Raw genomic sequence first — 133,621 nt, 5'->3', positions numbered from 1 at the left:
GGCACCCACTCCTGAGTAGTGATGTCGCGAACACGAAATTTTCGGTTCGCGAACGGGAACTTCCGCGAACCGGGCGAACCGCCAAAGACTTCAATGGGCAGGCGAATTTTAAAACCCACAGGGACTCTTTCTGGCCACAAAAGTGATGGAAAAGTTGTTTCAAGGGGACTAACACCTGGACTGTGGCATGCCGGAGGGGGATCCATGGCAAAACTCCCATGGAAAATTACACAGTTGATGCAGAGTCTGGTTTTAATCCATAAAGGGCATAAATCACCTAACATTCCTAAATCACAATGGATATGGATTGACACCTGACATATGACATATTGACACCTTGACATATAGATTGATACCTGTCCTCAGAGACCCTGATATACACTGACACAGAGCAGAATAGAGACTGTTCCCCCTACATAGGGTCACTTGGCAGGTATGGATTGACACCTGTCCTCAGAGACCACGATACACACTGACACAGAGCAGAATAGAGACTGTTCCTCCTACATAGGGTCACTTGGCAGATATGGATTGACACCTGTCCTCAAAGCCCCTGATACACACTGACACAGAGCAGAATAGAGACTGTTCCCCCTACATAGGGTCACTTGGCAGGTATGGATTGACACCTGTCCTCAGAGACCATGATACGGACTGACACAGAGCAGACTAGAGACTGTTCCCCCTACATAGGGTCACTTGGCAGATATGGATTGACACCTGTTCTCAGAGACCATGATACACACTGACACAGAGCAGAATAGAGACTGTTCCCCCTACATAGGGTCACTTGGCAGATATGGATTGACACCTATCCTAAGGATCCCTGATACACACTGACACCGAGCAGAATAGGGACTGTTCCCCCTACATAGGGTCACTTGACAGATATGGCGAGGTTGTGGGAGTAGGAGGATGACTTTCACCTCTTCCCCTGTTAGATTCCCGTTGTGCTGTGACATCACCCTTATAGGCTGTGTAAAGCATACTTTTTAATTTATTTTGCAAATGCTGCATCCTTTCCGACTTGTAATTCGGTAACATTTCCGCCACTGTCTGCTTATACCGGGGGTCTAGTAGCGTGGCCACCCAGTACAGGTCGTTCTCCTTCAGCCTTTTTATACGAGGGTCCCTCAAGAGGCACGACAGCATGAAAGACCCCATTTGCACAAGCTTGGATGCCGAGCTACTCATTTCCCGTTCCTCCTCCTCACACAGAGCAAAATAGGGACTGTTCCCCCTACATAGGGTCACTTGGCAGATATGGATTGACACCTATCCTAAGGATCCCTGATACACACTGACACAGAGCAGAATAGAGACTGTTCCCCCTACATAGGGTCACTTGGCAGGTATGGATTGACACCTGTCCTCAGAGACCATGATACACACTGACACAGAGCAGAATAGGGACTGTTCCTCCTACATAGGGTCACTTGGCAGATATGGATTGACACCTATACTAAGGATCCCTGATACACACTGACACAGAGCAGAATAGAGACTGTTCCCACTACATAGGGTCACTTGGCAGATATGGATTGACACCTGTCCTCAGAGCCCCTGATACACACTGACACAGAGCAGAATAGGGACTGTTCCTCCTACATAGGGTCACTTGGCATATATGGATTGACACCTATCCTAAGGATCCCTGATACACACTGACACAGAGCAGAATAGGGACTGTTCACCCTACATAGCATCACTTGGCAGATATGGATTGACACCTGTCCTCAAAGCCCCTGATACACACTGACACAGAGCAGAATAGAGACTGTCCCCCCTACATAGGGTCACTTGGCAGATATGGATTGATACCTATCCTAAGGATACCTGCGACACACTGACACAGAGCAGAATAGAGACTGTTCCCCCTACATAGGGTCACTTGGCAGATATGGATTGACACCTATCCTAAGGATCCCTGATACACACTGACACAGAGCAGAATAGAGACTGTTCCCCCTACATAGGGTCACTTGGCAGGTATGGATTGACACCTGTCCTCAGAGACCATGATACACACTGACACAGAGCAGAATAGAGAATGTTACCCCTACATAGGGTCACTTGGCAGATATGGATTGACACCTGTCCTCAGAGTCCATGATACACACTGACACAGAGCAGAATAGGGACTGTTCCCCCTACATAGGGTCACTATGTGCCTTTTTTTGTTGTTTGTTTTTTGAAGCCACAGTGCAGCACTAGAGGGCCGAAAAATTAGGCATGTACACATGCCTGAAAAATTAGGTATTGTTGCAGCCGCTGCTGTAGCAGCGGCCATAAACATTGATGTTTGTTTCCCAGGCAGAAAGTGCCCTAAAACATTGCGGCTTGAACCCTAGTTGGTGGCGGATAAGCCACGCAAGTCAACCGGCATTCAGAGCTAAGAGACAGCAGCGTGTGGAGCATTTTTAGTCCAAGGCAGCTCATCTCATCAGGCCTTTTTTAGTCGAATGTATCACCCAGTGTCAGTCCCTTCGGGATCCATCCCTCATTCATCTTAATAAAGGTGAGGTAATCTAGACTTTTTTGACCTAGGCGACTTCTCTTCTCAGTGACAATACCTCCTGCTGCACTGAAGGTCCTTTCTGACAGGAAACTTGAAGCGGGGCAGGCCAGAAGTTCTATCGCAAATTGGGATAGCTCAGGCCACAGGTCAAGCCTGCACACCCAGTAGTCAAGGGGTTCATCGCTCCTCAGAGTGTCGATATCTGCAGTTAAGGCTAGGTAGTCTGCTACCTGTCGGTCGAGTCGTTCTCTGAGGATGGATCCCGAAGGGCTGTGGCGATGCGTAGGACTTAAAAAGCTCCGCATGTCCTCCATCAACAACACGTCTTTAAAGCGTCCTGTCCTTGCCGGCGTGGTCGTGGGAGGAGGAGGATGACTTCCACCTCTTCCCCTGTTAGATTCCCGTTGTGCTGTGACATCACCCTTATACGCTGTGTAAAGCATACTTTTTAATTTATTTTGCAAATGCTGCATCCTTTCCGACTTGTTGTAATTCGGTAACATTTCCGCCACTTTCTGCTTATACCGGGGGTCTAGTAGTGTGGACACCCAGTACAGGTCGTTCTTCTTCAGCCTTTTTATACGAGGGTCCCTCAACAGGCACGACCGCATGAAAGACCCCATTTGCACAAGGTTGGATGCCGAGCTACTCATTTCCTGTTCCTCCTCCTTAGTGATGTCAATGAAGGTATGTTCTTCCCCCCAGCCACGTACAACACCACGGGTACCAGATAGGTGACAACGAGCACCCTGAGATGCCTGTTGTGGTTGGTCTTCCTCCTCCTCTTCCTCACAATCCTCTTCCAGCGTTGCCGCAGGTCCAGCAAGCGATGCTGATAAGGCTGTTTCTGGTGGTGATGGTGACCACAACTCTTCCTCTTCACGCTCATCTACGGCCTGATCCAGCACTCTTCGCAGGGCACGCTCCAGGAAGAAAACAAATGGTATGATGTCGCTGATGGTGCCTTCGGTGCGACTGACTAGGTTTGTCACCTCCTCAAAAGGACGCATGAGCCTACAGGCATTGCGCATGAGCGTCCAGTAACATGGCAAAAAAATTCCCAGCTCCCCAGAGGCTGTCCTAGCACCCCGGTCATACAAATATTCATTAACGGCTTTTTCTTGTTGGAGCAGGCGGTCGAACATCAGGAGTGTTGAATTCCAACGTGTAGGGCTGTCGCAAATCAAGCGCCTCACTGGCATGTTGTTTCGCCGCTGGATATCGGCAAAGTGCGCCATGGCCGTGTAGGAACGCCTGAAATGGCCACACACCTTCCTGGCCTGCTTCAGGACGTCCTGTAAGCCTGTGTACTTATGCACAAAACGTTGTACGATCAGATTACACACGTGTCATGCACGGCACATGTGTCAACTTGCCCAACTTCAATGCCGCTAACAAATTTTTTCCGTTGTCACAAACCACTTTGCCGATATCCAGTTGCTGCGGAGTCAGCCACTTTTCCACCTGTGCGTTCAGGGCGGACAGGAGTGCTTGTCCGGTGTGACTTTCTGCTTTCAAGCAAGTACTGCCATATCCGGGATGTGGAATAGTACCTGGGGAGCTGGGGGGTGCCGTTGATGTGGAGCAAGACGCAGCAGCAGAAGAGGACTCAGCCGAGGAGGTTATGGAAGAGGATGGAGTAGGAGGAGTAGAGGAGGTGGCAGCAGGCCTGCCTGCAAGTCGTGGCGGTGTCACCAACTCCTCTGCAGAGCCATGCATTCCATGCTTGGCAGCCGTCAGCAGGTTTACCCAATGCGCAGTGTAGGTGATATACCTGCCCTGACCATGCTTTGCAGACCAGGCGTCAGTGGTCAGATGGACCCTTGCCCCAACACTGTGTGCCAGACATGCCATTACTTCCTTTTGCACAATCGAGTACAGGTTGGGGATTGCCTTTTGTGAAAAGAAATTTCGGCCGGGTACCTTCCACTGCGGTGTCCCAATAGCTACAAATTTTTTGAACGCCTCAGACTCCACCAGCTTGTATGGTAAAAGCTGGCGGGCTAATAGTTCGGACAAACCAGCTGTCAGACGCTGGGCAAGGGGGTGACTTTCTGACATTGGCTTCTTACGCTCAAACATGTCCTTGACAGACACCTGACTGTGGGCAGATGAGCGGGAACTGCTCAAGGCGGGAGACGGAGTGGCGGATGGTTGAGAGGGGGCAAGGAGGACAGCAGTGGTTGATGTGGCTGAAGATGCTGGACCAGGAGGAGGATGGCGGCTTAGAGTTTGCATGCTGCTTGTACTCATGTGTTGATCCCATAGGCGTTTGTGATGTGCGATCATGTGCCTACGCAAAGCAGTTGTACCTAGGTGGGTGTTGGACTTCCCACGACTCAGTTTCTTTTGGCACAGGTTGCAAATGGCATCGCTTTTGTCAGAGGCAGACACACAAAAAAAATTCCACACTGCTGAGCTCTGCAATGACGGCATTCTGGTGGTGGACACAGCATGCGTTGATTGGCGTGCTGTCGGGCTGACCCCGGGTGCCGATGCATGCTGTCTGACTGTGCCACTAGCTCCTTGCGACGACCTCCCCCTGCTTCCAACTCGTATCCTCCTCCTCTCTGTCTCCCCATCTGAACTTTCGTCCTATTCTTCTTCTTGCCGAGCGGGCACCCACGTGACATCCATGGACGCATCGTCATCATCAACCGCTTCACTTGTATCTGACAACTCAGCAAAGGAAGCAGCAGCGGGTACAACATCATCATCATCGTCACACCGTACGTCCATGTGTGTAATGCTGCCTGCCTGAGACATATCCCTGTTATCTACATCCTCTGGCAATAATGGTTGCGCATCACTCATTTCTTCAAACGGATGTGTAAATAACTCCTCTGACATACCAAGTGAAGCGGCTGTGGTGCTAGTGTTGGTGGTGGCGGGCAGGTGGGTGATTCTTGAGAGGTGCCCGAAGCTAAGCTGGAGGAGGATGGTGCGTCAAGGTTCCGAGCGGAAGCTGTGGAAGATTAGGTGTCCTGTGTTAGCCAGTCAACTATGTCCTCAGAACTTTTCAAATTCAGGGTACGTGGCCTCTGAAAACTGGGCATTATTCTAGGGCCAAAGGGAATCACAGCACCACGTCCACGATGGCCCCTGCGGGGTGGCCTGCCTCTGCCTGTCATTTGTTTTTGGATTAGTGGTACTTTGCGTGCAAGCTACTGTGAGACCAGATATGAGTGGCAGAGGTTGGCAGAGTACACGCTGTAGGCCTGACACACCCGCTTGAAGACAACTAACTGCTATTCAATCTATAACAGTGAAAAAAGGTTTTTCTATGTAAAGGCACGCTATAGAGACACCAGATATGAGTGGCAAAGTAAACTTGCAGAGGTTGGCAGAGCACACGCTGAAGGCCTGACACCCGCTTAAAGACAACTAACTGCTATACTAACTGCTATTCAATCTATAACAGTGAAAAAAGTTTTTGGGTTTTAAATGTCAAGCTTAAGCTATTGTGACACCATATATGAGTGGTGGCACTGGGCAAGTGGGCACAGTATCCACTGTGAGCCTGACACAGAAGCTGGCAGACAACTAACTGCTATTCAATCTATTACAGTGGAAAAACTTTTTCTTTTTAAAAGCACGCTATTGTCACACCTGATATGAGTGGCAAAGTGCACTTGCTGAGGTTGGCAGAGTACACGCTGAAGGCCTGACACCCAGACGCTTGCAGACAACTAACTGCTATTAGCTTACAGTGAAAAACTTTTTTTGTTTTTAAAGGCACGCTATAGTCACACCAGATATGAGTGGTGGCACTGGGCAAGTGGGCACAGTATCCACTGTGAGCCTGACACAGAAGCTGGCAGACAACTAACTGCTATTCAATCTATTACAGTGGAAAAACTTTTTCTTTTTAAAAGCACGCTATTGTCACACCTGATATGAGTGGCAAAGTGCACTTGCTGAGGTTGGCAGAGTACACGCTGAAGGCCTGACACCCAGACGCTTGCAGACAACTAACTGCTATTAGCTTACAGTGAAAAACTTTTTTTGTTTTTAAAGGCACGCTATAGTCACACCAGATATGAGTGGTGGCACTGGGCAAGTGGGCACAGTATCCACTGTGAGCCTGACACAGAAGCTGGCAGACAACTAACTGCTATTAGCTTACAGTGAAACACTTTTTTTGTTTTTAAGGGCACGCTATAGTCACACCAGATATGAGTGTCAAAGTGCACTTGCTGAGGTTGGCAGAGTACACGCTGCAGGCCTGACACCCAGACACTTGCAGACAACTAACTGCTATTAGCTTACAGTGAAAAACTTTTCTTCTTTTTAAAGGCACGCTATAGTCACACCAGATATGAGTGGCAAAGTGCACTTGCTGAGGTTGGCAGAGTACACGCTGAAGGCCTGACACCCAGACGCTTGCAGACAACTAACTGCTATTAGCTTACAGTGAAAACTTTTTTCTTTGTAAAGGCATGCTATAGAGACACCAGATATGAGTGGCAAAGTACACTTGCAGAGGTTGGCAGAGCACACGCTGAAGGCCTGACACCCGCTTTAAGGACACTGACTGCCATTAGCTTACAGTGAAAAACTTTTTTTGTTTTTAAAGGCACGCTATAGTCACACCAGATATGAGTGGCAAATGCATTTGCTGAGGTTGGCAGAGTACATGCTGCAGGCCTGACACACCCGCTTGAAGACAACTAACTGCTATTCAATCTATAACAGAGAAAAAAGTTTTTTCTTTGTAAAGGCACGCTATAGAGACACCAGATATGAGTGGCAAAGTACACTTGCAGAGGTTGGTAGAGCACACGCTGAAGGCCTGACACCCAGACGCTTGCAGATAACTAACTGCTATTAGCTTACAGTGAAACACTTTTTTTGTTTGTAAAGGCACACTATAGTCACACCAGATATGAGTGGCAAATGCACTTGCTGAGGTTGGCAGAGTACACGCTGAAGGCCTGACACCCAGACGCTTGCAGACAACTAACTGCTATTAGCTTACAGTGAAAACCTTTTTTTGTTTTTAAAGGCACGCTATAGTCACACCAGATATGAGTGGTGGCACTGGGCAAGTGGGCACAGTATCCACTGTGAGCCTGACACAGACGCTGGCAGACAACTAACTGCTATTAGCTTACAGTGAAAAACTTTTTAGTTTTAAAGGGCACGCTATAGTCACACCAGATATGAGTGGCAAAGTGCACTTGCTGAGGTTGGCAGAGTACACGCTGAAAGCCTGACACCCAGACGCTTGCAGACAACTAACTGCTATTAGCTTACAGTGAAAAACTTTTTTGTTTTTAAAGGCACGCTATAGTCACACCAGATATGAGTGGTGGCACTGGGCAAGTGGGCACAGTACCCACTGTGAGCCTGACACAGAAGCTGGCAGACAACTAACTGCTATTAGCTTACAGTGAAAAACTTTTTTTGTTTTTAAAGGCACGCTATAGTCACACCAGATATGAGTGGTGGCACTGGGCAAGTGGGCACAGTATCCACTGTGAGCCTGACACAGAAGCTGGCAGACAACTAACTGCTATTAGCTTACAGTGAAAAACTTTTTTTGTTTTTAAAGGCACACTATAGTCACACCAGATATGAGTGGCAAATGCACTTGCTGAGGTTGGCAGAGTACACTCTGAAGGCCTGACACCAACTTGAAGACAACTGCTATTCAATCTTTAACAGTGAAAAAAGTTTTTTGTTTTTAAATGTCAAGCTTAAGCTATTGTGACACCAGATATGAGTGGTGGCACTGGGCAAGTGGGCACAGTATCCACAGTGAGCCTGACACAGAAGCTGGCAGACAACTAACTGCTATTCAATCTTTTAGAGTGAAAAAAATAATATTTTTAAATGTCAAGCTTAAGCTATTGTGACACCAGATATGAGTGGTGGCACTGGGCAAGTGGGCACAGTATGCACTGTGAGCCTGACACAGAAGCTGGCAGGCAGGCAACTGCAATTACATTACACAGAGAAAAAAGAAAAAGCAGACTGATGTTCTAGCCCTAAAAAGGGCTTTTTGGGGTGCTGTCCTTACAGCAGAGATCAGATGAGTCCTTCAGGACTGTAGTGGACACTGAATACCCTAGCCTAGCTATCAATTTCCCTATCTAATGAGCAGCAGCTACACTTTCCCTCCTCTCACTAAGAATGCAGCTTCAGAATGAATCTAAAATGGATGCTGGGAGGGTCTGGAAGGGAGGGTCTGCTGCTAATTTGCTGGAATGTGTCTGCTGACCGTGAGGCACAGGGTGAAAGTTTGCTCAATGATGACGAATAGTGGGCGGATCGAACCGCGCATGTGTTTGCCCGCCGTGGCGAATGCGAACACGCTATGTTCGCCGGGAACTATTCGCCGGCGAACAGTTTGGTACATCACCACTCCTGAGTGGCGGGTGGGGGCCCTAAATAAAAATGTTACCCTACCAGGTGACACAGGGGCCCCAAACCCCTAGTCACCCTCTCCAAAGGATTCTTTCAATCAACCAATCAGAGTGTTGTTATGAGTCAAATTACACAGCGTGGGAAAAGTCCAAAGAACTTTCCCACGCTATGTAAAATGACACAGAGCACTATGATTGGTTGGATTTCAAGCTAACCAATAAGAGTGCTGTGACAGGTAAATGTAGAGACTTACCTGTCTGAGCACTCTGATTGGATGGCTTAAACCAACCAATCAGAGTGCTCTGAGCCTAAATGCGGAGCTCAGTCTGCGCGGTGCCCTCCATGGGTGAAGATGGATTACTTTTTCAAAGTCGGGGTTTTTTTGTTTTTTTAAAGAGCGACGGTTATTCTGTTTTTTTTATTTGCCCTTTTTGGGGGCTAAAAAAAGAAGATTTTAGAAAAGAGAAGACTTCAAATGGTAAGTTTTAGTTCTTTTACAGGTACTTAGTTATTGTTCCCCCTCACTATTTTTAGGGTGAGTGCGGTAGGTAGAGGTTTATTAATGTTTATGGGGAGGGGGGTGACCAGGGAATTGGGGGCCCTTAGTCGCCAGGGGGGTTACATTTTTATTAAGGCCCTCCCCTTTCCCCCCTTATTTACTTTAGGGCTCCCACCCGCCGCTCAGGGGTGGGGGCCGGGGGGAGAACAATAGGTCCCCCCCTTATTCTGATTTAGACAATAGGTCTGCCCCCTTTGAAGTAATTTAGGGCCCCCACCTGCCGCTAAGGGGTGGGGGCCAGGAGGGGAGGCAATAGGCCCCCTTATTCTTCTTTAGGGCTCCCACCCGCCGCTCTGGGGTGGGGGCCGGGAGAGGACAATAGGTTCCCCCCCTCTTTAAAGTAATTTAGGGCCCCCACCTGCCGCTCAGGGGTGGGGGCCGGGGGGAGGACAATAGGCCCCCCCTTATTTGTCTTTAGGGCCCGCACCCGCCACTCAGAGAGGGGGCCGGGGGGAGGACAATAGGTCTCCCCCTCTTATTCTGATTTAAGGCCCCCACCCACCGCTCAGGCGTGGGGGCCAGAGGGGAGGACAATAGGTCCCCCCCCTTTATTCTTCTTTAGGGCCGCCACTCAGGGGGGAGGGCAATAGGTCCCCCCTTCAGTTTAAAAGCCCCCACTCGCGTGACACTTGTTTTTTCTTTGGGGGGGGTGGGGGGTTTAACAGTGAGAAGCCACAGGCTACTCCCTAATACATGGGGAATTAGGTTACAGCTGAATCCTGGCTATGTTTGTATATTTTTTATTTAAACTGGTATACAGTGTAACATTCTTAATTCTTCCACTTGGTATATTAGTACTTCTGTGCTTCGGCGCTTCGACACTTCGGAAATTTGGCTATTCGGACATTTGGAAGTTTCCAAATGTCTGAATTGCCCGGAATTTGTCTGAATTCACATTCAGAACAAAACAAATTGCACATGTCTAACTATAAGCAATATAACTCAACATAACCGCTACAGCTCACTCACTAATGGTTATCTGTCTGTATCTATATATACCTGTGAGTGCCTATATATGTCTGCTTGGACCTTTATGTGCTTGTCTGTATGTACCTGTCTGTGTCCATGTGCCTATCTGCAGGCGCTTGTGCCTGTCTGTGTGAAACTGTATGTGTGTGCCCTTGCAGACTATTTTTACTTTTAAAATTTTGTTTCATGTTCTTATAAATTGTATTGGAAGCACTTTCTAATAAGCAGTGTGTAAATGGGTTAAGATGATGTTCCAGAGGATCCTTCAACTTAATATCCTGTCTTATTTTTTGATGTGTCTAATTTAACTGGATTCTTGTGAGTGCAATATTATATTAGATTCAGGGCCGCCATCAGGGGGTGACAACCTGGGGGGCCCGGCCTGTCAGGGTATTTATATCGGCAGACATTTTGTGCTATGATAGAAATACAAAGTGTGTATATTCTGAAGTCAATCTAAATAGACCAGACTCCATTTTGTATCTTCAAGTTAACAAAGAGACACAGAATTTCTATCCTTTCTCTAAAACTGACTGCTTTGACCGAGCTGAATGGAATGTGTAAGATAAACAACCAAATAGATAAGAGACTGTCTAGGTACTAATGCAACTATAATAAATTCTATTCCCAGACGTAGGTGACAGAGAGGATTAAATAATTAAATTTTACTTTCGATATTGTACAACGTCCCATTATAGTTTAAGGTGAAACTTAGTTCACAAACTATCAATTTTAGGAATTATAGCAGAATTTGGAGACGCATAGTCTGAAGAAAACTCAAGAAAACTGTGTGATCTGACAGAAGATTTGAGTTAGGGCAAACATAAAGATAACGTAAATGACGTCAAAAATAGCCACCAGGAAAAGTTAACTCTTTCCTGGATAGGTATGTGTAGTGGAACAAGGCTGCCATCTAGAGTCCAAATATTAAAATGATTACCTAGAAGGCAACCACACCCCACATTTGTGATTGGCTATCACTTAGAGGAATTTCCCCTTTAAAAAGTTAAGACAAGGAGAGATTCGGGGATTCAAAGAAAAAGAAAGGAATATTACGACACTCTGGGGATTCAGAGAGATCCAGGCAGAATCGGGCGATCAGAGTAACCAAGAAACTCTTACACTCCATGCAGAGAAAGAGATCCATGACACTTAGCTACCTGAGGATATCTGATGAGAAAATATCTACTTAACTGGTAAATATACAGGCATTTAATTAATTAATTTAAATTAATTAAAATTAATAGCATGATATATGACTGGATAAATCGTGATTAGATTTCATATTTAGAAATCTTAATTATTAAAGGATATATATATATGGTTATAGCATCCCATCTGCAGCTGGGATTAATATAGCCATTAATGTATTTGTGTTATTAATATCACGTTAGCATATCATGACCATTTATCCAGCTGTATTGATTGGCTCTAAAATGAGATAAAATATCTGTTTAGACAAATTAATAAAATATCAGCTAATATAACATAGTAGATTTCTCTCATTGGATAAAATCAAGGAAATGGTTGATGACTGGTTAAATGTTATTTTAATTAAAATCACACAAGAGTAGATCTTAACTACTTAAGAGGTCTAGCCAGCACTGAAAGGGTTACTTCTGCCAGCTGAAAGTTTTACTGCAGCTCTAAGGAATGCTCTGTCTCTCCGTAAAACTTTGTTTCCTTCTCTGTGAAGCCTATCGTAAATCAGTCTTGACAGCTTGTAGATTCAATGCTGTATTAACCAGGAAGTAAATGGCCTATTGTATTGCATATATTGCTTTATACTGAATATTCATTGATTATTGCCATATTGTATTGCATATTGTTATACTCGAATTCAATTGATTATTATCATGCATGTTACTCATCATTATTAACTTAAATTGTTAAAAATAAAAATTATATTTTTATAACAATTTGTGATATTAATTATATGATATAAATTTCATTTAACACGATTAACGTTCTTAGGGATCTGAGAATTGAAATAGTGGGCAATTTCTCATCTGTTTACATTATTATCCCATAAATATCCCCACAGGCCGCACAGGCCCCACATGGCGCGGCGAAACTGCCACAGGTGCATCTTCACCGGGGCCCATCAGGTGGCCCAAGCATTTAGGGCCACCCGATGGGCCCTATATCTTCAGGGGCCCGGTCAGCGCTGCAGCGTGTAATTGCGCGACCGGGCCCTTTAAAAAAAAAATGCGGCTACACCGCAAGTGCTGCTGGGGGGAAGTGATGGCCGGTCACTTCCTCCCAGCTTACTCCGCGTGGGGGGAGATGGAGAGCGGAGCAGAGGAAAGGAGAGGACACCAGAGGCATCCTCTCCCATCATCCCCAGCCACCCTCCTGCAACTTAAAGGTAAGAAGAGGGTAGCTGATAAATTAAATGTGTGTGTATATGTATGTGTCTGCAAGTATGTATGTCTATGTGTGTGTAAATCAGTATGTATATATGCCTCTGTGTCAGGGCCGGATTAAGAGCACACTGGGCCTGGTGTTGACAATTATGATGGGCCTAATTACGGAATCTTATCGACCAAAAACACTAAAACAGTCATTCCTCCCAAGCGTCATGTATCTGATGGAGATGGTGCTGGAGGGAAACTCATAGGCTGCAGCTATAAGAAAACACATACTCTATGCTAATCTCTCTCTAATTTATGCTTTCATCTTTCAAGTAAATCCATAACCCCTAACAGCAGTGTCCATTGAAGCAGGAAGTTAATGGGCAGGGTAAAAGGGTGGGACACTGGTTGCGAATCACGTGACCAGACCTTACAAAAGGGGAGAACATGCCCAAAAAGGAGGCATGTCTGTCCAAAGAATTTGAAGGACAGCCTGGCATGATTGCATGTCAGGCTGCCCGCCAATCATGCAGGCTGTCCAACTAAGGGCATACTATGCAGGCAGCACCCTGAGCTTGACATAAATGCATCTAATGACGCGCTCACTCCATGCTTTCCAAGGACTGTCCCCTAGCATTCGCTGGTCCACTTGTCTCCTTACCTTCTGACTAGCACGCAGAAGTTCCTGGTATATAGTCTGGGACATAGAAAAGGTGTATGTAGTGAGTGTAGAAGAAAGGGGACATGCCACAGTGTTAGAGAGACCAACGTCTGCATTACCTAAACTAATTTTATTGTCAGCCAGTCCACACACGTTTTGTTCCCATACATCCCTCTTAAGCTTCCAAACTTAAAGGGACACTATAGTCACCAGAGCAACTACAACTTGTTGTATTTGTTCTGGTAAGTAGAATCATTCCATTCAGGCCTTTTGCAGTAAACACTGTCTTTTCAGAGTAAATAACTCCACTGGTCACTCCTTAGATGGCTGCTAGGGGTGCTTCCTGGGGCAGTATTGCCTAGTGTGCAGCACTGCCATTCAGTGTCTCCACCCTCTGCATGAAGACACTGAACATTCCTCATAGAGATGCATTGATTCAATTTATCTTTATGAGGAGATGCTGATTGGCCAGGGCTATGTTGGACTTGTGCTGGCTCTGCCCCTGATCTGCCTAGTTGACAGTCTCAGCCAATCCTATGGGGAAGTATTGTAATTTGCTCAGACCACCACTTCTGATGATGTCAGCAGACAGTCAGTTTAGAGGCAGAGCCAGCAGCTGCAGACTTGAATACAAGTTATATTTTACTATACTTAGGGAGGCAAGAAGGGGCCAGGGTGGTGGTTTTAACATAATAGGGTCAGAAATACATGATTGTGTTCCTGACCCTATAGTGCTCTTTTAAGCAAGAGTATGTGAAGAGTAGTTAGGGTTGCCACCTTTCTTGGAAAAAAAATACCAGCCTTAATCATTTGTATAATCAAAATGAGTGAATCAGAGAAAATTCTGTAAAAACACCAACAAACTACTCACAGTTTGATTCTGCTGTATAGATGGGTTGCTCCCAGTGTCTCAGTCTCGCAAGTCACCCAATGTCTCAGTGTCCCTATGTATCACAGTGTCAGTGTCCCCATGTCATCCAGTCCCCTAGTCTCCCAGTGTCTCAGTGTCCCTATTTCTCCCAGTGTCCCAATGTCTCAGTGTCCCCCATGTCACTAGAATACTGGGGACACAGTGAGACATGGGGACACTGAGACATTTAGGGAAACTGGCAGACATGGGGACACTGAAACATTTGGGGACACTAAGACACTGGGAGACAAGGGGACACTGGGAGACTAGGGGACACTGGGAGACTAGGGGACACTGGCTGGGAGACAGACACTTGGGCACACTGGGAGACATGGGGACAGTAGTGGACATAGACATGGGGACACTGGGACATATATGGACACTAGGCACACTGAGACACTAGGAACACAGACACTGGGAGACATGGGGACACAGAAACATTTGGGGACACTAAGACACTAGGGACACAGAGACATGGGAACACAGACACTGGGAGACTAGGGGACACTGGGAGACTTGGGGACACTGGAAGACTAGGGGACACTGGCTGGGAGACAGACACTTGGGGACACTGGTAGACATGGGGACAGTTGTGGACATAGACATGGGGACACTAGGCACACTGAGAGACATGGGACACAGACACTGGGAAACTTGGGGACACTGAGACACTAGCAACACTGGATGGGGGACATGGGGACACTGGGAGAAATGGGGACATAGTGTCTCCGTGTCCCAATGTCTCAGTGTCTCCCAATGTCCCTATGTCTCACAGCATCCCCATGTGTCTCAGCATCCCCATGTGTCCCAGTGTCCCTAGTGTCTCAGTGTTCCCATGTTTTCCAGTGTCCCCATGTTTTCCTGTGTCCCCAAGTGTCTCAGTGTTTCTAGGTCTCCCAGTGTCTGTGTCCCCTGGTGCAGGGCTGGTGCTAGGATTTTTAGTTACACAGGCGAAGATGCATTTTGGCGCCCCCAACCCTCATTAAAAAAAAAATGCATCTTCACCTGTGTGTCTTTCCTCCCAAGCCACAGGCACACAGGCATCATTTTTCAGTCACACAGTCAAAGTCATACAGGTACACTGTCATACAAAGACAGCAATAATCATACAGAGACATACAGACACATACAGTCAGAGACATACAAGCAGAGGCATACATGCATACAGAGACATGCAGGCATACCGTCATACAGACACATACATACAGACAGGCATACAGAAACATACATACAAAGACATACAGGCATGCAGACACATACATACATACATACAGGCATACAAAGACATACACACATACAGATACATGCATGCATACAGAGACATAACGTCATACAGACACATACATACAGACAGGCATACAGAAACATACATACAAAGACATACAGGCATGCAGACACATACATACATACATACAGAAACATGCATACAAAGACATACAGGCATACAGAGACACACAGACACACACATACATACATACAGAAACATGCATACAAAGACATACAGGCATACAGAGACACACAGACACACACATACGTACATACAGAGACATAAAGGCATACAGTTACATACATGCATACAGAGACATATATACAGACATTCAGAGACAAACATACATCCAGTTACATACATGCATACAGAGACATACAGAAACATACGTACAAGACATACAGGCATACGGACACATACATACATACAGAGGCATACCATCATACAGATACATACATACAGACAGGCATACAGAAAAATACATACTCACTCACACACACACACACACACACAAACTCAGACACATACTCGAACACACACACACACACATACTCACATGCGCACACACACACTGACATACTCACACACACCGACAGACACACTCACTCACACACAAACTCATAGACACACTTACACACATACTGACAGACACACATACTGACAGACACACATACTGACAGACACACACACACTCACTCACACACACACACCGACAGACACACTCACTCACACACAAACTCATAGACACACTTACACACGCACTGACAGACACGCACACTGACAGACACACACACACTCACTCACACACATACACACTGACATACACACTCACACACAAACTCATAGACACACTTACACACACACTGACAGACACTCACACTCACATGCACACACACAGTAATTAATAAAGTAATTAATAATAAATTACATTTAAATGTCCCACCCAGCCTCCCTACCTGGAGCGCTGGCGTGGGTCTCTCATTGGTGGTCCAGTGGGGCTGCTGGGAGGCGTGCGGCTGATGTTGATTAGGAGGCGGCGAGGGAGCTCTCTGATCTCTCTGACCGGCTCCCTCGCAGGCTGTGTTCTGATGCCGCGGGAGCCGGAATATGACGTCATATTCCGGCTCCCGCAGCATCAGCAAAAGGCGCGCGAGGGAGCCGGTCAGAGAGATCAGAGAGCTCCCTCGCCGCCTCCTAATCAACTTCAGCCGCACGCCTCCCAGCAGCTCCGGGGATCCACAAGGTGACCAGGCAGGAGGGAGCACTTCCCTCCTGCTGGTCACTGGAATTTTGCGCCCCCAGAGCCGGTGCGCCCTAAGGCGGCCGCCTGTGCCGCCTTATGGACGCGCCGGCCCTGCCCTGGTGTCTGTGTTCCCATGTGTCCCCTAGTGTATGTGTCCCCAAGTGTCTGTGTCACCTAGTGTCTGTGTCCCCATATGTCCCCAGTGTCTCAGTGTCCCCATGTGTCTCAGTGTCCACATGTGTCCCCTAGTGTCTCAGTGTCCCCATGTGTCCCTGCTGCCTTTCCCCCACCCCTCACTTACCTGAGCTGTAGAGCTGCTGTCTGGACTCTCTGTGCTGTGTAGCTGTGCCCCCACAGATCACTGAGTAGTAGAGAGAGGCAGGGATATGCTGTAACTTCCTATCCCTGCCTCTCTCCACACACAGTGACCCCTACTGGCCGGTGCTGATATTGCAGAGTAATCTCCATTTATTCTGCGAAAAATACCTGCATTTGTATTGCCGGTATTACTGCAATACCGGCATGGCCAGGCAACCTCAAATACCGGCCAGTAAAATACCAGTCAGATGGCAAACCTAAGAGTAGTGTGTAAAAAAAAAAAAAAAAATTTTTTTTTTTTTTTTTTTTTTAAATGGGCCTGGGCCTGGAGCTGCAGCTCCATCAGCCCCTATGTTAATCCGGCCCTGCTCTGTGTGTGTGTATGTCTGTATGTCAGTATGTATATATGTCCGTATGTATGCCTGTGTGTGTGTGTATGTCAGTATGTATGTGTGTATGTATGTATATATCTATCTATCAGTATGTATGTCTGTGTGTGTGTATGTCAGTATGTCTGCATGTATCTGTGTATGTATATATGTGTGTGTGTGTGTGTGTGTGTGTATGTATATCAGTATGTATATGTATGCATGCCATCATGTATGTATGTCAGTATGTATTTATGTGTATGTATGTCTGTTTGTATGTCTGTATGTCAGTATGTATGTGTGTGTGTTTATCTGTGTATGTGTCTATATGTGTGTATGTCTGTTTCAGTATTTGTGTCTGTTAGTATGTGTGTATCTTTCTGTCTGTGTGTCTGTGTGTGTGTATTCCTGTGGGCGGGATTTGGAGGTGGGCACCCGGGGGCCCAGACCTTGAGCTGTGTGAGGGGCCCCACAATTTCTGATGGCGGCCTTGATTAGAGTTGGTCATAGTATATACAAGTCAAGGAAAAGAAGAATCCTCCACACATTCATTTGTGTTCTGCCTACTATTCATGGTTGTTATTTAGGAAGGGGTCACCAAGTTATTTTTGGACCAAAGCCCCAGGTGAAAATATTGCTACACCTCATTGGCCACACAATAAACAACTCTTATATACAATACATAGCAATAGAAAAAATGAAATATTCAGTTAATGAGAACACAGGAACCATTTCTGTGGTAGCTATTCAGGTCTATCTGTCTGTCCTAATCTATTTCTCTGCTAGAATTGCAATTTTGCACGACTATAGGTGAGAGACTGTGCTGAGTGTAGTGTCTCACCTTCTACAGAAACGGCAAAAATCAAAGGGAGTAACTTTTGGCTAGCAACAGAATATGGTGCTTGTGACTGGAATCCAGTCATTGGATGGAAGAAAATTGATGAGTCTTGTATTGACGTCACTGATACTACACACGCTCATAGAGAAACTGATGTTCCACAGTTTTAAAAACTTGGGTTTTAATTGAGAAACTGAGACAAGACGATATAACAGGAATAGCTCAGTGTTTCAAGAATGGTCCACCCTTGTATTTGAGCAACACTAAATGGTCCGACAGGCCAGAGGCGTAGCGTGGGGGGTGCAGGGGGGGCCGGCCGCACCGGGCGCAACATCTGGGGGGGCGTGGACTGGCCCACTGGGACACCGGGAAATTTCCCGGTGGGCCGGCACACTAAGGGGCCGGTGCGCGGCCGCCTAGTGTGCACCAGCTCCGGCCGCAATTACAGGGTGACCGGCAGGAGGGGAAGCGCTCCCCTCCTGCCGGTCACAGAATGTAGCGTGGCCGAGCAGGCAGACCGGGTAGGGGAGCTTCTGATCCCCTACCCGGTGTAACAGGAAGCAGTAAGCGAGCCGAGAATGCTCCTCCCGCGAGCAGGCAGGTTGGAGCGTTGCCGTGCGTTACCATGGCAACACTCCGACCTGCCTGCTGTTCTCGCGGGAGGAGAGCGAAGTCAGCCTGCAGCCAGAGGAGCTGCAGGCTGAACAGCACGCGCCACCACTGGACCACCAGGGATTGAATTGAAGCTGTTCCCCCCTCTCCCCTGGGCCCTGACCAAAGGTAAGGGGGGAGGGGAGTAATACAAAAGTTTTTTTTTTGTTTTTGTTTTTTAAATATAAATATATCAATGCTTTAACCCCCTCCTCCCCCTCACCAACAGCACCCCCCCACACACAGAACCCCCCACACACACACAGAACCCCCCCACACACACACAGAACCCCCCCCCACACACACACAGAACCCCCCCCCCACACACAGAAACCCCCACACACACAGAAACCCCCCCACACACAGAACCCCCCCGCACACAGAACCCCCCCCACACACAGAACCCCCCCACGCACACAGAACCCCCCCACGCACACAGAATTCCTCCACGCACACAACCCCTTCATGCACATAGAACCCCCCACACACAGAACCCCTTCACACACACAGAACCCCTTCACGCACAAAGAACCCCTTCACGCACAAAGAACCCCTTCACGCACACAGAACCCCTCCACACATAAACAGAACCCCTCCACACATAAACAGAACCCCTCCACACATAAACAGCACCCCTCCACACACACAGAACCCGTTCGCACACAAAACCCCTCCACGCACACAAACCCCTCCACACATAAACAGCACCCCTCCACACATAAACAGCACCCCTCCACACACACAGAACCCGTCCACGCACACAGAACCCGTCCACGCACACAGAACCCCCCCACGCACACAGAACCCCCCACGCACACAGAATTCCTCCACGCACACAACCCCTTCACGCACACAGAACCCCTTCACGCACACAGAACCCCTTCACGCACACAGAACCCCTCCACACATAAACAGAACCCCTCCACACATAAACAGAACCCCTCCATGCACACAGAACCCCTCCACACATAAACAGCACCCCTCCACACACACAGAACCCCTTCGCACACAAAACCCCTCCACGCACACAAAACCCCTCCACACATAAACAGCGCCCCTCCACACACTCAGAACCCGTCCACGCACACAGAACCCGTCCACGCACACAAAACCCCCCCACACACAGAACCCCTTCACGCACACAGATCCCCTCCACGCACACAGAACCCCCCCACGCACACAGCACCCCTCCATGCACAAACAGCACTCTCTCCACGCACAAACGGCACTCTCTCCACGCACTATGCTAAAATCCACAGGTTAGGGGGCGCAAATTACTTGCCTTGCCCCGGGTGCTGACAACCCACGCTACGCCACTGCGTCAGGCCACAAGTGGTCTTGGGACAAGGACTGAGCACTCCTGATGTAGTGCTTTCCATCACATGACTCTATTTCAGTAAATCACTTATAATAACGAAACATTCTCCATTATGAATCAAATAATGTATTTTTGCTCTGTCCATAGTTTTTGGAGAAGATACAGCTAGGGTGTAATAATAAATTGTGATTAATTCGTTCGGTTAGTAGATCTATTAATTTATCCTGAAGGAGACAATTCGAAGTGCTAACCCATATCTATAAAGAATTGACCAATTCTAGCCCCTCCTATATCTCTTCACAGATCCATAGGTATGCCCCTTCTCGGTCTCTCTACTCTGCCTGTGACCTTCTTCTGTCCGCTGCTCGCACCCGTACGGCCAACTCACGCTTGCAGGACTTCTCGCGGGCGGCTCACTTCCTATGGAATAGCCTGCCTACCTCCATTAGACTCTCCCCTAGTCTTCAATCATTTAAGAAGTGACTTAAAACCCATCTCTTTAGAAAAAGCGTATGGCCTCCCAGAGTAACCTCTACCTTGCATGCCTGTCTTTTGCTCTCTCCTAAAGGGCAGCACTCTACTCTCTCCTCCAGCTCTGTTTCACTCCAACCTATTTTAATTGCTATTTCCTGTCCTATTGTGTTTCATAAAACCCATCTCTTTAATAAAGCTTATGGCCTCCCAGAGTCACCTCTACCTCGCATACCTGTCTACTCTCTGCTTCACTCCCACCTATTTTGATTGTTATTTCTTGTCCTATTGTGTTTTACACACCACCTCCTATAGACTGTAAGCTTGTTTGAGCAGGGTCCTCTTCAACCTATCGTTCCTGTAAGTTTTCTTGTAATTGTCCTATTTATAGTTAAATCTCCTTATTTTACCAGGAAAGGTACATTAAGGCTTGACCAGATCATATTTAGGGGTTTACTTGCTTATTGGTCAACAAAATGATAGGCTGAAAAAGAAAGGGCAGATTCTTAAAAAACTTTCTATTGGCAAAATGAATAGGTGAGTTCATTGATCTGAAATGTAAAAAACACCAATTATTCCACGTTCTCGCACATATGAAACAATTAAGAGTAAGCAGCGGAACTACTTAATGCACTAGGGTCAGCCGCTGGAAAGGCTCATCAGGTGACCCATGCAATTATGGCCATTCAATACATATTGCTACGCTGGAGCCCGATTGGGCACCATGGCCCTTAAGAGCACGACCAGGTCTCTGTAATATCGGTAATGCTGGGAGGAAGTGAGTGCAGGTCACTTCCTTTCCATACAGAAGGAGCTGCATGGGAGGAGAAGATAGAAAGCACAGGCAGCATGGGAGAGGAGAGCAAGGAGAGAGCTACTCTAGTCTGCCTGACTTTCCCATAAGCCTCAGTCAGCAGCAGGACTCCAGGCAAGGCGCCCTCCTGCACATAAAAGGTATGTTAACAGGAGGGTGGTTAAAAACATAAAAATGTATGATATGTATGTGTCATTGTGTGTATCTGTGTATCTGTCACTGTGTGTATCTGTGTGTGTTAAACTTGCATTGAAATGCAAACATTACATATAAAAGCACACCATTCAGTCAAAATCCAAAATTATATACAAATACATCCCTTCATTCAAACACATATTCTAAACACAAATGTAAACCCCCATTTAATAGCCTCTACTACATACAAATACACCCCTGCAATCAAACCCAAATATTAAATACGAAAACATCCCTGCATTAAAATGACAAAGTTATATACAAACACCCAACTATTCAAACAGCAACACTACACACAAAAGTACACCTGCATTTAAATGCAAACATAACATAGAAGTGCTACACTGAATTCACTAAATGGCTATGGTACGTACAAATACACCCCTACATGCACACATATACTCTACACAAAAACATGCTCACAAATACAACTGTTCAAGAATGGGCAAATGGTAAATCCCCAGCTGGCACAGCATAGTGGGAGTTGTATGACAGATGGGGATCTACCTTTTGGCCACCGTTCTGCTAGACAATTACTTGCACAACGGCTCTCTCTACATTAGTTCCACCACTGCTAAAACTAGCAAGTATTTTGCGGATGTGGTGACCAGAAGGAAATAATTTCTTAATGTAGTATTCCCAGGGCCGGTGCAAAGATTTGTGCCTGCCTAGGCAAAAAAAAAGGTTACTGCCTAATACGCTCCACCCACTAATGCAGACTGACACACACGCTGACTCAAGGAGACACACACTGATACATACAGACTGACACACACTGACCCATGTAGACTGACTCACACGCACGCACGCACACTGACCCATGCAGAATGGCTCACACACACACACACACACTGACGCATGCAGAATGGCTCGCTCACACACACACACACTGATCCATGCAGACTGACACACATGGGCCCTAGCACACACACACACACTGATCCATGAAGACACACACACTGACCCATAGAGACAAAAACATACACACAAATGCAGACTAGTGATGTCGCGAACATTAAATGTTCGGTTCGCGAACGGCGAACGCGAACTTCCGCAAACGTTCGCGAACCGGGCGAACCGCCATAGACTTCAATGGGCAGGCGAATTTTAAAACCCACAGGGACTCTTTCTGGCCACAATAGTGATGAAAAAGTTGTTTCAAGGGGACTAACACCTGGACTGTGGCATGCCGGAGGGGGATCCATGGCAAAACTCCCATGGAAAATTACACAGTTGATGCAGAGTCTGGTTTTAATCCATAAAGGGCATAAATCACCTAACATTCCTAAATCACAATGGATATGGATTGACACCTGACATATGACATATTGACACCTTGACATATGGATTGACACCTGTCCTCAGAGACCCTGATACACACTGACACAGAGCAGAATAGGGACTGTTTCCCCTACATAGGGTCACTTGGCAGATATGGATTGACACCTGTCCTGAGGAACCCTGATACACACTGACACAGAGCAGAATAGGGACTGTTCCCCCTACATAGGGTCACTTAGCAGATATGGATTGACACCTGTCCCCTTGACCCTGATACACACTGACACAGAGCAGAATAGGGACTGTTCCCCCTACATAGGGTCACTTAGCAGATATGGATTGACACCTGTCCTCAGAGACCCTGATACACACTGACACAGAGCAGAATAGGGACTGTTCCCCCTACATAGAGTCACTTAGCAGATATGGATTGACACCTGTCCCCTTGACCCTGATACACACTGACACAGAGCAGAATAGGGACTGTTCCCCCTACATAGGGTCACTTAGCAGATATGGATTGACACCTGTCCTCAGAGACCCTGATACACACTGACACAGAGCAGAATAGGGACTGTTCCCCCTACATAGGGTCACTTGGCAGATATGGATTGACACCTGTCCTCAGAGACCCTGATACACACTGACACAGAGCAGAATAGGGACTGTTCCCCCTACATAGGGTCACTTGGCAGATATGGATTGACACCTATCCTAATGATCCCTGATACACACTGACACAGAGCAGAATAGGGACTGTTCCCCCTACATAGGGTCACTTAGCAGATATGGATTAACACCTGTCCTCAGAGACCCTGATACACACTGACACAGAGCAGAATAGGGACTGTTCCCCCTACATAGGGTCACTTGGCAGATATGGATTGACACCTGTCCTCAGAGACCCTGATACACACTGACACAGAGCAGAATATGGACTGTTCCCCCTACATAGGGTCACTTGGCAGATATGGATTGACACCTATCCTAATGATCCCTGATACACACTGACACAGAGCAGAATAGGGACTGTTCCCCCTACATAGGGTCACTTAGCAGATATGGATTAACACCTGTCCTCAGAGACCCTGATACACACTGACACAGAGCAGAATAGGGACTGTTCCCCCTACATAGGGTCACTTGGCAGATATGGATTGACACCTGTCCTCAGAGACCCTGATACACACTGACACAGAGCAGAATATGGACTGTTCCCCCTACATAGGGTCACTTGGCAGATATGGATTGACACCTGTCCTCAGGGACCCTGATACACACTGACACAGAGCAGAATAGGGACTGTTCCTCCTACATAGGGTCACTTGGCAGATATGGATTGACACCTGTCCTCAGGGACCCTGATACACACTGACACTGAGCAGAATAGGGACTGTTCCCCCTACATAGGGTCACTTGGCAGATATGGATTGACACCTGTTCTCAGAGACCCTGATACACACTGACACAGAGCAGAATAGGGACTGTTCCCCCTACATAGGGTCACTTGGTAGATATGGATTGACACCTATCCTAAGGATCCCTGATACACACTGACACAAAGCAGAATAGGGACTGTTCCCCCTACATAGGGTCACTTGGCAGATATGGATTGACACCTGTCCTCAGGGACCCTGATACACACTGACACAGAGCAGAATAGGGACTGTTCCTCCTACATAGGGTCACTTGGCAGATATGGATTGACACCTATCCTCAGGGACCCTGATACACACTGACACAGAGCAGAATAGGGACTGTTCCCCCTACATAGGGTCACTTGGCAGATATCGACTGACACCTGTCCTCAGAGACCCTGATACACACTGACACATAGCAGAATAGGGACTGTTCCCCCTACATAGGATCACTTGGCAGATATGGATTGACACCTGTCCTCAGAGACCCTGATACACACTGACACAGACAGAATAGGGACTGTTCCCCCTACATAGGGTCACTTGGCAGATATGGATTGACACTTGTCCTCAGGGACCCTGATACACACTGACACAGAGCAGAATAGGGACTGTTCCTCCTACATAGGGTCACCATTTTTAGCCCAAGGCAGCTCATATCATCAGGCCTTTTTTAGTCTAATGTATCGCCCACTGTCAGTCCCTTCAGGATCCCTCCCTCATTCATCTTAATAAAGGTGAGGTAATCTAGACTTTTTTGACCTAAGCGACTTCTCTTCTCAGTGACAATACCTCCTGCTGCACTGAAGGTCCTTTCTGACAGGAAACTTGAAGCGGGGCAGGCCAGAAGTTCTATCGCAAATTGGGATAGCTCAGGCCACAGGTCAAGCCTGCACACCCAGTAGTCAAGGGGTTCATCGCTCCTCAGAGTGTCGATATCTGCAGTTAAGGCGAGGTAGTCTGCTACCTGTCGGTCGAGTCGTTCTCTGAGGGTGGATCCCGAAGGGCTGTGGCGATGCGTAGGACTTAAAAAGCTCTGCATGTCCTCCATCAACACATCTTTAAAGCGTCCTGTCCTTGCCGGCGTGATCGTGGGAGGAGGAGGATTACTTTCACCTCTTCCCCTGTTAGATTCCGGTTGTGCTGTGACATCACCCTTATACGCTGTGTAAAGCATACTTTTTAATTTATTTTGCAAATGCTGCATCCTTTCCGACTTGTTGTAATTTGGTAACATTTCAGCCACTTTCTGCTTATACCGGGGGTCTAGTAGCGTGGACACCCAGTACAGGTCGTTCTCCTTCAGCCTTTTTATACGAGGGTCCCTCAACAGGCACGACAGCATGAAAGACCCCATTTGCACAAGGTTGGATGCCGAGCTACTCATTTCCCGTTCCTCCTCCTCAGTGATCTCAATGAAGGTATGTTCTTCCCCCCTGCCACGTACAACACCACGGGTACCAGATAGGTGACAACGAGCACCCTGGGATGCCTGTTGTTGTTGGTCTTCCTCCTCCTCCTCAAAGCCACATTCCTCCTCTGACTCCTCTTCCTCACAATCCTCTTCCAGCGTTGCCGCAGGTCCAGCAAGCGATGCTGATAAGGCTGTTTCTGGTGGTGATGGTGACCACAACTCTTCCTCTTCACGCTCATCTACGGCTTGATCCAGCACTCTTCGCAGGGCACGCTCCAGGAAGAAAACAAATGGTATGTCGCTGATGGTGCCTTCGGTGCGACTGACTAGGTTTGTCACCTCCTCAAAAGGACGCATGAGCCTACAGGCATTGCGCATGAGCGTCCAGTAACATGGCAAAATAATTCCCAGCTCCCCAGAGGCTGTCCTAGCACCCCGGTCATACAAATATTCATTAACGGCTTTTTCTTGTTGGAGCAGGCGGTCGAACATTAGGAGTGTTGAATTCCAATGTGTCGGGCTGTCGCAAATCAAGCGCCTCACTGGCATGTTGTTTCGCCGCTGGATATCTGCAAAGTGCGCCATGGCCGTGTAGGAACGCCTGAAATGGCCACACACCTTCCTGGCCTGCTTCAGGACATCCTGTAAGCCTGTGTACTTATGCACAAAGCTTTGTACGATCAGATTACACACATGTGCCATGAACGGCACATGTGTCAACTTGCCCAACTTCAATGCCGCCAACAAATTTGTTCCGTTGTCACAAACCACTTTGCCGATATCCAGTTGCTGAGGAGTCAGCCACTTTTCCACCTGTGCGTTCAGGGCGGACAGGAGTGCTTGTCCGGTGTGACTCTCTGCTTTCAAGCAAGTCAAACCCAAGACGGCGTGACACTGCCGTATCCGGGATGTGGAATAGTACCTGGGGAGCTGGGGGGGTGCCGTTGATGTGGAGCAAGACGCATCAGCAGAAGAGGACATACCATTTGAAAAGAAGGGAGTGTAGCCTTTAAACTACACTAAGCCGTTTTACTGAGCCATTTTAAAGGCTCCACTCTTGTGAGTATAACAGCTCTATTTATTTGTTGCTATATATCCAAACGGAACTTCACTATATTCTTTGTATCCATTTTCCCGAGATACCAAGGGAGCCTATATATCTATCCATTGGAAAAGGGGAGGGGTCGCCCTAAACAGACTCTCAAGTGCTTCATACCAGAGCTAGGTTTTCATAGCTCTGGAATCTGTGAGTGTTCCCTTGTTATTACTAATATCACATTCATAAGTGTTTAATAGTTTGCACTATGTACACTTTATTTTTGTCTTAAAGGTATCACTAAAACAGAATATATATCCCTGTATAAAAAATAAGTGTTTATTTAAGTGTATCACTGGTATTGCATGTGGTGTACCACAATTATAAATAAGTGCTCCACTGTTCCATTGTATATTGTACTTGATTGTGTGGTGTTTTGGAGATTTGAACAATCAGTGTGGTTGCACCTATAATTGTTAGATTTTATTTAATTTATGAAATAACTTTTCTCTAGAAATATATTTTGAGCTATATGTTTCTTACACATCTATATCTATATTCTGCTCAACATTTGCTTGTCTTTTGATCCCACTATACAACTATATATACTTCTCGATAACTTGGCCAATAAATGCAATCATTCAGATATTTATTTTATGCTAACAGACTGAATCTGCAGCTATTCTGTACATAGCAAGGAATCTGAAAAGCCCCTCTAGGAATTTGAAAGGCCTTATTTAAAAAAACTCACAGCTTTAATTTGGAACAGCTCACCTGTCCAGCTGTAACAAAAACGGAGCATATGAGAAATCTAAGTAGATTGCCCTTCGTTAGTCCCCGCTCAGGTTTTATAAATGCTTTTGTTCACTTGTTCTTTACACAAAGAACCTTTACCAGCCTGATCCCACCAATAAGAGCCGTCTAACCAAAATGCTGGGGAGTCCCCTCTGCACAGAAGAGAGCAACCAGACAATAGTTTCTTCCTTGTTTGGGCTTCGTCAACGAGGTGTAGCTGATACCCCTCTAGGCACAGTGAGCATGAAGTCAACATCTGGATTACCCTTTTAATTTATGGAGAGTCTAAGTAAATGCAGCAACTCTAAGAACCTATCCACCTGTATAAATCTCTTGAATACTTTAGTAAACTTTTGGACCTATAGATTACTCTGATAATTCACTAAATTTAACCTGTTTAATCTATTGATTTTATTTTTTTTAATTACTTCGACAATACACTCGCCCCCCTTTTTTCTATTTATTTTTGCTCCCTCCCTCTCCTATGTCCTTTTCCTATTCTTTTCTACCTACTCCTATTTTTTTTTAAAATGTAATGTCTTCTGCATATAATGGAACTTGTATGGTGTATACTATATATTTGTACATCCACCAGCTAAAGTAGAGATATTATCAAGAACAAGCCAATCATCAATTTATGAAAATAAGCAGCAAACAACAGAAAGTCACAATGGCTTTAAGTGATAATCACAGTGCTGATTTACAGGAAATAGCTTTTTTTTTAAACATTCTATATTTACATAGTAATTTTACAGTTCAGAGGCATCAATGGTGCACAATTCAATGAGAGCTTATTGGCTCCCAACTTTCTAGAATACTGATAAGCTCATAAAAATAGATTTTCCAGATTACGATGTAAACAACTTCTTTAATATGGGTTACTTTCGTATGGGGTATGCTGACTTGCAAAAAAAATAGGCTTTCCTGGTAGCTAGCACAACTATGATAGGTCTTCAAATTGGCAATCAAAATGTAGTGAATAATCAAAGTATTAGTCAGTCAGGATAACAAAGCGTTAACTTGTTTTCTGCCCAAGAGGTTTTCCTTGTCAAATATATAAAAAGGTAGATTTGATTCCAAATTAAAAAGTGATGTGGATGGAACCTCTTGAGTCTTATATTTACTTTGTTTGCAAGATTTTGTTTTCTTTTGTTTTTGTTGGTACTTTCCTTCAGTAGGCTGAAGCATTAGCAGTAGGAGTCAATGTGTAAAGGGAATTTCCACATAGTGGTTAAAGGAAAGAAACTGACTGCATTTCGTTACTTAAAATACAATATCCTTCAATTAATATGAATATATCATTGACAGCATACACTAATGATCCATGATAAGATTAATTTTACACTTATTTGTGAATGTTCCTTTAAGGTCAGACTTGCTTTGTTTCTTCAAGTTGGCCACACCAAATGTCCTAAATTTTATTTCCAAAATGGCCAAAAGGCTAACATAATTAAGTGTAGTATCTTGAATATCGTGCATATGTTTGCTCACATGTATCAATTTACACAACGCTACTCACTCTGTACAAACATACGTTTACTCAACGCGTGTCATATCAATAGGAAAGATTATAGTATTTGGCTAGTGTTTTGCCTAAAGATCTACTGAGGTGACAAGTTAAGTTTACAAGATCCTTGATGGTCACGGTGTATATGGCGGTGGCTTTTCATCTGGTGGCATGTAAGGTGGAGAATAGCGAGGTGGTGCATTGGATGGCCACATCAAGCTGGAAGATGACTGTGTTGAATTTGGGTCATCTGACAAACCAGAGGGAGTAGATGCTGGGAAGACAGTGGAATGCTGTAAAAAAATAACAAAATTCAAGAATGAGCTTAACATCATTACAAGCATGGGTTTCTTGACATCAACCTCTATATCTTTGTCTGCGTGTGTGGGTACTGGGCTTAGAATAACAAGTCCTACGCTACTGCCAGGCTTTAAAACGTACTTGTCACTGTAAATCTTTAGAAGTAAAATACAGCATGGGCCAAAATCCAAAGCAGGGTTTGAGAATAAACTTGTTTAATGAATCGATTTCAATGATATCACATACAACGAATGCTTAAAGTATGGAATTTTGTTTGACTAGATACGGAAGAGGACATTTTTAAATTGAGCTCCATTTGCCACCTTGCAAAGTCGGGCTCTTTCGATTGCATTGTTCATAACGTTTGTTAATGTTCGAAGCTCCAGCACTCAAATATCTGCACAGATATTCTCCATTAGCTGCTCAAATCGTTCATATAGACCCTCTTCTTCAGATATCCCCACAGGAAATAATCATGGGCTGAAAAGGTTGGGCAAACGTGGTTGAAATTATCCGCCAGCTGAACAGTTTTCTCAGGATGTCCATTTTGGCCCTGACTGTATGGGCAGTAGTGAAATCACTTTTTAGGATGATTTTTCACTACAGGACATACAATTTTTCTATCATATTCCGATATCTCACACCAATAAAATTCCACTATTTTTACTCGTTGTTACTTTATGAAATGAATCTCCCAAGGCTCAGTTATAATATGTACCTGCAACAAAAAAAATTATTTATCTGTTAAATCCTACTCCAAATTTTGTCCCACCCTGTATTACAAACCAGGGCTAAATTTTCACTCGCCAGTGGCCAGTGGAAAATTTGAGTCCTGTGTGGGTAGATGTGTACAACCAGGTTATGTTACAAGTTACATATGTGACATAATTCTATCTAGTTTTCTGCCTCTTGTTTTGCTAACATGCACTATGAAATACATGCTGTGATACAGAGTTGCCAGCTCTAGGTTTGTTGTGAGAAATCTGCTCTCTCAGTAAGGATGTCTGCTGAGTAAGACACAAGGAACACATGAAGCAACAGCTGCTGGACTTGTTATTCAGCGGCAGGCACACAACTTCTGCACATGTGGCAATCTGGAGAAAATGATTCCTCATGTGTGAAGACTGGAAGGCATATATACTACATTAAGAATGCAGAGAAATAGTTTTAGTCCCTGCATTAATCAGATCCTTTGTAAAATGTCAGCATTTAAAAGGCACGGAGCAAACGGGGTGGATGGCTCATGTGACTTTTAATCCTCCACAAATATAACGTCCATGGTAATTTAGAAAGAGTAAATGTGATTTATAAAAGTATCAAAACACACCTTTCAATTGTCATTTATCTCATATTCCCAGTAAAGTGACATTTTTTTTTACTACTCATGGCCTTGATTTAACATTTTTGAATAAACTTTACAAATAATTAAATATTTTTGGATAAATGTTTATTTTTCGATTTTTTTTCTAACTATTAAAATATCAAAAGTATAGATAAATATATCAAGATACCAAAAGATGAAAATGTTTTTCAAAATATCAAATCATTTGAAAAGCTTATCCAAAAATATTAAATCGAGGCCAGTATCATCGAGGTAAACATAAACTCATGAACATGGTTAAATTACACAGGCAAGCTGACCAGAAAGAAGCTTCACCAATCTGGAACTTTTAATTCAGGTTTTAGTAATCTGGTCTTCTAGTATAAACCCCTGTCCAGAAGAATTTTATGGGTTTTATAGCTTAGTGCGCATCGTCGGTTCCATTCCTCATATTAGATTAGTGGAATTCCTAAATATGCTGCTAGCAGCCACACAGCACTTACTGTACAGCCACTGCTTAAAAGAGCACTATAGTGCCAGGAAAACAAACTTGTTTTCAGGCCCCCCCCTCCAGCTGGGCTGAAGGGGTTAAAACCCCTTCAGCCACTTACCTTTCTCCAGCGCCGGGCTTCCTCTGTGCTGGAGAACTCTCCACCCCCTGCCGACGTCAGATCCAAATGCGCGTGCGTGGCCAGAGCCGCGCGCACATTCAAACAGCCCGTGATAACTATGTGTTCCACTTGGCTTTAAATGCCTGCACAAAATATTATAAATAAATAGATCAGCTGATATTTTTGCTACTTTTACGTTACATTTTCTATAAAAGTTTAGTCAACAATGCATGAGAGTAAAGCATATTGCGTGCATATAGAAAGACACTTTTTTTTTTTTAGTGGTAATTTTAAAGGGGTAATTTTACATTTTTATTATACCCATATATTGTATTATAGCATGTTCCTGAAAGCCAGCTTGCACTTGTAAACTGTAGTGTGTATTAGGGATCGACCGATATTGATTTTTTAGAGCCGATACCGATACCGATATTCTGTGAACTTTTAGGCCGATAGCCGATATAATTTGCCGATATTCTGTACATTTACCATTTTTGGAAAATAAAAACTATTTCTAAAGGTAAATGCACAAATATACATGCCACGTGTAGTGGATGCAGTGTGTTTAGACAGGGGAGCTGTGTATGTTTGTGTAGTGTGTGTGTAGTGGATGTAGTGTTTGTGTAGTGTGTGTGTGTAGTGGATGCAGTGTGTGTTTGTGTAGTGGATACAGTGTGTATTTGTGTAGTGTGTGTAGTGGATGCAGTGTGTATTTGTCTAGTGTGTATATAATGAAAGCAGAGTGTTTGTGTAGTGTGTAGGTAGTGTGCGTAAAGTGAATGCAGTGTGTGTGTGTAAAGTGAATGCTGTATATACTAAATGCAAAGTGTGCGTGTTTGTGTAGTGTGTATATAAGGAATGCAGAGTGTGTGTATTTGTGTAGTGTGTGTATAGTGAATGTAGTGTGTTTATATAATGCAGAGTGTGTGTGTGTGTGTATAGTGTATGTATATAATGCAGAGTGTGTGTAGTGTGCATTATATAAACACACTACACAAACACACACTGAATTATATAAACACACTACACAAAGACACTGAATTATATAAACACACTACACAAACACACTGTATATAATGCAGTGTTTGTATAGTGTGTGTATAATGCAGTGTGTTTGTATAATGTGTGTGTATATAATGCAGTGTGTGTTTGTATAGTGTGTGTTTGTATAGTGTGTGTGTGTGTGTATATAATGCAGCATGTGTTTGTATAGTGTGTGTGTGTATATAATGCAGTGTGTGTTTGTATAGTGTGTGCGTGTATATAATGCAGTGTGTTTGTATAGTGTGTGTGTGTATCTAATGCAGTGTGTTTGTATCGTGTGTGTGTGTTTATAATGCAGTGTGTTTGTGTAGTGTGCATTATACACACACAGTATACAAACACACACTGCATTATTATACACACACACTATACAAACACACTGAATTATATATACACACACACTACATTATTATACACACACTATACAAACACACTGAATTATATACACAGTGTGTTTGTGTAGTGCATGTGTATAATAAGAGTGTATGTGTGAGGGGGCATTTTTTATTAAATTATTTTTTTTATTTTTATATTAATTTTTTTTATATATATATATTTAATTATTATTATTAGTTTTTTGTTGTCCCCCTCCCTGCTTGTTGCCTTGCCAGGGAGGGGGGATATGTTAATCCCTGGTGGTCCAGTGGCATTGGCTTAGCTGTGGGAGGAGGGGCAGCAAGCGTTTACTCACCTCCCAGCAGCTCCTCCAGCTCCCCAGTGTAAATCTCGCGAGACCAGCGGCCGTCAGAGCTCTGACGGCCGCTGGTCTCGCGAGATTTACACTGGGGAGCTGGAGGAGCTGCTGGGAGGTGAGTAAACGCTTGCTGCCCGCCCCTACCAGGACCGCCGGGCTTGTAATGAGCTTGGCGGTCCTGGGAGGTATTATCGGCAATATCGGTATCCCTATTGGCCGATACCGATATTGCCGAAAATACCGAATATCGGCCGATTATATCGGTAAAACCGATAATCGGTCGATCCCTAGCTGTGTATTATCATTATTATTATTTTTATTGCCATTTATTTAGTGCCAACAGATGCCGTAGCGATTTACAATATTATGAGAGGGGGGATTTAACTATAAATAGGACAATTACAAGAAAACTTACAGGAACGATAGATTGAAGAGAACCCTGCTCAAACAAGCTTACATTCTATAGGAGGTGGGGTATAAAACACAATAGGACAAGCAATAGCAATCAAAATTGCTGGGAGTGAAACAGAGCTGGAGGAGAGAGTAGAGTGCTGCCCTTTAAGAGAGAGCAAAAGACAGGCATGCAAGGTAGAGGTTACTCTGGGAGGCCATAAGCTTTCCTAAAGAGATGGGTTTTAAGGCACTTCTCAAACGATTGAAGACTAGGGGAGAGTCTAATGGCGGTAGGCAGGCTATTCCATAGGATGGGAACCGCCCGCGGGAAGTCCTGCAAGCGTGAGTTGGCCGTACGGGTGGGAGCAACGGACAGGAGAAGATCACGGGCAGAGCGGAGGTGCATTGCGTTACAAGATGAGCATGTATGCATCATAGTCTCCACCTCGTGTGTGTCTCTGTCATTCACTAAACTGTGAGTTATTGGAAAGTGACCAGTGAACTTTATGACAGCCTAGCTGGAAAAATATGAGTTTGGTTTTACCTGGTCAATTACCATAATTTCCAGTTTACTGAACAACTTATACTGCATTATTCAATAAACAGGTTGGAATGGCAATTCTCATATTTACTAAAGCCAAAACCAGGCGGGAATTTGGTTGCTCCGACAAGATTTGCAGCAATTGCCCATATGCATTTAGTGTCCGGATTAAAATCTGTGCTCTCACATCCAAACTCTATTTAATCAGGATTATTCACTAAAGTGAGAATTCAGATGATTCTTCAGTTCAGCTACTCTGGCCTTAACTTTGAAATTCAATTTTAATTCTCTCTTTAATAAATTACCCTGAAAGTATAGGATTCGGAAGATTCACAAAGATTTAACAATATTCTAAACCTAATACATCCAACAAGATGCACATTTAAAAATTATGTTTCACTTGCATTTTGCAAGTCAATGATAATCTGAATTACCATTTGGAGGCAATTATTATGGCGCTTATTAATTTTAAAGCTCCAATCTGCCGCCTATGTATAATGGGCCCCTTTCCCTCACTGAGTTTACTTAAATTATATCTGATGAGATGAGCATACCCACAGGGCAGGAAAAAGGGTTGGATCGACAGTTGAACCATTTTTAAGACTGTGTGTGTGAGCCACACGCACACAGTTTGAAAAGGCTTCCACCTGCACACGTGCTCACAGAGTTGCCTGCACGAGAAGAAGCTGATTGTCTCCATCGCCAGCGCACGGTGCATGCTGAGAACGGATGTAATTTTTTAAGTTTCAGGCTGACTAGCTCACGCTTGCATAAAATTAAAGATTTTTTCTGTATAGGCGGTGTTTCAAGCTGAAATGCTGCACATATAGACTGCTTGCACAATGACCACTTTTAAAAGCAGACGTGGTCATGATGGTTAAAGTAACCTTTTAAATCATTTTGAACCGATACAAGGCTTCTAAGCAGCCAATAAACTGCCGATACACGCTAGAATTTTATTGAGGCTCAAGTAAGTAAAATAGAAAGCAAAATTCTTGCACTGTGACCTCTGTACACTAAGTCCACCGGCGAGAACACATAAAGCTGTACATATAAAGACACTTCTATTTTCTATGTAGCTCCATAATTGAAAACTGAAGAATATGTGTGGATGAGTCCCCTATGGCCCAAAGGAAGTTCATGGAAATTAACTAAACACAATCAGTATCGTATCAGTGAATCTCAAAAATGATAGCAGCCAATTAACATAGAATATTGACCTCTGGGTGCCTGACTGTAAGTCGCTAGAAGTTTTCTGTAATTATTTTATCATACCTGTAAGTCATAGGCAGTGTAAGGTGGAAGATGTGGAGTACTGTGGTAATAAGTATTATAAGAGGGCACTGGTGGTCTTGTGTTGTACTGCACTCTAGGCCGTGGTGTCTCCAATATACATGTAATGGCAGGAATAGTTGGGTTCTGCAAGTACAATAAATGGTCCATTACAGTAAAATGGTCAATTACAAAAGGTAGAATCCTAAGCAACATACACAAATTCCCAATTCTTCATTGACATGTCACTCCAGAAATGTGGTAGAAAATGCAATAGTCATACATATACTACATTGCATCACATTATATTATATGCAGCACATGATATAATTTGTACATGGTGTTAGACAAGTTGCTAGCAGATATTATCTATAGTGTTTGCTAGCTATAGTATGTATTATCGTCTATTAATGTCTTAATACACCCTTAATATCTGAATTCCTACAATAAATACAGGTACATACGGCTATGCCCAGCTCATGTGTTAGAAAGCCAAATCTCCTTTAACCCCTTAAGGACACATGACGTGTGTGACACGTCATGATTCCCTTTTATTCCAAAAGTTTGGTCCTTAAGGGGTTAATGAACTTCAAGCAAATTAATAAATTAGCTAGTAGTATAGGAAATGATCACTCCCGCAAGGTTATTCACTAGAGTGAAAACTGTTGGGAATTGAAAGTGAATTTCAAATTTCAGGCCAAAATGGTTCAATTTTGGCTTCCATGACCTGAAATTTGAAATTTACTTTGAATTCCTGACAATTCTCATTTTAGTGACTTTGCAACATTTTGCGACAATGGAATTGCAAGCTAGTTTTCTAACTTGGCCATTCTGGCCTATAATTTGGAGCCTGTATCAAGGATTAGAAATTACAGAATAGCAAAACTGGATATCCCCAGTTGTTATAGTAGAAATGTATCGCACATGATGCTTGCTACGGCCATAATGCCATATTTTAGAAACCAGAGTGTGGTTGTTTTTTTCAGCAACAACTGTTGTTCTGACTTTTGGGCACCAAAAGGTTAATTGAATGAATAGCCTTTTCCAATAAAAAAATGTTCATATGATCGTGATCTAAAACTACCATATTTTGATAATTAAGTATCGTAATTAGTCATTATACATATTTAAACTTCTCATGTTTACATATTTAAGTCAAATGTTTGGTTGGTATCTCACCATATCCTTGAATCCTCCGAGTACAGCAGCTGTAATGATTCCAAGGAATAGACCCACAATGTTCAGTATAGTTACCGACCAGAGCAAGTGGTAGAGGTGCACAACATCTTGGCAACTTCTGACATCAATATATTCATAATACAAACCTGACACTCCAAGTCTGCAATTACAATAAAAGAAAGTTAAAGAGATTAATTGCAGTTATTTAAGGGTGAAGGTAAGACATTTATTTGACTCAGATTATAATATCTCTATTGTTTTAAACTAGACATTCCACATTCATTCTGTATGTTGTTTTTTTTTGTTTGTTTTTTTAATTACTCCTGCAACACAAGACAAATAAGATAAAAAATAAATAAATAAAAAACACTTTACTTTTCTACTAGGAAATGCAATTTATGATGGAAATCAATAATACAATATGTCTATTGGCCATCTGGCTCTATGATGTCCAACGTTGGTCCTTCAGGTAGTAGACTACATTTCCCATCATTTTTGTTATTCTTTAGTTTAATATTACACACTAAAGATAGTGAAGGGATTTGGATGTAGCTAGTGATAAAAAAAAAAAAAAAATCTTACATGAAGGTGTTTTCTCATATCTCCCATCTGTTCTGGGAAGGGGATACTTGAGAAAAGCCTCCAAACTACACAAGACAAATGTGTCACTAAACATACCTGTTCATAAAACACCTATTTCTTTAGGTCATATAGGCAGTCCTAGCTAAAATGTTTTCTATGTGAAGCAATACCACTATGAAGCATCAATTTCCAAGATAAAACATCCAATCCTTAAATATTTCTAATAAAAGCCTGTACGATCACGGCACATTCTAGTCATCCAGGCGCTGTTTAGTACTCTGATGCAGATCATTTAATAAAGAGTTTCAATTATATCGATGTCATATTTTAGGTTGCAACACTTTTTCTGTTTTTTCAAAGTAATTTTGCTATCTTTATCAGTAACAAATTTTAGTTGTGTATTACAATAGAAGCTTGGATTGCTAGTTTTGGGGATTTTTTTTCTTCTTCTAAATGAATCCCAGTATCTCACTTTAAACTCATTAACCTAGGAGGCATAAAATTATCCTGCATGTGTCACTAACCTCCCACAGTTATATAAGTCACAGCAGTAACATGTGTTGCTTTTTATCTTCAGGAAACAGCCACGGACAGGTTGCTGGCACGTCACCTGCAACAACAAAAAAGGAAGGAAGAACACATACAAAGGAAAATAGGACCCCAATAACCTTAAACCAAGACCCCTATAGATAACCATATGAAATCATTTCCTACTGCAAATATCAGGTAGCATATTCTCTTTCTTACCTGTGTTGTATCATCGCCCTGTGTTGTTGTAAAGTAACTACACTTCCCTGCATAAAGAGGTCTGAGGTCCTTGTTAACAAAGACAAAATAAAAGGCATTAGTACCACGAAATGGAAGGTTTGTATTTTGAACACCAGAAAGAAATGCATTGACAATCCGTCTAGAATTGAATCAACAATATATTTTTTAACCAGCATGACTTTATATAAAATGAAAAGTCAAAGGTCTATACATACATGTGTGAATTCAAATTTTGGAAAAACTAATTCTCTGATTCAGTGCCTTGTTGATCTTCTAAAAATATTTCATGCGTGCATTTATGCTTAAACCCCAAAACTGCAGTATGTTTGATCAATTCAGTTGGTAAACAATGTAGGTGTGTCTCAGACAAAGTATTATTTATCTGACTACAATTAGCGAGGTACATGATAAAATACATGTGGGCAAATTTTGCATCAACTAATAATATCCTGCATTGGGCATCTCTTTCAATAATTGTGTGCTTGACATTAATTCTTTGTATTCTGGTCTTGAAGGTCTGCTCACTGTCTCAATTAGTTATAAGACTATTATATGATTTGACAGCGAAGGATGTTTACTTAAATCTTGCAATTAACCAAAATTGCATAGCCTGAGAGACACACTCAGTGCCTACAGCACATGGTGTATGCAAATAATCCACAGCTTTTCACTAAGAACCACGTCCATCCAAGATATAACGCACAATGAAAATTTGCAGTAGTTTTTATTATATGGTGTTTCATGGTGTTCATTGTAGAATTCAAAGGGTCAACTTGGCTCATCTCGTGTTTACTGTGCTAAAAGCTTCCTTGAGTTGTTCAACTTAAGAACACACTCCATCAACTGTGTTTGGTGAGATCTCCAGGAGATAATCTCTAGACCTGTTCTTCCAATAAAGTTAACAGGCAAACTACTGACCCTACTCTAATCTAATAAATAAATGCCATTGATCACTAGTAGCCTCAGTTTTCAATAATAGTATACAGCCATGTAATCAAATGAATCATATACTACTTTCAGAAGGAAAAGCATGGACTGCAAATTATGTTTTTAAAAATAAAATATATTTTTCTTCAATTTAATACAGAACCACAAGCCAACATGTACAGATGTAACAATCTGTGCTTTGCTGAATTATAATAGGTCAAGAACCTCTCAAACACCTGTAAGACAGTTAAAGGAACACACCAAGAACCATAAACACTACACTAGTGTAATGGTCATGGTGCCACGAGTCCTCTACCCCCTCCCCTTTGTAAGTAGTCAAACAATTTTAGAATGAGCTTAGCTATGGAGGACTAATGGAAGATTCTAACTAGGAACATTCGCCTAGTTCTGAGTTCGGGTAGGCAGGGAGCGGTTCTAGGAGAGAAGTCAAACCGTTCTTCAAAGATTGACTCCTTGCAATGGGGAGGAGGGAGCACCAGTGCACTCCTGGCACCATAACTACTACAGCTCCCTTTAGTGGTTATGCTGCTTGGAGTGTTGCTTTAAGATTTGATAAACATCATCTTACAAGATGTCAGATGAATAACGGCAAATAATTTATCAGTACACTTTATGGTCTACTACAGAATGAACTTTAATCATACTGCGGGTGTTTTGGCTCACCCTGATTTTTATATCCTGCACATCTCTCCCCATTCACTGAGAGGTTTTTGCATTGCATACTTACTAAATGTCTGGCAGCAAAAACACCATCCACAATTGCACAACAAAAAGCTGCAATCACTCCAAAGCTGATAAAAACTATAGATGCAACAAGCTGTAAACAGAAACACAAAGTATATTTGGTCACAGAGGAAACTATGTAACAATAACTGTTACCGCAAAGGAAAGTAAATAATATAAAGAAGAAAAAAAAAAACTGAAATTAATGAAGCTGCTTAAAAAATATCTTAAGAAGGGCGTTCCAAGTAACATAACCACTATAGTGTCATCACCCAAATTTGGGTCTGTTTACAAGCAGTTCGTCAAAAAAATACTGAGTCTATGCTTGGCATTCAGAGACTGTACCCTCTTCAGCCACATTATTAATGTTGATTTTAGTCTTTCATATTACCAATGTTACCAGTGTCAATTCCATCCAACCAGGACAGCAATAATTAGCTGACAGTGCCCAGGGCAGGTTTGCCCAGCACTTCTCACCAATCACCACCATCCTGGTGAGACAGAATTCCCAGTTATAATGCAGACATGTAAATTCTGCATCACGTAAACATTATTTCTCCAAATCTATATGACCATAGGCAATCAAAGGAAGCAAACATGTTGCTAAGCTGTCCTCATCTAAAATAGTTTGTAAAAAAAAAAAAAAAAATGGAAGGCGGTAGCAAAACAGAGTTTGAATCATAATTACTATAATCAGCCATAATAGTTAGTGTAATGATGAAAGAACACAAACTTTGGGTTAGTATTAAAAAACTGTCAAGATACAATCCGCATTTATTTATCTGTTTATTTTGACACACAAGCTTGTTCAGTTTCAAGAGCATCACTTGCGGATCAAAGAAATGTGGTAATGAAGCGGTAGACATGTCATCCGGTGCATTTGTTGAAGGCAGCATCTGTCTACAAGTTAGGTAGCAAAACTGTAGACTTGATGAGATGCTCAATAGTATGGTGGTTTACATTTCATGATTTTACAGAAGGACAGTACCAGGCCAGCTGACATATTGATATATCAGACTCCATTACTGTAGCTATCAGAAAAGTATGTATAACCCCTCCTGTGATCTTAGATAAATAAGTCTGTAAGACTTAGTCTGTAAGAAAATTCTGTTTTCAATCTTCCAATCTGAACAAAGAAGAGGTGACCAAAACAGAGAAGGCAAGTTAACAGCCAGGGGTAAAATAGGCTTTATATGAAGGGAGTGCCTAATATGTGAAGAGCTGTAAATGGGAAGCTTATATGAATAAACTTTGCTTTCTAATATGTTTGCACACTAATTAACTGATTAACAACTTAATTAAAATATCACTTAATATACTATTTTCTTTAACATTAGACGTGCACAGTTACTTACCATCTGCCTCTTGTTTTCTATTAAGTTGGATCCAATTATCCCAAGAATAGATCCAAACCCGAGCTGAAAAAAATAGATAGCATTACTTTCAACCTACTCCCGGAATCAATTTTGCTTCTCTTATGGTGCATTCCATAGTCTCGATGCAACTGCTTTAGTGATGTTCTTTATGTTTCTGTTTTTTTTTCATTTCATTTTTTTCATTTTATTAAAATCCATAAAATTTTAAGTATTAAAATAAAAATACATTCGTAAAATATATTTTGTACATAATTGTACACTCATGGAGATGTGATTTTATTGCAGGGGTGGTGAGGAAGTAGATCCTCAACTAAATATTTAATTCTATTTTGCTATCTTTACAGCTGGTAAAGAAACATGAAAGTTGTATTTCTGAAGATCTACCCATCCACCACCCTTGATTTATATATTCATCTATCAGTAAAGTCTGCAAATTAGGATTTTTGACTGGGTTTCTGCTTCACCTTATAACAAGTTGTAACGGAGTTCCCTGTACCCCTGGCTGGGTAACCTCTGCCAAGGACCGCTTCCTAGCTGGAACAGGGGACAAACCACAGCACTTCTGCCCACAGTCGCCGTGGCTTGACTGGGGCCCTGGAACCGTTCCTTCTTGTAGCCGAATGGTCAATTCGCTCTAGACACCCCCAGGCACTGGACAACACTCAATCCTCGGGGCTCTAGTCCTTACAAGGACTTTCCCCGTTAAATCCCCTGCAAGCTGGAACAGCAGACACAGGGGTTAAATCTTCCTTCCCTCCAATAACAGGAAACACAGTTTTGGATTGCAAGCTGGAATACTTTCATGGCAACCACAACTGGCCTTATATGCATGTCTCCATGCAAGGGGCACTCCCCACTTGACCTTGTGGGGGACTGCAGCACAAAGTCATAGACCAATGACAAAGGTGTTTAAATACATGACACTCCCATATACAAGCATACAATCCCTCCCCTCTGCCTGGGAGATAATTGGATCAGTAACTGTACTAATTCTTATCCAATTATCTCCAAGCACAGGAAAAACATATTTTTTTCAAAACACACCAAACGTACCCTAAAAATAAATAAAACCCCACAAATGTCACATCCCCTGATAGCCCCAAACTGGGTAACCAACATATCCAAAAATCACCAAGTTCAGTTCAGGGGTTCAGGAACTTCCTGGAAGTCATTTATTTGACCGACCGCAGGCATGGTCCCATGCTCAAAACAATTCCAGAGAATCAGGGCTTGCGGTCGGTCTAGTACGGTAGTTTGAAAATGAAGAAACTACTGAACAGAGTCAATAGTCTTACCCAGGGCCAGATTAAGAGCCCAGTGGGCCTGGTGCTGACAATTATGACGGGCCTAATTACAGAATCTTATCGACCAAAAACACAAAAACAGTCATACCTACCAATCGTCATGTATCTGGCGGAAGTGGCGCTGAAGGGAAACTCATAGGATGCAGCTATGAGAAGAAACACTCTATGCTAATCTCCCTCTAATTTATGCTTTCATCTTTCAAGTAAATCCATACCCCTAACAGTGAAGCAGGCAATCAATGGGTGGGGTAAAAGGGTGGGCCACTGACGCAAATTATGTAATCAGAACTGCAGAAAGAGGCGAACATGCCTTAAAAAGGGGGCAAGTCTGCCTAAAGATTTGGAAGGCCAACCTGGCATGAATGCATGTCAGGCTGCCTGCCAATCATGCAAGCTGGGCAACTAAGCACCCTGAGCGTGGCATAAAAGCGTCTAATGATGAGTTCACTCCACACTTTCTAAGGACTGTCCCCAGCACTCACTGGTCCATTCCTCTCCTAACCTCCTTACGAGCAGGCAGAAGCTCCTGGTATACAATCACGGACAGGGAAAAGCTGTATGAAGTGAGTGTAGAAGAATGGGAACATGAGAACATGTGGGAACATAGTGTTAGAGAGACTGAAGCAGCAAGATCATTTGCATTGTGCACAAAGTCAGCTTTACCTTAACTAATTTCATGGTCAGTCAGTTCACACAAGTTTTGTTCCCATACATCCCTCTAAAGTTTCCATACTTAAGCAAGAGTATGTGAAGGATAGTTAGTGTTGCCACCTTTCTTGGAAAAAAAATACCGGCCTTACTAATTTGCATAATTAATTATGTATGCTTGTAAATCACAAGGAGTGACCTGAGAGATAATTCGGTAAAATCACCCAAAAACTACTTACCGTATATACTCGAGTATAAGCCGACCCGAATATAAGCCGAGGCCCCTAATTTTATCCCAAAAAACTGGGAAAACTTATTGACTCGAGTATAAGACTAGGGTGGGAAATGCAGCAGCTACTGGTAAATTTCTAAATAAAATTAGATCCTAAAAAAATATATATTAATTGAATATTTATTTACAGTGTGTGTATAATGAATGCAGTGTGTGCGTATGTGTGTGTGTATGAGTGCAGCGTGTGTGTGCATGAATGCAGTGTGTGTGTGCATGAATGCAGTGTGTGTGTGCATGAATGCAGTGTGTGTGTGCATGAATGCAGTGTGTGAATGCAGTGTGTGCAGGGCCGGTGCAAGGATATTTGCCGCCGTAGGCAAAACATTTTTTGCCGCCCCCTCCCCCCCCATATGTCCTGACTTCCCCTCCTCCTCCCTCAGTGGTCCTTACCTCCCCACCCCCGTGTTCCTTCACTCCCCCCCCCCAGTGGTCCTGACTCACCCCTCCCCTAGTGGTCCTTACCCTCCCCTCCCCTAGTGGTCCTTACTTCCCCCTCCCCTCCCATAGTGGTCCTTATCCCACCCCCTCCCTCTCATAGTGGTCCTTATCCCACCCCCTCCCTCTCATAGTGGTCCTTATCCCCCTTCTCCCTCCCATAGTGTTCCTTATCCCCCCCCATCCCTCCCATAGTGGTCCATATACCCACCCCCTCCCTCCCATAGTGGTCCTTATCCCACCCCCTCCCATAGTGGTCCTTATACCCCCCCTCCCTCCCATAGTGGTCCTTATACCCCCCTCCCTCCAATAGTGGTCCTAATCCCCCCCCCTCCCTCCCATAGTGGTCCTAATCCCCCCCCCCCCTCCCTCCCATAGTGGTCCTTATCCCCCCCCTCCCTCCCATAGCGGTCCTTATACCCCCCTCCCTCCCCTAGTGGTCCTTACTTCCCCCTCCCCTCCCATAGTGGTCCTTATCCCACCCCCTCCCTCTCATAGTGGTCCTTATCCCACCCCCTCCCTCTCATAGTGGTCCTTATCCCCCTTCTCCCTCCCATAGTGTTCCTTATCCCCCCCCATCCCTCCCATAGTGGTCCATATACCCACCCCCTCCCTCCCATAGTGGTCCTTATCCCACCCCCTCCCATAGTGGTCCTTATACCCCCCCTCCCTCCCATAGTGGTCCTTATACCCCCCTCCCTCCAATAGTGGTCCTAATCCCCCCCCCCTCCCTCCCATAGTGGTCCTAATCCCCCCCCCCCTCCCTCCCATAGTGGTCCTTATCCCCCCCCTCCCTCCCATAGCGGTCCTTATACCCCCCTCCCTCCCATAGTGGTCCTTATACCCCTTTTTTTTATTATTATTAATTTTTTTTTTATATATTTTTTTTTTCGTCCCCCCTCCCTGCTTGATATATGGCAGGGAGGGGGGCTCTCCTTCCCTGGTGGTCCAGTGGCAGTTCAGTGGGGGGGAGAGGGGGGCTGGCAGAGCTGTACTTACCTTTCCTGCAGCTCCTGTCAGCTCTCTCCTCCTCCGCGCGGTCTGTGCAGCTCACTCTGTCAGCTCACAGTGTAAGTCTCGCGAGAGCCGCGGCTCTCGCGAGATTTACACTGGGAGCTGACCGAGGTGCTGAACGGACGGCGCAGAGGAGGAGAGAGCTGACAGGAGCTGCAGGAAAGGTAAGTACAGCTCTGCCAGCCCCCCTCTCCCCCCAGTCTGTATTATGGCAATGCAAATTGCCATAATACAGACTCTGACTCGAGTATAAGCCGAGTTGGGGTTTTTCAGCCCAAAAAATGGGCTGAAAAACTCGGCTTATACTCGAGTATATACGGTACATTTATTTTGCTGAATAAAAGAGGGATTGTTCCCGTGTCTTAGTGTCCCCTAGTCTCCTAGTCTTCCAGTAGGAGTGAAATTCGTCAATAAAATTAGATGTTCATAATAGATATTTAATTACAGGAATGGTAGCCTGATTGTGCTCCTATTCCCCACCAACACCAAAAGGTCCCCCAATGCCCTACACTAATGCCATGCCAACTTCATACTTTATTCCTCACCTCCTGTCCATGAGTGAGGGACATTGGGGACCCTTTTACAAAGTTCTATTATATAAAACTATTCCCCCCATGGTTCATCAATCATGCATGGGTAAAGAGCATAGGATGAATCATTTGGCTGCTTCCTCCACCTCCCCCACGCCCCATACGCTTCAGTATTCGACGGGAGCTTGGAGATGGTAGCCTACCACCTCTTATATTGACCTTCATATCCCATGGTGAGAAGAAATAGCACAAGCTACCATTTGCCAGGTTCCATTTGCCAGGTTCCTCTTTTAAACCATGAGATCTATACGGTAGTATTTAAAAGGTGTCCAAATGTTGTGAATGAACAAAATTGTTGTGAATGAACAAAATTTCCAAAGCAAAATTCAGAGGAACCATATTACTAATTTAGTGTAACAAAACTAAGATACAATGGAAGAAAAACCATGAATAGTTCTGGTGAGTCAATTTCTCTTTCTTAAATGCACACGTTTAATTAAAGTAATCTTGCTTATCCATTGTGTTCTGTAAATATGTGCATTAAAAATAACAAAATCAAAGTTTATTAAATAAGTCTGCATAAAATATCTGCCAATAAAACTGGACTTGGTGCCAGCAACATATCTTCTACAAGTTTAAACAGGCTTTTAATATTTGATGATCTTGGCTTTTACATAGCTCAGATAAATTAAATAATGTGCGAGGTGAGAAAGGATATGTCACTAACATATTTATAGCAAGGAGGCTTGCAATACAGAATGGATCAAATTCTCAATTGATGTATTTTAATAGGGATTACAGTTGGATACTGGATTTATCTAAACTAAAAACAAACCTATATTTAATAAAGCAATAAAAAAAACTACATTGATTGGTTCAGATTAGTAGATATACTAAGAATGATTAATAAAGCAATTATTCTGGTGGTTAATTCCATCATCCAGATTACCCCTTTAATATGCTGCTGTTCATGTGATAGGGCAAGTATTTGAACATTTTAAGGGTTTATTTGCTTAAGTGAAAAGTCAAAGTGAATTTAAAAGTGGAAAACTTCTGTATGTCAGTTTTGATTTTAGTTCAGCTACTTTGGCCTTAAAGTGTTACTCCAACCACCATCACCACTTCAGTGATTTGAAGTGGTCGTAGTGGTGGTGGTAGTAGTTGTTACGTGCATTGTTTCTATTTGAAACACTGCACATACAGAGATATTGTTAATTGTGTGCTGGAGGATAGTTGCAGCCCCAGCACATGCGACTTAGGCAGCCCAGAACACTGTTCCTATGAGAAGCCTGTGATTGGACCATGCACGGTCCCAGTGATGTCGGATGGGGGCACAGAAAAACAGTTCCAGGAGCTTCGTCAGGGGAAGGATTCAAGCAAAGTAAAACCTTTTCTTTGGATGTTTTACTGCAAATTGAGAGGGGGGGATGTACCCCATAGTGCTCAGTAGGGCATTTTTTGCCAGAAAGGTTCCACCTTTCAAAAGGGTTATAGTAACCCTTTTAACTTGAAATTCACTTTGAATTCTCACTCAAAGGGACAACTACAGCTTAACGTTGTTGTTCTACTGTCTATAGCATGTCCCTGCAGGCTTTTTAATGCAAACATTGCAATTTCAGAGAAAATGCACTCTTTACATTTCTGCCTAGGAACACCTCTAGAACACCTCTAGTGGCAGTCACTCCTTTTCAGCGTCTCCTCACCCTGCATGGAGGTGCTGAACATTCAGCATAGAGATACACTGATTCAATGCATCTCTATGAGGAGCAGCTGATTGGCGCAGCGCAGCATTTTTGCCGTGCATGCGCAATAGCCTCCCAATGCTTTTTTATGTGAAAGCATTGGATAGGATGAGATCATCAAGTTTGATGATCTCAAACAAGGAGGCGGATTGAGGGTGGGAACAGCCACAACAAGACCCACGTGGAGCTGGAAAATAAGGTGAGTAAAACAACTTTTTAACAGGAGACATGGGGGACCGGCTACCTAAACAGCTCTAATAGAACTACAGTGTCAGGAATACATGTTTGTATTCCTGACACTATAGTGTTCCTTTAAGTAAATAAACCCTTTACTATAATTAACTCAGGCCCAATATATGAGCAAAACTCATCACTTCAGATGGAGCCAATGCCACAGTAAAATACTCTAGCAACTGGGTGCACAAAGAATCTCCTGCAATCAGCAAAAGCTTTTTTCTTCAACTGACTGGAAGAGAAGCCCAGCAACAGTACATTGAAGCTTCACTTGATGTTGATATTAGACAGAGGCTCGGGGGGCGGAGCCAGGCAGCCAAACAGAGCGGACGCACGCTAGCTGAGCTCCGGGACAAAGCAGCCGAAAACGGGGGAATCTTGCCAGAATTTTTCCCGGAAAACCTCGCGGGATACCTCCTCCATCCACAATGGGTCGTAAGACCAAAAAATCCCGGGCAGATAAACCCACGGAAGGTAGGAACATCGAGGAATACCTCCGTCGGGCGCAGGGAGTCGTCGGATCCAAGATGGCCGCCGACACGGACGACTACTCTGACTCCTCTGAGGATATACTACAGAGCAGAGGCGCAGCAGACCTCCTACAGTCACTACAGCCCCTGCGGGCCACACAGAGCATGCAGTCAGCGCCAGTGACAGCGCATACGCTGAAAGAAATGCTCACCGATCTTCAAAGAACGCTACAGGCAGATATGGCCACAATCCGGACGGATCTCGCAGGCATGGCCGGACGGCTGACAACCGTGGAGATGGCATCAGAAACCCACTCAAAATCTATTGAAATACTAGAAGCAGAGGTGCAAACCTTAAAGAAGCAACAAACTGCTTTGGAACAACGCTTTGCGCAAACAGAAGATGCCAGGCGCCGCACTAACTTAAAGGTGCGCGGGCTCTCTGAAGACATACCAACCACGGAACTCCCGCACTTTATGAGAAGGCTGGTGGAGTCCCTCTTGCAACCCAGACAGGCCAAAAGCATCTCGTTTGAGGGGATATTTCGGATCCCGAAGCCTAAAGGGGCCCCGGAACAAGCATCTAGAGATGTGGTGGTACGCTTCCACTCCCTCAGGGACAAAACGCTGATACAAAACGCGCTGCGGGGCACTTCCCCCCATGTCTTTGAGAATATGCAGCTCTCATTTTATGCGGACCTCACAGGAGATACCATGCAGTGGAGGAAGTCATTGCAGCCCTTCACTAGCCAACTCAGAGCTCACGACATCACCTACCGTTGGAGGTCGCCGCGCATACTACAGATACTGCGGGGAGAAGTGGCCTACTCGGTGCAAACCTTGCAACAAGCGGCTGACCTCTTGAACACCCTGGGACTCCCAAACGACTCACTCCCGTTACCCGCAACGAAGAGGATTCCCACGATGCAGCACTCGAAGATACGGTCACAGGCTACGCAAGCGATGACATCCAAGGCCCACTCCTCTAATCCAGCAGTAGCCCCCACATGAAGCACAGAGACAACCTCCTAAGACTTGAACTGTTTAACCGTTACAGCACAGCCCTCCATTAGCAGCTGGCTTCCGGGTGCATGACACTCGGCTACCTGGTTCTATGTTTATGCTTATGTTCATGTTTAGTTTGGTTACCCTAACGAGCTCCCCAAGTTCTACTGAGCTTTTGTCTGCCTGGCATTTCGACTAAATGACGCTAGTTCACTACACGACTGCTCACAACCCCCCGCCTCTATACCACAATAACACCTGTGGGAAACGCTGGAGGCGTATTACTCCTTTGCGACTAAGGGCCCACCGCCACGCATCCCCGTATAGCCCGTGAGTATAATAATCTACCAAGAGCACTGGGACCCTACACATCGTCCACCGACACTATGATGTAATCACATTTTCGGGAAGACCCCACTAAATCCCATCCCACGTGATACCCACTAACTAGAACTGGTCTACTGTCCTCATAGCGGGGACCCCGGACCCGCAGACCAACGCACAGGCGACACAGTATCCCACTAATGGGGATTAAAACCCCGCTTACAGGCCATGGACCATACACAAGACGGAACACCCATATAAGATATCCACGATTTTTTTTTTTCTCCACACCTTAGACACCGCGGCACACCAGCCAGCCATCCACCTCATGCCATTCAAGCCTTGCTCCAACATGCTGGAGTCTTAACGCCTGACGAGACATACTATTAAAAATGTGCGACACATCAGGCCATTACCCAAAATGTATTTGTTTGCTTATGTATACGCTGTTGTGGCACCCTGAATCTGCAATGTACCTACCTGCACAACGTAAAATAAAGAATTTAAAAAAAAAATTAGACAGAGGCTCTTAATCTTTGACAAATTTTATACTTGGCATTAGCTTGGCAACTTCATTTTCAATCATAAAATTAGCTCAGTGACTCATTCTTCAATTGTAATATAATATTTTAACTATTTTAAAATACCTTCATTAAAGATAAACCCTAGCTAACCCTAGCTGGACCTGGCACCCTAGACCACTTCATTAAGCTGAAGTAGTCTGGGTGCCTATAGTGGTCCTTTAAAGTGCAGACATTAAGACGAGTAAGCTACTGTGACAAAGTTTCATCCATCCACCAACAGTGGCCTAACATATCTGCGATGCTACAACATTCTTGATGGAATATCTGCTACGATCCAATAATTACATATTCAAGAGGAACAGGTTGGTTGGTGTGTTAGGTAATTAATTCAATTATGTAATTAATTCAACTATGTAATTAAATCTCAAATAAGAGACACAAGAACAAGAAGTAAAAAGGCACATGCTCTAAAAACGAACTTGCCACCATATCCTCTTAATTTCTGATTCTCAGTAACAGTTCAATTTTGTAAGAAGTGCATGTGTAGGCTCTTTAATTGTAAAGTAATACAATCGGACTGTTAATGCAACACCCATCATATCCATAGTCTTCATATAAAATATAATTTATGTAAAGTTAGTGATGTATGGTCCTGTAAAATGTCCAGCAGTGAAGTAGCACTTGTGCTGTATGCTTTTGTGTACCTTTGTTGCATATGCCTGGAGTAAAACCACGTCATGATTTAGCAAATTACGTTCACTGTAATGAAAGAATACATAACTTAGCATATGGCCTATAAATCAGAGATCTCAAAGAACTGGCAAGTGGGCCAAACTGAAGTCCCCTAAGTACAGTACTGTGGCCCACAGGCCACCTGTACAAAGTAGAAAGGTATGAATGCTTCCTGGACACACCCTCTATGCCCTTGATTGCTGGTGGCCAGGGCTACAATTGAGCTGTGGTTCAGGAAGCTGGCTGACTATAACAGAATATCTCATCTACGTAAGTCAATCTCCCCATTTCTCATTCTCGTTCATCATTCTGATGACAGACAAGATGGACATGCAGTGACTGGATCCATGACTTGCAGAGGTACTGAGGGCAAGGTGTTACACACTGTGAGGCTATGATGCTAAGGGAGCAACCCTCCCTTATACACTGTGGGGTGAATGTGATACCTGGGGGCATTGAGAAACTCTGGGGAGATACCTGGGGAAAAGGGGATCCATGGGTGATGACTTAGATAGCTGGGGCATCGTGATAAGGGAGGTACCTGTGTGTATCTGTATGCGTGAGTGTGTGTATGTAGTGGCAACTCTGGGAACAATATATAGGGGGACATAAGATACCATAATCAAACTGGGTGGCATTAATAATGTTCACTTGGGAGGTTAACCTTATTGCTTTTATTCATATGAACAGATGCTATTGTGTGGGATGGGGTAGAAAATTACTCTTAAGATATATTGACTATATCATAAGTCTTTTGTTCCCACCTTGATCTCAAAGACAGCTATAAAAAATAAATGATTTTCACTATCAGGGTCAAATACTCAGTTTAAGTATATTTACAACTTCATGGTTTGCAGCAGTGTTGGATGCCGCTGCATTTCAGACAATCTATTTTCTCATGATGGAGAAAGTTTCAAATGGACACATGGTGGAAAGTTAGATGATGAATGTTGTACGGGTGTTAAAAGTGTGTTTTTCACTCAGGTGTTGTCTTTGATTGTTTGCTCCTTGCAATGTTGTGTTAAGCTGGGCATTGGGATCCTATATTGCAGGATATGATATTCTATTATTGCTTGGTTGTAGTAATTAGACGTCATTGTGATGAAGACACACAGAGTTTTTTGGATTTGGTTATTGCTGCTAAATGGGTTGATTAAATCTACAAAGTCTTTTTAGATGCTTTAAGTCATGAAAATGACTGGCCTAAATATAGTTCCATAACCTTGTTCCCTACTGTTTCCTTCACATATGCATACATCTGTAAATGTATCAATTATATGTCAATTTATTTAATATGAACCACCATCTTAGTTTCTATGCTTTTCTATGCGAGTTTTCATACTTACATAGGAGGTTCTTTTTCTGGCATAACAGCTTACATACACATTCTGGGACACTTTATTTTCCCAGGAGGCTCTAGTAAATCGACCTGAAAATATTTTAAAACGTGTCACCAATAAATGGTAGTTTTACACAATCTAGGAGATGGCACCCAGGGACAACAATGAGTTAAGGTGGCTATGGTTCTTAGAGTGCCACTTTTAACACAGATTGCCTTTCAAATAGTACAATGGCATGGAATTGATAGCTAGAATATGTAGACAGCAAAGGGTACAGTTTCTTCAATATATAACATCAGCCCTTATTTTGGATGCTTCCTCAAAGAGTAGTTAGAATGTATTTTACTCGGATTTGTAGCATAGGATTTACACAATAAAACTATCACTTTGAAAGTGAAGGTGCAAATCTTGCTTATTGTGACGTTAATGTTAATTAAACAAGAAAGAGACATCAGGGCCTTGATTTAATACTGTTGGATAATTTTAAAATTGATTTAATATTTTTGGATACATTTTAAAAAGATGTAATATTATGAAACATATTTTATTTTTTCAATATTTGATAGTTATTTATATATTATATGTGTTTATATATTTTAATAGTTGGAAAAATTATTTTAAAAGATCATCCAAAAATATTAAATCATTTGAAAAGCTTATCCAGTAATATTAAATCGAGGCCTATGTTGGCTGCATAAATAATAATTTCACCCCTTCAACAGGTCACGTTGCAGTGCTAATGTAGATTTTACACTTCCACATCATCAATTGCCATTTCATCCAATCAGTGGAGAGAGTGTCACGGCCCCAGCTCACTTCTCCACGTGGTCGCACCCGATCAGTGCGACCACGCTGACAGGTTTGAGGAATTACCTGTTCAGCAATGAGCCGGGAGCCGACCCGCTTGGGCATCCATCCCCTTCACACGTGGGATCCAAAATGGTGCCAACCACGAGGTCCCAGCCATTTGTAGCTCCGCCTTTAAAGTTCACGCGACTGTGCGTCGACACGCAAGTTGTGGGATCAGAGGCCAAGCCCTGACCAATCACAGCCCAAGGAGGGATATTTAAACCCCTGAATTTCCCTAGTTCATTGCCCTGTCGTGATTTCTGTTCCTGGTTCCCGAGAGTGCGTTTTCTTGTCCTTGTTATTGATATTCCCGGTATTCTGACCTTGGCTATTCCTGACTGTTCTGATCTCTGGTTTCCCTGACTAGGCTTTCTTATCAATCTTGTATATTTCTGGCTTCCTTGACCATTATCTGTCTTTCAACGTATTAATCCAGCCATTCTAAGGACCGGTTTACGTTCTGTCTATTTTCTGTTCTATGTAGATATTACATAGTTTGGCGTTTTGGATCACATTAGTTGTCGTGACAGAGAGTTAGCCTGTGCTCACAGCCCATCTCTGCTTTCCATGCTCTGTACCTCTTAAAATTACTGTATGCACCAACAATGTACATAAGAATTGCTCACGTATTGTATTGTAAGCAACAGTAACCAATGGTTAAAGAAAACATGAGTTACAATTAATTTCTCCTGAAGCAGCTATGGCTGAGCCTGGCAGTATAAATCAGTTTGCAACACATTACTTTGTTGATTTACCTATAGAGTATAGCCAAATCTGAGATTTGCCTCCATATCAACTGCTTTATACAACACTGAGGAAGATGGTTGCAAACTAACTGCAACACGACCTTGAGCGAAGAGATGCTTTTTGTGATATTTAAAGGGAAAACTGTGGGCCCGTTACAGTTCCAAAAGTACAAGTACAATCCCTTCAAATTGGGTGTTGTCATATTTTTTAGATCTTTGGAAATATATTAAAAACTTAAAGGACAAATAAAGTGCCAGGAAAACAAACTTGTTTTCCTGGCACTATAGGGTCATTAGGTACGCGCGTGTATTCAAACCGCCCATAGGAAAGTATTACTCAATGCATTCCTTTGGACGTCCAGCATCTTCTCAGTGTGATTGTCACAGTGAGAATCGCGGAAGCGCCTCTAGTGGCTGTCAGTGAGACAGCCAATAGAGGCTGGATTAACCCACAGTGAAACATAGCAGTTTCTCTGAAACTGTTATGTTTTCAGCTGCAGGGTTAAAACTAGAGGGAACTGGCACCCAGACCACTTCATTGAGCTGAATTGGTCTGGGTGCCTACAGTGGTCCTTTAACTTGATGGACCGACTCTAGTCTTTTTTAGTCAATATTACTCTGTAACTATGTTACAATGTAATGATAATGACTTACAAAATGAATTATTGCCCGAGCAAAACCTTTAGATAATGCAAAAACTTTAAACTATAGCAGATTCACTGAAAAAGTTCCACATTATTCCTCTCGGGTTTTATCCAGAAAATATGTAAAGGAACTAACATTAGCAAGGTATTTTACAAAACAACATACAGCAGGTGAGAAAAAAATGATAATATTATATTTACACTTACGATGACCCCTGGGTAGTATCCTCCAACTGTGACATTTTCCGTTCTGGTTGTGGCAGCCAGACCCACGGCAAAAATTAATATGGATACAATGAGAAGGGTAACGGTAACAAGAACGGAATTTCGTCTTCTTTTGTTAAATGAACCTGTAATAAAGTAGAATTGTTATTTAAACCAGTAAGATAAAAATAAAAACAAGTCACTGGCCATCAATGTTTTCCTACAGGCCAACTATTCTCTGTTCAGCAGCATCTAGCTGTCAATTTAATATTTTGCTCAGATTTACAAAAAGAAACATCCTCATTCAATGAGGTATACATATTAAACCAGTTCTGGCGCAATCCCTGTGGAAAACAATGGAACCATTTTGTTGATTACATTCAACACTGCAGTAATGATTATCTTCTGAATATTATCATAAAAGCAATATGAGCACTAGTACATCTCAACACTAAATGGATCCAATGTCTTAGAAAAAAAATAAAATGAAACATCAAGTCAACTTTCTTTTCTTTTCTTTTTTAAATACACACAAAAGAAGAAATTAAAAAATAATGAATCCTCTTCCTTTCCCACATTTATAAAGTGTGTTCTGCAAACACAATATTTGCCATTTAATGGCAATTTCTGCCTGTAACTTGCATCTTAATACTTCTGCAGAATGTGGGTTTTGTGCCACAAAATGCACTGTAGTTACCATACAGTTTGACTACGTACATTAGGAGGGGGCACCAGACCACTCCTGGCACCATAACCACTACAGCACGTTGTAGTGGTTATGTTGCTTGGATTTTTCCTGTAACGACTTTGGGAGAGATGCAATGTGCAAATAGCATGTACCATGTCAGCATGAGTTAGATTAATATTCAAGTTGTTGTTTTTTTTTAACCCCTTAAGGACACATGACGTGTGTGACACGTCATGATTCCCTTTTATTCCAGAAGTTTGGTCCTTAAGGGGTTAATGAAGTTTACCTCTGTACTAATAGATGATTGCAAGCTTTAAACAAATTCAAATCTCTATACAGATTAAAATTAAATAGTAAACAGGGCTATTTTCCAAACTCGATGATAAAATGTAAACATAATTTGTTTCAGGTTTCCAAACAAGTAGAAACCATGTAGTTACCTAAAATATTTTTGATTCATCGTGGCATGATACTAAAGATATTGAAAAAACCATGCTGTTGTTTTTTTTTTCTGAAAGTAAAACTCCAAGGACCTCCCACTGTAGTATTCATGGTGCCTTGAGTGCCCTGATTTCCTCCCAGGGTAATTTGTCAAATCATCTTAGAATGTTCCTGCTAGGCACCGGTGCATGCACCCCCATCTTGCAGGAGAAATAGGCAGCTCCACTGAGCTAAGCAGAGCCATGCCCATTGACTGGGATCATTCATTGAGTGAGGTCCTAAACCACTAGGGGATATTTAATTGTACTTTGCAAACTAGAGCTCAACATTGTTTACTCTGCCTTTTTGGAGGACCATAGCAGTTTCTGGCTGACCTTTTAATTATAAGCCAGTGCCTAGTTAACTTTTCCAGGTCAGTTTTCCAGGTTTTTCCTGGCAATTAAACTTGGCTTCTGTTATTTAGATTTGCTTGCCCCAAGGCTTACATTTCCTGTGGATTAGTTTTTTTGTATAACCAATAGATTTTGATACCTTCCTGGCTCCAGACATGCACCAGCTTCTCCAGCCAATTGCTGGCGAGATACCTACTAAAAGGCTGGGCTCTGTTGTATCCCTGGGCCCCAGTCCCTACCAAGATGGCCATGCTTCCAAGTACTGCATGCAAGTTACAAGGTGTAAGATCCCTTCAGCAGTCACTCACATGGGGCATGGGCCTTGACAGAGATGATTTACATAGCATCTATCCAGTGAATTATCCTGGTAACCTGCCTTATTTTTTATCTGGACTCTGTTGTACTCCTGCAATTTTTTACTGTGTGGATTCTGTTCTGTCCCAGGGGTTGTCCTGAATTCTAAAAATGGGTTAATGCCCTTAACCAAACTTTTTAACATTAAAAGATGATAGTAGGTAAGAAGATAACAAGGTCTATTAAATGGTCAATCCACGCATCACAACCACTACGGCCCACTGGTAAGGAGGCAGACCTCTTTGCAAAGGTTTGCCATTTATCTGGTACCTGCCGAGTGCCAAGCCTCCAAGAAAGGAGTTTGAGCCGCATCCGGCTTTTGCAGCTCTGTAGAACCCGGATACCAATATTGCCATTCATTCACCGGCTGAAAGGGAAGAGCAGGCCCCCAAAAGGGAGGTGGAGAGGCATGGAATGAGGGAAAAGAACTGCACAGAAGATGAGGTAAGAGAAGCTGGCATTAAAAAAGGAGAAGTAGGAAGAGAGAGTGTATGGGAAAGGAAAAAAGACTACATGGTATTGAATGATGGTGGGAAAAGAAATGGCATGGGAAAGGAAGCAACAGAGGTCAATAGGGGCAAGTGGGGTGGCCTATACATGAGGGCGTTAAAAAACATATTTCTGTCATGATTATATTTGCAGTTTCCATTCCCTTCCTTTATTGATGACTGGAGATACAGATGGTTTTGAACAGGGAATGGCATATCGTGAGGATAAACGGGTAGTCCAACTAGTCAGGAGGGCATGCCCCACCATCTTTAAACTTCACCAGCCGCCGCTGACAGGAAGGTCGAAATGTTGATATGGAAAGAGGAAGAAATATATTTTATGAAAAGGTACCTAGAGCACTGCAGAGTAGATGGAGATTGTGTAATACACAGTGAATGTGAGCTATATATATATATATGAGACCATCAACGACACTAACACTAAAACAGCAAGTCAACATAGTCAAGAGAAAAGTACTATTGTCACAAATAGACTACGCAAAAGAACATGCATCATTGAACAAGCTTATGAGCCCTGAGGATCAACTTCACAGTTATGACAGTAACCATAACGTCAAGAATAAGGGACATAAGAAGATGGGCAAATACCAAGGACTGAAAGAGGAGCTAGAATGAATGTGGAAAGTGAAGGCAGTAATAGTCCCAGTTGTCATAGGACCACTCAGGGCTGTAAGTAACTCCCTTAAGTCAGGAGGTGGGACATTTGAGATTGTTGTCCAATTCTAGAACCAGCTAATATACTCAGCAGAACCCTCAGACTCCCAGGCCTCTGGTAGAGGACCCGAGAATGAGGAATACACAAAAATAGAAAAGCAATTATAACATACATTTGGTTTTACCAAAAGCATTACTTAACATTATCTGTAAGCAAATATTTTCCGAAATAACCTTTGATGAAAAAAAGAGTGTTTGTGAAAAAATCAGAGGTCCTGAGTACTTGTTAAAATGGCAGTGATATAAGAGAACACATCTGTAGATAGTTTTGCAAGTGAAGGTAAGAAGTTGAAATTGAAGCTCAAAGTACTTTGTGAATTGAAGCAAAAGACAACATGGCCGTAACATGAAAATATGACTGTATCTATCATTGTATACGTTAAATAGCAGCATTTTAGAATTTAAATATTGACTTTCAGTTATTTGAAATAAGGTTAAACAAACTACAGAAGTCATTATGTGTACGTATGTGTGCTGAAAAGCAAGGAGGGGCGATCGTGTGTTGAATAAGTACACAAACATATCATTTTGACATTTTCAGCTGCTTTGGAAATCTTCCTGACACTGATGCCTGGAACACGTATTAAGTTGCAACAGGTGCCTGGAGGTTCGGGCAAAGCTTCAGATATGCAATAAGTTAACATGCACACTCTGTGCTCTGCAACAGTGCAGGAGAGAAAACACTGCAACATCTGCATTACGTGTGACATCATTTTTTGCGTGTGTGGATTTATAACTTTTTGTTTGTTTCAAAAAGAAGTGAGCAGTCAAGTTAAAGGGACACTATAGTCACCATAACAACTACAGCTTAACCCCTTAAGACCGCAGCCAAATGTACAAGTTGTGAACGAAACTAAATGTAAACAAAACCTGGCATTTGCGCTATATGTCTGTCCAACCCTAATTCACCTCTTTCATTTTAAATGCACCCCCCCTTATTATATCATTTTATTCAGGGGAAAAAGGGTTTTCATTTAATATCAAATATTTAGCTATGAAACATAATTTAATATGAAAAAAATGGGAGAAAATAAGATTTTTTTTAATTTTTTTAGTTCTACATGACATTTTAACTGTCAATGTCATAATACTGTTTGCTTTTACTGCAATAAAATATACATATTTGTGTTCAGCAAAGTCTCACGTGTAAAACAGTACCCCCTATGTACAGGTTTTATGGTGTTTTGGGAAGTTACAGGGTCAAATATAGCGTGTTACATTTGAAATTGAAATTCGCCAGATTGGTTACGTTGCCTTTGAGACTGTATAGTAGCCCAGGAAATAAATTTACATCCATAATGGCATACGTATATACGTATATATTTATGTATATAGATATATATATTATTTCGTTCTACGTGTATTTTGATATAAATATATATATATTAATATCACAATACAGTTAGAACGAAATAAAACACATCTATATATTTTTTTATATTTTATTTTTAATTATTTTTTTTATTTTATTTTTTTACGTATTTACATATTAATTTTTTTATATTATATATAAATATATATATATAACAATAATTATATATATATTTAATCAGTATCAGTCTACGTGTAATTTGATATTAATATATATATATAATTCTATATATATTAATATTAAAATACACCTAGACAGTGTATGTGTGTGTGTGTATATGTGTATATATATACTTAGATCATATATATATATAATATATATATATATGATCTAAGTATATATTTATTTATTTTTACACTTATTTTAATTTCTTTTTATTTGATTTCAGCCAGCAGGGGGACTAACTGTCATTACAGTTAGTCCCCCTGCTGGCATTGCTGCAGCCAGCTATCCCGGCCATGTGATTGTGAGGTCCTCGCAAGGACCTCACTCTTACATGGCCCGGGGGGGCTGAAGAGGACGGAGGTGCCGCGGGGGGCTCCCTGGGAGTCCCCCCAACCGCGATCGCCGGCGTGGGATCGGGTAAGTGAAAAAAAACCGGAGGGCGTACATTTACGTCCTGCGGCGTTTAGAGCCGCTTTAAAAAGGACGTAAATGTACGCCCTCCGGACTTAAAGGGTTAATGTAGTTGTTCTGTTGACTAAAGCCTGGCCCTGCAGGCATTTTAATGTCTCAACCTCTAGTGGCAGTCACTCAGATGGCCCATGTGTAGCACTGATGTTTAACGTCTTAATGGTCTGCATTTCTATGAGGAGATGCTGATCCTATGGGAAAGCATTGGATTGGCTGAAATCCTCATAATTGATTATTTCAGCCAAGGAGGCAAAGCGTAGGCGGGGCCAGCCTCTAGGAGACTGGTGCAAGCCAGAAAAAAGGTGCGTAAACTACCTTTTTCAAGGTGGCCGGACACCTAGTGTCAGGAATACAGGTTTGTATTCCTAAAACTATAGTGTTCCTTTAAGTAAGACATGCTGTGTCCTTTAAATGAGAATTACTGTACTAAAATCCATTATTAAATCTTACGGAATACATTATCTATATTCTTTCCCTGATTAGATCTGATAACTCTTCCCTGAATCAAAGCTGGCAACTTAAAGGGAAATTATGAGGTAAAATGAAAATCTATTGTTAAAGGAAAATTATGAGGTAAAATTAAACCCAAATTTAAAGGATTACATAAGTAATGCATTACCAAAATAATGCAAAAAGATTTAAAATAAAAAATAAAATAAAAAAAATGTAAAATATAGAAAGATACATTCAAACTATCTATCACATGCGCTGTTTTGTGGGTCTGTCTGCAGCTAAATACACCAATCAGCAGGTCCACCCTTACAATTTATGGGGAACTGTTATCCTACAAACATTGGTCTCCATTTAAATAGTTTGAATTAGAAATTATTCCCGTCTGTTAGAAAATAAAATTGTCAGATAATTTATTTACAAAATTTCCCATAGACTTTAATCGTGACTTCTACTGATAAGTTTTTTTTCTTACAATATGGAATAATTTCTGATTCAAACGATTTAAACTGAGGCCACGATTAGGAAAACAAACATTACTAGCCACTTGCAAACACCTAATTAGCCACACACGCTTTCAGAATTATCCATGCACACACAATTAATTAGCCACATGTACTCATACAAAATTATCCATGAACTTTTACATACATGCCAATTTTCCCTGCTCACCTCCTGGAACAGAGTTGTGCAGGCAAAAGTGCAAGCTAAACAAAGGGGAGGGTGCGCCCCTTAAAATGGTGGACAGGCTGACTGACAAGTTATTTTGTGTTTGTCCTCTTTTTATTTAAAGCATAATAAAGTTGTTGTTGTTTTTTTTTTTTTTTTTTGCCTCTCACAAGGGATCAACCAATATTGATTTTTTAGAGCCGATACCAATAATCTATGAACTTTCAGGCTGATAGCTGATATCTTAACGATATTATGTACATTTACTATATTTTTATTTAGTTTTTATCTTTATATACATGCCAGTCAGATTTTTCAAGAATATTTATGTGTGTGTGTAGTGGATGCAGTGAGAGTATTTGATTAGTAATGCAGTGTGTGTGTGTATTTGTGTAGTGGATGCAATGTGTTTGTTTGTGTAGTGGATGCAGTGTGTTTGTGTGTAAATATGTGCAGTAGGAACTCCCTTCCTCCCCTTACCTGTCTCTTAGTGGCCCCCTTACCTGTCTCTTAGTGCCCACTCTCCCCCCCCCCCCACATTCCCCTGTTCCTCTCCCTTCTCTTTTAGTGGTCCCCCCTACCCCAGTGTTCCTTTTCCCTTCCCTCCTCTGTACCTTAGTGTCCTCCCTTAAAAGATCACTATAGGGTCAAGAACGCAAACATGTATTCCTGACCATATAGTGTTAAAACCCCCATCTAGCCCCCCTGGGCTCCTAAATTCATAAATATAGCAAAATCTTACTGTATTCAAGCCTGAAGCTGTAACTCTGCATGCTGTTTGCCTCAGAAAATAGTGTTCTACACCCCCCTTTTCCTGTCCCAATGTGTTCTCCCCTCCTCCCCTTACACAGTGTTCCTTTCCATCCCCCTCCCCCATAGTGTTCCGTACCACCCCCCATAGTGTTCCTTACCACCCCCACCCCTGTCCTAAAGTGTTCTACCCCCCCAGTCCCATAGTGATCCTTAACACCCCCCCGTCCCATATTGCCCCCCCCCCATCCCTTAGTGCCCTTCTCTCTCTCCCCTTCTTGGGCCCCGCTCCACAGTGTGTCTCCTGTTAGCATGGCCGAGTGGAGAAGTGCGCACCTCGGTACAGGAAATTCTGTCTCCTGTACCCGGCCTGACTCGCAGGAAGTGCTCTCTCAGTGAGCACTTCCTTTCAGTCCGGCCGGGTACAGGAAAAATAAGTTTCTGTACCGCGGTGCGCACTGCTCCGCTGGGCCACGCTACACAGAGTGCCTGGCAGGAGGGAGTGCTATGTGCCCACCTCCTGCCGCTCAATCCTATCTAGCGCCACCCCGGGCCGGTGCATCCTAAGGCGGCCGCTTGTGTCGCCTTATGGACACACAGGCACACTCATTCATTATCGGTATTGCCGGTGATTATCGGCCAATACCGATACTTACAAAAAATCTGAATATTGGCCGATAATATTGGCAAAATCAATAATCGGTCGATCCCTACCTCTCACACTACATTTGCCTCTCACACTACCAGTCTTAGTATTTTAAATAGTGTCCTGTTGCAGGGTCAGTTACTTTCTCTGTATTTATTTTGTTTCAAGGTAGATAACTGCATTATACACATAAAGGTGCCCTTTATTATATCTACTGCAGCCTGTGATGCGGTTAAGATATGAACGTGACTCTGTAAACTGTCATATCACAGTTAATGTATGATCACATACAATACCATTTCAAGTGATTAAAGAATTATAAAGTACCACAAAAGAACTGTACAGAAAATAAATAATAAATATATTAAAATAAATTATTCACTTGTATCTTGATATAATGGTTATCAAAACAAAGAGACACACATATTTAATTTGGTTATGTGGCATATAGTGAATGAGACACACAGCAAATGAATAATAATTGACATTTAATTCATATCACAGAAAGAGTAATATAAAAGTACAAGTTACATTACAGAGCTTTACATACATGTATTGCAAGTTTACATACATAAAGAGACAACAGAGACATATGCATTCCGAGACGTGACTAACATTGTTGTTTCTGGTGTACACATACAGGCTCTTTGTAAAGCTCAAATATGAAGTGCCTACCTAACACCCAGTATGTTTCATAGGAAGTTACCTAACTGAGAAGTGGTTTCTAACAAGTAACACTTGACCCAGAAGAGATACCCACCTATTATCCTTCTTTACATATATTTCTCTTAATGTCACCATTACTCACATAGTCATTATTAGACTTACTAAACAACCAGTCATAACAAACATACTGATTTATCTCTCTATAGCCTTCTAAAGGACATTATGTGCATACTCTATCTTGATTCTATGATGTGCTGTATGCTAATGGATATATAAATGATATCCTAAAATGAACCACCAGTTGGCTCACTTAATCTTTGCTACATATAGCAGTATCCTTTAAATTTTTAAAACTTTTTTTTTTTTCTGATCTCTTCAATATCATGTTTTAATTGCCTTCACTGTCCCCACTTCCTCTAAACTGTAAGCTTGTTTGAGCAGGGCCCTCAACTACCTATTGTTCCTGTTAAATTTTGTTTTTGTCTCATTTGGTAAATTCCCCTCTTATTGTTAATCGCTGCAGAATAAGCTGGCACTATTTAAATACCAATAATAATAATAATAATCTTAGTCATGTGCCTGTCTAGTCTCAAGTGCACATACAACTTACTTAAAGCCACTAAACACCGCAAGGTCAGTCCATGTTATAGGGGCTAAACATCTGACCTTGGTCCTGGGGTAATCAGTGGAAGCCACCATAGCATTTCAGAATTATCCAATCAAGGATAGATATTCAGCATTTTATTTTCTACCTATGATTATGTAAAAAGCATTGCCAGTAAAACGATTACATTAAAATATTTCCTTAATGTAACAGTAGATACCCCAATAACACTATACCCCAGTACACAGGTGACAGTACAGTTGGTTTGGTTTAAATTAATGCTATCACTTTTTAATGTTTCTCTTTTTCTATGGTGCTTCCCTCCCCCCCCCCTTAATTGCACCAACCAGATCCATCAATGCTCATCTGTGTATTGTCCTCTAGATTCAACAAAACTTTGATATACTAGTATTCACTTTTTGACTTCTCAACATGGCTCCATACATCCAATTATGCTTTTCACTGGATGTTTTTGAAAACCAAACTAGTAGATGCATATATATTTTGTAAGCCATGGATTTGGGGTACGTTAGATTGACACAAACCTGTTGGAAGGAAAGAAGACAGGATGAGTATACTCACTTATAACATCATTAATATAACCAGGCCGTTTTGGGTTATCTTATTCCTATGCCTGATTTGTTCTCCTGCCCAAATAGAACCCATGCTCTTACAGACTATATGAAAGGGTCTTTGTATCCAAATGGACACTATTCCCAATACTGCACTTGGCAAGATTTTACATTTCTGGTGAATAGAACTTTGGTAAACCCTGAATTTACATGCACAGTTGCAGCCTTTGGTGTCACTCAACTTAGTTTATCTGCCAAATAGATTCATCCCTTCTAATACATTCTATAAAATGTATAAATAAGCCTTCCATTCACTTTCTTTTGCTCCTTCAGGTATCTGGTAAAACACTAACTTGTCCTTCTCCAGCTATAAACTGTATTCACTGGTATGGCCAGACTCTCTACTGTGCTGATCAGGCTTTCAATTGAGGAGAATGACCCTATTATAATTTTGTTTTAAATACCTGATTACATTCACTTAATGTCATACTTGGGGGGTACTGTATGAATGTGCATTTTTAGTAGGCAATTTAACAATTTGATCAACACCAAAGCTTGAGAGTGACAACAAATCTGGTAGATCCTCATAGTTTCCCATCAGTCAGCCATTGCTAACTGATCTGTCCACCAAAGTCATTGTCTTTATCTCATGGAAATCAACCAGCTGACATTTCGTTGCTTGACTTATGTGTTTGTTCATAGTATTCGAATGTGCACTGTTTTTTACACAGATTTACAAAACAAAGGAAAAATGAAAACAAAGTATGGGCTATGATCCAAAAGGATCGGTGACCATAAACTAGCCATGGACTGTAGTTCTGACTTTTTGGGTCTCAGCAGCATGGTATATCTAAAATTTGGGATCTTTGGAATCTTCCATCACTGTGTCACAAGGTGGCTTGATCCACCAGTTTCCTGTAACTTGAGATATTAGCTGTTGTACTAAATGTACAGCAGTGCATTGAAAGCAGAACAATTTACTAACCAGGTATTTTTCACTTGGACTTCATTCAGCATTTCATTTGGGGCAAATCGGATTGAGAGGACTACAAACTTGACATGTCATGTACATCAAGCTGTAACAAGGGTGCAAAAATTACTAAACTGGTGAGGAGGTTTGCCATTTCTTTCACTTCATATTCCTCCTCAATCTTGCAGGCATAATTTCTTTATTAGCCGCAATGTCTGTGATCATTATGTCCATTTTTAACAGAGCTACTATAACACTTGGCCTTTGATTTTGTAGAACCATCTTGTTTGTTGCTTCAAAAACTTGTGACACTCCCCATTTATGTCATATTGGAATGACCCACACATTCATAGAAACTTATCTTGGGCATTTGTTTATTTAGTTAAAAGTACATTCTCTGCAGTCATGTGACTCAGAAGTAATGTAATTGCCTATTTCACTTCCATCCTCTGATCTAAAAATGAAATTTTTGATTCATGGTCATGATTTTTTTTTTATGTATTTATTTTTTGTTAAAGGAACACTATGGGGTCAGGAACACACACATGTATTTCTGACCCTATAGTGTTAAAACCATCATCTCTCCCCCCACCCTAGCCTCCCTAAATATAGTTAAATCTTACTTGTATTCAAGTCTGCTGTTGCTGGCTCTGCCCCTGATCTGCCTGTTAGGCTGACATCATCAGAAGTGGTGGTCTGAGCCAATCACAATGCTTCCACTTAGGATTGGCTGAGATTGTCAAGGAGGCAGATCAGGGGCAGAGCCAGCACAAGTCAAACACAGCCCTGGCCAATCTGCCTCTCCTCATAGAGAGTACTTGAATCAATGCATCTCTATGAGGAAAGTTCATTGTTTCCATGCAGAGGGAGGATGGAAGCACCTCTAGCAGCCTGAGGACTGGCCAGTAGAGATATCACTAGGCTGTAATGTAAACACTGCATTTTCTTTGTTTACTGCAAAAGCTTGAAGGGAATGATTCTACTCACCAGAACAAATACAAGAAGCTGTACTTGTTCTGGTGATAATAGTGTGCCTTTAAAGGACCACTATAGTGCCAGGAAAACATACTTGTTTTCCTGGCACTATAGTGCCCTGAGGGTGCCCCCACCCTCAGGGTCCCCCTCCCGCACAGCTCTGGAAAGGGGAAAAGGGGTAAAACTTACCTTTTTCCAGCGCTGGGCGGGGAGCTATCTGCCTCTGATCCTCCTCCGTTCCGCCCCGTCGGCTGAATGCGCAAGAGCTGCGCGCGCATTCAACCGGTCGCATAGGAAAGCATTTACAATGCTTTCCTATGGACGCTTGCGTGCTCTCACTGTGATTTTCACAGAGAGAATCACGCAAGCGCCTCTAGCGGCTGTCAACGAGACAGCCACTAGAGGATTTAGAGGCTGGCTTAACCCTTATATAAACATAGCAGTTTCTCTGAAACTGCTATGTTTATAAAAAAAAAAATGGGTTAACCCTAGCTGGACCTGGCACCCAGACCACTTCATTAAGCTGAAGTGGTCTGGGTGCCTAGAGTGGTCCTTTAACATTCAAACTCTTTCTGGTCATTTGATTGTGTTTAATTTTTTTATACCCTCTTTGGATTCTCTGAACATGATGTCATTGATGTAGTTATACAGAAGGATTTTTTTTACCCATATTACTGACTAAGTGATTGAAAATGCTTATTGTGCTTAATGGGTCTCTTTCGCCACTTCACACATTGGGATGTGTCATTGCGTCCTAACTATAACTACTGGGCTATAACACAGTTAGGATATATTGATAGGTCCTAATGTTTTTGTGTGAGCAGGGTTAAATCCCTGCTCACACCAGGGGGAGCCAGGTATCAGTTGTTACCTAAGGCTCCCCTCAGTCAGTTGGGGCCTATTTAGTGACTCACTCAAAGTGAGTGCTGCAAACAGTCCATTAAATCAATATTTAAATCCCAATTGACTGCAGTACAGTGTGAGCGGGGTTAAATCTCTGTCCAAACCTGGAGACCTAGATATTAATAGATAACTGGGGCACCAAACTGACACATATGCTGTATGAAATACTCATAGTGAGGGCTGCTACAACCATTTTAAAAAGTATTAACATGCCTATTTCTAGAACATGGTGGGAGCAAGGATAAATTCCAGGGAGACCCAGATATCAATCAATACCTGGGACTCCCCATTGTCAGCTGGGGCCATTTAGTGGCCTCAGACTAGCAGATGCGCTCTATGCATCAAGCACTTTGAGTGATGCTAGAACCATTTAAACAGGCGTTTAAATGCCTATTGCTACAACGTGGGGTCAGCAGTATTTAGTATCCCCAGAATGACTGATAAATTGTTTGTCAAATTCAAAGTGAGTGCTCCATACAAGACTGTGATCAGTGCTGGGCTTTGCCTACTGCTCAGCACCGATTACAGTGTAATCCACTGGGAAAGAGTGCTTGATGCCTGCATTACGGGGAAATCTTCCTGTAATACTAAAAACAGCCAGTAGATGGTGGCACCATACTGCTCTAACTTGTTTAAATTAGGAAACCCATCTGCTGATATCAGTACAGTACAGGGAAGTTTCCTTAGGGTTAGCAGTAGAGGAAGGATTAGGGTATGGTTAGGGATTATGTAGGATTAAGGTTAGCGGTACAGTTAACGTAGGTTTATGTTAGCTTTAGTGTAAGCATAGAGTCGGAGGTGAAATTGGTACAGTGTTTGGGAGGGGGTTGGTATACGGTTAGCATTAATGACCAAAGATTCATTTAGATCCTAGACATATAATGCATTAACAGTCTTTTTATTTAGTTGCAATGTGTAAATATTATTATAAGCAAAATTTTTGTTTTCCTATTTTTTACTTTTTTACGTTATTTTGATATACACATCCCTGCATGTGATTTACACAGCCTTCCTAAACACTTCCTGTAAAGAGTCATCTAATGTTTTCACTTCCTTTATTGCAAATACTATTTAATTTACAATTTCTTATCTCTTGCTCTGTTAACAGCATACTAGACTTTGCAGGGGCCTCTTGTATGTAATCAGGGCCGCCACCAGAAATTTTGGGGCCCCTAACTCAGCTCAGGGTCTGGGCCCCCTGGGGCCCGCATCCAAATACCGCCCACTGGGTCCACACACAGACACAAACGCACACTGATATAAAAGGACACAGATACATACTAACAGACACACATACTGAAACAGACATACACGCATACAGGCATACATACTGACACACATACTGAAACAGACATACATGCATACAGGCATACATACTGACACACACAGGCATACATAGTGACAGACATACACATACTAACATACATACGGACACACATGCAAGACACAGGCATACACATACTAACATACATACAGACACACATGCAAGAGGACATAAAGACACATACATACATACATACATACATACATACACACACACACACACACTCATACATACAGACACTGACATCCATACACACATACATTCATAATGGCATACAGACATACACAGACATACATTCATAATGGCATACACACATACATACATACAGACTGACATACATGCATATATACAAACATACTGACAGACATACATGCATACAGACATCCATACACACAGACCTACGTTCATAATGATATGCAGACATACATTCATACTGACATACAGACATACATATATAATGACATACAGACATACATATATAATGACATACAGACATACATATATACAGACATACATGCATACAGACATACACACGTAGACATACATGCATGCAGTCAGACAGACATAGACATACACACAGACATACACACAGACATGCATCCAGACATACATACATACACACAGACATACACACAGACATACATACATACACACAGACATACACACAGACATACATACATACATACACACAGACGTGCATGCATACAGACATACACACATACATAGACATACATGCATGCAGACAGACATACAGACAGACATACATACATACATAGACATACATGCATGCATACAAACAGACATACACAGACAGACAGACATACAGACATACATGCATGCATACAGACATACATGCACGCAGACATACAGACAGACATACATACATACATAGACATACATACATGCATACATACAGACACACACATACAGACAGACAGACACAGACATAAATACATACATACATGCACACACACAGCTCATTTTCCAGCCACCCTCCTGTCTCTTACCTTTTCTTTGCAGGAGGGTGGCTGGGGATGATGGAAGTCGGCGCTGCTCCCTCTTCACTGCCTGGCTCTCCCTCTTCACGGCTGGGCGGACGCGCGCGCTCCTCCCGCGCGGAGTGAGCTGGGAGGACTTCCTCCCAGCAGCACTTGCGACTGCTTTTTTTTTTTTTAAAGGGGCCCGGTAGCACTATACAACGGCCACAGCGCTGACCGGGCCCCTGAAGGAGGGGGCTCATCGGGTGGCCCTAAGTGTGTGGGCCACCCGATGGGCCCCACACGTGGGGCCCGGGCGGCCGGGCCCCCCAGGGCCGCCGGGCCCGTGACAACTGTTATGGTTGTCACCCCCTGATGGCGGCCCTGTATGTAATTACAGTTCAATTTATAGAGCTGGAGATACAAATATTTAAGTAAGTCAACATCTGATTGAAAATAAAACCATTTTGTTTTCATGCAGGCTGTGTGAGTCACAGCCAAGGGAGGTGTGACTAGGGCTGTATGGACAGAAAGAAAAGTGATTTAACTCCTAAATGGCAGAGAAATAAGCAGTAACACTGCAGGGGAATGATCTATACACCCATACTCCCATTCCCGCTCCCACCCATTGTTGGGGGCCTAATTATATTATTTAGAGGGTAGACCTAGAGTGGGCATTGGCTGGGAGCTAAAATTAATTAATTATTATTATTATTATTATGATATTTATATAGCACCATCAGATTCCGCAGCGCTTTACAATGGGTGGACGAACAGACATGTAGTTGTAAGCAGACAAGTTGGACACACAGGAACAGAGGGGTTGAGGGCCCTGCTCAATGAGCTTTCATGCTAATTACATGCTAATTAAAAGGGGGATGGGTGGACATCTGCAGCACAAACACCAGAGAACCCAACACCACCAGACAGCCCTGTAGAAGGGACAGCACAGCCCCAGGCTACAAAAACTAGGTTTGAAGTCTGCAGGCTACAACTCAAGCCATAACCCTAACTGCCAACGCCAACCAGACAATACCACACCCAGCTTAGTTCAACTGTCCTGCATAGCCCCTGGTTTAGTTTCACCTCTATATGTATCACACAGGCCTAGTTATAAACCCTACCCACCTTAGCTGCCCAGAGGCTCCCACCTAGCAGAGTGAAATAGATCACTTACCCTTTGGACGCTAAGCAGCAACAGCAAAAGTAAATATCGCCCTAAAAGTGCTGATGTTTTATATGTTGTATTCTACCACTGTATACATAGTCAAGCAATGTGCTCCTTCCTAATTTTTGATTGCATTTCTTATGCCGTTTTCATATAATGTCATGGATATAAACATGCGTGTTAATATCCAATAAAACACAAATATTAAAAAATATATATATACTGTATGTATGGGTGCATGTAAAGATAAAATGTTACAGTGGAAAGAACATATAGCAAAAGTGTGGAAAAAAAACATGGTCACCAACACACAGAACCCCTTGAAGCCCATCAGTCAAGAAGGAGGTACACACTTCCTTTCACACAGAGACAATACACAAAAGATCTGCAGATAGCAACACTGACCATAAGGAACATTCATACAGCCATGTGAAATCATTTCAGACACTTTGATAATTTTCCATCGCAAACAAACAGTTTCATCCGAATGTTATTTATGTATTTGTATTTTTTATTTTTCCTGTAAACTATGCCTAAATATACCTGCACGTTACCCAACAAACAAACCTGATGAGTGGACCCTACTGTCCTAGAAGCTTGCAAAATATCCATCTTTTGTATCACGTATACATTTTGTGTTATTTTATTCTCAGAGACAAATAAATACAAACATGAAATTACACATAACATATCCAAATTGAAACGTGCTAAAACGCACTACTCAAACATTTAATTTATTATATCACAGTTTTAAAGATCTCAGCAACATCCAGTAGATAAGTGCATAAATATATGAACAGTGTGCACAAGGACAAGCTCTATATATGCCTGCATGGTCCAGGTCATATATTTGCACAGCAGTGGTTTTTTTTTTTTCTAAATTCTGTTTTGGAGGTAAGGGTGAAGAAGAAGCACACTCACTGTGCCTATATTACTACATATAGATGAAAGACCGATAGAGAAAGGACCATGCTCAAATCCTAGACACTACAGGGTGCTTACTGATGTAGGACCAGCAAATCCTTAGTACATGATTTTTCCAAGAGAAGGCTTCAGGCACTCACAGGATTGAAATATAAAGCAGGTTTGTTAGACCAAAATGCAAAAAAACTAAGTTTCGACCTAAACTAATGTCTTTGTCAAGGTCTGTGCCTATAGGCACCTGTGCTGTAAGTCCAGCCCTGAATGGATTCTACTCTCAGCATTGCCATTTAGACAATGTTTATTATAATAGGATTCTTCATTCATGGCAAGTTATAATTATATATGCAAACTGTAAATGGTGTAAGTAGCAAATTTTCAAAGTAAATACAAATTATTTTAAAATAATCTGCTATACAAACTGCAGACAGTTATGTTACCGTCAAAATTACAAAATATATAGTTTATGATTGTGACGAACCGAACCTTGTCATGGGATCCTGGAGGAACCTGCTAGCTAGCCTCCTGCCTCAGGATTATGGGCCATGAAAAATACACTGAAAAATGTCTTGGTTTGTGCAATTTGGTTTATATTGTTCAGGAACTGAAGATCCGCACGAACCAGAGTCCACCCAAGAGCTTGTTAAGCCCAGTTGATACTTTGTAGCCATTTCCACCGCAGTGTTCTAAGTGTTCGTCTGGGGGGCCGCATTTCGTATGACCGACCACAAGGTGGCTGCCATCTTGTTCCCGCGAACGCAGGCAGCGGTGTTTGGGCATAAATCTCATGGAACTAAAATTGGACACAGAAACTCCCGAACACCGCTGGACTTCCATCATTGCATGCGTTCGGTTCTACCCCACTTAGAAAGGCACTGTTTGTTGTAAACGTTCCCACGAACAAGGGGAACAGGCTACACAAATACTCCCGAAAGAGACCGACCGTTAGCCCTGATTTCCTGGAACTGTTTTGGGCATCCCGAACCCCTGAACAAATCTGGGTGATTTTTGGATGTTGGTCACCCAGTTTGAGGCTATCAGGGGATGTGACTTTTGTGGGGTTTTCATGTGTTTTGGGGTTTTTGTTTGATTGTATGTTTTTGTACCTGAGAGATAATTTAATTATATGTTTGTGTGCTCAGGTAATTATCTCTCCAGCACAGGGGAGGCGTGTGTAGAAAGTTTGCTTGTAACTAGTCTCCTCTCAGGTCCAGCAGGTAATGCCCCTGGAATATGTTTAAGGAAACCCCTTGCATGGGGAGTTACAGAAAAGGCTGTGTGTGGCTCCCATTAAACATATTTGTTTTACCCCTTCATGAAGTCTAGGCTCATGTTTGGGGGATTGGAGGGCTCTAATCACTACTCTGTTGGAAACAGGAGAGCGATCATCACTGCAGCACTTGGGATTCGGGAGACTATTAACGGATATACTCAGCCAGAGTATAGGGATCTGTTACAATGATATCTAAACCCGGACTTTCCAACCTAGCCCGCAGGTAGTCAATAACCAACCACAGTGAAAGGCTTTTTCTAACTGCCAATAATGAACTAATTATCACTGTTGTGCATCATTAAGCAAATATTTTGTGTCTGAAACCCTCATGGACTGAAGTTGAGCAACACTGGCCTAGGGAATTGGCAAAGCTTTTACAGAAATTATATTGAGAAGAAAACAGAAATCATGGTTACTTAAAGTGTAATCAGTGCCGCTTCTGTCTGGGAAGCCTTTAATCACATCAGTCAGACACACCCAAGGCCATTTCTGCATTGGGATATAGATAAATGGGAAAACATATCTACAGCACACACAATTTCTTCCTGTACATCATGTAATTAATTTATGAACGAATTATATCATCTCTTATTTATGAAGAAGAAACAGGGCATGCAGTTCAGGAAGATAAATAATAATTATAAATGTCATCTGAACAGTTTGTCTCCTGACCATGTTCCGTTATGAGAATGAATTTTTTTTAAGAAAACCAGAATATTCAATAATATACACATTAATACGTGGGATAACTGTGTGATTGCCATTTTGGAGTAAAGAAGGAATTTTTCCTATTTTGTTGCACAATTAAAAATCACTTCAAATTGGGTTTTGCAGAGTTTTGGGGGAATAAACAGCACAGAGATATATGAAAGCCTTAACTTGATAAACCCGGGTCTTATCCAGTCTATATTACTATGAAGAAATGTATACAACACATTCTGTACACCTGTATCCTACTATACAATCAGTATATAATGTAAGCTCAATTGAGCAGGGTCCTCTTCAACCTATTGTTCCCATAAGTTTATTTGTAATTGTCCTATTTATAGTTAAATCCCCTCTCATAATATTGTAAAGCGCTACAGAATCTGTTGGCGCTATATAAATGGCAATAATAATAATAATCAGTAAGGGTTACACAGCTGCCCTTCTCTATGTAAAATTGTTGATCTTCAAATCAGAGCAATATATATCGCATTTCTGTAAAAAATAAAATAAAAAATAAAATTGAAAAAAATAAATGAAAATAATATTGAAAACTGAAAATGTTAATTATCAGAAGCTGAAGCATATCATCACAAGAATATTATAACCCCCAAAAACACATCATTTCAATTTGGCAAACTGCAATCTTTAAATAAATACAAATATATATTTTCAGACAGTAGCTTCGCAATAAGCTTCCAATCTAAAAGGGGTTAAAAATATAACATCAACAGTAACAGCTTTGCAACTTGAAACAATCAGGGATTCTTCAGAAAACTAAAATAATATACAATCACCAAAGCAATACCTTTAAAAATATAGATTGTATAAATAAAAGTGTATGCAATGCAGAGAGAATGTGCTGGGAGACTTGTTTACCAGTTGAGTTACCCTGCATGGGGACCAATAGGCTCCTGTTAAACATTAGATATGTCTCATCTCAAGGATGTTTGAAGAGCTCAGGTTACTGAAGACTTGGCATTGTATTGAGTGTCACTCACAGCAATTGTGTCCACCTTCCAAAATCCGGAACTGCCACTCACCATGTGCTGGTCAATTAATAACATTTCATATTAATATTTCTACACATTTCTTAAATTCCACTAGTTATCAGAGGATACTGTATTACTAAGCTTATGACTATTAAATCATGATTATTTTTCAACATTTATAAGAATACACAGCTGCTTAGTGAGTGCCTGTTGTTTTTTTTTTTAGCATGATCCACTGAATGAAAGTCCATCAGATTAGAAAATACACTGACACGATGCTAAATCACACCGTTGACAACAAGAGGGCAATTAAGACAAAAACTAAAAAGCCTGCAGAGTTAGCCCATAATTGCACTAGAATTATTGAGTGAGGATAGGGTAGGTCTGCAAGCATCACATCACCTCCTTCCTTTGCACAGCCTTCTACATTGCACAATATTTACTATACCTATACTAGAAGGTGCTGATGACGTCACACCACTGTTAGTGCTACAAATGGCAACACATGACGTGGTGCTTGCTCCTTTAACCTCTGCAGTGACACAGGGGGCATTCCTGCTATGACGTCAGCTATGCCAAGCTGCACTCACTCACCCGTTGAATCTGCAGCTTGGATCTCAGTGCGCTGGGACTGCTGCTGAGTCAGCATGCTGCAGGGGTCAATGTCCTGATGCTTTGCAGCAAAAAATGCAGGTTCTTACAGATGCAGAAATGCAGTGGGGATTCCTGGAGCTCATAGCATCCATACGGGCTGGGGAGAGGGAATCCTGCTTCACTGCCACAGCCTCCTCCCCAGGCATAGTCCTACATTAGCGCTGGCCATGATGACGGCAGGCTTGTGCTCTACCACAGGAGGCGCATGCGCAGAGCCTGTCCCATGTCTGGCAGCTCTGAGCTGGAGTCCCGTGTGTTCCATAGTTAGAATGCAGAGCCTGTGCATTCTGTGTGTTGCATAGTGAGAATGCAGAGCCTGTGCATTCAATGTGTTCCATAGTGAGAATGCAGAGCCTGTGCATTCTGTGTGTTCCATAGTGAGAATGCAGAGCCTGTGCATTCTGTGTGTTCCATAGTGAGAATGCAGAGACTGTGCATTCTGTGTGTTGCATAGTGAGAATGCACAGTCTGTGCATGTTGTGTGTGTAGGATTGTATGTGTGTGTCTGAGGATTGGTGACAGAAGAGTAAATGTGGGATTTGGCAATTTAACTTTAGCTTACCTGGACCCTGCAATAAGTAATGAGACATTTCTTAAATAAAAAACACATACTGGTGTATAGCAAATTAATAAAGAAAATAACTATAGGATAATAATTGTTTACAATTCACACGCACACAAAACAAGCAAAATAGTGCAACAAAATAATAAATCTGTGTATTTTAAAAAACAGCACTAAGCAAAATTAATATATAAGCAAAAATAAGAGGAGAATTTAGAGAGTACTCCAACTTTGGAACTTATCTCAAGGTTAAAACTTGCTTCATCTGTTTTAATTAAAGCATACCCGCTAAGTATCCTTATTTAGGAGGGACAGTCCTTATTTTGGGCGTAAACCTCTCTATATCCTTTTTTCTCTCCCAATTTTCCTCTTTTCTGTTGTTTGTGTGTCTGAGTGTATAACAGAGCTCCACCGCAATTATACTCACAGTAATGTGTCTTTAAATGAAAAATAAATGTGCTTGCAAATCAGTCTGTTAATAAGATATGTTGTGATAAATTACATTTGGTGTACAAATTGTTAGTATTAAGTTACTTAGTGGAGCACCTGTAAGGAATGCAAGGCTGTATTGTCCCTTTGCCTGTGTGACAGTAAATGTGTATTTAAAACGTTCACTAAATAAAACAAAAGTAGTTGCTTAGTTTAAATTAAAAAAAAATAGTGTTTACATTTACATACTATCCATACATCCTATCAAGCGATTCAAAACATAGAAAGCTGCCACCCATTAGCTGCAAGTAGAGGGGTCAAGATTGTGTAGCACTTTTTGCTTTCTTTCACACACTGCTACAAATCTCTGCATCTTTGTCTCTGAGTATTACACACACAATCCCACAAGTTGCTTAATCTTATTGCTACTCCATCCAGCCACACACTCCATCCATACACCTCTGTATAATTCTGGCACACAAATTCACCATCTGAGAGCACCTATGACATTACATATTTACATAGGCTCAGAAAAGAGACATGTGTCCATCAGGTTCAGCCTTTCACACATTTGTTTTTTGCTGTTGATCCAAAAGAAGGCAAAAAAAAAAAAACAGTTTGAAGCACTTCCAATTTTGCAACAAATCAGGAAACAAATTCCCTCTTGACCCTAGAATGGCATATATCCTTGGATCAAGAAGCTATTACCCTACAGTTGAAAAATTATATCATTGAATATTCTGTTTTTGCAAGTATGCATCTAGTTGCTGTTTAAACATCTGTACGGACTCTGATAAAAGAGAATTCCATATTCTTATTGTTCTTGCGGTAAAAAAAACTTTCCTTAGACTAAATCTCCTTTCTTCCAGTCTAAACGCATGATCTCGTGTCCTATGTAAAGTCCTGTTTGTGAATAGATTTCCACACAATGGTTTGTATTGGCCCCAGACATATTTGTATAATGTTATCATATCTCCTCTGAGGCGACGTTTTTCTAAACTAAAGAGGTTTACATTTGTTAACCTTTCTTCATAGCTAAAATTTTCCATTTCTTTTATTAATTTTGTAGCCCGCCTCTGCACTAGGCCTTGCCAACCTAATCTCTGAACTTGGCAGGAGGCTCTGTCCCTGGGACCAAGACTATAAAGTCCTCTCCTGGATCCCAGTGGAAAGCCTAGTCACTGACCCCAGCTAACAGAAGAATAGGCCCTGCCTGTTTATGATTCCAGGGTGGGACAGATCTATCCCTTCTTGGTAACTTTCTCTGTAACATTTACTGTAAGCATATCTTTCTATTAGTGTGTACAAGTATATGTGCATGTAGATATGCATATGTATATGACGATAACAGTGAGTTCAATATGGCAGTGAGAGTCTGTATGCAAGTTTTTTTTATTTATTTTTTTTATTCTTTATTTTTCATGTGCTCAGATTAACATCAAGCACGCAGAGCTACAACAGCTTCTGCACGCATTTTCATAACATTTTGCAGTGTAGACAGCACACATTTTTTTTATAACATGAGGAATACAGGCAGTTAAACATAAAGGTTGTATAGTTTAGCATGCTAGACTGAACGAGGTTTTGACATGGCTAGTCTCGTTATAATTGTAAGTCTTAAGGTACACGTTTTAAAAGATAAAATAATATTCAAGAGACACAGGCTAGCTATTTGTGAGGAACAAAACTGTTGATTCCTGGCTAGCATGACATATTTTCACAGGCTGGTTGCCAGTAAGGCTAGTTAGCCGATCCACTCCAAGGCAACGATTATGACCTTCCTTGCTGCGCATAAACCTGCTAGAAACCTGCTAGATCTTGCTAAGTGAAACTCATTTTATGTCGAGAATAATAAAGTAACGTAGAAAACGGCTGCCTCGAACTATAAAGCAGGATTATCAACGCAGCGCTGATGCATTGTTAATAACCATATTTTTAAACGTTTTGTTACAAGCTATACACAAGGGTACTAAGTAGTATGGTCGAGTAATTAGGCAGGTGAGCGAGTGACCACTGGAAGTGAGCAGACTTCTGTGCTAAAAACAGGCTCTGTGTGAGCGTATGTGGGGAGGGAAGGCAGTAAAGGGTAAATTGGCTGCAGTGTGAAGCTAGGATCTTTACATATCACTAAAACAATTTGCAGAGTGCAGCTTAGCTTTTGAGAACACAGGGTCATGAAAGCAGGGCCGGCGCTACCTGTTAGGCGGACTAGGCAGCCGCCTAGGGGGGCGCTGCCAGGAGCGCCGGCCCCCCTCATGCTGCAGCCGCCCGAGCGCTCTGTAGAGAGCCTCAGGCGGCTGCAGCTTTGCCCGGGCTGGTGCGTCCATGAGGGCGCACCGCCCGGGCGCAGCCAGAGGAGAGGGGCTGACAGGAGGGAAGCGCTCAGCGCTCCCTCCTGTCACTCCCTCACTGTAGCATGGCCGAGCCCTGTATGGTCCACGGGTACAGGGAGCATCTCTCTCCTGTACCCGGCCGGACTAACAGGAAGTGAACACTGAGTGTGCACTTCCTGTTAGTCCGGCCGGGTACAGGAAACAAAATCTCCCTGTACCCGCGGACCATACAGGGCTCGGCCACGCTACAATAGAGGTAGGAGGGAAGGGGGAGGGAGGGGGGGTTAGAAAGTAACTGTCAGCGAGGGATGGGGGGTTAGAAAGTAACTGACAGGGAGGGAGGGGAGAAAGTAACTGACAGGGGTGGGGGGGGGAGAAAGTAACTGACAGGGAGTGGGGGGAAGAAAGTAACTGACAGGGAGGGGGGGAAGAAAGTAACTGACAGGGAGGGGGGAAGAAAGTAACTGACAGGGAAGGAGGGGGGGTTAGAAAGTAACTGACAGGGGTGGGGGGGAGAAAGAAACTGACAGGGAGTGGGAGGAAGAAAGTAACCGACAGGGAGGGGGGGAAGAAAGTAACTGACAGGGAGGGGGGGGAAGAAAGTAACTGACAGGGAGGGAGGGGGGAAGAAAGTAACTGACAGGGAGGGGGGGAGAAAGTAACTGACAGGGGTGGGGGGGAGAAAGTAACTGACAGGGGTGGGGGGAGGAAGTAACTGACAGGGAGTGGGGGGAAGAAAGTAACTGACAGGGAGGGGGGGAAGAAAGTAACTGACGGGGGGAGGGAGAAAGTAACTGACAGGGAGGGGGGAAGAAAGTAACTGACAGGGAGGGAGGGGGGGAGAAATTAACTGACAGGGAGTGGGGGGAAGAAAGTAACTGACAGGGGGGGAAGTAACTGACATGGAGTGGGGGAAGAAAGTAACTGACAGGGAGGGGGGGAGAAAGTAACTGACAGGGTGTGGGGGGAAGAAAGTAACTGACAGGGAGGGGGAAGAAAGTAACTGACAGGGAGTGGGGGGAAGAAAGTAACTGACAGGGAGGGGGGAGAAAGTAACTGACATGGAGTGGGGGGAAGAAAGTAACTGACAGGGAGGGAGGGAGGAGAAAGTAACTGACAGGTAGTGGGGGGAAAGAAAGTAACTGACAGGGAGAGGGGGAGAAAGTAACTGACAGGGAGGGGGGGAAAGACAGAAACTGACAGGGAGGGGGGAAAGACAGAAACTGACAGGGAGGGGGGAGTGACAGGGGAGGGCGGAGGAATGAGAGTGACAAGGGAGGGGTGGAGAAGAGAGTGACAAGGGAGGGAGAGGGGTGAGAAGAGAGTGACAAGGGAGGGGGGAGAGATTGACGTCCATCACACATACACATACACAATGCACCCCTTACACACAAAGACAATGCACCCCTTGCACACAGAAAAACACACAATGCATTACACACACACACAGACAAACACACAAGCAATGCAACCCTTACACACACAGAAACACACAATGCATTCCTTACACACTTAATGCACCCCTTACAGACGCACACACTGCATCCCGTACATACACAGAAACACACCTTGCATCCCTTACACATACAAACACAGATTCACACAATGCATTCCTTACACACAAATCAGGACATCCCCTACACACTTCACCCCCTGTGAACAAACTCATTGGTGGAACATGAAGGTGGACCCTGGGACCCAGACCTTGAGCTGTGTAAAGGGCCCCCAAAAAATGGAGCTGCTTCCCGTTCTCCCAGAACATTGATTTTTGTGACCAAAGTTACAAACAGCCTCCAGAGATCCTGTTCTACACCAGACCTGTGGAGCCAGACTGCAGCTAGAGCCCATCATCATCCTCATCTGGTTGTAAGTAGGCAATCTAGTATATTATTCGTGGCACTAATCTCTAATTTACCTCACATTAAAGAAACACTATAGTCCCCAGAACCACTGCAACTTAATGTAGTGGTTCTGATGTCTATAGCCTGTCCCTGCAGGCCTTTTAATGTAAACACGGTGACACTGCAGCACTAGCGTTAGTTAACATGGCAGATCATATGGGCGGGGCATTGTGATGTCACATTGGGGGGGGCGGCAAACTTTACTTTTGCCTAGTGCGGCAAAAGTCCTTGCACCGGCCCTGCATGAAAGTAAAGCATAACAAGTGTTCATTAGGTACCAGTATGGGGGGATTGAAAAGGCATGGTACCAGAGATTAAGTCCTGGACCCCACTCTTCCTCAGCCGATTCCCTGCGTGGGTTGAGTAAAGTCCCTGTGCTGTAACCTCTGTGGCAGGCTTGTTGGGACTCCAGCGTGGATACGTCTGATCGCTATGCGGCAGTTGCCGAAACCTCGTGTGCAGATTTTGCGATGACTGGACCTGTGTAGGCTGCTATTACTGGGAAACCGGAGTCCCTCTTTCAGTGTATGGGGTCGCCCGAAGCCACAAGTGCCTGCTTGTACCTGCCTCCCGCCAGCGGACAGGCAATAAAGTTCCCCATTCTGGCCCGGGCCTCTGGTCTTTCTTCGTGCTTGTGTTCGTTGTTGCCTGGAGCGCACCAACCGAGAGAGCAGCTTGTGGGCGATGATTCGCCTTCCTCCATAGAGTCTCCCGGGGAGGCAGGAATGAGATGGCTTGGCAGAGGTTATGTGTGGTCGAGCTGCTGCGGCACGCTTTGGTGTTTGAAGATGGGGCCAATAGCGGGGTGGGCATGTCGCCATGTTGAGTTGCGACCCGGCGTCGGATCGATGGGCTGGCACCTCGCTCCCAACCTCGGGTGCAGCAGGTGAGTTACAAAGGGCGGCTCTGCATTCCAGGCGCTGCCAGAACTTCCGGCATACACAATCAAACCGCAACTCGAAGCAGGCTTTCCATGTCTGAGGCTCCGATTTCCCCTGAGACTGTGAAGGTTGTGGTTTGGCGGCCATCTTGTGTTCGGCCTGCCTGTTTTGTTCCGGTAGGACACCCTCATAGGAGGTATGTAAGCTTCCCCAGCGGGGACCGGGATAACCCCCACCGGTCCATTGGCGGGATGCGGGGTGCCAGTAGGGTTGTTGCTCTGAGAGGTCCCCAGGTCGGAAGATCGGCCATCTCTCCCGGCCCTTAGGCCTCCGTCTGTTCTAGGCTGCATGTATACGATGTGGGATAACTTGGTATAAAATCACGAAGCGGGTTTTCACGAGTTCCCACTCGATTCAGCGACGGGCCACAATTGTGTAGAGCCCCAAATTTCACGTTTTTTGTCAGTTATGGCTGATTTTAAGCAGTTTTGTGCCAGAGCTCTCTGTAGACACGTCTGCTTGGTTCAGCAGTCAGGCCCCGCCCCCTGTATGCAAGTTTAATGGTGAATATGAGTATACACGTGTGTATAAGAGTCTGAGTATGTACACTCATTGTGAAGGTGTGAAGGTCACTCTTTGTAAGTATGCATGTGAGGGTGAGTGAATATAACTTTGTGATGGGGTGGGCTTTAGTGTTTGAAGGTATCACAATGTGGAAGACCAGTTAAATTTTGCCACATGACAGGAGGCATCATATTTTGCTTGAATTTCCTTTACTAAACTTCCATAGCAGCAAACCACCTTAAAGGGACACTGTAGGCAACCAGACCACTTCATCTCACTGTGTCTCACATTTTCTTGGCCTGTGCTTCCCTTGTGGATATTATGTGGGCCACTGATTGGTCACGAGTTTCTACCTTCTGTACTTTCTGTTTTCGCCCTTCTTCTCATGCTTCTTTCCCTTTTTTTTTTTTAAAGTATTAAAAAAATATATATAAAGCCTCTTGTCAAGTGGTAGAGTTGCAGATTATCCTAGCTTAAGTGTAGAGATCATTACAATTTTAGTAAGAACAGTAGGCATATATTTTCCCTCCCTTTCACCCAGCCATCTTGATTTCTTTGTATGATTCCTAGGTTTAGGCCTAATCCTGTGTGGTGTAGATGATATGATATTACTTGGGGTTTTTTTTTGTTTATGATAGCACATTAGTTACTTATTTCTATTTAAACTGTTGTTTATATTCTAGGATATTTGCAATTAGTATTTAAGGATGTTTACATGATGGAACTCCATTTGCTCCACTCTTACAAATTTTTACTTTTTTTCAGCGACATGATAGCACTATACCAATATATACATTGTCAGTATAAACTGCTATGTGCTAATTAGTTCATTAGCAGGAATTTAAAACAGACAAGATGTCACCCATTGAGAATGGAAGAAAGGCATTTTCACTTACAGCAGAGGAAAGGGTTCTTTATAGTAAGAACAAGATGTGGAATTCTCTGTTTTAAGAGATTGAGTTATGTGATTCTATAGATAAATTTTAACCCCTTAAGGACCAAACTTCTGGAATAAAATGGAATCATGACATGTCACACATGTCATGTGTCCTTAAGGGGTTAAAAAGGCTTGGATGCTTTTTTAGCATAAACAGAATATTCAAGGATATAATTGATATGTCTGTAAAAAGCTTGTTGGTCCAAGCATAAATATAATTGCCATTATATTCCAAGAAGGTTGTTTTTTGTTCTCCAATTTTTGTGGAAGCATTGGAAATGGCTTCAATTGGGGGGTGGGTTACCTTCTTTTGGATCAACAGCATAAAAGAATGGGCTTCACGGTTGAACTTGATGGACTTAGTATTTTTTCAACCTAGCCAACTATGTAGTATGCTACTATGAAACAAGAAGCTAGTGTAGATATACTGACAGAGGGGTGAGGTAAAAGAAGCTCTGGACATAAGGTAAATTTGCAGAGGCATTATTTACAGACTGTAGATTGGCAATTGGGGTGTTTTTCAGTCCAACAAGCAGAGGATTACAATAATCAATGCAGGAAGCAAAAAGAGAATGGACAAGCCTTTTACTTGCATCTTAAATGAGAAAGGGATAAAGGTGATAGAGATATTTGTAAGGTGAACGCAACAGAATTTGGAGGTAGACTTTTTGTAAGGAGTGAAGTAAAGGTCAGAGTCAAAGAGCACATCACCTGCATTGAGTGGTTATGATAACTATGTAGAACTTAAGGGAAACAGACACAAATGTAGCATTAGAAGGAAGAAAGACAAGAAGTTCAGTCTTAAATAGCTTGAGTTGTAGGAATTGTGAAGTCATGCAGTCAGAAATAGAGGATAGGCAGTTCGATGACACAGGTAGAAAGGTAAGGAGTAAATATATAAATTCACCCCCTGTAAGTATGCTATGGCATGTACCTTTTAAAGCCTAGCTAGGAATCCCTGTGACAATCACTGTTATTCCTTAAAACAATTGCTGATAAGTCTTGGTCTAGAGGGGGCGTGTCCGGCTGCCGAGCGAACAAGATGCGAGTGTGTGGAGCTCCGTATCAGCGCACAATACAGTAAGCACTTACCCGACACCCGGCTCCCAAAATCGGCCACACACACGCCTCCCGACCAGAGACACTAATGGGGCGCAAAAATAAGAAAAGTCGCCAGCCAGAGACACCCAAATTGGCCGATATCTGGCTCTCATTTACAAGGCCTATCCCACAGGCAGCAGCCAAGATGGCGGCCGCAGCTAGCAGTGAAGAGGAGGACTCACAGGACGATAGGGAAAGCCTTACCTCACATACAGAAGAGTCCGAGCCCCCATGTCCTCACACAGAATCAGAGGCAGAATCATCCCCTGTCACGAAAAAAGACATAAGGGATCTCTTAAAAGAAATGAGAGAGGTGTGGAGGGCAGATATATTAAGCACACAGAAAGAGGTGGGGGACATCCAACAAAGGCTCACAGCAATGGAAACTAGGGAAATTGCAAGGGACCACCAGATACAGAACTCCCAAGACACAATGCAGACCCTCTCCTCACAAGTCCAGAAACTAACCCGGACTATCACCACTATGAAAGCTCGACACAGAAGGCGGAACATACGCCTCAGGGGGATTCCGGAAAACGTGGAAGGAGAGGCATTAATACCCTACATCCATCGCCTATTGTCTACAATGGGCCTTAAAGGAGGCACTGACCCCACCACAATACTGTCAGCGTTTCGAATCCGGAAAGCTGCAACGGCTCCGGAAAACGCAACCAGAGACACTATAGTGGTCACAAAGGACATGGCAACCCGCTCCGCTATTATGTCCCGCTCAAGAGACCTGGGCACTGTGCAAATGGAGGGCAGCACGGTGGCCCTTTATGGGGATTTACCATTCCCAGCACTTGCGGAACGGACCAGCTGCCAAACAACTGCGCGGAGCAGGAGTCAGATACCGATGGGGGGCAGACGGGTCCCTGGAGGTACCACGGGGAAACCAGACGCTCACCCTGACCTCTATGGACGACCAAAAGGAGTTCCTCCGCCAGCTGCACCTCCCAGAGCCCGGGGGGCCAGAATCCAAAGAAGATTACATCGTATTGCAGAGTACGCCCAAAAGCAATCTGGGTCCGAAGAAAAACATGTATATAGCGAAAATGCCCAAGAGACACTCACAAGCCTCACCACTAAGTGGCTGCACACACACACTTGGATCCCGCATAGCTGACCAGCTGGGGCGCAAGTAGCGCAAGAACCGTCATCATCTGAAACTTCACCTAAGCGTCACCTACTCTTCAAATCTACCAATTACAGCCCCAACAGACGACTGTTATTAATGTAACCGGACGTTAAGTGTAGACACAGTCAGGTTGATACCTGTTACCAGGGCTCGAGTCCTGCAGGAACGCATGGGAACGGCGTTCCTGCACTTTTTCCAAAGCAGGAACGCCGTTCCCAGTCCTGCAGGACCTGCCCTGCTACCTGCACACAGGGCCCATCACACGCTGAGTTTCCTCTCCAGCTCTAACTCTCGCGAGACCCGCGGCTGTCAGAGCGTTGCCATAGCAACGCTCCGCACAGGCGAGTCTCGCGAGAGTTAGAGCTGGAGAGGAAACACAGCGTGTGATGGGCCCTGTGTGCAGCGGCTGGCTGCCCCCACCGGACCACCAGGCGATCTCCCCCCTCCCTGACAAGGTAAGAAGCTGGGAGGGGGGAATAATAAAAAAAAATGTAGACACATCAAGTTTAAAAAAAAAAAAAAGCTTCTTCCCTATCATCCTGCACACACACATCATCCAGCACACACACACACATCATCCAGCAAACACACACACATCATCCAGCACACACACAAACACACACACATCATCCAGCAAACACACACACATCATCCAGCACACACACACACATCACCCAGCACATACACACACACACACACACACATCATCCAGCGCACACACACACACATCATCCAGCACACACACACACATCATCTAGCACATACACACACACACACACATCATCCAGCACATACACACACACACACACATCATCCAGCGCACACACACAAACACACACACATCATCCAGCAAACACACACACACACATCATCCAGCACACACACACAAACACACACACATCATCCAGCGCACACACACAAACACACATCATCCAGCAAACACACACACACACACATCATCCAGCGCACACACACAAACACACACACATCATCCAGCACACACACACACATCATCCAGCACACACACAAACACACACACATCATCCAGCAAACACACACACACACATCATCCAGCACACACACACACATCATCCAGCACACACACAAACATCATCCAGCACACACACAAACATCATCCAGCACACACACACACACACACACATATCATCCAGCACACACACAAACACACACACACACATCATCCAGCACACACACACACACACACACCTCATCCATCACACACACACACACACACACCTCATCCATCACACACACACATCATCCAGCACACACACACATCATCCAGCACACACACACATCATCCAGCACACACACACACCATTCAACACACACACACACACATCATCCAGCGCGCACACACACACACATCATCCAGCACACACACATCATCCAGCACACACACACACACAAATCATCCAACATACACACACACAAATCATCCAACACACACACACATCATCCAACACACACACATCATCCAACACACACACACACACACAATCCAACACACACACACATCATCCAACACACACACACATCATCCAACACACACACACACATCATCCAACACTCACACACTGCATTCATTATACACAATCTGCACTCATTACAAACACACTACATTCACTATACACACTCTGCACTCACTACAAACACACTACATTCATTATACACACTCTGCACTCACTACAAACGCACTACATTCACTATACACACTCCACTCACTCCACACACTGAATTCACTATACACACTCTGCATTCATTATACACACTCTGCGCTCACTACAAATACACTGCATTCATTATACACACTCTGCACTCACTACAAACACACCACATTCATTATACACACTCTGCACTCACTACAAACACACTGCATTCATTATACACACTCTGCACTCACTACAAACACACTACATTCATTATACTTACTCTGCACTTACTACAAACACACTACATTCATTATACACACTCTGCACTTACTACAAACACACTACACCCTGACACACCCTGACCTCTATGGACGACCAAAACGAGTTCCTCCGCCAGCTGCACCTCCCAGAGCCCGGGGGGCCAGAATCCAAAGAAGATGACATCGTATTGCAGAGTACGCCCAAAAGAAATCTGGGTCCGAAGAAAAACATGTATATAGCGAAAATGCCCAAGAGACACTCACAAGCCTCACCACTAAGTGGCTGCACACACACACTTGGATCCCGCATAGCTGACCAGCTGGGGCGCAAGTAGCGCAAGAACCGTCATCATCTGAAACTTCACCTAAGCGTCACCTACTCTTCAAATCTACCAATTACAGCCCCAACAGACGACTGTTATTAATGTAACCGGACGTTAAGTGTAGACACAGTCAGGTTGATACCTGTTACCAGGGCTCGAGTCCTGCAGGAACGCATGGGAACGGCGTTCCTGCACTTTTTCCAAAGCAGGAACGCCGTTCCCAGTCCTGCAGGACCTGCCCTGCTACCTGCACACAGGGCCCATCACACGCTGTGTTTCCTCTCCAGCTCTAACTCTCGCGAGACCCGCGGCTGTCAGAGCGTTGCCACAGCAACGCTCCGCACAGGCGAGTCTCGCGAGAGTTAGAGCTGGAGAGGAAACACAGCGTGTGATAGGCCCTGTGTGCAGCGGCTGGCTGCCCCCACCGGACCACCAGGCGATCTCCCCCCTCCCTGACAAGGTAAGAAGCTGGGAGGGGGGAATAATAAAAAAAATGTAGACACATCAAGTTTAAAAAAAAAAAAAGCTTCTTCCCTATCATCCTGCACACACACATCATCCAGCACACACACACACACACACACACATCATCCAGCAAACACACACACACACACACATCATCCAGCACACACACACACACATCATCCAGCACACACACACACACATCATCCAGCAAACACACACACATCATCCAGCACACGCACAAACACACACACATCATCCAGCAAACACACACACATCATCCAGCACACACACACACATCACCCAGCACATACACACACACACACACACACACATCATCCAGCACACACACACACATCATCCAGCACACATACACACATCATCTAGCACATACACACACACACACATCATCCAGCACATACACACACACACACACACATCATTCAGCGCGCACACACAAACACACACACATCATCCAGCAAACACACACACACACACATCATCATCCAGCACACACACACAAACTCACACACATCATCCAGCGCACACACACAAACACACACACATCATCCAGCAAACACACACACACATCATCCAGCGCACACACACAAACACACACTTCATCCAGCACACACACAAACACACACACATCATCTAGCAAACACACACACATCATCCAACACACACACACACACATCATCCAGCACACACACACATCATCCAGCACACACACACACATCATCCAGCACACACACACACACACATCATCCAGCACACACACAAACATCATCCAGCACACACACAAACATCATCCAGCACACACACACACACACCTCATCCATCACACACACACACACACACATCATCCAGCGCACACACACACACACACCTCATCCATCTCACACACACATCATCCAGCACACACACACATCATCCAGCACACACACACACACCATTCAACACACACACACACACACATACACACACACATCATCCAGCACACACACATCATCCAGCACACATACATCATCCAGCACACACACACACACAAATCATCCAACACACACACACACACACACAAATCATCCAACACACACACACATCATCCAACACACACACATCATCCAACACACACACACACAATCCCACACACACACACATCATCCAACACACACACACATCATCCAACACACACACACACATCATCCAACACTCACACACTGCATTCATTATACACAATCTGCACTTATTACAAACACACTACATTCACTATACACACTCTGCACTCACTACAAACACACTACATTCATTATACACACTCTGCACTCACTACAAACGCACTACATTCACTATACACACTCCACTCACTACACACACTGAATTCACTATACACACTCTGCATTCATTATACACACTCTGCGCTCACTACAAATACACTGCATTCATTATACACACTCTGCACTCACTACAAACACACCACATTCATTATACACACTCTGCACTCACTACAAACACACTGCATTCATTATACACACTCTGCACTCACTACAAACACACTACATTCATTATACTTACTCTGCACTTACTACAAACACACTACATTCATTATACACACTCTGCACTTACTACAAACACACTACATTCAGTATACACACTTTGCACTCACTACAAACACACTACATTCGTTATACACATTGCACCTACTACACACACTACATTCATTATACACATTCTGCACTCACTACAAAAACACTGCACTCACTACAAATACACTACATTTATTATACACACTCTGCACTCACTACAAACACACTGCACTCACTACAAATACACTACATTCATTATACACATTCTGCACTCACTACAAACACACTACATTTATTATACACAATCTGCACTCACTACAAACACACTGCATTCATTATACACAATCTGCACTCACTACAAACACACTGCATTCATTATACACACTGCACTCACTACAAACACACTGCATTCATTATACACACACTGCATTCATTATACACACACTGCACTCATTATACACACACTGCATTCATTATACACAATCTGCACTCACTACAAACACACTACATTTATTATACACAATCTGCACTCACTACAAACACACTGCATTCATTATACACATTCTGCACTCACTACAAACACACTACATTTATTATACACAATCTGCACTCACTACAAACACACTGCATTCATTATGCACAATCTGCACTCACTACAAACACACTACATTTATTATACACAATCTGCACTCACTACAAACACACTGCATTCATTATACACAATCCGCACTCACTACAAACACACTGCATTCATTATACACACTGCACTCACTACAAACACACTGCATTCATTATACACACACTGCATTCATTATACACACACTGCACTCATTATACACACACTGCATTCATTATCCACACTCTGCACTCGTTACAAACACACTGCATTCATTATACACACACTGTACTCATTATACACACACTGCATTCATTATCCACACTCTGCACTCACTACAAACACACTGCATTCATTATACACACACTGCATTCATTATACACACACTGCACTCATTATACACACTGCATTCATTATCCACACTCTGCACTCGTTACAAACACACTGCATTCATTATACACACACTGCACTCACAACAAACACACTACATTCATTATCCACACTCTGCACTCACTACAAACACACTGCATTCATTATACACACACTGCACTCATTATACACACACTGCATTCATTATACACACACTGCATTCATTACCCACACTCTGCACTCACTACAAACACATTGCATTCATTATACACACACTGCACTCGTTACAAACACACTGCATTCATTATACACACACTGCACTCATTATACACACACTGCATTCATTATCCACACTCTGCACTCACTACAAACACATTGCATTCATTATACACACACTGCACTCATTATACACACACTGCATTCATTATTCACACTCTGCACTCACTACAAACACACTGCACTCATTATACACACACTGCACTCATTATACACACACTGCATTCATTATCCACACTCTGCACTCGTTACAAACACACTGCATTCATTATACACACACTGCACTCACAACAAACACACTACATTCATTATCCACACTCTGCACTCACTACAAACACACTGCATTCATTATACACACACTGCACTCATTATACACACACTGCATTCATTATACACACACTGCATTCATTACCCACACTCTGCACTCGTTACAAACACACTGCATTCATTATACACACACTGCACTCATTATACACACACTGCATTCATTATCCACACTCTGCACTCATTACAAACACACTGCATTCATTATACACACACTGCACTCATTATACACACACTGCATTCATTACCCACACTCTGCACTCGTTACAAACACACTGCATTCATTATACACACATTGCACTCATTATACACACACTGCATTCATTATCCACACTCTGCACTCACTACAAACACACTGCACTCATTATACACACACTGCACTCATTATACACACACTGCATTCATTATACACACTCTGCACTCGTTACAAACACACTGCATTCATCATACACACACTGCACTCACAACAAACACACTACATTCATTATACACACACTGCACTCACAACAAACACACTACATTCATTATACACACTCTGCACTCACTACAAACACACTACATTTATTACACACAGCACTCACTACAAACACACTACATTTATTATTCATACTCTGCATTCACTACAAACACACTACATTCATTATACACACCCTGCACTGCACTATATGCATAGGAGTGTAAAAAAAATTTTTTAAGGGGGAGGGGTGGGAATCTTGGGTGAGTTCCCACACTTTTTTCCCCAGGACTTGACCCCTGCCTGTTACACTACAGCAAAGTGAACTCTGAGACATCGCTATAATCTTGTGTTACCTAATTCTTGATATTGTTATAATCTTGTGTTACCTAATTCTTGGTATTACTTTCATATTATGACAAAGTCATATTATGAGTATTCAAACTCTAATAAAAACATAAATTGAAAAAAAAAACAATTGCTCATATAGGCTGCTTCAACTATTTTTTGTCTAAAATATGAAACATCCCGGGGGGCGGGGCCGGACCGCCGAGCTGGCTGGTCGCACGCAAGACCAGCTCCTGCAACCTAAGATGGAACTATATAAAAACCTTATGATTTTTGCCTCAAAACAGACCGGCAACGGCGGCCCCCACCGGGCGGAGTACCCTGGAACCAGGGTGAGGCTGGCCTGATAGGCTTCAGTCCCCTGGAAGAGAAAGCCGATCTGACTCCATTGCGGCCTATCCTGGAGGCGAGCGGGGCGGACGGCCGCTGCCCTGCCGCACGCCGTCCAGCACTCAGAGTCACACCCACGGGGACACCGGCCCCGTACCCTTCCCCCTATGGACCGGGGGGTGATCCCGGTCTACACCCTCGGGACCCGACCACTGACAGGTACAACTGGCGAAACAGCAAGGCCATTAAAACCCGCGCTACAGTCACAGACACTAAGATGGCGGAGGCCACGTGGGATGGAGTCCTGATCAGTACCTTCCCAAGCTGCTCATCCACAGTGGCAGCTCATAAGGCTGAACTTGACCGTCCACATTGCCGCTGTCAGAGAGATTTTCACAAGCAGATCGGGCACAGCGGAGGTCTCGCCCAGCATTACAGCCATCCGAAGAAGGACTTGTGATAAATGAAAGACTTACCTTTCGCCACCTTTCCCTCAGGAACTCTGTACCATCAAGGCCTGAGATATGATGCCTGGTGCTATACCCCATCACTAAGCCTGCCTATGGACCACGCCGTAATTAACACCCAGCTTGTAGATCTCACCAGCTTGTCTCTAACTGACTGTCACTAATTGCAATCACAAATGCATGTTTAAACGCTGTTTAACCCGATAAATGACAAATGCAGGATATGAATAGGCACACTTGATTTATCTAGGTAACGCGACTTAACTAGAGACAGGCACAATAATCGACACATGACCCACCCGTTTCTTTACTTTAAGACTAGACTGGTCGGACCGCCTGTCATTGCTCACTATCACGTGGAACATACACGCCATACTAGAGCACAGTTAAGCGAGAAAAGTAAAACTACACTTAGGGCCCGAGGTTAAAGCGACGACATTCAACACATCTATTAACCTTAAGCTACTGTAACTAAACGACTGAAATATTCATTATTGCTAACCAGCTTGCACCCAGCTTGATTCTGTTATTATTATTTTATGCTTTGCTTCCCTTTTGTACCATAGTCTACTTAGAAAGGCATTACTGACGGAATAGCATGTTCATAACATATTTCAAAAATGTGCAGAAACCCTCATGCCATAAATGTAAAACTACTGTGTTTATGCCTTTAAAAATGCTGTTGTGGCACTGATAAATGCTATGTTATTCCTTGCACAAAGAAAATAAAGAATTTAAAAAGAAAAAGAAAATATGAAACATCCCTCCAGTTCTCCACTAATTCCAGATTTAATGAATAGCTCTTGTTTATAACATCCCTGTTTTTTTTCATACTGTTCCTGAAGGGTTTGACAAAACTCTTGAGGACTATTAGCAATATACTCACTACTGTGAGCTATAGTTATTATATTACTTGGTTGCCCCTTTATCATTAACAAATCTCCTGTTTGGCCTTAATGGGGTGCAAGCTGTGCGATCACACAGAGTACTCACAGAGAGGGGGAGCTGACACACTATCAGCAGTAGGCAGGCTGTGAACTCAACAAAATCACATGCAGAATATGGCATAGCCAGGTGTCCACCTCCTCCCCTCTGGCTGACAATGGGTGTTGTTACAACATGGCCAAGAATTGAATGCCCAGGGCACTTGCACCTTCATTCTCACCTTTGTACTCTGCACAACTGGTGGCAGTATAGAGATATGGGAGTAGACAGAGATTATTGGTTGGACTAAGGAGCAATAACTAGTAAGCTTGACTGGGGTCTTTCAGGAGCTCTTCTTCCAGGCAGGTATTGTCCCATCTGTCTATTCCGCTGCAGCCCTTCTTCCAGACAGGTATTGTCCCGTCTGCTTGTTCCGCTGCAGTCCTCCTTCAAGGCAGGTAACAGCCCATAAGCCTGTTCAGCTGCAGTCCTCCTTCCACGCAGGTTTCGTCCCCTCTGCCTTTTCTTCTGCAGCAGGCATCCACCTCAGCCTGACATGTTATTTCTACTGCCTTTACAAAGGCACTTGCGGCTCTCAGGCCTAGCTCTTTTGATTTATCCCAGGGCTAAAGAGATCATGCAGCCAACAAACAGGTCGGAAGAGTCTTTTACTAGGACCCCTAAAAATCCACACAGGACACAAGTTCCAAATGGAACTAACATACAATACTTTATTTTAACTCAGGACTAGCCCACAGCTTGTTGTGACAAACATAATAAAATTCAGATAACCAAAACATATCACACAATATACAGGAAATTATAATAGCATAATAACAGATTTTAAAAAAGTGATGGGAAGACAATAACCAGCACAAGATATCTCTCCTGCCTGCAGAATTAGCAATATGCAAATCTACCTGAATATGCAAATTGATAAGCCTTACTATTCAGGTAGTGCATATTGCTGTTGCTACCAACAGGTAGCGCTGTACAGGTTCCACAGCTAAATCGACCTACTTGGTAGCAAGCATCAGCAGGACAGGAGAGCACATAAAACATATAACAATAAAACAATAATACACAACATAGACCTAAAGTGAGTACAGGATGACGTAGACATAGGCGTAGTAGCAGGAACCAAATAAAGTGTCCGTATGAAACCTCAGGTGATGGAGACTACTGTCATATTGGGTGGACTAGAGAGAAGTGACCGTGGGGTGGGCTAGGAAGAAATAATTGGGTAGGTGGCAGCGAAACGTTATTGTGGGGAGGAACACAAGATATTTAACTGCATCTTAGGCTACAGAGACAACGGGGTATAGTAAGAGATGACTAAGGAAGAGGTAGAGGGAACTTCAGAGGGTTTATAAAAAAAATGTTACAATTTACATAATGCTTAGCCAACTAAAATGCCTAGTTGGACATCATGGGAATTGGCCTTTACAAACATCAAGACATAAAGACATATAGAGATTGCACATATACACATGAATACCAACATATACAGACAATGCAAAAGGAATTCGAACACAGACATAGACACAGCTGTGCATACACAGGAGCACTGCGAGATATGCACTGCGAGATATGCACTTACAGTGTGCACACAGAAACTATGATACACACAGACACTGTCCACACAATGCATAATGGCATTACACATTCACGTTGGTTGTACAAACTAAACCTTTAGATGCACTAATAATGCACAAACCATATATTAATTTATGTATTAAAAATCATTGTTAATATTACACAGCCCATCTCTTACTTATACATGTATTTATTATTGTGTGCTACCATTAACGTAATAAGGGGCTTTTACATCTACAGTACTTACATTAAATTATGACAATCAATAATGATGGGTGGATGGGCTCTAAAGGAGGGCACTCGTACGTTTTGCACAAGGTGTCTGAAGACTTATAACTGGCCATGCAAATCTCCCTCCTAATTTGCCAAACCAAATAGAAAAATTACCTCAAATTATTACATTATATCTGGTGTGAGTGGCTCTCATTTAATTTCAACTTTTGAAGTAGGTTTAAGTGGAAGAGTTCTAACTAATGTGTCTAAATTTTATCCAGCAAAATAATACATAGCAACATTTCACTTAACAAACAGTGAAATGTATTATCCTTTCATAATACTGGACCAGCTACTATATCAACATCTCAGCATCATGGTCAATGTCAAGCCATCACCCTAATGTGTGTTTTACAGGTTCATACTAATGTTTGTTTTTTGTTATATGGGTTAATGTTATATTATAACAGACTTAGGCCAATGTATATATCAAACGTTACTTACCAGTTGGCTGCAGGGCATCAAATATTCCAGTGGGGTTGGTGACTGCCTTTGCATTGAGTGAATCCCGATTAAGGGTCTGCTATTCATTGAATAACATTCGGTGGGATGGACTGTCACCATTGCAACTCATGTATTTCTATAATTTATACATTTTAACTTGAACTGTATACGATATAGTATGTAAAATTATAGAATCCCATAACAAAATCCAGATCAACTTCACTAGATTTAAATTTCTTTAAAAGCATCTCTCAAAATAAATCCCACCGGTACAATTGACACACATACAGAAATCAAGCATTGGTGATGGGGACTTGTTTCTGGATAAGCAATAAATTGTAGTAAATCAATTATAAGTAACAATCACCTATGTAGACTTTCGGTGAATAAACCCATGTCAGACTTAATTACCATAAAGGTGATTTGTTAAAAAAAAATAAACTATCTTTGTGAAATCACTAGCAGTTAACTTTATAATGGGGTGTGAATAATTTTTGGCTTTGCAGCTTCTTATTCCCTTGGGATTCATTTCAGTTGCAACACAAAATAAACGGGTATAAATAGGTTGAACGTCTTTAGGAATAGTGCTCTGGATTTCTTCAATGGAAGCGAGAGCCCATGACATTGAAGGTTGCAAACCAGAGGAAACAAAGACAAAAATTATTATTGGATTTAACGTAAGTTCAGAAATAGCATTCCAGTGAAAGAGTCAAAGATTAAGACTCAAAGATTAAGACGTTCGATAAACAGGCACTAGGGTGTAGTAAATATTGCATGCTTTTAATGGAACTAAAATGCCTCTTGTTGATCAATTATTCTGGATGAGATTGATTGCTATTACTTCAATACATATTCCATCATTCTCCTGCATAGTTCATATGAATGCATTAAGTGCAAAGATCACATTCAGGGAGAAGAAAGGGAAGGTCCTGCCCCCTAGTGTTCACAGTGCATTCAATATTTCAGAAATGTTTGTTTAGATAGCGAGATTACAGGAAAAGGATCAGAAAATCCATGCGTGTTATAGATCTGAGATTAAATGGGTCACTGGGTATTATTTTTCAAATATAGAGAAAGAAAATGATCATGTAGTAGAATAGATCAAATAAAATGTTATTCGGACTAAAAAAAAAAAAAAGTGCAAACAGATCTAGGGGTCATATCATTGCTATGCAAAATTATTTCTTTTTTTTTCTATCACCAGAAACTTTGCCCCTCATCTTTTCCCTGTCCTAATAAGACAGTTCTACAGATATTTTTTTTACTATGTATATCAGTGTCCTAAAAGTTATATGGTTAATTTTTCAGTTAACCAACAAAAGGCATATTTGATTAATTTTGATATTTCATTTTGACATTTTTTACCTTAAAAAAAATCATACCAGTTAGACCAATTAGACAACTAAACAGGCAATTAGATGGGCTAAACTAGAACATAAAAAGCCCCAAAAAATCAAGATCAACCCCAAAAAGTTTTTTAACCCCTTAAGGACACATGACATGTGTGACATGTCATGATTCCCTTTTATTCTTGAAGTTTGGTCCTTAAGGGGTTAATGCCAAAAAAGGGTCAGTACAAACTGCTGTGTGCTAACCTGTTCATCAGCAGGAATATACAACAGACAGTGTCGTTGTCTGTGTACAGCAGCCCTGAAGTCTTAACAGTTTTTTTAGAAACTGCAATGTTTCATTGCAGGGTTAACAAACACTGGATTGACTTGATGATGTAAGCCAAGTCGGCGGAATGGCAGGATGAAGACTAGTGTAGCGAGTGCTGAAACTTAAGTAAAACTCAGCATTCAAACACTCACAGGCAGGGTGAGGACCTAAATAGTTATACTAAAAACTATAGGGTTAGGAGTGCTATATATCCAAATAAAAAAATGTAAAAAACAATATTTTTTACCAACTCCAGGTACATATACATTGTAAAAAAATAAAACCTGAAATATAGTAGAGATTGATGAGTTAAAACTGTTGTAAAATATATATCGGAGTATTCACCAAGAAATGGCACGATCATAATATACACTGCTCAAAAAAATAAAGGGAACAAAAAAATAACATATCCTAGATCTGAATGAATTAAATATTCTTCTGAAATACTTTGTTCTTTACATTGTTGAATGTGCTGACAACAAAATCACACAAAAATTTCAAAATGGAAATCAAATTTTTCAACCCATGGAAGTCTGGATTTGGAGTCACACTCAAAATTAAAGTGGAAAAACACACTACAGGCTGATCCAACCTTGATGTAATGTCCATAAAACAAGTCAAAATGAGGCTCAGTAGTGAATGGGGCCTCCACGTGCCTGTATGACCTCCCTACAACGCCTGTGCATGCTCCTGATGAGGTGGCAGATGGTCTCCTGAGGGATCTCCTCCCAGACCTGGACTAAAGCATCTGCCAACTCCTGGACAGTCTGTGGTGCAATGTTGGTGGATGGAGCGAGACATGATGTCCCAGATGAGTTCAATTGGATTCAGGTCTGGGAAACGGGCGGGCCGGTCCATAGCATCAATGCCTTCGTCTTGCAGGAACTGCTGACACACTCCAGCCACATGAGGTCTAGCATTGTCTTGCATTAGGAGGAACCCAGGGCCAACTGCACCAGCATATGGTCTCACAAGGGCTCTGAGGATCTCATCTCGGTGCCTAATGGCAGTCAGGCTACCTCTGGCGAGCACATGGAGGGCTGTGTGGCCCCCCAAAGAAATGCCACCCCACACCATTACTGACCCACTGCCAAACCGGTCATGCTGGAGGATGTTGCAGGCAGCAGAACGTTCTCCATGGCGTCTCCAGACTCTGTCACATCTGTCACATGTGTTCAGTGTGAACCTGCTTTCATCTGTGAAGAGCACAAGGCGCCAGTGGCGAATTTGCCAATCTTGATGTTCTCTGGCAAATGCCAAACATCCTGCACGGTGTTGGGCTTTAAGCACAACCCCCAACTGTGGACGTCGGGCCCTCATACCACCCTCATGGAGTCTGTTTCTAACTGTTTGAGCAGACACAATTGTGGCCTGCTGGAGGTCATTTTGCAGGGCTCTGGCAGTGCTCCTCCTGTTCCTCCTTGCACAAAGGCAGAGGTAGCGGTCCTGCTGCTGGGTTGTTGCCCTCCTATGGCCTCCTTCACGTCTCCTGATGTACTGGCCTGTCTCCTGGTAGCGCATCCATGCTCTGGATACTACGCTGACAGACAAAGCAAACCTTCTTGCCACAGCTCGCATTGATGTGCCATTCTGGATGAGCTGCACTACTTGAGCCACTTGTGTGGGTTTTAGACTCCATCTCATGCTACCACTAGAGTGAAAGCACCGCCAGCATTCAAAGTTACCAAAACATCAGCCAGGAAGCATAGGAACTGAGAAGTGGTCTGTGGTCAGCACCTGCAGAACCACTCCTTTATTGTGGGTGTCTTGCTAATTGCCTATAATTTCCACCTGTTGTCTATTCCATTTGCACAACAGCATGTGAAATTGATTGTCACTCAGTGTTGCTTCCTAAGTGGACAGTTTGATTTCACAGAAGTGTGATTGACTTGGAGTTACATTGTGTTGTTTAAGTATTCCCTTTATTTTTTTGAGCAGTGTATATTAAAGGGACACTTTAAGCACCAACACAGCTTTAGTTTAATGACGTCATTTTGGTAAATAGATTATGCCCCTGCAGTCTCACTGCTCAATTCTCTACCATTTAGGAGTTAAATCACTTTGTTTATGCAGTCTAAGCTACACCTGATTGAGACTCACACAGCCACCCTACATACGTCCTGAAAAGAGGGATCTATTTTTTAAACTTCATTTATTGCACAGTGTGAGCCAGGAGATCAGAACTGTTGAAGTAAAACACACTGTGCTGCAAGATCTGATTGATAATTGAACTATTTTTTGGACATATTGGTTGTGTGAGTCACAGGCAGGGGAGGCGTAGCTACAGTAGCATAAACAGAAATAGAAGTGATTTAACTCCTAAATTGTAGTGAATTGAGCAGTGAGACGGCAGGGGCATTATCTATCCACCAAAACTGCCTCATTAAGCTAAAGTTGTTATGGTATTTAGAATGTTCCTTTAAATTGTACTGAAGGTGCTTGTGTGGATATCACTTATACATGAAAAGAACATGCAACACACTTGAGAAAGTCCATTTGCAAAGTATTAATCATGTTAAACTTAATTTATTTTCTGCTTATTGTGTTGTGTTGTTTTATTTGATTGCGGTTTGTAACTTCTGAACTTTGTTGAGATGCTGAATGTCCATGCATAACCATTGCACTTTGTAGACAGGTTCAAAGCAGACAGCGGTTTATCTTTTAATGGAGAGGTGATATCCACATAAACATAATGCTAATTTAATTGCTATGAGAAACATTTTTTTGCAGAATTACAACATTTCAAAAAACATCATTTTTTATTTAAGAGAATACTTTTTATACGGAAACAAATGCCTTTTCTAATTGTTTCTGTGTACATTTGGACCAATGCAGAACACTCAAATATTCAATATTTGTGCACTTGACATATGTATACAATCCATTGCTTTCTGGAATGAGGGAATACAAGTAAGCCATGCCATCTACCCCCTTTTATCAATAAAAATATCAACACTATTATACAGCAACCAAGTGGCACACCATATATCAAGGGTTGGTGATTAAATATGGTTTTATTACATAGTTTATAAAAGTATGGCTTATAAAAGGCTTGTATAATTGTATGCAGTGTAGGTGCAATGCATTTCATTGCCAAATTTGATGATTGCACAATTCTGATGCATGTGTAAAGCATCTGTGATTTGTTTGTCATGTGTGTTTCCTTAAGCAAGCGAACAGCAAGCATTAAATTACCAAGCATCGATGAAGTTGATTGTAAGGATACCATATGTAGGTACTATAGAGTACAATTACACTGTTACATAAGGCGATTTACACATTAACGTATAACTGCACAAAGCACTACTCAAATTTTTACATTCGTATGGTTAGTGTAGAACAAATGGGTAAACTTGTGGGATGGGGCAATCAGTAGTTAAGGAGGGTTATTTAATATAGATGAGAAGGGTAAATGATCAGTCGAGATCAGAGTATGTGGTGTCAAACATATCCACTGCATCTGTCTGGTTTCAGCTAGCTGTGCTTAAGTGTTTTTCTATTTCTGTGTCCCCACCTTTGTGCCTTGTTTATGTCTGGCAAACCTCTAAGATATGAAATACTAAAAAATAATATACCCTTAATCTCTAGCTGTGGTATCTGTTAATACATTTATGCAAATAAGACTATCATTACAGGATAGTCAAACAGTGATATACCATGAATAACAGTTTGAGAGCACAGATAAATAGCAAATATCAGCAAAGTAACATCTCAGCTGCTGATCCCGGACGCCGTGAGCAATATAAGGTCTGCACCTAGTATGCACTTTATGAATCAGCTTACAGACACATGTTAATGTGTTATAAGTCATTTATTTGGAGTTTTTTATCTGAGCTTTTTACATATTGATTTTTATTTGAGAGCCAAGACTTTATTTTTTTACAAACTTGGATTGCTTCTTATGTATTATACTGATACAAAAATCCACTAATTTGGTTTTCTCTATGCCTTTTCATATACTCACCTCTACTATGGGGTGGCATTATCCAAGAGAATACCTGGAATAAAGCGATTTGCACAGACCAATATTGGACTTTATTTAGTCTGTTGCATTTGATATATGATATTTGCTATTTATCTGTGCTCTCAAACTGTTATTCATGGTACAATAAAGAAAAAATTCCCAAGAGTCAGAGTTCTTGGAAGGGAGAGCAAGAGTCCAGCTTCCAGCAAACGCTAACAAAGGGTGTGCCCATACATAAGGGTAAATAACATAAGTGCCATGGTATGAAGAAATGTCAATAAAATAATAAATCTTTAATAGAAAAATATTAAAAATCGGTATACTACAACCCAAATAAGTGAAAAAAAAGTGCTAAACACACTGGGTCTGAATCTTAGGTGAGGTCTGTCTTGTGAATCTCAAGTATGACACTATCACGGCCCGTAGGGGTAAGAACTTCCTATAGAATGTAAGCTCGTTTGAGCAGGGTCCTCTTCAACCTATTGTTCCTGTAAGTTTATTTGTAATTGTCCTATTTATAGTTAAATCCCCCTCTCATAATATTGTAAAGCGCTACGGAATCTGTTGGCGCTATATAAATGGCAATAATAAATAAATAAATAAATAAATAAACTTACGAGACCTGTTAGCTCCCAGCCATTTGAAAATTGGACCTCCCCCCACAACATGGCTCCAGACCCCTTTAGTTGGAACCTATGGTTGTGGGAGATGTATTTCGTGTACATTTATTAAAAGGGACTCTAAAAAAGTGAAAGACAGTTTAGAGAAGGAGGAATTTGCTATAACCTCCTTCTTTAACTGTAATACGGCAGGTATTGTTTACCTATTTACTTGTGGATGTAACAAAAAGTATGTGGGCAAAACATTCCGCCCCTTTAAGAAACGGATACAGGAACATATTAGATCTTGTAAAAATTTGACTGAAAACCCTATCTCAAGACACCTCCGCGAATACCATGACAGCGACCCAAAGGGATTACGCTTCTGTGGTTTGGAACTAGTCAAGAAGAATCCAAGGCGAGGGGACTATGATAAATTTCTTAGACAAAGAGAATGTTTTTGTATCTACCAACTTAAAACCTTGAGCCCAAAGGGTCTCAATGAAGGATTCTCATTCTCTCATTCTCCCCCTTCTTATAAACATTTAGACCACAGTGTATGGATACTTGGATTTCTTGATAACCATCAAATGTACCTATACTTTCAAGTTTTTTCATTTACACATTTTATTTGGTCATTTCTAACTTATTTAAATTCCTCATGGTTTTAAATACCTACTATTCAGTAAGTTCTAAATTTCGTTTACAGCCTATTTATGATGATGTTAGATCTCTAATAAATTTATCTGTACTGAACTATTTGTTTTATATCTCTAATAAATAATAGGCTGACAAGACACTACAGTGATATAGTTGCTTTATGAATTACCCTAATAGCCATATATTGCTATGGCTTTAATGAAGAGACCGCGGGATTACATGGGATATGCTAACATTATGAACCTATACATGTTTCTCCCCGGTCGGCTATCCTTTTCTGATTAAGCAACAATTGGCCCTTCCCCTCTCGCGATGTGGCGATACAGGATTGGCCACATGACGTGGTTGGATGGGCGGGCTTTCATCCTTTAAAAGTCACGGCGGGCTCGGAGTATTTTCACCGCTCTTGACAAAGGCGCCACATAGCGCCGAAACGCGTGTCGAGTAAGACGCCAGGCTTAGGCTTTTTAAATCACTATGGGTTTTTTCTTTCGTGGGAGTCGTGTGATTTATATTCTCTGAGATGTCTATAAGTTAGTAAGGGCTCAGCGACCGCACTGCCTGGGTAGCACTCCTATCAGAACTAGGCAGGAGATGTATATATATTTTTGTCTTTGTTGCATTTTGTTTAGAATTAACCTCAATAGCTATCAGAGACTGTTCTATATTTTGCTTCTTCATTGCAACAGAGTATCCTTATTTTGAATCATTTAGTATCTGGATACTTAAGCTATTTAAGGGGGATAGAGACATACTTTCTAACTGCTCCTATGATTTATATACTGGAGTTGGTGATTACTCTTTGCAGGTGGAGATATTTGGCAGTTTAGATCTACAGTGGGAGGATTTACAAATATATATTTAAGATATCTATACCTCTATTCACAATGCACTGATATATTTTTGTCGACCTTTTTGGTATATCTACTATTAGCAGTATTTGACTATTCATTTATAGAGCAATGCCTAATGGGAAGGCAATTTATACAATTTTACTGCCTTACTCTATATCTAGTTAGCCTGTGATTGAGTTTATATCTAGTCCAGAAGGGGATTCTGTTTTATTTATATCTTCCCCATAGTATAGGCTCTGAACCATAATAATACATGCAGTTCTTTTTTTAAATAAGTGCCTTCTACTCCTATCTTCTTTATGCCCGTATTCATACTCCCAGGCAGATACATGGTCTAAACTGCCCTAAATATTCCTCATACTTGAGATTCACAAGACAAACCTCACCTAAGATTCAGACCCAGTGTGTTTAGCACTTTTTTTCACTTATTTGGGTTGTAGTATACCAATTTTTAATATTTTTCTATTAAAGATTTATTATTTTATTGACATTTCTTCATACCATGGGACTTGTTATTTACCCTTATGTATGGACACACCCTTTGTTAGTGTTTGCTGGAAGCTTGACTCTTGCTCTCCCTTCCAAGAACTCTGACTCTTGGGAATTTTTTCTTTATTGTTTATTGCTCAGGGTTATGCCCATATTTGTTGCCCATCTAGTCCTCTTTTTGACTCCAGGGTCAGTTTTATCTCACCCTGCAGTCATTTTTTCTTCATATTTGTTATTCATGGTATATTACTGTTTGACTATCCTGTAATGATAGTCTTATTTGCATAAATGTATTAACAGATACCACAGCTAGAGATTAAGGGTATATTATTTTTTTAGTATTTCATGGTTTTATATTGAATAGGTCGTTAGGTTTCCTATTTTATATACCCTCCTCTTAATCTCATATATCTATTCAGCGCTCCACTTCTCAAGCACTTTGAAACCTCTAAGATAGTGTGTGTGATGTTCTCTAGTTTCTAGTAGATTTTTTGAATCTGTGTACTGTATCAGGAATACACCAGTCAATTGCAAATTTTAGGCAAAAATAAAAAAAAACATAGCTGGCTTGGAGAGTTGTTATAATTCTAGCCTAAAACATGGAATTTCCTTTAAATTAATTTAGAATTTTGGACAATTCACACTTTTGTCAGAGCCGGATTAAGGATTTGCAGGTCCCTGGTCATGATGCCAGATTGGGGCTCCATCATAAAGCCCTGGGCTCTGTTTATGAGTGTGTGTGGATGAGCGCTGTCTGGGTGATAACTAAGTGTCCCTGTGTGTGCTAGTTGAGAGTTGTATATGTGGTGGCTGAATTGTGTGTATGTGTGTGTGTGTGTGTAGGGAAGGCTGAGTGTTGAGTGTGTGTATGACCGCCCCCCCTGCTTACCTTCCCTGGTGGTCAAATAGGGTCTGAGCTGCATCCTTTGGGGTTCAGTGGTGGAATTTCATGATCGGCACCAATATTGTGTACAGATCACTTTGAGAGTGCCCTTGTGGGGTCCTGCGCTCTTAATCATCAAGAAGCACCTGGAGATCTGGTACTGTTACAGATCACAGTGCTCCCTCTCTGAAGTGTGGGAGATCCCTGCAGGCACAAGGATGGTCCTTCACAGCTAAAGCTCCAACACTAGACTGGCTCAGCAGGCCCCTGTCTGAGCTGGGCCCTAGGCAGCCATCTTGGTCACCTAATGGTAATGCAACTCTGACATTAGTGAATAGCCCTATGAGGTTTATTTATTAAACACAGAATTGTAGTTGGTTAAAATCTAAATGGCAACATTTTAACTACTTTAGCTTATTTGGAATAAAACCTCTTTGTCTCGGTTGGCTAGTCAAACATTCTAGTTTAGCCTCAATGTTGTCATTCACATTTAATTCACTGCAGTTTTGAGTTTTGTGAATAACTATGTGGATGTGTGAGTCTTGATTTTGCCCAATAATAATATTGTACCAGTAAGGGGAAGCATCACACAGTGGCAGGGTGCGGATATATTTTGCCAAATCAATGCTATAACAAAGAATCAAAGGAGGGAGACAGAAACATGTATTTACTTTTACCATACATATTACCTATGCAAAGAGGAAAAGTGGTTTTGGTGTTGGCTGTCCCTGGGACTTCTAGACATTCTTTGTATGTGTTTTATCTGTAAAATACATTTTGAGCTGTCGCAGACAAATACAAGCAATAGATTTCACACACTACAACGATTATTAACAGATCTAATTAAGATATGTTAATTTAAAGTTCAGCAGTCCAATTTAAAGTGAAATATTGTTTTTTAATTACATTACAATATAGTTCGCCTCTTGGATGTCTCGCCTGACCCTAAACCATGACCCCAGTCTAATTTTTGCTGTATCTGTTTGTCCCTGACCTTGTTTGAACTGCCTGCCCTGGTCTGGTAACAGGAATCCCACATCATATAATTAGATAGCTCTAATCTAATTCTGTGAGGTTCTAGAATTACATTTCTCTCTCATTGTAGTGATACACCTCTTGAAGTCATTGTCATGGCCAGCATGTCCAAATACTATCATAAGTAAGCTTTGCTATAGTAAATGTTAACCTGAACAACTTCGGTTTACTTCAGTACAATAGCTCCCTGCAGCCTTTTTCATGAAAATACAGTGTTTACCTTGGAAGCTAGGAACACCTCCAGTGGCAGTCACTCAGACGCCCACCAGAGTTTCTGCCTAATTCGCATTCATCACGTTTGATGTCTTCACGCTTGACTGAAGACATCAATGTTGCTATCAGGACACAGGAGGCACTGTGGACACGCCTCCTGTGCCCTGTAGTAACCAGAACCTGTCAGCAATCAGAGCCGACAGTGTGGGAGATAGATGGATGGATGGATGGATGTATAGAAATAGGCGGAAAGTAATAAATAGATAGATAGATAGAAATAGAAAGAGATAGATAGGTGGATAGAGATAGATAGTGTGTGTATGGTTACAATATTTATTTAAAATGTGTGTGTTTTTATATTAACACTATATATAGAGATATTTCTATATATCGTGTTTGTATACACAAACGTTGGGCTGGAGGGTGTATGGGGGAGGGGGACGGCATAGACAGCGAGCTGAGCTGTCAGTTCAGCTTGTGAACGCACATACCACGCACATTCATTCCAGCGCTCAGTTCATTCATAGAGCGGCATTCAATGAGAAGCGTCTGATTGAGTCTTGCTATTTAGTCATTTTGACTAGAAAGGGGGTGTGGCCTGCCGAGGAGCTCGACGCTGGAACTGCCGTATCCTCCCCCACCATATCGCTTCATATCCTGGAAGCTTCTACTACCAGGAACCACATCATCATTCATGTACTCTTGTGCATTCAGTTTTGTAATTTGTGCAATAGGAGGTCATAGGTATATATGTCACATCATGTGAGAAGGTGCATTTTCCCATCTATCGTTCATAGTAAAAATAGCAGGAATTGATGGCAGAAACTCTGTCTATTGTTACATTTTGTAAACATTAGGGTCCTGTATGAAACAGAATATTTGAATTAATCAATAATATTTGAAACTCTAGATCTATCCTGGAGACCTAGCCATTGCCACGTTATACTATAAAAATGTGCAGAATTATCATAATGCCATGCTGGTGTTATACTGTGTCTTCTGAAATGCTTAAATTAACGTTGTGCTTGTATTTCTATGCATAACAAAAATAAAGAATATTTAAAAAACTGGTAATAATTGAAACATTAAAACAACATTACTTTCTCTCACCAAGTACGACTTCCAGAAGAGCTGTCTTTAGTGTACAATTGACACCCTACTGAATTGTGCTACATCAGGCTGACCTGTCTCTGGTTTAGGCTTACGTACCATACATTGTGCTTAGCAATGCAGACACATGCCTGACCTCGACATACAGAGGAAATTCCTCCTACAGAATCCAATCTTGATCTCAATGCCGGCATACCTACTCTAGAGTTAACTACAGAGTCAGCTAATTTAGAAGCTTAATTTGTTTGTTTCTAATTTAATTCCTTACTCAGCCCATCAACTTCACAGTCCACAACTTGGCACACAACCTAAAAGGAACACTCCAAGCACCAAAACAACTTTAGCTTAATGAAGTTGCTTTGGAGTATAGATCGTGTCCCTGCTGTCTCACTGCTCAATCCTCAGTCATGTAGGAGTTATTTCAGAGAAACGCATTTTGGGACTTCTTCCAGCATGTGCTCATAGTGTCCTTAATGCTTTTCCATAAGAAGCAATTGTCTATATAATGCCCAGCATTAACAAGGACATTAGTGCTGAGGAAAAAGGGGGTGGAACAGCATAGCTATAGAACTTTCAGAACATGTAGGATTTAGAGACAGAAAAAATATTTTGTAAAACTTTTTATTCTAATATATATTTTAACTGCATTAACTTCAAATGCATTAAAATGTACATGTTTAATTGGGGGGTGGGATCTGGCAACTAAGATGACTGGACGCATTTCTCTCTAGCTCCCGCTAAACACAAGCTATACACGGACTAAAACCACACAACTTTTATCTGGAATAGCTCCACAGTACTTGGGGACTATCCCTACCTCCTACCATGCCACGTTAAGCCTGTTTCAGGGTGCCCAGGATGTATCTATCATGAGGCAAACAAGGCATTTGCCTTGGGCAGAAATTTCCAGAGGGCGGCCAAATGCCCAGGCTAATGCCTTGTTTGCCTTGTTTTATGGGGGTCCAAGAGCTGGCCGACTGGCCACCTTTGGGCTACCCCAGGGCAGGCACACAGTTGTTTCCTGGGCTTTCGGTCGGCGAGGGAGCACTTTCCCCTGAGCTCTCTCTTCTCAGCTCCCTCGCACGACCCAAAGTGAATATGACGTCAGTCCGGCTCCCGGCATCACTTTGCGGCGTGCGAAGGAACTGAGCAGAGAGATCACAGCTCCCTCGCTGACAACTTAGAGCACCTGCCCGCCTGCATGTCCGGCCGCCTTTCTGCCCACCAGTCCGGCCAACAGAACCACTGGACCCCAGGTGAAAAATCCACCCAGCTATCCCAAAAGTAGGGAGGCTGGGTGGATTTAAATGTAAAAAAAATAATACTAATTGTGAGTGTTGGGGGAAAATGTGTGTGTGTGTGTGTGTCAGTGAATGTGAGTGAGTGAGTGTGTGTGTCAGTGAATGAGTGTATATCAGTGAACGTGAGTGAGTGTGTGTCAGTGAATGTGAGTGTGTGTGTCAGTGAATGTGAGTGAGTGAGTGTGTGTCAGTGAATGTGAGTGAGTGAGTGTGTGACAGTGAATTTGAGTGAGTGAGTGTGTGTCTGTCAGTGAGTGTATCTGTCAGTGAGTGTGTGTGTTTCAGTGAATGTGTGTGTGTCTGTCTGTCAGTGAGTGTCTGTGAGTGTGTGTGTCTGAGTGATTGTGTGTGTCTGTCAGTAAGTGGGCGCATGTCAGTGAGTGTATGCGTCTGTCAGTAAGTGTATGCGTCTGTCAGTGTGTACAGGATACAAGATGACCTTCTTAAAGAAATATTACCAACACAGCCTAAAATTGTCTTTAGAGGTGCACCAAATTTTAGATCAATTTTAACTAACAACTACACTAAAGAAGTAATAAATACGCAATCTACTTTTTTGAATGGGATGACGGGTTTTTATAAGTGCAAACGCTGTGTTGTATGTAAGAGTACTAATCCCGCTATCCAGTCTAAAATCACTAGTTTTAAATCTAATGCAACCAATAAGAGTTATACTATTAAAGATTTTATTACATGCCATACTACCAATGTTATTTACCTATTGGAGTGCCCATGTGGCCTCCAATATGTTGGTATGACTACCAGATGCCTTAAAACGAGACTAGCAGAACACTGCCGAAATATAAAGAATGGATATGCCAATCATTCTGTATCAAAACATTTTGAAAAACACAATCGGGACCCTAAACTTCTCAATTACATAGGAATAAAAAAATGCAAAGTCCCCTGGAGAGGTGGCAATATTAAGAACATCCTAGGCAGAAACGAGATGGAATGGGTATTCAACCTACAGACCTTAGCCCCTCAAGGCTTAAATGTAGACTTTGATTTATTAAATTTTTTATAATTATGTGGTTTATCTACCTATTGTGGTCATTTGGGGGTTATCCTACTCATAGTTGTTACCTACGGCATTATGGTCTAGGACACCCCCAGTATGACCACTTAGCAGATATATTCTTATTCATATTGTGATATTTTTATATTTTATATTTAAATATTTTATCCTTGTCTGTATATGTATGGTCTCAAATATCATTTTATATAGCAACAGTTGCCCCTTAAGACATTTTACTCAATATTATGCTGCTACTCCACTTTGCACTAATGTAATGATTATTATGCTGCTATTGTATACACATCTATCATTATCATGATTACCACTATATTTACTGTCTATACTTGCCACTAACAAGTTAATTTTCGTGTATCATGCTTACTATCCTCTTCCCCCTCTCATACAGGGCTGCTTACTGCTATTCCGTATTTTAATTCTGTGGTTAATATGTATAACAATCCTCTGCTGATGCTCCATATGTCTATGCGAGCTATTTTTGTTTAAAACCCATTTCTGGTTTTCCGACTACATCTCCCAAGCTCCCTAGCGCCGATCACGTGATTCCTGTGTCACACTGCTTTTGTGTGACGCGGATCACGTGACGTGGCGCGCGAAAACACCGCCCACCTAGGACGGTCATTAGATGTGGGCAAGTGCGATCACGTGGTCCGCGCACTACATTTCCCACAATTCCGCGCGGGTCACGTGACGCGCTAGTTTACAACAACACAACACCATTTGAGCAATAAGCTTCGTTTTTAATTTTACTGTTGTCCATTATGTCTGGTATACACCAGACCTTCATTTTATTTAAGGTTATACCTATTTTTTTTTTCCAATTCTTTATTTTTGGTTTGACAGTTACATAGTAATACATATGCTTAGTTTGGCTTACGCAGAAGCCCATTGTTTCCGTCATGGTAACCGTCCATTTTTCTTTTTTGTAATTAAATAATACAATAATGTAACAAATAACATAAACTAATTAACATGTGTCACATAGTTGCGCATTACAGGGTTGTTTGGCTCAGCATTATTATCTAAACCATTGGTTTTACCAGTTGAGAGTTAGGTCCCCTAAATCATGTGTCTAACTGTTCCCATGGTTCCCATACTTTTTGGTAGGTAGATGAGGTGTTTCGCACCTGGGCCGTCAACCTGTCCATCAGACAGTTATCTCTAATTTTCGTCCGTACAAGCGTGATAGGTGGGGTGTCTGTTTTGTTCCAATGTTGTGCTAACGCCCTGCCGGCTGCCAGATTTAGTGAGTTCAGTAATTTCTGACTGTGTTTGTCTAACCCCTCAGTCGGTCTGGACAGGAGGCAAGCCCATGGGTCTGCAGTCAGAGGTCTCTGCAATATGCGTGAGTTTTGGTCTGTCACCTCCTTCCAGTATATCCTAACCTTGGGGCATTCCCACCACATGTGGATGTAAGTGCCTTTTTCTCCACATAGTCTCCAGCATGTGTCTGATGGGCTCAGGCCCATATGGCATTGTTTTGTCGGGGTGGTGTACCACCTGAATAGGATTTTGTACATTTGTTCCTGTAAGGTGGTGCATATTGAGATCTTGGAACTTGCGTCCCATATGTCTCGCCACTCTTCCCCCTCTAGCTTTTCTCCCAGATCCGTTTCCCATCTGTCCGTGTAGGTTAATGTACCCCATTCTCCTGATTCCTCCCCTATATGGTTATACAGTGTTGTTATCATTTTCGTGGGCATGTGTTCCCTAAGGCACATGCTCTCGAAAAAGGTTTTGCGTTTGCGTATTGCTGTTCTGACTTCTGTTGTTTGTGCAAAGTCTCTGATTTGGATGTATCTGAAGAAGTCGTGGTTTGTCAGGGGTGCTAGAGTTTTTAGCTGATCAAAGGTGATTACCTGGTTATCTTGGTACAGGTGAGCGTATCTGTGTGTCCCTGTGTTTTTAATTCATAGGAAAGCTTCTGTACAGAGTCCTGGTGGGAACGCTCTGTTACGTAGTATCGGTGTCATGGGGGAGGGGTTGTTCATGAGTTGGTACTTCATGGCTGTTTTGTCCCATATGTCTATAGAGTTTAGAATTGCTGGGCAGGTGGTTCTGAGGATTACCCTGTGGTTTTTAGGGGTCCATATGAGTAGTTGTGGTGGGTCTTTGCCCATGAGGGTGGTTTCAATATCTACCCATTGATGTTGTCCTTCAGGGCTGTGCCAATGCGCTATTTGCGCTATCTGTGCTGCTAGATAGTAGTGGTGTAAGTGAGGTAGTCCTAGGCCCCCCTCCACTTTGGATTGTATAGTACCGCTCTGGCTATCCGGGGTCTCTTTCCCTGCCATATAAATTCGTCTATTGCTTTTTGGATGTCGGCTATATCCTTTTTTGTGACTTTAACGGGTAATGCTTGAAATAGGAAAAGGAGTCTGGGCAGGACATTCATCTTTATGGAGTGCAATCTCCCTATCCAAGAGATTGGTTTGTCCGACCAGTTCTCCAGATCTTTTTTCAGTTTGTGTATTAGTGTTGTGTAGTTTTGCCTGTACAGCATAGAGTAGTTGTTTGTTAACTGTATCCCTAGGTACGTGAATTGTTCTTTAGCTAGTTTAATTTTGTATGTGTTGGTTAGATGAGTGTTGTCCTCATCAGTGACATGGAAGGAGAGAGCCACCGATTTGGTGAGGTTTACCCTGTATCCCGACACCTCGCCGTACTCCAGTAGGAGCGTATGCAGGTGTGCCAGTGACTGTTTTGGTTCGGACAGCGTGAGCAGAACATCGTCTGCGTACGCCGCCACTTTGTATTGTTGTGTTCCTATTTGTATCCCCTTGATGTTAGGGTCATTTCTGATGGCTTGCAGCATGGGTTCTAACACCATCGCGAAGAGGAGCGGGGACAGGGGGCAGCCCTGTCTCGTTCCATTACTTACACTGAAAGGTGTTTTTTGGGCACCGGTTATAAGTGTTTGGGCTTGTATGTCCGTGTAGAGTGCTTTGATAGCTGTTATGTATTTTTCTGGGAATCCCTGCTTCTCCATGAGTCGGAACATAAAGGGCCACTGTACCCTGTCAAAGGCCTTCTCTACGTCCAGTGACAGGGCCAGTGATGGGGATTTGGTCTGTCCCATGTGCCATAGCAAGTCTACCCCTCTACGGGTATTTTCGTATAACTGTCTGCCCGGGATAAAACCCACTTGGTCTGAGTGTATTAGTTTAGGCAATAGTGAAGTTAGTCTTGTCACTAGAATTTTTGCGAATATCTTTAAATCCGTGTTGATAAGGGAGATTGGTCTATAGTTGGCGGTCTGAGTGGTGTCTTTGTTGGGTTTTGGCAGCAGTACTATGTTTGCTGTGGCCATGTCTCGGTCTGGGGTTCCTCCGGTCATAAAATGATTATATAGTTTGGTCAGTTGTGGGATCAGTTCTGTTTTAAATGCTTTGTAGTATTGGATATCATAGCCGTCAGGGCCTGGGGCTTTGTTGCCTTTGAGTATTGAGATCGCTGCTGCGATTTCCTCTGGCGCGATCGGTTCGTTTAAGAGGTCGGCTTCTCTCTCTGTTACTGTGGGCAGATCCGAGTGGTTAAGGAAGGTCTCTATGTTTTTTAAGTGTTGGTGGAGTTCGCTGTCGTTGTGGGGGGAGTGGTTGTATAAGTGACTGAAGTAGTTAGTGAACTCCTTATTGATATCTTCAGGTGTGCTAGCTATAGTGTTTGTATGTGTTTTTATGGTCGTGATTGGTCGAAATCCGGGCCTGGGTTTCAGGGTCCTGGCCAATAATGTGTCCATTTTGCCCGCTTTTTCATAGAAAAAGCGTTTAGACCACGTAAGGGCTTTGGTGATCTCGCCTATGGACAGTTCTTTCAGGGCATGTCTAAGGTCTTGTAGTGATTGGAAGTTATCTGCGGTGGGGTCCTGTTTATGTCTAGTTTCCGCTTTCCGTAATTTAGTCTGCAGCTCGAAGAGTTGCTTCGTTTTGGTTTTCTTTTTATGGGTTGCAATTGTGATGAAGTGTCCTCGCAAGACAGCCTTGTGTGCTGCCCATAGTGGTGTTGGGCCTATATCCTCCCCCTCATTAGTGGTGAAGTAGTCTGTTATAGCTTTTTTGGTGTCATTGAGTATGGCTTCGTCTTGTAGAAGTGATGTGTTTAATTTCCATGTCCAGCTACTGTGGTGCTGTATTTTAGTCAGGGTCGCTGTTACTGCTCCGTGGTCTGACCATGTGATGTTATGTATTTCTGTTTGGCTCAATTTGGACATGCCAGCCCCGTTTAAGTATATGTTGTCTATCCTTGAATATGTGTTGTGTGGTGCTGAGTAGTATGTGTAGTCTTTTGTGTGTGGATGTTGTATGCGCCAGGCGTCTAATAGCCCTGTGTGTGTAAGAAAAGCGTTGAGCAATTTGTCTTGTCTCCCCCCCCCCTGCGCGCGAGTCATTCCTGGTTTGCTACTCCTGTCTATTGCCGGGCAGGGGACCGCGTTGAAGTCCCCCCCCATCACTAAGATGCCACCTGTGAGGTGCGTTAATAGCGTTTTCAGTGAATCCCAGTATCCTGTCTCAGGAGTGTTGGGGGCGTATATATTTACTATATGTATCCTCGTGGAGTGTATGGTGCCGGTGAGAGCTAAATATCTGCCTTCTGGATCTATATGTGCTTTGGTCAGGTTAAACGGGCATCGTTTGTGTATCAGGATGGCCACTCCTGCTTTTTTCCTCAGAGCCCTCGCTTCGTGGACTGTGGTATAGATATGGTTTTTCAAGTGTACGCGTGCCGACCTGGGTAAGTGGGTTTCTTGTATTAGAGCGATATCCGCTTGTTTAGCCTTAATGTCTCTGTGTAGGGTCCTGCGTTTGTTGGGTGTGTTTAAGCCCTTGGCATTAATTGTCAGTATGTTCAGAGTCATGGTGTCAGTCGTCTGATATGCTGACCGCATGGGTATAGTCCCCAGTGATCTAGTGATGGGTGGGGTGGGTGTTGTAAAAGGTCAGTCTCTTCCGTTTGTTTCGTAACAACCTGTGACTTTGTGACATCATTCAAAACAAATAAAACGTTAACATAATAATTGAGTACATAACAATAAACAGATTTGCATATATACATTTGTACATTTTCTCTGGTCTTACAAGTCGCCAGAGTAACTGGTGAGCGCGCACCTATCTCTCGGGTGTTTCTGTTAATACCCGGGAAGGTGCGGATGCTCCTCGCATCTTTCGAGCCTTGGTGTCGTGAGCCCCGTGTTCGGTTGTTTGTCCCCCCCTCTGGTAGTTTCACCCTGTGGCCCTCTCCCCCCCCTATTCGCTCCTAACATCATCCTTCTATTGTGTGGTGTGTGTGTTTTGCCTCCTGTCGTGCAGTCCCGCTATCAACCGGGTAGTAGTAGTTGTGGCGACAAGACCTTCCCTTCTCTCTATTTGCTCTTCCCTGGGGAGTGCCGTGTAACCTTTGCTCGTAGTGAGTGAGCGCGTGTCCCACATGCCAAATGGCCTATAGTGCCCTCCACTTTGTAGGTCGGAGTAGGGAGTGGCTCTCTGGTGTCTGTGTGTCCCCTACTCATTACTCATTACATTTACATTTGCACATACATTTTCATCCCTTTTTTTTTTTTTTTTTTTTTTTTAAACAAATTGTACATACTTTTTTTTTTTTTTTCTCTCTTTGGGGTGTTAGGTCATGGGGTGATGGGCTTTGGGAGTAGGATCCCCCCCCCCCCCCTCAATCTTTAAGTCCTTCCCTTCTGGGCAAAATGAGCGGTACTTAGCTGCGATACGTTGCTGCGGCCTGTACCAGATTGGTCTCAGTGTCCCCAGTTGTAAAGTTGTCGTGTCCTTTATGCCTGCTTGTGACTTAGGCGTCGGTCCAATCACTTTGGAGCGTTGAGAGTTCTGGCATCTGGTTCGTTTGCAGGTTGAGGGTCGGTGGGGGTTCTATGCGTAGGCTGCGAAGAAAGCGCTGTGGGTCGTACCCTGGCAAGAGGGTGTGAGTGGCTCCCTCTTTGAATGCCACCAGCTTGAAGGGATGGCCCCACGTGTATTTTATTGTGTGTTGTTGTAGTAGCGCCGTCAGTGGTTTCCATGCTTTTCTTCTCTGTAATGTCGTCGGTGATAAGTCCTGGTATGCAGTGATGGTTGCACCCTGGTATTGCAGGGTGTTTTGGCGTGTGTATTGCATGACCGCTTCTTTTGAGGAGTAATAGTGGAACTTGATGATAATGTCCCTTGGCGGCATCCCCTCTGCTCTTCGGGCGCGCAGTGCCCTGTGCGCCCTGTCAATCGCCCATTTATCTTTGGGGATGTCGGGTAGTAATTGGTGGAAGAATAGCTCCATCTTTGGTACTAGGGGGCCTTCGTTTTGCTCCTCCGGTACACCTCTCAGCCTAACGTTATTCCGGCGGGAACGATTTGCCAGATCTTCTATTTCCAACTCCAGGTCGGTAATTCTTTTTTCAGCGGCTTGTGAGTGGGCCACTATTTGATTGTGGGCTTGTGCAGCAGCGTCAGCTCTGGCCTCCAGTGTTGCGGTTCTGGTGCCCAGAGCGTGTATCTCTGCCGTCAGCGCTTGTGTGCTCTTGGAGATCTCCCCTGCCAGGTAGTGTCTGACTTCTGTCAGTTTGTTCAGGACGCTGGCTATGTCTGGCTGAATGGGGTTGGGTGAGTCCGGGCCCGGTGTGGCTGCCGGTGAGTGATGCGGGCTGATCCGGCGGCCATCTTGTGCGGCCTGTGAGCCTCGTGGAGAGGTAAGCATATCGGCTACTGAGACCGCGGCTTCTTTCTGCTCACCTTTTTTTCTTCGCTGCGATTTAGCTCCGGACTGCGCCCCTGACATGTTAGGGGTGATTTAGCTGGTTTTGGGGGCTCGATGCTTCTGATAGTGGGTAGATTGTGCTCGGATGCTGCGGAGCTCACAGACTACACGTCCACCTTAGTCTGCGGTCCGGCCACGCCCCAGGTTATACCTATTTTTTTATATTATTATAAGTTTTATTTCTCATATGTATTATGCCTAACTGTGATTGGCTTATGTTAATTGATGTTATTTTTGGCGCCATTTTTAAAGTAACAGTGCACCTATATATATTTTATTCTTGCCAGGTTTTATGTTATTCCATTTTGATAAAACCCCAGTGGTGAAACGCGTTAATGGATTTTATTATATATTTTAAACAATAAATTAAGTTTGGCTATATTTCTGTGCCATTCATATTTTTATTACAATTATTTTTTATCTCCTTTCCTGGCATTTTATATATCCTGAGGTGGGGATTGAACCGCCCACGCCATATCTCAAGTGCAGTGTCATCTGCACTTAAATTTGTGAGTATATTTCTTTTTCTTTCTATTTATACCACATTTTATCATCAGAGAGCACTATATGTTATCCATATTTTTTTCCCTTCTCCTGAGAATTGGACAGCACCAGACCCAAAGTGGAAAAGAATTAGTTATATCCTACTAGCAGGGATTATACTGCAGAACACCTGTTACCCCTGAGCTGGTTATAGCTCATGCAAATGTGAGTGTATTACATTTTATTACTTTTCTGCCACGTATCCCACACACTCTGCACAATTGGTCCTTTTCCCTTTTGTGTTTTTCATATCACGGGAGGATCCAAAGCATCATAGAAAGAGAGAACACCCTACCAGTGCAACGTGTGCAACAGACATTTTCTTTTATTGGGACTAATTTTTTATTGGGACTAATTTTTTATTGGGACTAATTTTATTGTATTTTATTTAGTTTTATTTTGGCGCAGCCTTTGCTTCTTTTATCCTGTACATTCTCACTCCAGAGGGTTAGAGGGTGACCCTCTGTAAGGTTGCTGCCTACCTCTTATATTATTAGCGCTAACCTATTTTCCACTTTTTTCTTGTCTGTCAGTGTGTGTCTAAATGTTTGTATGTGTGTCAGATTGTGTCAAATCAGTGAGTGCAGGTCAGTGTATCTGAGAGTGTGTGCTGGTCCGTGAGTGTGTGTCAGTCTGCCAAAATGTGTGTAAATTAACAGGAAGGGGTGTGGCCTTGGCAGGAAGGGGCAGGTACATTTAAATTAGAGGGTGCCTGAAATCTGTCATGCCTAGGGCAGCACCATTTCAAAATACACCACAGCACACGTGTTTGCCATTGCGCCTTTCTGACATCCACGACTGACACCAAGCGCATAACCTGGTGCAGAATACTCAAAGCCCCGTTACACCAATGGACCAGCAGGGGTTATCCTGGTCCCCACTGGGCCACACAACCAATGCTCTCAGCAGCTCTGGGTTACCACAATCCTATGTCGCGTGGCACATCCACACTAGATTCCCCACGTGGCCGGAGTTGTGGGGACCAGAAGCATTGTGAGTCCAAAGCCACTCGTCAGCTGAGCTGTCAGCAAATTCTATCCCACTTGCTACATACACAGTGGTGCAGCAAGTCCGGTGTAGAGCTCAACTCGATGCACAATATACAGCGGGAGCTCCAGCTTTGTTTCCCAGGATCAGCAGCAGCAAGACCAATAGCTGCTTTTGGCAGGAAGCTGGACTTTCTGTCATGGCCCATCTGTGACATCGGGTGACCAAATCTATAGCCTGGATCCAAACTGCCTCTCTAGCTTAGCCCATTAAAGGCATAGCCTTAAAGACCTAAGCAATTTCCTTACTTACAGCTGAGATGATAATTTATTTTATTTTTATCCTAGTTGTTTTCCTCCGTCTTGAATACTATAATTTGATTTTTTTATGTTTAATCTCTTAGTACCTTTCATGTCTAGAAATCAAATTAATTTCTATGCGAACAATATCGGTTTAGCCTTCTATTTATTTTGTGTTCCCTTGTTTTTAAAAAAAAAAGAGAGAGAGATGGCTCCATCACTCCGTTTCTAATACCCCAAATACTTTACTCTACTGAATTGCATACCTTTGGTGTTTTACTATTGTTTGTATTTTTCGTACATCCATCTCAATAAAACACAGACTGAAAAAACAAATGTACATGCTGAATCCAGACATTTCCTTTAAATATAAAAATTATTTAAAATAAAAAGGAATAAACATTCTACTTTACAATAGCAAGAGTGTTTCCAAGTAGATTTTGAAATTGGTTTGAGGCTGAACTGCATGCAATTAGACTGAATTTAGGACGTTCAGCTGAAATTCCACGAACCATAATCTCAAGGAAACTATGAATAAAAATGCTTGTTTTCATTCTTGATTTGAAGTGTTGTTCTTAGGACCAAAAAAAAAGGGGGTATGGATTGGACAGGAGGCTATTTATTTATTTTAGGTAGGGGCATATAAGCAGCTTAGTTTTCATGATCGACAAGAGGTCTTCCCAATCATATGGGCTAGCTCTCCTAATCCAATCCAGAGGCAGAAATCAAATGATGATTGATGGTTAGGGGACAGCCTGTATGCACTGATTTTATTCACAGATCAGGTCACATCAATAACGGGAAAAAAGGAGCATCAGTAAAACGATCTATACTTCTAAGCCGGATTTTCCAGACAATTAGACTGCAGTTATTGAGGGAGATTTATCAGCAGTGATACAATATACATTTAGTGTGCAAGTGTTGGAGTGGTAAATGCCCTGGGTCATTTTTCTAGTTGTGGTATCTAGCTATCAACTACTGCCAGTGGGAGATAGGAGATTACTATTATATCATTGATCTTAGTGTAAGACTAGGCTATCAATATATAGTTGTTAAAAGTTGTTCTTTTGTTTTAATTTGTTATTTTCTTCTTCGTTTGTTTTGTTACTGTTTGTAGAAAGGAAATCATTTTTAGTGTATTCCTCAGAAACAAAACATCCTTGCTTAGCTACTACCATGGCATGCCTACGCCAACTTGTATTTAGCAATATTCAGTTGTTAAAAGTTGTTAGGGGGTTTTTTTTCTTTGTTTTTTTAGTCAATTGTTTGTAGAAATAAAATCCTTTTTAGGGGAGTGCAATGCTGAGTGAAAAGCAAAAAGGTTAATTCATCCTATGGTACTGTTGTTTATGTCTATTGCATTATCACTCTTCTATGCTTTGCCACTTGACACCAACTTGGAATAACCAATTTACAATTGTGAAAATTTGTTTTGTTCTTGTTTGTTAACTGTTTGTAGAAAGACACTAATTTTTTTAGAGAGACTGTAGTTCACTAAAAAGGAAGAAAAATAGTTCCTCTTGCCTAGACACTCACATTGGCACTCACACAAATTTTGACTGAGAAAGATAGCCTGCTTCATTCATCCAAGTGTGACAATATTATTTACGGTCAGTGCAGGGTGGCACTGCTAGCCATTGCCAAGTAACACCAACTTACAAACACCAATTTACAGTTTGACAGCTTTTTTCCTTTTGGAATATATATTTCATTTTTATTCTATGTTTTTTTCTGAGTGAGTTTAGTCCTGTGTGTGCTGTGCAAGTGTGCATACACTCTGCAGTGTTTCTTAAAGTCAAACACAATAATGTTACAGTAGTAAGTCCATCAAGCAACAATACACTTTACAACACAAACACCTATTTTTGCTGAACTAGGATGTGTTCATTTACACAATACACAATCGTTCATATCACTGATTTAATGTAACACTAAAAACAACCCCACTATCAGAAATGTCACATACTAATTCCAAGACAAAATTCAGTGAGAAAGTGGTCCTGTTCCCCAATCCGAAATTAGCAATAGTGTCATTGCTTCTGAGAGTTTGAACAACTTGGACATGAGGACTGCTGACACCTCCGTCACCTCCACCAACACAACTAGTAGTAGCATTCAGCCTCATGATAGTAAGATCGGTAAAGTACTAATCTGCAGGGTATTCTATTAAGCAGTTTGAAAGCACCTGACAAAATATTATGTTATATGGGCCAAGGAGCACGTTGCCATCCAACCAATTCATTGAACGTAGCTGTTTATAGTCACTAAAGAGTTCTTTAAATCAATGTTGTGTGCCGCAGAACTGAGGAATTATTTTGTAATAAAACAGATTAATTAGCGTTGCGTTTGAAATAATTTAAACTGGTCAGATGCTGAAAAAGCCAACACTGACTAAATGATCTGATCACATCCAGTTTCTGCAGGACCTGTGTGGGAAAAAGCCAACACTGACTAAATGATCTGATCACATCCAGTTTCTGCAGGATCTGTGTGGGAACAGACAGTGCAATACGCAGCTTCTTTTCGACAAGCTAGGATCCAATAAGATAAAAATAGATTCGGTCTTTAAACTCATTGCCAGCATGAGGCTAAGTGTGAGTGACAGACACATGCTGCTTGATCTCCACACTCCAGCCAGGTCCCCAAGGTAGAAAACAGTCTCTGAATCTTTATTCATGAGAAAGTCAGACGTTCTACCTCTGAACTCCTTAATTTATTTTCTCAGTTGAAGGATTTAATGCCAGGATAAAAAATAAATAAATTCATAATTCATATATTATTTTTTGCTGGAAGTTCCAAAATCCAGGTTCTGCATTTCTGAAAAATACACAATACAAGGTAAATTGATTTTTATTTCTAAAAAAAAATATTACTGAATAATTGATAATTATTACATTCATTCCAGAATGATTCATGCAGCCATAATGGCAATGGGAGATCAATGAGGTTTAAAATGAATCATTAATTTAATATGCATCCCTGTTAAATTAATTTGTTTAAGCTTATTTTGTTTTGTTGTTTATTTTCTTTTTTTTTTTTTTTATCTTAACTTTATTAACCAAACACATTAAGTTAAACTTTGTTTTCCTTTTTTTTTAAATTGTTTTTTGTAATTAATAAGTTCAAAATGTTCTGTATTACATTGTTGGCACGCTGGAGTTCTATCAATGTATCCGTCACTTCTATTTATATTTTCTGTCAAGAAATATGAGATCTTTCAATACAACAAGTACTGTTACTCAACAAGTAAAGCATGTAAAGTAATTATTCAACACAATCTATTTTCATTCAAAATGTGATACTCCTCATATAGACCTGAGTAGAGCAAGGATGTATGTGAATGGTGTATATAAGATACATGAAGCACTTCTACAACTCACTAAGGGAAAAATCTAGATTAGCAGACAGATGTTTGAAAAATATACAGCATGCAGTTTTAAACATGGTGGCTAATTAAAAAGTGCAACATTTTAAACAAACGGAGCATTGTGCTCCAAATGGCAATGTACCCAACTAAGAGATTAGAATACATGGTGAAAAATTGATCAAGGCTAAACAGGAGTTTGAGTGCTTAGTGCTAAATGTTCTATTGATTTCCATTGTGATTGCTCCTTATTTATCACTTTGCCTCAGAATAGCACCCGTTTTTGCTCTCCAAAAATAGAAGAAAACTGCTCCCATCTACCAACAGTATAAATATTCATCGGTTAACGCTAACCATACTTTATTAGAAAAAAAAAAATGAGGAAAAAAAATAGAATCTCCTAGCTGGGAGAAATTCTAAACTCCAGCATTACATAATTCAAAATAAATAGCGTAATACAAAATTTTGTTTACTTTTCACTTGGGGAGAGGGGCTTATTTGATTACAATATTTATCATTCTGTCATTAATTTTGTGTAGCCTTATGCAAAAAAATAAGTGAAAACAAATTGCTAAAATATATAGAGAGAGACAGATGTTGTTGGAGCTGGGCCTAATAAAAGTAGCATATAAAAACTATTATTATTAATTTTATTATTATTATAATTTTACAATTGTTATCAATTTGACTTTTTCCCTGTCCTGTAGCCTAATGTTGCTTCCCTAGTTCTATCCCATACTCGATTCCTCTCTCCACTGTCCAACACACTCACTAAACCTGGTGCCAGCCTTTTGGCTTACTATTCATCCCTGTTCTCTCAAACATCCAGTTACACCATCCTTAGCACCCAGTCTCATCCAATACCCTCCCCAGAAACTTGGGGTTGTTCAAGGAGAATTCAAAGTGACTTTCAAATTTAAGGTGAAAATAACCAAACGGGAAAACAAATCTAAGTTGCCTTTACGTTTATTACAGCTCACTTTGGTAAATAACACTGGTAATATTTCCCCTTCTTCCACAGATCCTCACACCAATCACAAGTCACCCTTTCATTCCATCTCCCCTCCACATTCCATCTCACCCCTTCATCATTTACCTTCTCCAATCATCACTCCATTTGTATCTCTTCAATTTTTAGTCTCCACACCCTTTCTTATTCCATAATCCTTACAACATTCCATCTTTTCTTCCTCTCCAAATTCCATCTCACCTTGCTTCATTGCTTGCGCTATTTCCTTGCCCTCCTAAGAGAGATATGTATATCTCTATTACATACCTACTTTATCTCATATTTTTATAATTTCCTCCTCATACCCTCATATGTTATCTCCCATTGCCCCTTCCAGTTGATCTCAGTCTGAGTGCATGCACGGAGATATATGTATCATCTCCACATATTTTTCCCCTTTTTGCATTTCCAATATCTCTTCTCCCCTGTTTTCCCCACCACATGCATATTCAGTGTTGCTTCATGTCAGGAGTCTGTCATCTGTGATTAGTGTGATTTCTGCAGGTGCAGTGTCCCCTGTAAATTCATTCCTCTGTCAATGGTAGAATTTATTTATATAAGTGATGTTACATCCACCTGCATATTTAACAAGCTTCACTCATAATCCACACACCTCAAGAAGGAAGGAACAGTAACAAGCCATCTAGTTAAACACGTCACTGCCTCTGCATATATTCTAACAAAGGTTGAGGGGTGATTTGGGGATCCTCAGTGTTAGTACATGTGGGCTTTAATTTCTGCATCGGTCTCTTTTATTGCCTTTAGATATGCTCTTGATGACAAAAAGGCATTCTGAACTTTAAGGTCAATGAGCAGATTCCCAAACTAAAGGGCAGAGGTTACATATTTTGGTATTTTTTAGTTAGTTAAATTAAAAATATAGATAATATGCCCAGTACAAATCCAAAATTTAACATGTTATGCAAATTGTGTGTTTATTTAATTCAATTAAATAAATATATGTATAAATAATATAAAATACGTACTGTTTAAATCATTGTTTAGTAGATGTACCCCCAAAGAAAACATGCACGTATTTAATTATATTTTTATATTTTCATTAGGGTATATCTAAAAACAGTTTAAAAAGCAGCATCCCACCCTTTTCCCAGTCAAGATTTTATGTGGTTGTCCAATTACAGATTTCCCAATGCAGCTCAATGATAAGTCGTTGCAAGGCTGGTGCTCTCGAAGTTACACGCCTCTTGAGTTTAACTCCACTAAACTAAACAACCAAGAAAATAACAAGGCCAGTATTAGGATTGTGAGCCAGGGTGGGTGTAACAAGTTTAATTCATTAAAGTGTCAATTTCGTTTTAAATTTGCACTTTTGAAATAGAAAACAAAAAATCACAGACTCCTAATAAAGGTGAATGTGTGGTGTCTACCAGATATCCAAAATAGGGGGTAACCCTGGTAAACTTGAGAAAAGAAAAAAGAAAAAATGTACAAGGGTTCTAACAAGTAGACCCTAGAACATAGCTTGGATATCTGTAAAGAATGGTCTAAATAAAATATAACGAAAATAAAAAATGCTTTATTGAATATACGGAATCCTAACTACTAATTCAAACACAAAAAAATGTGAATCCCAGAGGGGAGCTCTAAAGAGCTCAAAATGCCAAAATAAACATACTGAGTCATGAAAAATATATGCCTAAGGATAAAATAGCCTATGGCTAATCCTATCTAGAGGGTACAAAACCCTTCTAATGAGGTAAATACTAAACCCCTAGAGCAGATAGACACAAAGTTGCAGAATATCTGCTAACGAGGTAACAAGGTATAGCCAGTATAACAACTTGAGCGCTTGCATAAAGATTGCTACAATTGCAAAAAAGAAAAAACGCTGAAATGTAATGAAGGACTGGACTAATAAACTGAATATCCTGATAGGGGTGTACACTAGAGATGTACCTGGTGGAATCTAGCTAGATAAACAACATAGCGAAATCCTAAAATAGAAAACAGTTCCTTATGGCTAGGACTGCAGAGATCTCAATCCCACAGGTGCTATAGATCTTAAAAACCGACCCTATAACTAAAGAGATGGTAGCACGAAATGGAGGTGCCCCTTACTCGATCCTGCAGGTGCTATAAAGAGATTCTAGCACTAAGTGGAAGTGCCCCCCAACCAGTAGCAAACTGCAACCTAAAGGCTCTTAATTCCAGCTGGCAAAACCCCCATAATCAAAAAACAAAAAGAGTGCTTACATAAATCTCTAGGTTGTTGGTATGTGTCAAAGCAACATCCACATGAATGCCAGGACTCAAGGTTTCACAGCAGAACCAGGCTACCTTCTTTCATGGCTCAATGGTCTAGTTCTGATGCTTACGTACTCATTAAGTGTGCTTTCATTGGTAGACAGGGGCAGGGCCGGCCTTAGGGGTGTGCGAGCTGTGCGGCCGCACAGGGCGCCATGGTGCAGGGGGCGCCCTGCGGCCGCATAGCTCACACGGCATGTCTGTTAGCCGCAAGGCTAACAAGGCATTTGCCTTGGGCGGCATTTTCCAGGGGGCGGCAAAAAAAAGCCTCCCCCAAATGCCCAAGGTAAATGTCTTGTTAGCCTTGAGGCTAACAGACATGCTGGGCGGTCGGGCTGATGGGCTGGGCGGGCGGTTGGGCGGCTGGCGAGGGAGCACTTCCTCTGAGCTGTTTGCTCAGCTCCCTCGCGCGCCGCAGAGTGAGGCTGGGAGCCGGAATATGACGTCATATTCCGGCTCCGCCTCCCAGCCTCACTGTGCGGTGCGCGAGGGAGCTGAGCAAACAGCTCAGAGGAAGTGCTCCCTCGCCAGCCGCCCGCCAGCGCCGCCCAGCAGCCACTGGACCACCAGGGAGAAATAGGAACCCCCCACCCCCCCCCCCCCAGCATTCCCAAAGGTAAGGAGGCTGGGGGGGGGTGTCTAAATAAATTTTAAAAAATGTGTTAATGTGGGTGAGTGTGTGTGTGTGTATGTTAGTGTGTGTGTGTGTGTATGTTAGTGTGTGTCTGTGTATGTTAGTGTGTGTCTGTGTCTGTTAGTGTGTGTCTGTGTCTGTTAGTGTGTGTGTTAGTGTGTCTGTGTCTGTTAGTGTGTGTGTGTGTGTATGTTAGTGTGTGTGTGTATGTTAGTGTGTGTCTGTGTCTGTTAGTGTGTGTCTGTGAGTGTGTTTGTCTGTTAGTGAGTGTGTGTGTCTGACTGTGTGTGTGTGTGTGGCTGTCTGCCTGTGTGTGTGTGTGACTGTTTGCCTATGTTTGTGTGTGTGTGTGTGAGACTGTCTGCGCGTGTGTGTGACTGTCTGCGCGTGTGTGTGTGACTGTCTGCGCGTGTGTGTGTGAGACTGTCTGCGCGTGTGTGTGTGTGTGAGACTGTCTGCCAGTGTGTGACTGTGTGTGTGTGTGTGACTGTGTGTGTGTGTGTGGCTGTTTGCCTCTGCGCGTTTGGCGGTCTGCCTGTGTGTTTTTGTGTGGCTGTGTGTGTGGCTGTCTGCCTGTGTGTGTGTGTGTGTATGGCTGTCTGTGTATGACTGCCTGAGTGTGTTTGTGTGTGTGTGTGTATGGCTGTCTGCCTGCCTGTGTGTGTGTGTGTGTGTGTGTGTGTGACAGGGTGTGTGGGAAGGGGTAAGGAGGGGGGGGGGCGCTGTGAAGATTTTTTGCACAGGGCGCCCATATGCCTAAGGCCGGCCCTGGACAGGGGTCATCGTGGGGACTCCATATGCAGCAAACTGTGATGCACTGTGTGTTCTGACACCTTTCTTTCATGTCCAGAATTAAGTTTTTCAGCACTAGCCTTTGCTACGCACATGTCGGTTCACCAGTTGTCCTTCCTTGCACCACCTTTGTTTGTACTAACCATTGCATGCCCCACAAGACTTGCCATTTTTCTTTAATCCAGTCATCTAGCCATTGTTATTTGTCCATTGTCGAAGTCATTCAGATCTTTTCATCCATTTTTCCTGCCTTTAACACATAAAATTCAAGAACTGACTGTTCACTGGTTAAAAAACAAACAAGCAATATAGGCGCTAAAAGTGTAAAATATTAGTGCAAATATTAAGAATAAAGGTTGAGCAGCACCTAAAAGTGCACAAGCTCAGAAAACACCATACAAACAATATAAATAGAAAGGTGCGCTGTACCTTATTTAAAGTGCAAATTAGTGCATTGAAATAGTGCAAAAAGGAGTGTCTTTCCAATATAATCACACTCCAATATAGCAAACGTGCAAAATTGCAAGTGAAAAAAATAAAATAATAACTTACAACAGGAAAATATGTCTCAGAATAAATGGCATTCGGTTATTCCAGATAGGAGATATGGTACATAAAAAGAAAAAGAAACATAGCATAATACTGTATAAAACTATGTAAGGCAACCAAGAAAATGGAATAAAACTCACAAGGGAAGAGCAGTAAAAGTCTGCTCTAACTTCTCCAGCATGTAGTCCACAGCATAGGACTTTGATGATAGTAAAAACAGCAGGACGCCAGCTGAATAAAAACGATCTTTATTTCTTCCAATAAAAAGCTCCCTTTACCACATAGAAGGCCAGTGTCCAATTCAAGAGATGAACGCACCAAATTTCCGCGGTCTTTACAGATTGTGGCACTATGCAAGGCATAGTTCACTGGTTGCTTAATATTTCTCACCCCTTGACAGGTGCCATGGTAACGATATGATCAATGTTATTCACTCCATCTATCAGTTGTTTTAATGTTGTGGCTGATCAGTGTATTATGGAACTAGTCTAAGGCACAACTGCTCATTCTTGCAATCCTAATATCCAAAGGTTATTAAAAGTTTGCATATGAAGTGGGCACATATCTCACTTTTTCCATTTACTTGAGCTGAAGTTAAAAATTGTAGTTTCAGGAAAAATATGCCTGCAGCCACACTGCATGCACTTAAAAGCTAAAACATTCGGTCCTGTACAGCCAGTATACCTTGTGTAGATTAACTTTTCCAATAGGACAAATGGTTGAGTTGACAAAAACTGGATAGCAGCCAAATTCCAGGTGTGCAGTATTTTTATATATTTTTAAACCTCCAGCCATCGCTTTGTTCAAATATTGAGGGCTACTGCTCCAACAAAGTAATTATGCTTAAATACTCCAGGTAAAAAAAATTGGAGCCTCAGCCTCAATGCTTGTACAGAACACACTAATTAAACATTCAAATTTGTGTCAAGCACATTGCATCCGTTTTATGCCATATTCCGGTTTTGTGATGAACCAGGTATAGGTTCAAACCCTGATTAAGGAAGTTAAAAAGTTTGCTTTACATATATTTATTACAATCAAGCATGAACTTCCTCGATCAGAACATGTTTTATTTTTTTTTATTTTACTGGCTCCGTGGGTTAATTGTGTACTGCGGATAGAAAATATACTTTTTGCTCCATCAGCTCCAAATTCCAGGAGACGAGCTTTAAGATCCTTACACACTGGTACAGAACCCCAGATATCCTGCACCGTATGGACGCAGAGATACCCGGAGACTGCTGGAGATGCGGCGCCACTGACGGCTCCTTTCTCCACATCTGGTGGAGCTGTCCCGGTATTGCCCCCTTTTGGACAACGCTCAGAGAGTCCATCCAACAAATAACGGACATTGCCCTGCCATTCCAACCCCTCACCATGTTACTACACCACACAGACATGACCCACTCAGCATACAAAAAATCCCTAATAAAACATCTACTGACAGCAGCCATTCACTAGTCCCCACAAGGTGGAAACAAAGGGATGCACCCACGCTCCGGCAGTGGATGGACATGGTGGGAGAATTATACAACATGGAATCTCTTATGGCAGCACTGCATGATAGACAAGAAAAATGTACTCGCACCTGGACGCCCTGGCTGTGGTACCTCTCGGCGGACAGAGCAGGGAACCAGGGGCCTCCGACCCACCCCACCTTACCCTCCCCCTCCCCTTACCACTCAACTGCCCTGACGGATGGACCTACCACTGTCTGAGAATCGAACCTTCTGATGACTGCCACATAAAGGTAAGCATCCATGACAACAGTCACGAGTCGGCTTCCGACATAATGAACATCGGACCCACCAACCACCTGGAGGGCCGTACTCACCATACTTACCCTACTAAGATGCCACACACCAATTAATTGCATTGGCCTCAGTAAAGGTGGCCTCACGTACGTCCCGCTCCGGGACGACCCACTAGCCCCAAGATTATTGACTGCAGACCATGTTATTACACCGGTCCGTATCCCGATGCCAGAGTGTACCGACCCTATCACCGACACCCTACAGTGCCACGACGTGTACCTAGAGAGACAATGACTAACACCCATGATAACAGTGGCCACAAGACACGGATACACATTGTGCCACTACTGTACTGACAATATAACGTAACTTGTTGGCTGCCCTATAGACCCACGCAACTGTGCACACGCTAATACCGTTATAAAATAACAGTTAACTTTCTGCTACCAATACCAACTTCTACACACAAGCTGTTTGATCTCACATGTCATAAAAGCTATTACTATGTATTCTATTTTATTAACTAAATGTCTAATTGTACTAATGGCAAAAGACAAAATAAAGATTGTCACAAAAAAATATAGACTTTTCTTCTGCACTTTGGGCACAACAGATGTTTGAGGAACCTTACTGTTTTTTTTCTGGTTATGCTACAAAACAAATCTCAAAATAAAACATGCTTTAAACAATTATAAACATGTGTAGAAGTTATCCCTTTAAAGATTGTGGAACAGGAGTGTGAGATCCCATGTACCTTGCCACTCGCAGATATTGAATATGAGCAACCTGGTGGATCTAAAGGCTTTCTTTCCTATATAAATATTGAATGTGCAAGCATAGCGTGTGCTACTTCACATCATTTCTCAATGTTAAACACCCTAGTGACTTCTTTGGATAATATATATTCTTTAAATAGTGACTTAAATTTAATGTGGCGTGCTAAGTGACTATCACACCATACAACTTTACATTTCACTATATGCTCTATATGTGAATTCCAGAACTAGCCTATGCGTTCTATTGAGTGAGTAATACAATTTTCATAAATATTCCAGGTTCAGCTAAAATCATGGAGATGGATTTATCTACCCCAAGACTCTCAAACCAAAGAGAAGATTTTATTGGCCCTTTGGTGAGTATGTGTGCAGTGGAATAGAAAAGGTTCCGTAACTTGATTTTAAACTCTATATTTTACGTCTGTATTTTGCAGTATGACACCAAGTCCGTTAAGCCTCACTTACTATACTCAAGTTATGATTACCAAGCTGTATTGTAACACATTTATGTGCCAAAAGCCAATGCCTTCAAACTTGATAAAAAAATAAATAAATAAATAAATAAGCTGAACTCCGACTTCCAAACAGGAAGTTTTAGATGGACCATATCATTCCTTTAGTGGGGGCATTGAATGGACTATTTTACTTTTAGCATCACATTAGCATTCCAGGAATGGATAAAGTTTACTTTAGAAGTTTTAAATACTTTTATTTTAGAAGTGTATGGTTTAACTGTATTTACTTTGTGTGGGTATTATGCATAAATGCAGACATTATTTTTACATCCAGTTGCCATTTTCATATACAGTCTAAAGCTTTTCATTCGCCAAATATTTTTATAAAGAATGAACAACTACGTATGTCCGTTTTTTTAAAAATGTATATTTGCATAATTGTAATGTTTACATTTGTTTGTAAAACAATCTATGTTCAAAATGGCTGTTTATTGATATGTCTGTAGGCTAGATATGCATCCCTTGCTTCAAAACAGTGCACTTTTAAATGGGGGCTGAAGTTGACAAACACTGATTCGATGCATACAGAAATTATTTGCAGATAAATTATTAGGATTACAACAAAGCCTGTTTCTTCTAGTTCATAGTTCATTCAAGAAAAGTAATGGTTTCCTAAATTGAGAAACTCAAGTTTAAAATAAGATCAACATTTTTAAACAGAGACAACATGGAAGTATACCTTCCCATGTCAGCTAATAAGCTTAACTTTCAACCATGTACAGCCATGGGAATATGCTTAGCTAGATGTTGGGACGCAAGTCCACCTACTCTAGCTCTAATTAGGATAGAAAAAACAATGACTGCCTTTTATGAGACCACTGGGCAATTCATGAAAAACTGGTGTCTATGGATGAAGACATTCTTCCCTCATGTAAAAATACATGAATATATAGAAAGGAGATGGTATAATATGACAAAGATTTTTTACCAAGATTTTTTAAATATAATTATGGCAATGTACCCTGGTTCCCTGGTCAGTTCCCTGGTCAGTTTCCCACAATTTCCTGTTTCCTGTGTGTCTTCATATAACCAACAGAAGTATGTAACTCCCCATGTTGGCAGAAAACACTGAAAGCTGTAACAGCTCAAGGGTTGACTTTTTTGCCACATGGGATCTCCTCATATATCACTTCCAACTGGCATTTTGACATCACGTTCTTGAGAGGCATTTCTATCTCTCCAACTGTTTTTATATTGTATAGTATACTGTTTTTTTATGGCCTGTCATTAGATACTAGTACAGATGTGTACCTAGGTTATATGGAACCCGGAGCAGAAATCTATTTTGATAACCCTTCCCCCCACAAGTGTAAAAAACAACAACTTTTGTTAGTGAAATTACATCAACAAATTTACATTCATATATACATATATATTTACATACATTTATATTCACATATACTTACATTCATGTACACATATACCTTTATATACACACACATTGATATACATAGACACAGAGCCATAAACAAATACAGACACACTGGGCCAGTGCATGGAATTCTGCCACCATAGGCAAAGATCTATATTGCTGCCCCTTTGTGGGCTAGCTCTATTGTGTCACAGGTTTATTCACTAAAAATGAAATACCTTATACACACACTGTTCAATATATATATAATCATACACACACATACACTGCCAAATACATACACACACACACATAAACTGCCAATACATACATACACCAACACATACTGCCTAGTAAATATACCACCCCCCACCCACACACACACACACACACACACACACACTCAAACAGGTGCACTATATACATAAACAATATGCAACAGTGCCAGTGCGTAGCGCTTAATAATAGTCACTTACTCCCCAGCTGTTTTCTTTTAGGGGTATGTAAGATATTCGGGTATTCTTTACTTTGAATGCAGTATGCTCCTCAAAAAAAGCAAAGAGAAAACAGGGAAAACTCGCCCTGGTGTTGAAATCCTTATGATAATTGTGTATAAAATCGAATAAAGGTGAAGATTGCTTCTCACCTGGATCAGAGCCTGTAACCTGGCTCTGAGTGTAATAGCCTGTGAGTCCTTTTAATGGGATGACTCCTTCCCTCTTTAGCAGGATAGAAGATGTACCAGGTGTATGTTAAACATTAAAACTTTTATTCTACAAATTGTTAAAATCTTAAAATACATACATAACACTGGTATCAGTCCAAAACGCGTTTCGCCGATTCCTCTCGGCTTTATCAATTGGTAACCTCTTCCTGCTTCCCTCTTGTTTAAATTGCCCACCTTTTGTCCGGATTGGAGGAAACCAACTCTATTCCAACCAATCCCGGACGTTTCTGTGGGGGAGTGTAGGGACCTCCGGCTGAAATAATTTATCCCTTATCAATGACGTCAGCGCGCATGTGCGTGCGTTCATGCGTGTGACGTCACTTCCGGGAATCTGAAAGTTCCGTATTCACCTCACTATTCAATGATATCTTTCTTCCGGGTCACGTGGGATTCGATGTCGTTTCCTGTGATACGGAATCTTTGTCCGATTTTCTTAATCCTTCAAACTTCAAGCCCCGATTTTGTTGAAGGGCATAGTATTGGCAATGTTCATGTCCATATTATTGTCCATATTCTTTTCTATTATTGACACAATATGCTCACATTTGAGCATTATAAACAAAAAGAGAGCAAACTATTAGTAACTGATAAGTACATGTAAAAAGAGATCGTTGATATTAGCCCCATTCAAGAACAGACCATAGAACATATATTAAATGGTTCTTATCATGATGATTTCTCACCACTAAGTATATTATGTCTATAATATTGGAAATAACATCAATATTAGACATATCTAAGAAAGGCAGAGAGTATACCTATTCTTTTCAAAGGATAAAATCCATAAATCTATACAAAATATATATTTTAAAAATATATTGAAAGATATTCTACAAAATTTTTTAAAAAGTACCTTCTTTAAAAAATGATCTAAAAAATGTCTCCAAAAAATCTTATAAAAAGTGGCATATCTCGAAATCATCATTAAGACCATAAGGTAACATAGTGTTTAAATTAAAAATCCACTTCATCTCTGCTTGTCCAATTAATTTAATGGGATCACCGCCTCTCCAATTTCCAATTACTTTTTGAATTCCCATGAATTCCATTAGATGTGGATTACTGTTATGATAATTTTTAAAATGTAAAGATACACTATGTTGTAGAAACCCATTTCGGATGTTCCTAACATGTTCCTGAATTCTAGTATTGAGGGTTCTGGTCGTCCTTCCTATATATGCTAGCCCGCAGGGGCATGTAATCATATAGATTACCTTAGTTGAGTGACAAGTGATGACCTCTTTAATTTTAAACTTAGTGTTCTTCTCTTGTGGATGGCAAAAATTTCTCACTACTCTTCTGCCATTTTTAGAATTCTTACAGGCTCCACACATGCCACATCCATAAAAACCAGACTTTTCTTTAAAAAAATGATTTGTCAGTTTTCTTGACAGTATGTGGTTTTTGACTAAAGTGCTTTTAAGATTCGGTACACCTCTATATACTATATCTGGTGTGTCAGGGAGTATTTGATTTAGAGCTGGATCGTTCCTTAAAATTGGCCAATATTTATGTATGATCTTTTTGAGGCGTCTGCTGTTATAGTTAAAATCACAGATAAATTTTAATTCCTGTGGTTTTGTGTTGTCTTTAGTGCCCTTATACTCTATTAATTTTAATCTATCCTTATTTTCTACTTCGTCGAGGGCTTTATTCAACAGGTCATCTGCGTACCCCTTTTCTTTAAAGTCGTTAATTATTTTCTCTGATTGTTCATAAAATTTGTGTTGGTCTGTACAGTTCCTTTTGACTCTAAGCAATTGTGCCTTGGGAGCGTTTAGTAGCCAAGGGGAGAAGTGGCAACTATTCTCCCCTATATAACTGTTGACATCAACCTTCTTGAAATGGGTGCAAGTCTTTAGTACATTCTGTTCCACATAAATATTCAAGTCTAAAAATTCTACACTATTGTTGCTAAAATTACTTGTAAGTTTAATGCCCCATTCGTTTGTATTCAAATGTCCTAAAAATGATGTCAGTGATGTCTCGTCTCCCTCCCAGATAAAAAATATGTCATCGATGTATCGGCGATAGGTCACGAGATTCGCATCCCCTCTATGGTCATTGTAGATAAATTCCTGTTCCCAATGCGACATGAATAGGTTTGCATAGCTTGGTGCGAATCTCGTGCCCATCGCCGTGCCACAAGTCTGTAGATAAAATTCTTCCCTGTACCAAAAATAGTTATTAGTTAAAATCCAGTTGATCCCTTCTATAATAAAGTCTATTTGTGTTTGTGGAAATTTTTTAGAATACTCCAAAAAGTGTCTTGTTGCATTGCATCCTCTCGTGTGGGAAATTATTGTATACAGAGAATTAACGTCTGCAGTAACAAGGTAATAATTATCCTTCCATTTTATGTCTTTAATTATTTGAAGTATATTGATAGTGTCCTTTAGATAACTCGGACAGGTGCAGACTATGGACTGTAGACATCTGTCAATGTACTGGGACAGTTTGCTGGAAATCGACCCTATCCCGGAGACTATTGGTCTACCGGGAGGTCTATCTTTGTTTTTATGTATCTTAGGTAGATAATAGAAT

The 133,621-nt window shown here is 42.2% G+C and overlaps 2 protein-coding genes across 3 annotated transcripts in view; one reads left to right on the top strand and one right to left on the bottom strand.

Moving 5' to 3' along the window:
• Positions 1-28,427: 28,427 nt before the first annotated feature.
• Positions 28,428-74,603, bottom strand: TMEM255A (transmembrane protein 255A). 2 transcript variants are annotated; one of them, XM_063432097.1, is made up of 9 exons: positions 74,326-74,603; positions 54,067-54,209; positions 41,006-41,068; positions 39,655-39,744; positions 37,959-38,027; positions 37,736-37,821; positions 36,630-36,789; positions 35,454-35,597; positions 28,428-29,567 (listed from the first exon to the last, which is right to left on the bottom strand). In XM_063432097.1, the coding sequence occupies exons 1-9, from the start codon at positions 74,378-74,380 to the stop codon at positions 29,409-29,411; spliced, it is 969 nt and encodes a 322-aa protein (XP_063288167.1). In that variant the 5' UTR covers positions 74,381-74,603; the 3' UTR covers positions 28,428-29,408. The 2 variants fall into 2 exon arrangements, with proteins under 2 accessions (XP_063288167.1, XP_063288168.1); XM_063432098.1 differs by lacking the exon at positions 39,655-39,744.
• A 45,333-nt stretch (positions 74,604-119,936) lies between these two features.
• Positions 119,937-133,621, top strand: part of ATP1B4 (ATPase Na+/K+ transporting family member beta 4) — a 106,683-nt gene continuing 92,998 nt past the window's right edge. The window contains exons 1-2 of the mRNA XM_063432096.1: positions 119,937-120,179; positions 128,764-128,840. Of these exons, the coding sequence (XP_063288166.1) occupies positions 128,778-128,840 (63 nt within the window). The 5' untranslated portion in view covers positions 119,937-120,179; positions 128,764-128,777. The remainder of the gene's footprint in view (positions 120,180-128,763; positions 128,841-133,621) is intronic.

The sequence above is a fragment of the Pelobates fuscus genome, chromosome 9, assembly GCF_036172605.1.
Source record: "Pelobates fuscus isolate aPelFus1 chromosome 9, aPelFus1.pri, whole genome shotgun sequence".
NCBI classification, from domain to species: Eukaryota; Metazoa; Chordata; class Amphibia; order Anura; family Pelobatidae; genus Pelobates; species Pelobates fuscus.
This window is presented reverse-complemented; position numbering and strand designations above follow the sequence as displayed.

Bases quoted from the DNA above. Each gene is read 5' to 3' on its own strand.
- TMEM255A (XM_063432097.1), bottom strand. From the start codon at position 74,380: ATGCTGACTCAGCAGCAGTCCCAGCGCACTGAGATCCAAGCTGCAGAT. The intron at 39,745-41,005 runs GTAAGTAACTGT...TTCTGTTTACAG, and splicing joins TAGAAAACAAGAGGCAGATG to CTTGTTGCATCTATAGTTTT. The intron at 29,568-35,453 runs GTATGATAAAAT...ATTTTTTTACAG, and splicing joins ACACTGCCTATGACTTACAG to CATTCCACTGTCTTCCCAGC.